We start from the raw sequence: 121,896 nt of genomic DNA, 5'->3' as shown, positions 1-121,896 counted from the left end.
GCGTTAAGCAATGCATTTAAGTGAGAGGTATTATATACATGTATTGAAGCTTCGATATACGTTGAGATAGTTGTAGGACGCTTGGAGAGTGGGAGTTTCTCAGTTGAATAGATGAACCACAACAGATAAGCCACGATACAAGTTACTTTTGCAATTTCATATAACACCTATAATACCTCTTACTTAGATGTGTTACTTAACGCATGTACTATGTCATACTGGTGATATAAAATAAATCTTTGATGATGGAAGCGCACATAACATTCCGTAATATTAAAAATAATAGTTTAGTAGAATGCATCTAACAATAAAAAAAAAAACATTAAATGATAGGAGAATATTACTTTATTGATGTAACTCTGTAGCTAACGAGTTGTTTTTTAATATAAAAAAACCTTACGGGTATTGAAAAAGAGGCAATCAATAGATTTGATTTGTACAAAACTGTATAACATCTCCTCTTCAGTGGAAATGATCTACAATAAAGACCACACAATCGACTATTTCATTCGAAGTAAAAATAAAATCCTTTATCGTCATAAACAAAATTTAAACCTTCAAAAAATACTATTTGCTATCCCTAGGACAACTTTACTCGTCTGATACATACTTGTAACCATCAAAACCAGTTAGTAATTTTTTTCCACTTTTACATATGTACGTATATTAAAATTTTAGCCTTGTGAAAGTAGGTTTGTAAAAATTTTTTTTTGAATTTTCAAAAATTTCAGGGATGATGAATTTTGAAACCATGAAGGTCAATTTCAAGTTAATGAATGCACTTGCGATAATGCTTTGTTTTCTGCAGCTTCTCGAAATTTTATTTATCATCCTATGTAGATAATTTATCAACAATTAAAACGTTTCTTTTTAATCTTTCTCTACGAACTAAATCAATAACATTGCTATCGATTTGGGCATATTTAGCATACATAGATAAGAAGAACTATCTATGGCTACTAAACTATTGAAATCATCTAGAAGTGGCAAATCGATACTTTTTTTTTTTTTTTTGATTATATAGCTAATAAGAATGTAAACAATGAGTTAGTAGATAATATACAAAACAAATTTTCCATGCATTCCACGTGATAGTTTAGCTGTTATAAGGTATAATATCGGTAAAAATTAAATCATCGAGCTCGAAACATATTGAGCTTAAATCTCTATATTCATTCGATAAGGAGTTGCTTGGAAATCTTTAATCTGATCTTGTGTATTCAGTATATTAACCCTTTCGCTAACATCTTGGAAAATTACCTCTTCTGGGCCTTGGTCCAAAGCTTGCGTTCTATTCATTAAAATTTGATAAGTTTTGTGTCGTTGGATTTGCGTTTTATCTTCAAACCCTTTATGCCAAAGTACACGCTACAATTATTGATAGAAAAAAAGTTCAAAATCAAAACTTTTTGTGAGTTTCTTTTTGAAACGAGAAATTTTTATAGCGTGCTTAGGACGTCAAAAGTATGGTCGAGTTCGTAAATGAGTATAACATATGTCAATTGGACACATCTTTTAGAACATTGAAGATAGAACAAAAGTTTAATGTAAAAAATGTTCCTTATAAAAAAATAAACAACTTTGAAACAGTTTGAATTAGTTTTTCGTAAACATCACTATTGCCCTGTGAGGGCGCAAATTAGAAAAATTTTTTTTATCAACCGTAGCGTTTACTTTGATACAAATGGGTTTGAAGATAAAACGTAGACAAGTTCAACGACACCAAAATTATCAAATTTCAATTAATAGAACGCCAGATATAGGCCAAAACGCAATAAAAGTCATTTTCTCTGATGGCGACGAAAGTGTTAATTTTTCGAATACGCCAAATCAGATTTAAGGTATCCAAACAACCGTCTATCGAATGAATGGATAGCAAAATTTAGTCAAACTTTTGGGCCAGTCCCAACTGTACTATAGACTATCTATTTTTTTGTATTATAGGATACGTACCTACCATAAAATTTAATTATTACAAAATTGAATTAATAGTGTTTTTTATTTGTTTCAGATTACATAGAGAAACGAATTAAACTTCTACATTCCCGTCCAACAAATATTTATTCATATACGTATTTGAGTACCTTTAATTGAGATTTTTTCTATATTTACTAAAAACAGACGTGAGTGTATTTTGAACAATAATGTCTATAAAAAACAATAATAGTACATTAATATTTTTCAAATTCAATGAAAAAAATAATTTTACAACATATTCAACAACGTCTGCCAGGAGCAATTTAATTGACAACGTATGGAACATGGATGGTAGTAGTTTACCAACAATTATCACACCCACAATTATTACAGAGATTGAATTGATAACGATGTATGTGAATAATACAGTGACTACCAACCAAAATAATACAAGTAGTAATGTGAATTCAATTGAGATAAAGTTAATTATACCGTTATATGTAATTATATTTGTGTTAGCAATATTAGGTAATATATTAGTGTTAGTAACATTAGCACAAAATAAACGTATGCGTACGGTAACAAATGTGTACCTGTTAAATTTGGTAAGTATTAATTATTATTTATGTTTATCTAATTTTGATTACATTTTATTTTATATTTTATTCCCATTGAAAATAAAAACACACGTGTTATACCGTTTTTATACCCTGCATATATCTGTTGGCTACTGGTTATCGAATGATAGTCAGTGAATGAACAAATGTATCAATTTTTGTCATACCCGTATCTCCCAAATTAGGCCACCGATCCAAATTTGAAAATATTTTTTGTTGCTCTTGATGAGCTTATTTTTGGAAGCTAGGTTTCTGCAGTCAATAACAAATCACGTTTTATATCAAGGTATACTAAGTTTAGATCCAAGTTTGTAGCGCTTAACAACATAGATACTACAAACAAATTTTTAGTATAGGTGTTCATAAAATCAAATAATTAGTCCATTTCCGAATGTTTGTCCGTCTGTCTGTGGACATAATAAGTCAAGAACGAAATGAGATATCAAGCTGAAATTTTTATAGCTTGCTCAAGACGTGAAGATGTTAGGTTCGTAAATGAGCAGCATAGGTGAATTGGGTGTTCGTAAGACCCATCTTGTACATCGTTAGAAATAGAACAAATGCTTTAAATGTTAAAAATGTTTCTTATAAAAAAAAAAAACAACTTTTGTTTCAAACATTTTTTCGTAAACATCACTGTTTACCCGTGAGGGTGCAAATTAGGCGTAAATTGTATAGTATGTATTATATGGGAATATCAGTTATGTATGTGTGACATATATGTATGTGTAATGTGATAGTGTAATCAACAGTGTCTATACATGGTATTTCAACAATTAACTCAGTCAATTGTTTGTTTTCACTTGTTTTTATATTTCAATCCGTTATTAAAAATATTACCAGGTAACTAAAAAATCATCCATGTGAATTGAATATAAATGCCCATATAAATTATAATCTACACTAATATTATAAAGAGAAAACACTTTTTTTTTGTAATGAATATACTCAAAACTTTTCCTGTATCCAATATATATAGATATTTCTACATACAGTCGGAACCATACAACCATAAGGGAGGAAGGATATAGAGTCTGTTATTACAAGCTATGTTACAAAGATATTGAACTGAGATATTTGTAATCAAATATTTGATTTAGTTTTTATTAAGAAACTAGCATGGAAATTAATGGAAGTTCACCAGCTAGTAAATTTTATAAAATTCGATAAAATTCGGCCGAACTGATTTCATTTCAGTTCTTAACTTTTAAATGGCAGACAAACGAACATAACATTCATATATATAGTCAAAGATATTATTATTATACCATGTATGAAATATACCAAGGTATACTAAGTCTAGTCCCAAGTTTGTAACGCTTAAAAATACTGATGCTATGAACAAAATTTTGGTATAGGTGTTCATATTTTTAAGCGTTACAAACTTTTGACTAGACTTAGTATACCTTGGTATATTTCATAGACATTGTATAATAATCTTTGACTGGACAGGTTGGTCAATAGTAAAAATAGTAAAGTGAATTTGACTAACGCTTCTAGTCAAAGTTGGTTTTGATCACTATAGAGGAACAGTCACAAAAACAACCAGGTACCAAAGCAACTCGGGTCAAAACAAATCGGTTCAAAAAAACTGGCACTTTCCCTGCGACTGCGTTCACTCACTGATCAACGGATTGGTCATGCCTTTAATGAGGTCGAGATAGTACGGGCCTGCGGATTTTTTGGGTTTTTGTGTTAACAATGTGATTGCGTCCATTCACTAATGTGCGAGTCGTTTTTGTACCGAGTTGTTTTGACCGGAATTGTTTTTGCATCAAGTTTTTTTTTTATCAGAGTTAAAATGACCCAGTTGTTTTGATATGTATTCTCGCTAGAGAGTCAGCCAATTTTACTTTTAATTGTTTGGGAAACTATTTATTTATTTAATATTGCGAAATGGATTATTACAAAGGTTTGGTTTTATAACTGATACAAAGAAAAGGGAACAAGTTAATAATCAGTTAGTCAAAATCACTTATCACAACCTTGATTGGGCAAAAATACTTTTGACTGTTACTTCAATGTTGCTTCTTAAACGAAAATATTGTTGACATCTTACTAACTTTGTACTACAAAGTGACATGACAAACTAAAAAAACACAAAATTGTAACAATGTTTGTTAGCCCACCCTGCGATTCAAATTTAAAACGATTCATGTAATTTATTCTACTACAAAATATTATTACTTCATACTATAAAATATTATTACTTATCAGAATTACAAAAATCATGTTTTGCTGAAATTCATATTGTTTATCTAAACTAAAAATTATTAATCAATTTTTATCTGAAATACAAGTTACTACTCTGAATAGCAATTCTCATTTTTTAAGGATGTGCGAGCGCCAGCACAATTATGGATAAAAGGCTTGATTTTTAAAAAATATGAAGTTGGGCTAGATCTTAATCAATTCTGAAAATTTTTAGTGAGGGGTTGCCCGATTATTTTAATAACCAAATGACTGCAAAAGTAGGCACATTTAACATTCTTCTAATGGGAAAACGGTAGATAAATTATATGCTTTCATAGATTTCTCCAAAACTAATCGGTGGAATCTTAAAAAACTATTTAAATTAAAGTTTAAGCTTTAATAAATTATTGAAAACAAAAAAAAACCTATTGTGTCTGATTAATTTAGGATGTATGAGCACGATAGTGGGGACACAAATAAAAATATATAGACTGGTGGTGGCAGCATCTTCCCTGGACCATTTGGACACTTAAGGACCCTCAAGCAAGTAGTACCGTAACAATATATACATTTTATCAATTTTGATAGTGAATTATGTTATAACTTGACAATATAAGATGAAAAGTAAGATTAACAATTTTCGATATCTGGAGTAATTTTCAAAATGTCGAAAATTTAAATATTTTGCTTAATTATTTAGCTTTGGATATTTTAAAAGCCAAGGCAGATATCGAAAAATTATTTTCTTATTTTTCGTCTACGTTCATGAAGTTATAACAAAATTCATCATCAAAGTTGAAAATAAGATACAAATAATTTCAACCACAAGTCCAAACTTGCCATAATGCTCGTACTACCTTAAATAAACTCTATAAACTATGTAAAAATAAACAACAAATAAAATTATTGAACGCTCGTTATTTCACATGAACAAAAGCTTACGTTATTCAAATTTTATAAACGTGCTATACTGAAAATAAAGTATTGTAATTTCTGAAAAGCTTCAACCGATAATATTACATTTTATAATCCTCACTTTAATTTTGTGTATGGAATAATATATAGAATATTGTTTAATCAATAAAAGTACTAAACATTATGTACACAAAAAGAATTAATAACGGCTAACAATTATTTTTCCTCTATGTACACTTTTATTATACTAGTGTATATTAGAGGGGTGAAAAAATAATGGTAAGATCGAACTAATTTTCACAAAGTAATAATCGAATTAATTTTGGATCTCGTCAATATACTAACAATCTACAAAAATTGGAGTATGACTAATGTGTTTTTTGGCAGTTATCTTAGAAAAATATGAAACATGTCATCAAAAAAATGTGTTTGAATTAAATTATAAAAAAAGGGCGTCGTGGAACACCCGGTAGGAACTGTGTTCCTATCGTATTTCCGTACATTATAAACGTAGCGCTTACTTTTTTATTTAGAAGATATTTTTTTGAAATTTTAAGGTACTAATTTGAATAGTCAAATACTGGTTTTATTATTTCAAGAATTTAATTTTCGCTACTTTTACTTTTACTGCATCAATTAATTGTAATATAAGTTCAAAAAAGACATACTTCTGATTTAGTAGTCAACCTAATATTCGTACACCTACATTTGTTTTAATCACGATAATTATTATTACTTAACATAAAATTTCTATTACTTTAAATTATCCCTATTAATATTAACTTCTGATAACTAACTTCCACATTTTTTTAAATGAAAAAACATAAAATTTTAACAAACAATACAAATTGACAAATTATCTTACCGCGAAAGAATGTCGATGTTTTCTATTTTGCATATTCTAATTTTGTGAAGTTAAATTTTCTTAACAGTTTTTGCCAAAAAAACAAGTTCTCGACCAAAAGTAAATAATTTATCAGCGACGATGTTAATTGTAATTTGCTTTGCAGAACCAACGCAGAAAATACTTTATAGTACAGTAAAATTAGACGAAGTATGTAGGAAGGCAAGTATTTAATACGAATCATTTAAAAAATATCGTATTGTATTTTATGAATAATTAATAATTTGTTATTTAAATAGAGTTTGTAAACATTTTTTTATTGTTTTTACATATAATTATTATTACTTAGCGAGAAAAAAAATATTTTTATTTAATTAAAATATATAACGAGTTTTTGTACAAAAGTTGTGTATGTAGTTTGTGTAAAGAAAAGTTTTCTGCTTCTAGTACTAGCTTTCTTCTAAAAAAAAAAACGAATAAAGAAAAGTGGCATAAATTTTAAAGTGGCAAAGAAAACCTATCTCCAATCTTTTTGAACTTTCCGGTAGTAGCTAAAATTGCAGGACATATATAAATCAGATGATTAGATAAGATCATCAAACAATAATACAATGATACAGCAAAAATAATTTAAATATAGAGGATATGTTGAAAATATATATTAATTTTATAAACTTTTTTTCGTTCTAAATTAAAATTTTAATAATAAAAAAATACTTTTATTTATATCAAAGTGATACAAGCTTTCATCTAGTCTACCTATATGAGGTGTCATGGATCACCCCTACTACCCATACTAAATGATAATATTTATATTTATATCATCATTTATATGTATAACTAGCAGACCCGGCCACGCATTGATGTGGCTAATCTTGATATTACATTGTAGCAAACTATTCAAGGGGAACAGTATGAGGACATCAGAAAAAGTAAGAACAATTGAATTTCACTGTAATTCGTTTATTACAAAATAAATTTAGGTTATACCTAGCCTCAGCAATACGTGGTGGTTATGCTATTAAATTATAGCTTATATGAATCGTTGGTATTTTTAACATAGCGCCATCTTTTGAATATTTACTCAATCCAGTCAACAGATATCGCCATCTGTTAGAATTGTTTGGAGCTAACAGATAATTGTGACTGTCAAATAATTTGCAAAAAAATAATATTGCGAATATAAATTGAGATATAAACTATCCAACCTTTTAAGTTGGATCAAATTGCACGCGGTGTGCAAATCAAATTTAAAATCGGTTCCACAGTTTAGGAGTCCAAAGCGGACAAACAAAGTGACACGTAATTTTTATATAAAAAATTTTTTATATATAAAGATAATATTGCCCATATGTTGAAATAAATATTTTTTTAAATATAGGTAATATGTATTATTATATAATCATAGATTGAAAACTTAAGTTAATAATATAAGAAAACGATATTTAGAAGTTATAAATTTTTCCGCGTGCGAAGTCAAATTTTGTTCCACCCACTAGTAGTATCTAAATTGTCTGGCCTGATTTTGGAAATATGTAGATATATTTTCAATATATTCTTTTCTGTATATAGTGGTACACATCGCAATTATTTTTATGAGTTTTACACTTGTAATAAACGATCATAAACGATATTTTTATTGCCTAAAATTTACATTATATTTTAATTATTTTTCATGGGATTTGTTTATTGCTGTACAGGGTAGCACAAATTTATTTGAGTTTGTAATAACCTGGTGAATATTATTTCTTTTTTATCTTATGCAAGATCAATGAGATCTATGGTTACCATCTCACATATAAAGTTTGATAACGCTTATAACCAATTACAAATAGAAAGTGAACTTCAAAATATCAAACAAGTTATTTTCATTTTATAACTACGATTCATCATCATATGTAAAAAAAAAGATGCTACAAGTTCTAAGCTTGCTACATTTTCTTTAACATGTCATCACTCGTGCTATTTGCATTTTGCACTTTTAAAACAACTTTTCAATTTTCCAATAGTATATGTGTTTGAAACTTTTCTTCAAATAATTTTATCCATTTTCGAATTATGATCTTTTATAATTTTTTCAACCTATCTACAGCTTTAAAAATATTTTTTTTTCTAGGCCTTCCATTAATTTAATATATTTTTTATTTTACTTTTAACGGAAAATGTGATTAGTACAGACAAATATATAAGCACATGCATCATTTTAAATTAGTTTTAAGGAGATATACACGGATTGAATTATAATAGGGATTTCAATAAAACTTTATAAATACATTTTTTGACCAACAAAGCTTCCAAAAGTCACAAAAAATTCCTAGGTCATCGGGCTTTTTATTATTATCTTATCGTTTAAACTTGACTGAGAAAATGATGAATCATATAGGTTATACTTTTCAATTGGATATATGTATATCAAAAAATCTAGAGAGTGTGATATAAAAACAAAATTTTAATTTAATTATGAGCTCATCGAAGATCCGTCATTTGATGGACAGAGACAACTATAGTTACAGTGTTGATGATTGCAAAGCGATATCTATATTATAAAATTTATAAGCATCACTTGCACACAATATATTATATATTTTTGTAGTGGTACAATAAAGCTAAAAATGCAAAACTGTAGGTTTATAATCACCTTAAATGCATTGCTTTGTTGTTTTTTCATAAATAAATAATAAATTCATAGCAAAAGTAATTATCAAATAAAAAACAGGAACTTTTCTTTCATTCAATGTCCAAACATTTTGGTATTGAAATTTACTGCTTATAATAAAATATTTGAACTATTTTAGCTAATTTTCTTTAATTATATTTCACATGTCATCGAAAACTAAAACCGAACGTAAAATTGTGGTGTATTTGTGTCTAACTGGGACTGCTTTTTTTTAGAAATAGTTGATATAAAATAAATCCTTGAAGACTAATTTTTTTGAAAATGTAGGCTATGATAGGACCCGGGCCATCGTTAGTTCCACTACTTTATTAAAATCGAAACATTTTTATAAATAATAATGCGTTTTTAGACGTGAATGCTATTTTTAGCCAGATAAAGGCTATGTAGCTTTATAGACACCAATATATGTTTGTTTTACATCCCTCATTAAATCTTTTTGATACCGTTGGTTTGAATTTTAAATTTGTTGGAAAATGTGAATAGCACTGTCAAACATATATGCATATGCATATTTTTAAAATTGTTTTATTTGCATTCCTTGGTTGTTTTTTTCAGAAATAAATAATACATTCCTGGTAAAAATCTCTATTATAATGAATTCCTATTAAAAATTAAGTACCTATCACTTTACAACCAACAGATACTTTTTCTTCATTATTTTTATTTTTAGGTTTTCGGAGTGAACCCAAACCTTTTAATTAGAAAGAGAATTGTTAAATTTTGCATTTTGTTTATAGTGTTTTATATTTCTCTAATTTGTAAATCATTTTTTTTGAAATATAATGGAAGCAAATTGAACAAAAAAAATAAAAATAATGTAATCGGAGTAGAACAGGTACGAATGCTATTTGTTTCTACGAGTATGTACATGGACATGGTTTCCTTTTATTCAAATAAAACATTTATCCGTATAGTATAGCAGGCGGTATAAGGTCGACCTTCATCTAACAGATGGACACATATTTTGCTATGAAAATGTTTTGATTGATCAACACGCCTATGATAGTTTTTTTGCCGAAAAGTGTTCATGGCTATTTTTAATTAAATTAATTTTAATCAATTTTTTTCATAACGAGTTTTTAGAAGGCAAGATACCAATATTGATTGGTTCATAGATCGGTGTAAATCTGTGCATACCATATGAAGAGATAATCAATATAATATCCAATTCACCAATCGAACTTGGTATCACAAGAATGAAGAAAAGAAAGATAATTTAACTATGAAAGTAATTGACACTTCCAGTTAATTTTTCGATGTACCAAACACACGTTGGATCAATTGCAGGGACAAAAATCGTGCGCCATGAATCATGACGTCATCTGCTTTTGCAATTCATAAAATACCAAAGAGTTTTTACAACTAGAGAACGCCAGAGCCCAAAACTTGCGAAATGATGAATGAGAGAGAAGGCTGCCAGTGGTTACATGTCATTGGCTACATACTGTTTACATTATTTCTATTAAGTAAATAGTTAAAAACGATTTTTGGAAGATTATTTAATATATTAAAAGTTATTCAAAAAGTAGAAACGTCAAAAGAAACTTTATTTGCATAACAAACACAATATAAACAGTTTAATTTTTAATAAAATTAAACATTAAAAATTTTTAATCCTATAACTGTTTTATTGAGTTTAATTAGTATTTAAATTTAAGTGCACTTTCTTCTACCATTATTTCAATTACAATATTTCTGAAAAAATAAATCGTGTACTTATTGGAGAATATGCAAATCTGCATATTAACAAAACTGTGTATAGCTTCTTTGCACAAACCAAATAAAATAGATTAATAGCAGACACAAAATCTCTATGCGTCATAAGATTATGACATATGACTATGACAGAGACATAGGGGAACTCACTGGCAGTCTTTTCTCTTATTCATCAAATCGCATCTCATTATCTCTATGTATATAAACTCCATGGATTCAAAACCATTTAAAAAAATGTTTATATTACCGTACAAAAGTTTGAACTTTAACATTAAATTTTTAATTACATGAACGATTAAAAAACAGTTTCGATAGCTCAGATAGCATTTTTTGGACTTTTACTAAGTTTTAAGACAAAAAAAAAGGGAAATAAATTTTTTTGGATTTATCTATTGCATAGTCTTGGTTTCAAAAAACCCCTAAGAAAATTAAATATAGCCATGAACTTTTTGTCTATAGAGAAGCTATCATAGACGTTTTTATCAATCAATAAAAATTCATAAAAAGTATGTCTCATCTGGTTATCAGATGGAGGAAGGTCGTCCTTAAACCGTCTCTTTGACTATTACATATAAAACTGTACAAGTGTTATAAATTATCTCTCATAGATGTAGGAGTATCGGTAATACTCATGGGATACATTATTCGACAACAACAAAAAATCATTTAATTTACAATTGAATTGGGTATTTTTTTAAATATATTTTTTTATTGTTCCTGTTTAATGCAGGATATTTTGATAATCTTTAAAAAGATACAAAGGAATAACATATAAAAAAATTCGTAGCGTGGAAGCTGCCTTAGCTAAGCGACTTCAAACTGGGCGATGAGTTTAGATACATTGCCTCACTTCTCTTCAGTAGCAATTCATTAGAAGTCAAAAGATGCATCTTAATATCCAACGGAACATATTTTGGTTCATTTAGCCCCGAGTTGAATACATTTAGAGCTACGGAAATTAAAGTTATAAAATAATGATATTACTCACCTTTGATTCAGATACCTGTACTTTCAGCAAAAAAAAATTAAAGTCAGCAAATTTGAGAGAAAAGTCTTAAGATTCATTTTGTCCATCATAAAAGTTTTATGAAGTTCACACCAGATTTAATTTGGTATAAATCCATTTATAAAGTTGAATTACAACAAATTATATCCACGTTTTTATATTTAATCCTATTAAATGGAATGAATAACTATAGATGGAGTGTACTTTTTACCTTTTTTATTGAGATGATGCTACTCTATTTACACAATGAATGTTAGTAATACATATTATTATCCTTTAAAGCTTTTAAGGTTTTGTTATCACCACACGAATCATTAGGAAAGGATTTTTTTTATAACAAACATGTAGGTAGAAGTAATCAGAGGTGCCTACATTTTTATTTGATGTAGTGATATCTATAAAAAGTGTGATATCTATATAAAAAAATCATAATATGAATGTTTTTATTTCAGTTAAAATCGAATTTTACACAAAAATACACACCAGCACAAACATTCTTGACCTCTTTCTCATCTTCTTATAAAGGCACATAACAACACTCCGCATGCTCCTTCTCTTAATAATATACCATAATGGAACCTTTTAATAATTACCTACCAGTTAACCATTGAAATACATCCCTTCTTAGGAAGTGTTCGACCTACCTTCCCTCACCATACAGGTTAGACCATAGATATTATATAATCCCTCAAAAGAAGAGAGCCCTATCAGAAAAATTGTATCAAAATCAATCCTGTAGGTTTTAACGATGCTTCAACGCACAAACAGACCGACCGACAACCGTTTTATAACAAAACAATTTTTCTAATACCTAGTAGATAGTTAATATATTACTTCATTATCGAAGAACCTTGAATTTGAAAATACAAAAAATTAGTTATTGCGTTTGTAATCCTCGATGATATCTCTATAAGTAGGTACATTACATCAAATTATATACAAATTTTCATTCAAGATGTTCCAGATTTTCAAACTTAATTCTAGAGCTATGAAAGATAGAAGATTGAAAATTCATTGAAATTTCCACCAAAAAAGAGTCTCTAAACATTTTGTTCACATCAACATCAGTACATGCCAGCAGTTCTTAGATTCCTTCTTGGTCAGGAGCACAATATGATTCGATTCCCAGTGTTTGTTTTTTTTTTCGTTTCTCAGGAATCAAAAATCAAAAGTGACGTTCTAAACTATCAAAAACTCAAATGATTATTTTCGAATAATTCTAAAAATATGTATAAATCTATAAGAAAGGCATGCGAATATCACAGCTTTTAAATAAAGCAATCAAAAATAGAGGAACCATCATATTCATTCAATCTCCTTTGATAGTTATACACTTCTTTTCAACTGGTTCAGGAAATAAGTAATTAGACAATATGCTCGAACTTGCCACCCATTAGTATGGCACGCCATTTTACTATTTAATGTCCGAAAAAAAATGATCGTAATAATAATACATTATTATTATGTTATCATCATAATAATAATCATTTTCATTATGTACATAATTTTAATTCAATCATTTTTATTATGTACATAATTTTAATTCAATCATTTTTATTATGTACATAATTTTAATTCCCTACTTCCATTATGTACATAATTTTAATTCAATCAATTTTATTATGTACATAAGTTTAATTCTCTATTTCCATTGTGTACATAATTTTAATTCAATCATTTTTTTTAATCTAATTCAAATAAAATTAACTGATTTATTATTATGTATCATCATAATAATAATACATTTTTATTATGTTATCATCATAATTTTCATTCTCATCTCTCTTTTCTCATCTTATCTTATATCAATCTCTCTTTTACTAAGATTTATTTTACAAAATATAAAATATAAAATATAAAATTTCTGATTGAAAAAAAAAATTAATTAATTTTTTTCTCGATAAAAATTAGCCTATTAAATAGGAAAATGGCGTGCCATACATTAGTCAATTAAATTGAAACATCAATTCCGTCAATGATGTCAAACCCGAACCAGCTGCTCGAGTCAACGTGGAATTAAACTTTTTGCGTAAGAGCTGCCTCTTTCATAACTTGTTATGCCATGTATATGAAATATACCAAGGTATACTAAGTTTTAGTCCCAAGTTTGTAACACTTAAAAATATTGATACTAGGAACAAAATTTTGGTATAGGTGTTCATAAAATCACCTAATTAGTCCATTTCCGGTTGTCTGTCTGTCAATACGATAACTCAAAATCGAAAAGAGATATCAAGTTGAAATTTTTATAGCGTGCTTAGGACATAAAAAGTGAGATCGAATTCGAAAATGAACAACATACGTCAGTTGGGTCTTGAGTCCGTAGGACTCATTTAGTAAACCGTTAGAGATAGAACAAAAGCCTAAGCATAAAAAATGTTCCTTATAAAAAAATAAACAACTTCTGTTCGAAACATTTTTTCGTAAACATCACTGTTTACCCGTAAGAGCGCAAATTATATAGTTTGTATTATATGGGAATATCAGTTAAGTGTGTATGTATGTATGTATGTTTGACTATCTTTCTTTACTGATATGACGTAAAAACACAAACTATTGCGTAATCAACTCTGTCTTGCGTAATCAACATAGTATTTCAACAATTAACTCAGTCAATTGTTTGTTTTCACTTGTTTAATTTAAGTTTAAAGATCGAAAACTTTTAAATATTTGATCAATAAATAATTTGAAACGTAGAAAGATACCATTAACAGAAAATATTCTATAATGAATATAACATTCCCTAAAGGTAACATGAACTAAAAGGATTCTTATATATATGTATGTTTTATTATTTAATCAAGGAAATCATAACTCGTCTCATAAATAATAAATACACATGTGAACTAATTTATAAAAGCTATAAAATAAAATATTAAATTTAAACTCCAACATCAAACTAAATTAAATTAAACCACTTGCAAATTATTAGTACCGTATTTACCATTTAGGCAGCCTAAACGACTCAAAACGAAAATTTTTTAGCTTTTTTTTTGGTATTAAATTTATTATTTTCTTTTTGGTTAAAAGGAGGTTTGCGTGGGCTAACTAAGAATAAAAATGGACAATTAGCAGTAAAGGGGGGCGAAATAGACAACTTTTTGGACAATGGGTTCTCGTTGGTTGATCCAGGAAGATGAAATAAATGGCATTTGATGTTTTTTTTACTTCTTTTGATTTCCTTTAAATCAATATTTCAAAAACTATCCTGTATATCGCAAATTTTATTTCCAATTATCTTATTTTCTCAAGTTCAGAACAGAATCCATTCTCAAAATTAGAAACGCTAGTCTCAAATATTTACTACACTAGAGTGATACCTACCCGCTTCGCTGGGTTTAAAATTAATGATAAGTAAAGATTGTTCTCGCTTATCCCCTTTCTATAACACTCGAAATAATGGTAAGGATTGTTTTATACAGGTAAAATAAATGTATGGTTTTCTATTTTTTTAAATGTATAATAGTCGTAATTATTCATTGAGTATATCAGAAAATATGGCCGTGATATATTTTATATTGACTATCTTTACAAAAAATTGTAATTTATGGCAATGTCAAATTTAATTAATTTTTAATTTTTTTATATTTTTATTAATATATCTTTATAAATTATATCTCATGTGTTATTCTGAAGTATGAGCTATATATGGGTGTACAGTTTCAATAAAAACCATTCGTTAGTTTTAGCGTGAAAGCGTAACAAAGAAACAAACAAACATGCTTACTTTCGCATTTGTAATATATAGAGATAGAGATACACTTATTTTTTGGGATCGTCGATACTGAACTGGCGATGAAAAATTTATCATGTATACGGATGCCAGACTATATTTATTTCTTAATTAGAACATTGTAGGTTGAAAAATGTTTCGTAGTTATTTTCTTTTAATACACTTACGCATTTTTTTCAATTTAATTTCATGAAAATAAATTACTCCAACTACAAAATACATTTTCAACTAAATTAACACCAACTCTTTTTAATAATAAATGAATAGTATATCATAATATATTTTTATATCTATGCCTGTTTTCTTATGACTTTTTCAAACATTTATTTTCGTTTTTGTGGCAAATAATAATATTATCCTTTCCTTAACATTTCTGGTTATTTATTTACTATTTCAATAACTGACTATGGCGTTGAACTTTTAAACTTTGGTGTTATACAAAATAAAAATATATAATGAAATAAGCTAAGTGAATTTTGTTGCTTGATTTATATACATCTACGTATATAACTTATATCATATTTCTTATTCCTGGTCTGAAAGATATAAATTTTTATTCATTTTTATCAATTTTTATTCATTTTATTTTATTCAGATTATTTTACCAACTGAGACCGCACCTTCGCCGTGTCAATTGAAATAATATTAGAAGAAATATTGTTTAATAAATATGAAAGAATTCAAAAACCTTCAAAGAAAATTGACATCACATAAATGGGATCAGTAGCTCTTGTGTACTTAACGATTTTAGTCGTTTGTTGGTTGCTTAGTTGAAAGTTGGTGATAAAATTTGACTCTTGAGCATCTACCGTGACTAGTAACCCAACTTTTTAGATATTGATCACTTCTTGGGCTGCTGGACGGGTTGAAAATATTAAATTATTTCTGAACTGGGTGTTATTGGACACTTAATGGATCTATTAAAAAGAAACAGATAAATATTTAAATTTTAACAACTTTTTGGTTTTAAAATCAACAGTGGAAAGTTTGTCTGGCTGGTCTGGTTACAAACTCCAGTATTCCAAAACAGCCAGTAAGGGTGTTATGTCCCAAATTTCCATTTTACTCAGACAAGTGACCTAAGACCCAATATCATCAAAAACTTCTACCAGCCATGTAACAACGCCTACGACAACATAATATTTTTCAGTACTCCAAAGGCATTATTTCTTTTAGAATTATACTGTTACGAAATATCTGATTTTTGAAATTTTGCTTAGAAACTAAACGAACTTGACACAAATGATGGGTTAAATGACTGCTGTAGCTCTGAATAGAATCGTTTTTTAACTGATATTCATATAATCTTTTTGCAATGATTTGATTTGAATACAGTTAGGGCAAATATTTTTATACACTCTGTATTGTTATTCAGCTGTATATGATATATTTACATCAATGTTTTTTTTTATTTACAGGCGTTTGCAGATTTTTTGTTAGGCGTATTTTGTATGCCGTTCACACTGGTTGGCCAATTATTACGAAATTTTATTTTTGGTGCAACTGTATGCAAACTAATACCATATTTTCAAGGTATGTATAAAACTCATTGTAATATTTCTGAACAACAATATATAATATAACTGAAAAAATATATATATAATTCCTGAGAATGTTTGACTATCCAACTATAATGGAAAATAGTTCTCGGCCACCAATAAATATAATATGAATAACTTTTGAATAAATAATTAAAATATTACAAAATTTTGAATAAATAATTAGAATATTATTTTTAATTAAAAATAGAATACAAACTTTTCATTAACACACGTTCATCTATAGAATATTTTTACACTAAAGTTTTTTCCGCAAATTTCACAAATATCCTTTAATGGATAACACTCTTTATTATTTTTATAATTTTCAATTAGTTTCGTTTTAATGTTTTATACCTCTGATAGCCTAGTGAAAATCAAAAATATATTTTGAAAAATACAAATTTCTATGATTTTATATACACTAAAATTAGTTTATGTCATTGCATTGCCTATATTTTTAATAATAGCGAAAAAATATCTTCTTATTTCAAAAATCCTTAATACGTTATAATTTTATATTAGGTATATACATTAGCATTCGTTTATGTCATTATATTGCCTATATTTTTCAATAATAGGAAATTAATTTATGAAGTGTGCTGTTAGTAAATTTGTTACCTCGGTTGCTATTTCAGTTCTTTTCTCAAAATTTATACTTTTTGGTACAAGAAATATTGATGTACAAGACAGGAATGAAACTTGAAGCCTGTCTAATTCAATGAAATTGAATGAAATCTTCTCAATTTATTCGAAAAATGATTCAAAATAAATTTAATTTTAAACCAACACAAATTAGAAGATTAATGTTGAAACAAAACAATATTTTTAACCACGTAAATGAAGTTGATATCTAATAGTTGGAAACTGATATCTAATAAACTATTTTTTTAAATACCATAAATCAAAAACGCCACTCTCTATAATTTCTACCAATATTTTTTTTGGTATTTTTGGTCTTAGGTTAGGTTAGGTTAGGTTAGTTTAGGTTATATTGGCTGTCCACGAAGGACACACTTAGGCTATGGAGCCCATTGTGATACCATATATGCGTTTTACCACCTTTCCGCTGATAATTTCATTCATCAGCTCCTCAATTTCAGAGGCTGAGTGCATCTCCTTCATGAATCAAACCCTAAGCATACAGCGGACGGAATTGGTTACGCCTTAACCAACTGAGCTAATATAGGGAGCTTATTTTGATCTTAACAAATTATATTTTGGCATTTGCAGAAATCACCATCCGTAATGATTTCACCATGTCTAAACGATGTACGGGATATTACCTGCGAAACAACATAGATTTTATGAGCAGCATTATTGTTAACTTTTCTTTCCTCTATCGTTTTCGATAATTATAAAACTCACAGAAAAAATAATGTGATGTTAAAAAATTTTCAACTTTGCTTATTATAAAAAGTTTCCTTCAACTAATGTTTACCGAAAATTTTCAAATTTTGTACTCCACAAATACATACAAACCCATCATTGAAAATTTTTTTATCAAACAGTTTTTTCATATGTTTGACGCACATACATTCTTTTAAAAGTTATTTGCACATGGATTTCGTTTTTCGAAGAAAAAAGAATTAGAAGGAAAGTATAAATATCATATGAATTCTTATGGCTTGAATAAAATTTACAAAATTATTAAATTATTATTATATATTATTATATTAAAAAAAAAGCAAATGAAAAATATATCATTCTTTCTCAATTAATAGCTGGCCCAAATAAAGTTCATTGAACTTAACATCTTTTTAAAAAATGTGTATTTCGACGAAGATTCTGTATAAAAGTTCAATAAAAGTAATTTTGTAGAAGGCATGCAGTCAAATTATCATAAATTATCTTATTTTCAACATGAATGCCTTCACGTATACATTTTCGTTATACTTATTAGGTATATGAATACAAGTAGTAGAATAAGCATAAAAATGAAATAAAATTAATTTTATTAATTCTCTTTTCATAAAAACATTAAATTTCATATAATTACATTCATTATATTTCATTTAATTTAAATGACCTGATTTCTTTTGAATTATTTTATTGTTACGTTCTAGCCCTGTGAGCCGTAGATTCGATATAATAAAAAACACCATAGGGCGAATTCGTTGAAAACTTAATTTATTTTACCATTTATTGCAAAGGTTCAATAATTCTTTCACAAAATCAATTAACAATATTCATTTTACAAATAACTAATATTTTGAAGAAGGCGCAAGGTAGCAACTTTCAGAAAAAGGCATTCTTTTTTTTAGGAGGGTTATCCGATTATTTAAATAAAAAATTGACTTCAAAAGTAGACATATTTAACATTGGGACATATGATATAACCTGAAAAATTTAAACGAAAAGTTAGAATAAAATTTCCCTCCAAAATATTATGCCGTATAACATAATTGAATGAATAAATGCAAAGAACTGGTTCAGTGGAGGACATTTTTCTTGGGAGAAGTTGTCGTATCAAGTACATATTTTTTGGTCAATAGTGATACCTAAAAAATTTGTTGATTACTCAATTTCAATTATCTGATTACTATCAAGCACTTTATATTCCGTTAACATACCATATTTTCCCACCTACAGAGCTTTTGTTTTATTTAGGTTGAGAACTAAACCATTTGCTGTGTACCATTTTATAGACTCATTTATTGCATTATTGATTTTCGAATTTAAATGTGTATCATTAGGTTCTTGTATGAAGAACCTAATGATACACATTTATAGGGTTATTTTTTGTTCCAACCTTCTCTTACGCTAGGTTACTATCTTACTTTGGTTCACTATCTTAAAAAAAGACCCATCACCCTGTATGACTGTCCAAAATTTCAATTCGATATTCCTATAAATAATGAAAATATGAGGGTGTTTTAAAAGCGACACACTGCAGATAGAAAATAAATAGGTGAAATAACGAATTTATTTTATTTTATATGAAATACCTAATATTATTCCCCAAAACGGAGAGATAACATCTTATTTTTACCTGCGATATCTGGATGTGGCAAAATCCAGCATTCTTTGGTATTAGTAAAAATTTATTATTAAAAAAATAAGGGACAACTCCAAGCCCTAGCTGCTACTTTTAGGCAACCAAGATTAAATTATTAGAATTATATACCAGTAGTCTCAAAAGTATCGTGGTTTTATGAAATATTGCAATTAAAAATCTTAATCTGAATAAACCGAACCTAGCACATTTTTCTTCTTGAAATCGTTCGGAAACATTTAATTCAATAACTAGTTAAAAGTTTTCATTTAACATTATTATTTCAAGTAACTATTTTTTTTTTTAATTTACCAAATACAAACAATAATTAAAATATGTGTTATGGTTTGTTAATTGAAATTTATTTAACTATTTATAAATAATTATTTCATAAGGTTGGTCTATTAAAAATAAAACTATATAATGATCAAATTTATTTTCACTGATTGAAACTATTTATTTTGATTACTAGTATCAAACAATCAATAGATTTTATCAACGTATAAATAATTAATCTAAACCCATTTAAAAAAGTATACAAGATGTCCAGTGAGTCGATGAGCATAGCTTATGAGTGTATTCCTTGTACAATTATAAGTGCCTTATATACTTCTGTCCAAAACCTGGTAATTATTAAAAAAACTTTTTTTCATAAACTATTTTTGGCCATGTTAAGGATAGCATCTTCGAGACGAAAAGTTCTTGCTGTACAAGACGTTCTGCATTAGCTTCAGGGAAATAACGTTTTTCTGCCAAATGACGAATCACGTTTAACACTTGTTTATTGGGAATTCTTCGACCAGGAAATCGCTACTTGTATTCCCGCACTGACGCTCTTGAATTTCCGGTACAATGTCCGTGAATAAATTGAATATGGCCATATTGTTGATTTGTAAACGTAGCCACTAAATTAAAGGCATAAATTTAATTTTATTTTCCACCTAAAATTGACCAAAGATTACGGTCTTTGGGTATGTGTGTCTAGTTACGAGACACTATGTATAAGGTTGTTGTATACTTTTAATTAGAACAGAAAGTATTTTTTATCTCTATATATTATAAATGCGAAAGTAAGCATGTTTGTTTGTTTATTCGTTTGTTACGCTTTCACGCTTAAACTAGCGAATGGCAATATAGCTGATATATCAGAATAACACATGAACTATAATTTATAAAGATATATTTAAAAAAAATTAAATTTAATTTGACATTTGAAATTACCATAAATTACAGATTTCTGTAAAAATAGTCAATATAAAATATTTCAAGGCCATCTTCTCTGATATACTCAATGAACAATTACTATTATATACATTTAAAAAAATTATATATTTTACCTGTGTAAAACAATCCCCACCATTATTTCGAGTGTTATAGAAAAAGGATAAGCGGGAGCAATCTTTATCAATCTTTACTTTTAAACCCACCGAAGCGGGTGGGTATCACTCGAGTACCCTATATTTATGAAATATACAGAATGTTCGATTTACATCTAGGCATATAAATATCACGAGTATGGCAAATTACATGCGTTAAGCAATGCATCTAAATAAGAGGTATAGTTAATACAATTGGGCTTTGGACAAAAGTATATAAAGTACTTTCGATTTTTCGAATTTTCAAAAGAATACACTCTTAAACTATTACATTATGACTTGCGAATGACAGGGCACCCTCAGACTTTTGGGCTATTAGCCCTTCCAATAAAACTTCTACGATTATTACTAAAACAAAACAAGTAATATATATTTTACTGTTTGTTCAATAATAATAATAAACGGTACATACATAATATTTACCAATTTAATATAAACAAAAGTAAATAATCTGCAGATCTAGAGACTATAAACAGACTTCGTACTGACTGCAGACAACTAGACTTCTCAAAAAAATAAAATAAAAATATTTTTATTGGCATATTATACAGTTGAAATATTTTTAACATTTATTTATAGAATCTATTGTTTGGTACATAATATATTACCCTTTATTTACATAGCGTCGCTTTAGGGTCTTACTATTATATAATACATATAAGAAGGTCGTTAAGGATTCAACATGTTTTGGGTTTTGTCCATAGCCTTCATTTAAGAAATTTCCTTTGGGAACTGAAGATATTGGTGTAAAAACCTAGTGAAATTGAAGCCAGTTAATTTAAATTTTTCCAAAAACATAGTTTTGTTTTGAGAATCGAATGTCCTATAGGAATTGTCCCCTAGACCTTTTAAGTACGCTATACAGAAAATGAAATAATCTCCCGTTTCCATATGTTTCGCGAAATATCGGTGTGAAGTAGGTTTTGGGAGATTTTACTACCCTAATGATCCTTTTGGATCCAAATGAAATTTATCAAATTTACAATGTCTAATCGACTAGGTTGCTGTTATATACCCTTTAATACAAATTTCCACGATATCGACTGTTTTTAGGCAAGGCCTTCGCGCTTATATTTAATTTTACCTCAAGTAACATTTGGGAAGAAAACTTATACTACTGCGAATTCTTTTAATAATCTTAGTATAGAGAAAATGCATTTTTTTTAGCTACAAATACAAGTTGCAATAATTTTCATTATTCAATAGCATAGAGAACTCCCATATATATATTTATATATATATATATATATATATATATATATATATATATATATATATATATATATATATATATATATATATATATATATACTATGTAAGAAGAAAAAATGGTAGTGACGTGTTTATACCCGTTGCGGCTGTGAGCCAAGGAATCACGCTAAGTTAACATATTTCAGCTTGTTCCTATGGAAAATTACATTATAATATAGTGAAAGCAAATTTAGAAACAAACTATTTATTAATTGAATTTATATTAGGTTTTTGGTAGTACATACTATATATTACAACAAATAATTAAAATAGTTTATTATTTATTTATGACTACAAGTGTTTTTATTCTATCTCAAAATTTTTCGAACTTTCGTTCATTCTCAAGAGATTAAATTAGAATTAAAAAAAAAATTAAATATAGAATTAAATTAAGACTAAAACTATTTATCATTCTGCATGTTATTTTATCATTTCTCCTTGCGGTGACGATGCTAAATCGATGTGTTGCCGTCACTGGCGTTTGAATTTATAGTTTAGAAACACCATTTTCAATTGTAAAATTACATGAAAAATCAATTAAACAAATTTTTATTTTTTATTTTTAGCAAACTTTCGAAAAAAAAATTAAATACCTGCACATTCTCTATTTATATGATATTTTTAAAATGATATTCCATTGAATGCCGTACCTAAGACCAACACTGCTCGCAAAATTTAAACATTTGCAAAATTTACCACAATTGACTTCCTATTTCATAATACTTGTTGCAGTGCTAAGATTTTCTAAATTGTTAAACGCAGGGAAAACAGTTTAATGCCATCATGAAAGACAAATAAACAATCAAAATTCTTCAAATATAATAGAGATACTACGACATAGCAACAAAACGATCTAAACAGGGGGCATACCTAGACAACTTTACCCTTCACACCTGAACAGACGTGTTCAAATGATTGATTTACTTTCTTAAAATTTGACTATTTGATTTTGAGAATATTTTCTAGTACCATGTGATTTGTTACAATTGATATAAATATGTAGATGGAAAAGGCTTGAGATACTTTAAATGCTACATTCAGGTATCTGTCAAAAACTGTTATTGTTGAATTTATTAAATATTTATTGTCTTTGTTTGTTGATCACTCATCTGGTGTGTTCTTTACGAATAAAACTTATATGCGATCTTTCTATTTTTATCAAAAAAAATTCTGTTCAATATCCCAATTGGAATGAAATAGCATGAATCAGTCTTTTTTTTTTAAAGCCCAAAAATAGTTTATTAGTACAAAATGAATGAAAGCAACCAAGAAAAATGAGAATAAAGCTTTTTACTTTTTTTTACCATTTCCACACATTTCTGATATAAAAATGTGACAAATAAAATAAATCATTCTATAAAATCTAAAAGATGAAGTGTTTTTCTTTCTTATTCCATCGTGTTAAACAATAGCTTAAACAATATATATAAACAATAATTTTCTATACTGTGACATAATAAAAAAACTTATCGAAAACGTGCGCATCACAACAATGTCTACATACTTGTCTATATCAACTTGTGGTGCGATACATTTGTTAATAGCAAAAATATAACAGCAAAACCAAAATGTAATCGAATCTATTTACTTCATGAGTCTCAACTTACTGACATTGATATGTGTTTATGGCATGCTTCGGCTACATACGGGTTGTTCATTATAAGTATATTTATTTTTTAAAGACAGCATATACACAAGTCTAGAATAATATACTCTTACATACTAACACCATTTGTGATATCAGTAGAATTACTGTACTTAATACTGGGACATTGTATGTGTATATATACACACTATTACATGTTAATTATATTATATACACACTATTACATGTTAATTATATTATATACACACTATTACATGTTATGGATGTATGAACATGGCAAAAATGTTTGATTTCAAGGCTCAAAATTTTTTTATCGATTGACTTTTACTCATAGAATATGTGGTTAAAATTTAATCTAAAGTATCTATGCTAATTTTTAAGAAACAAATTAAAGAGAAATCTAAAAAAAACGACATTTTTGAAAGTGTTTTTGAAAAGAAAAAACCAAGTGTCTCCATCCATATAAAGTATGTACGAGCAGGGTAGTATTATGGTTGAAATTATTTTCAACTTTGATGATGAATTTTGTTATAACTTCATGAACATGACGAAAATTAAGAATAAAGTTTTTCGATATCTGTCTTGGTTTTCGATAAATCGAAATATGAATAGTTAAAAACGATATTTTGAAAATTACGGCAGATATAGAAAATTTATTTCTTACTTTTAGTCTTATATCGTCAAGTTAGAGCATAATTCACCATCAAAATTTAAAAAATATATTTTTTAAATATTATATATTTTTATATAATACTAGATTGATACCCGCCCGCTTCACTGGGCTTAAAAGTAAAAAGCACCACTCTCTCTTGATATGCACAGTTTTCAATTTTGTACAATTTAAAATAGTCATAACTAATTGAATAAATCAGAATATTTGGCCATGATTTGTTTGAAATTTACTTTTTTTTACTTTTTTTAAATTTTTACAGAATTCTTTAATTTATTGTTCAAAATAATGATTATAGATGGAACTATGTCTATGATCATCATTTTGAACAATAAATTAAAGAATTCTGTAAAAATATAAAAAAATAAATGTCAAACAAATCATGGTCAAATATTCTGATTTACTCAATTAGTTATGACTATTTTAAATTTAACAAAATTGAAAACTGTGCATATCAAGAGAGGGTGGAGGCTGTAAAGTGGTGGATCTGATTTCTGTAAAAATTAAAAAATGGTAAATGTCAAATTAAATTAAATTTTCTATTTTTTTTAATAAATGTTTATAAATTATAGTTCATGTGTTATTGTGATATATCAGCTATATTGCTGTACAATTTCATTAAAAACCATTCGGAACCGGAAAGCGAAAGAAACCTATGAAAAAATAACCTACTCCCAAAAATTTTCGAATTGATTACCAAAATCCGGTAGATTTACTTAACTAGTATGGAATCACCAATAAATTTTATTAACGGGAATTTTTTTCGTATGAAGAAAAAGTATTGTGATTGTCACAACACAAAAACCATTTATCGTATCTTGGTTGGCATCGGTATATCGGCGATGTGTTTATTTGTTTCGACAAGTCATACAGACTAATAGACATTTGGAAGAACATTATATAAATCTTCATACCTCAAAATACAATTTTCAACCGAGAATGAGTTCTAGAAAGTACACTCAGCTCCCAAAAAATTCGAAAACATGTTTTGTGCAAAACCATATAGTTATGAGTTAAGATCAATAGAATGAAGTAGACGAGTGCTTATCAAGAAATCATTACTCTGAATATAGTGATGTAATAAGTGTTAAATTAATTAGCAGATTTTGCAACGAATTCTTTTTCAATTTTTTTGTCATTACTAGCATTAAATTTATTGAATTCTCTGTTGCATAATTGTACATCTCTGTTGCATAATAATTGAAAACGTATCTCTTGGAAGGTTACTTTTATATTTGGAAAATTCTGTTAATTTTCCCAATTTTCATAGTTCACATCCAGGTATAGTGGAATACAAAAAAGTACCTAAGTGTGAACAATGGAAATTGTGAAAATTGACAAGATAAAAGTAACCAGGGCAGATAGAATATGAGTACCTACAACATATCCAAATTTCGATAGAGTAAAGAGTATAATCGCAGTGCTTGAAATTCAATTGTAACTTTAACCATTCTTATCTGGAAAACCGCTGTTCTCCATAAACTTTCTTCCACCAACGAATGTTGAAGAGGAGTCTTAAAAAAATTAAAAAGTTTCACCCCAATCAAATAATGATTTCACGCCATTGAAAAATGTGTATAGAACCGTCTTAAAGCCTCTCAACTATTTAGTCTTGGAGAAAAACGTAAAAAACAAAATTCAAATAGAAAATTTCAGCAAATCTTTACTTTAAATGCCAGGGCAATATATTAACACCATTTTTAGATTGGTGTTTGTGTGTGGGGATGTGTATTCGAGGACATTTTTTCACTCAAAATTTCTCGTGAATGAATTACAACTGTAATGAATTGTAAATATTTTTGCAATTCTATTATATTTATATTGTTATTAGAACAACGAAACAAAGCACTATGCATCAATGCGATTCTCTCAATTTCTAGCTTGGGATTCCCTCAATGTGGCTCTCTCAATAGCATAATTGCGTAGTATTATTGGATTGTCTAAGGATCATACCTATTTTTCAGTTGATGTACATAAATAGTTCAAAAAAATGTTTGTTAGCTTTTACCCATAAGATCGAAATAAAAAGCTGATTATTGAACTACAGCTTTTTTGTTTTTATATTACATTTCATATACCTCTGATAACACTCTTTCCATACTTAACTTTATATTTAACGAAATTGACATTTCAATTTTCAATAAATCAATACTTACTTATCGGTGTGTATAAAGTACGAGTATGTAGGTTGTTGATACAATTTATAACAAGCATTTATGGAAATTAATAGATACGAAAATACGATAACAAGTGATGATAGCTTTAAAATCATTTTTTAATTAATTTTAAGGGTAGAGGTAATCGACCGCATTTTATACATAATAAACAAAACCAAATATTTAAAGGAACAAAATTTTTACATAAAATTTAACCTAAATTTCAAACAGCTGTAGTTCGGCGAAAAATCATTTAATTTGGAACCCCTTGCCATTTTGCACGGAGGATAGAGAGGTACAAATTTGTTAAAAGTATTTTTCTTGAAAATGAGCTTTACAAAATTTCCGTGCGAGTTCTTTGGACCAAGATATTCGCTTTTCAAACAAAATTTACACTTCTGGATTTAGAATCCTGTATCTTCTATCTCTTTTTTCATATCATTCGTAAATTTAAACTGCCTTCTTTTAAGCCCTTGTATACTGTTTTAAAAAAACTTTTATCATCTTTTCGTTTTTAAAACATGTCAAAAAAGAGAGTTTTTTCATATTCTAGGCGTTTTTTTCACTTTGCTGCTTTCACGCAGGGTTGAATGGGTGATGGGTTCAAAACCTAGAAAATACAAGTTTTCAAATGAGTTATTGTGGTTCCAAATTCGATGATTTTTCGCAGAGATACAGCTGTTTAGATAAAATTTTGTGTAAAAATTTTGTTCCGTTCAATATTTCGTTATGTACCTATATTATTTTATATAATTACTAGCTGCCCTGCCATCCGTTGCTGTATTTCAGTTATAATAGGTTAAATTAATGTTACACTAAATTATTTAACACAGTTCAATTGGTATTAACTTGCAAAATATTATCGTGACACGATTAATTTATGAAATAGCATCGCTATTTTTCGATTGAGATGCTTAAGTGGTACCGTGCCCGGCATTTTTTTAAAAGTGATGTGACAGGTATCTATGAATGAGTTTCTGTTTTATATTGGTTAGTAAACTTGACTATTTTGTTATGTCTTTTGTAATTTGCAGGTTTGGAATTTTTTCTTGGAGAACCGGCATCTGGAAAATCAGTTTGATTGTGAGGGTATTTGTCTCACTATGCAGATTGTTTTTTTCTCTTGGTCTAATTTGGAGATGTAGTTCAGTGTATTTTTTATTTATCCACTGTGCCATCTCGTCTCATCTTATAATGGTTAGATTTGTCTTTTAAAAAAATAATATATTTAAAAATCTTTAAATTCGTAAAAAAAAAATACTGAGGGAAACTTAACTGGATAAAATCTATCACATTACTCAAGTTGTAGGCAAAGCACTATTACCAAAAGTCACAATAGTCGGTTGAGCTGCTTCGGATTATATAGAGGCTCCAGGCTCCAAGAGATTATATAGACTGCTAAATATTTTTTCTTGAACGAAAAAAAAATTATTTTTGTCATGTTTTTTACGAATTACTTTTGATGATCAACTCCGTAATAAAACTTTTTATTTACCTACTTGAAAACACTTTAATTGTTTTATTAAAGTAACATTTAAATTTTATAATAAAATCGATTTAAAAGTATTACTAAATAAAAAAGATAATTGTTTTAAAATGAAGTTGTTCTATAATTTCAGGAATAAGTAATTTTCAATTTATTTTAAATTGATATATCCAATGCATTAGATTGTATAAGCACCCTACATTTATTTACTGAGTTCGATATCAATGTTTGCACCCAGCGAAGAACGTTAAACAATGAACATTTTATAGACAAAACACGTCCCTATTTTTATAGATGTACCAAAAAGTAGAAATTAAAATTTTTTATAAATTCTCCTTTAAAGACTTTGATAGAAAGTAGAGATTTGAAAAAAATATCAAGAATCAAAAAATCTTAAGAATTGTGTGAAATAAAGTCACATAATTTTCACATCAGAACCACAAAATAATCTTTATTTTCCTCAATAACGAATTTTCGGCAAAAATCCACATTATTATTTTTTTTCGATTGCCTTTTTATCTCGAAAATGGTGAGGTTAGGTCAAACATGTATCAGGGATTAAAGAATGCTCAGAAAGTTCCATTGTATAAAATACAATAGTTTTTTAATGTAAAATACTACCGGCGTAAACTGTAAAAGCACAAGTGCGCATAAATATTAAATTGTTAAGTTCACTCAGGTAAACATTTATACCGGTTTCTATAAAAATGTATTAACGAGGAGTCGATTCCTCGGTCAAGTGCTTCATTTCCTACAATACATGTTAAAGAGTACTATAAAATAGCATATTTTGCCTTTATAAATTCAATTCGCATTCAGGCTTCCAACACCAATTCTTAAATTCGTCCTTTTGAGGAGACTTTGTGTGCCTTCATTTCTCCTGTTTAATTAAAATAAAAACAAGGGAAATTAACAAAATTTAAAAGCAGAAGCTCTCTCCAAACAGTACTGACTTTGTTAACATAGCTAAGATCACTCTCCATTCATAGAAAACTTTCATAGAAAACAAAAAAATTAAAACCGGTTCGTCCATTTTGGAGCTACACACCACACACACACACACACACACACGTACACACATTTTCACTCTCACGATAAACAAAAATTGGAGAATGGAAATGTACGAAAAATTTTTTTATAAGAAAGTGTCTAAATAAAAATTTTAATAACGGAAATAAAATGAAATTATTGCTGTTAAAATTTAACGATCGAATTTTATATCTGGTTTCATTATTAAAGAATTTTTCATAATATGGATGAGTAAACCGCCCCAACACATTGAATTGGATAAAATAAAAAATATGCCTACATAACCAAAACATTAGTTATGGGGATGCATATATAAATACAAAACAAAAGGAAACCTTTGTTGTAATTCTCTAATAAATCATGATTTATTACAAATATGTCCATGAAAAATAACGGTTTTCATTTTATATTTATTAAATGGCATGGCACAGAGCATGAAACAAGAATAAAAATGTCTATTAAATATGTTAAATTGTTCTTTAACAGAGTGTTCAAAATAAATACCGCCTACATAATGGGAGGAATCTCTTAGAGATGCATTATTTCATGTAATATTTCACGAGTTTAATATTCTTAAATTTTTTAAATAATAATCTCTACCTAATTTAAATAGCTCATTAAAAATAGTTTGATTACGTGATATTTGAGTGATGTTTCTTCTATCATAGTTCTATCACTTATCTTTTTTTTTTAAATTCCGAATTTAATTTTTTTACTTACACTTTTACTCTCGTGATGAAATAATTTCTCACAATTTTTATTTTGTGTTTACCTACTAGATCTTGTTTACAATTTTAAAACGTCAAAACGTTTCGGTTAAAATTGATGTTTAATTATGATACAAAGGCGTAAACTATAAAGACAGATAACTTGTCGAGTAATCTTAATTAAAGAGAATTGAAAAAAATACACTCGCATCAGAATACACTCTTGAATTCATATTTATACGCTCCGTTTCTATACCATTAACGAACTTAGCCCATTCGAATACCTGAAAAATTCTAGCTATCAAAATTTCATTCGATCAAAATGAATCTCATTCTTACCCGACTGAACAACGCAAAGGAGTGGTAATGTGTTTATTATATTAGTCTATATATGTGTGTTCCTATATGGCACACTAGACACCAAACGCGTGGGCCGATTTTGATGATTCTGACGCCAATCGATTTGTTTTAACCTTGCGAGTGCTACTATAGCAGTAATGAAAATCCAATATTGCGACAACCAGTCGCCATTTTGAATTATGTTAACTACGTAACGTGAAGTATCATTCAAAAGGTATTTCCAAATCCTAAAAATGTAAACTGTTGGACTTTTTTTCTTTTCAGTTTATATATAACTCTTTTAAGTTGGGTTTTTTGATTTTTTAAATAATTTTTTTTAATGATTTTGTATTTCGTTATTTCGAAAAAAATTTTACGTATAATTTGTATAATGTTGCACGTATAATATTGAAAAACCCGATTTGTTGGCGTCATATACTAAGGTTATTTTTTTATCTCTCAATCAATCTCCCGTTCAGTTTTATGTGACTTCTCGTTAATGGGCTGAAAAACCCGAAAAGAGGCTCACTTTTACAAAACGCCCATATTTCGATTCCCAAGGGATTTACAGATTTTTCAAAAAAAAAAGCTTCCCTATCATTATTACGATTAAAGTAAATGTAGTTGTTCTTTAAATACTGCCTCATTGTCTTATCGATTATTGTATTTCCTTGCAGAAACTCGTTTATGGCCATTATTTAAAACTTTTATTAAAGAAATGAAGATGACATGGTATTTTGTCAATTTAAGATTCACAATACCAAAGAATGAATACATGGTACATCTGTATTCTTTGACAATACAAAGAAGAATTTTTAAGCAAAGTATGACATGAAAAAAACAGTGTTTCTTTGCTTCATATTCCTAAAAGCATTCTTGAATATTACTTTTAAAATATTTTCAATTATATACTCGTCAGTCGTCAGTGGTTCCAAATTCAACATTGAAAAGAAATTCGTCTGTTACTCAACGCGCTATTTTATTATTTGAAGCTCACAATCCAATTTTAATTTTAGTTATTATAAAAAAGTGAATGTATAATTATGAAATAATTATAAAAAAATTTTTTTTTCAAAACATTTTTTTATTATGAGAAAGAAGGGACCATACCATCATAATAAGAACAAGCCGTTCGTTTGAATGTGGCCTTTATGGTCCACACCATTAATTTTCCCGAATAGAAAAAAAAATTTAACAGATTTTTAATGTATTTTTTTGCAGAGAATGAAAATGAAAAAAAATGGTTTCAATTTTTAGTTCAGAACTTAAATTTTTTTGAAAATATATTACAGTGCATTTTTTTCTGATAATGTAGCATTCTATAATTAAATAATTTTTTAAGTGGCTAAGCAGTGAACTCAAAAATAACGGTTTAGATATACTTTCATACAAACTTCCATCTCCTATTTTACCTTTGTAGGAGATGAATTTCGAAAATACTTTCTTAAGTGACACAGTATAAAATTAATATCCTCTCGAAATTTCACACTTCTATCATTGGTGATATATCAGTGGGGACATTGCCTTTTCCCCTCTCTGAAAGGTTTGTGATTTTAAATAACATAAAAGAAGAAACATTTTTTATAAATTATCAAAATCGAAGATGTTTTTGAGGGCTTCCTAAGAATGCCTCTTTTATGAATTCATTGATGCGACTATATGTTAAGTAATCAATTTTATTGAATTACTTAAAATAATAATACAGATGAATCTGTTTTTATACCATGTATATATGAAATATATCATAGTATATTAAGTTTAGTCCCAAGTTTGTAACCCTTAAAAATATTGACGTTACGAACAAAATTTTGGTATAGGTGTTCATAAAATCACGTAATTAGTTCATTTTCGGTTGTCTGTTCGTCTGTCCGCCTGCCCATCTGTCCGTCTGTCTGTCAACACGATTGCGCTAAAACGGAAAAAGATATCGTGGGACCCATCTTTTAAACCGTCAGAGATAGAAAAAAGTTTAAATTTAAAAAATTTTCCTTGTAGAAAAATAAGCAACTTTTGTTTATTTTTGCGTAAACATCACTATTTACCCGTGAGAGAGCACAAAATTATATAGTATGTATTATTTGGGAATATCAGTTAAGTGTGTGTGACATGTATGCATATTTTTTTTTTGGCTATCTTTCTTTACTTATATGACGTGAAAAACAAACGATTGCGTAATCAACACTGTCTATACATGGTATTTCAACAATTAACTCAGTCAATTGTTTGTTTTCACTTGTTAGAACTTAATTGTATGCAGATGGTCGTACAGGTCGAAACAATCAAATAAAAAAAAAAAAATCAATATAATTTAATTACCTATTGAATAATTACCTAATAAATATCATAGAAAAATTAAAAATTAAAATTAATTAACATGAACTTAACAGTATAATACACAGTTTTCTGGCGTGATTTTCGTATTGTGTTTCTTGTATAAACATGAAGTAAGTTTGATGTCAAAAATTTTCAATTCTTTAAAAAATTTTTGAATGTGTCTATTATGACGTTTTTTACTCTTCGTCAATACCTATAAATAATTATTTTTTAATTTGTCTCCTTTGGTATGAAATTTAATATTTAATCTGCATGTTTTTGATTAAAAAAATTCGCTGCTCACACTACTTACTTCGTCTTTCTTGTGCGTGAATACGCATGTTGAAGCTAATGTATACATATATTATTTGTCGCAGAAACGAAGCAATGAAGTACGAAAAATTTTAACAGTAAAACAGATTTGAATGCGGTTTTCGACATTGGACTTGTTAGAGCGTCAAAAAAAATTATATGCAGTTTATAATTACATTTTATATTAACCGTAATTATACTAAATTCACAATTCGGTTAATAATGATGAAAATGATTCCAAACTTATTACACGGGGGTTTTCGGAATTGCTGAACACGAATATTGCTTCAGAATTGGTCTCGGAGGTACCTGTTACCCAGAGTAAAGGGTATCCTCCCACCTCCTGGAGTTTTCGGCAAAGTCATTATATAATCGGTTCAAATTCGTTACTCCGATGTTTTTGGGGTTGCTCCAGAACAAAATTGATCTACGAGTTACCTGGTGCCCGATTATATCGCGATATTCGTGTTCAGCGACCCCAAAAACCCCCGAGCAACGAGCTTGGACCGATAATATAACAAATTTCGAGACGACAGGGATACCGTTTACCCTGGGCACCAGGTACCTCGGAGAAAAATTCTGATTCACAATATTAATGTTTGCAAAAATCTCCCCTGTTATAAGTTTGGAATCATTTTCATCACTATTACCCGAATTGTAAATTTAATATATTTACGGTTAATTTAAAATTCAATTATAAAATCCATATTTAGACACTCTAACGAATTGAATTCCGAAAACAGCATTTAAATCAGACTTACTGTTCAAATTTTCGATCTTTGACCGTTTTTATTGTTTTTTTCTGCGACTATATATAAAACGTATTGATACAGACTAACAAAAAAAAGCAACCATAATTTAAGACGAAGTTTCATTTTATCTTAACTTTTTTACATTAATTTATTTGGTTTTGTCCGTCTTTCAATATTTTTTTATAATTACGATATTCATGAATGAACAATTTTCTGTGAGTCGATAAATGTTCTGTAAGTAATATACTAACAGACCATGATGGTTTGAACTCCAATTGATAAAAACAAAATTTATGAACTAAAAATAAACATTCATCACATTAAAAAATATATTAATATATCTTAGGTTTTTATCTTAATGTAATTATGAGAAAGTAATTCAGTTTTATGCAGATAAGCAACGTTTCTTCCCTAATAAGAAATATCCCTAATTTTAATAAATAAATTAAATTAACGCAAACTAAGGAAAACAATTCAATGCGTGAGGTTCTGAATTCCAATGCATGCTAATGTAAGGTTGAGTTAGCCGAGTAGGTACTAATGTGAGTTCTGAAAACCTTAGAAGAAAAGAAATAGTTCTTGATAGTTTTTAAAAAATAGTTCCTGTCAATTCAAAATTGTCTTTGAAATGGGGAATACTAGTCGCTGAAACGATATGTTAGCAACGCTATGTTAGGACAGCAAAGTTCTGATGTTAGTTCTGAATTCTTTAGAAGAAATGAATGCGGTATTGGTATTTTTCAAAGTAATTCATCCCATTAAAGTACTAAAAATCAAATTAAAAAATTGATGATGCCTACTTAACGTTACGTTGCATCGCTATGTTAAGATAGCAGAGTTTGGATAAGAGTTCTGAAATCCTTAGGAAAAAAGATAGCTTTTGAAAGTTTTTAAAAAATGTTCCGGTCTTCAAAACCTCAAAATTCGATTTTGAAAATTTTCGATAGCCTTTCAGGTTTCGCAAAGTTAAGATTATTTGAACTTGAGTGAAATTTTAATGCATTAATTTTACGTCAAGTATATTTTATTTTCAAATCTGATCCTTCATTTTAGTATAATTTAACTATTATTTAGTATATTTTAACAGAATACTTCGCTCATTGTATTTTTAATTTTAATAGATCTAGAGCTTAAAACAGTGTTAACATGGTAAATGATTAAAAATATAGCGGATCGGAATGCTACTTGGATTTGATTTTCTCGGAGTACATGAGAAATTTTTCCGAAATTTGCCCGTAATAGGTGAGAATCTCATTTGTTTTGATATTTTCTCCGTGCGATAAAATGTCCCGAGCGCTATGTTCAGTTGTTTTTTTTTGCAATGAGTCCATCTTTCCATCCTTTCTGGTGACCGTGGAAAGGATAGCACACGATGAATCATTGCATAATATTCAGCCATTTTATGACAAAATGGGTGTAGAGAGTCGATTGGAATGGCCACGTCCGTAGTTAGACGTCCGTTGATAGGCGTCGAATACTAATTTATTTTCTGATCTTGTAATTTTGAGATCTAGGAAATTTATTTCATTGCATTGTTGTTTTTCCAAAGTAAATTGTACTCTTAGTAAATTAGCGGATTTATGGTAAAAATTGTAGAGTAGCATAGTAGCAAGGAGAGTAGTCGAACATAAATAAATAAAAATATAAATCATTGCTTGCTTTAATCTAACTAACTAAAGATGATAAAATTTGCTTAAAATAAATATAAAGAAAATAAAGTTTGTCGGCGTCCATCATTTGTCGATTTGATGAAAGGATATAAGCTCGTATCCTTTAAAGATATAATCAACCATCACAAAAACTTTTAACTAATTTAAGACATATTTTTTTCAACAAAATTAATAATGCTGCGACAGACGAGATGAAAGAAACCTCTTCCCACATTTTGTTTGCTCATCACCATTTATTTATATAAACATTTAAAAAATTGGCTGGTATTATAAAAATAAAATTTCTATGATATGTAAACACATATTTCAAGAAACCAATTTTCTCCTCTTTACGTGACGTAAAAAAACAAACGATTGCGTCATCAACACTGTCTATACATTTAATTCAAATATTGAGTCAAATATTTCAATATTGAACTCAGTCAATTGTTTATTTTCACTTGTTTTTAATTATCTTATTTTTATAAGAAGTTATAACGCTTTCGGTGTTGCTACCACCGGCTGCAAAGTTAATAAAAGCAAGGAACACATTGTATATTGATAAAAATTCAATAAATATATTTAAAAAAATTAACGATAGTGACATAATTTGCAATTAATAATTTGCCTTCGTACCTGCAAAAGCGACTACCGTTTGATTTTTTTTTTTTTTTTTGCGATTAAAAACAAAAATTGGCATAAAAGGCACGAAATTTAATTATTTAAAATAAAGGTTATTAGATACCATTTTTGGCGTAAATAGAGCACGGTTACGGCGGTACTTCCACCATCCAAATTTGTAAGGATTTTGTGCATTTACATTCAGTACGTGATAATAAATCTATTTTTAGAAAAAAAATAGCTCCTGTAATTTAGTGCAAGAAAAATTCTCAAATATCTGTAGTTGTAGTGCAATATTGAACGTATTACTTCAAAAAACTCTGGTGATTTTGTTCTAGACTCTTTGTTTCCGAAATAAAAATTCTATAAAATATTTTTTCAATCTTTTAAGAGGGAATGAGCTTAGCTAACGCAGCTCCTGTGCTACGAATCATTTCAATGTAATTTTAAAGTTAGTTAACTGATTTTAATTTTGAAAATGAGAGGATTTACTTTTAATATCTTTTAAATGTAAATTAACATAATACCTGATTAAAATTTGTTTGTATTAAATTTTCAACATAGGTAAACCAAATAAAATCCATAGACTTGTATTTCCATCCATCAAATTATATTAATGTTTGAGTATGTGTCATTGCCACGAAAATTCCTGCAATAAAACTTATGCACGGTGCGAAAACTTACATCCATCTATGTAAATGTATATAAACCATATCGTTTAATCGTGTCGAGCCATCTGGAGTAAAGCACCATCTTTGAATTAAGAATAGCACAAATTTCTCAGGGAGTTGCAGATCTGTTTTTAATTATAATCTGTGGAATGAGTTCAATTTTGATCAATGATAGATAAATTTCTATCACTGTAAATAAAACCTAAAAATTTTGTTTTCGTAATGTAGTTTTCTCTGGAATAATAAATACTTAGTTCGTTTACAAGCAATCATTCCTTATATCAACATAGAGGAGTATTCTATTGTGCCACAAAAAAAAACTTTTATGCTGAACTATAATTTTTTGGCTTCACTAAAAATAGTGTACCTACATACTTTTATAAAAGTGTTTTATACACGTCTATAAGAAGTAAAGGAATAAATAGTAGAAAAGTTTACTCTTTTCTAACAATACAATAAAAACATTTTCATTCAATAATATATAAGAACACTCAAGGTAGTATTATGTTGTATGTCGTATCTGTAAACGCGGCAATCAGACCATGGTTAATACCTAAATTTTCTTAAGTTTATGAATCCTCCAAAAGACATGAATACGCCCCCGATTATCATATATGTGGAATAAAGTTTAAATATTTAAAAAAAAAGGCATTGTTCGGGTTATATAATTAAAGTTATATATTTAAATTTAAGTTGGAATAATAAATTGATAGTACCTGGATGACCGAGCTTAGCTCGGTATTATTTAGAATGAAAAGACACAAATTTTATCTCAATTTTAATTTCTCGGTAATGTACTTTATTTCGTTAACTACGATAAACACCAATAGATGTCAGGAAGAGTCGTATTTTGTATCAGTTTTTCCTGAAAACACGGATAAAACAAAATTTTCTAAAAATGAAACCTTGCTAGATCGATTTTTCACTCCAAAAAACCCCTGCATGCCAGTTATCATTTAAACGAACAATTCTTGTATTGTTCGTTTAAATATATAAGATAAAAGTTTTAATATAGTATAGGCTAGGCTATGGTATATTAGCTGCCGGCGAAGGACACACTTAGGCTATAGAGCCCATTGTAATACCATATATGGGTTTTACCACCTTTTCCGCTGATAATTTCATTTATCAGTTACTCAATTACTTTGAGAGACTAAGTACACCTACAACTGAGCTACTGGGGTTGACTAATCTAGTATAATAAGAGATGTTTTTATAGATGGGACACTAAAGAGTCCAAAATAAAGTAAATAAATAAATGAATAAATAATCCGACTACTTTAAATAAAATCTGAAAAGAAAGGAACAAGTACAGTATTTGCATAGCGATTACAGTCACCAGGTACTTTCGTTTCAGAGAAATTTGGTGAAAGCTATCCATGCATTTATTTAAATGACAACGACAAAAGATGCTATTGTTGGAAGGAAGGTACTTTATAACGTAACATCCTTAAGATTCGTTGAAAATTTCTAATCAAATATTGAGTTAAACAAATTAGGAACATTTTTTAATCAGCACAGACTAATAAATAGTTTTATGTCAAAATAAATCAGGTCATTAGAAAAAATAGATAGTTTCCAAGAGTATACTACCTTAAGTAACGAATAGATTCAATAATAGATACAATATTTGTGAAAAGATGTATTTTATTATAAACACGTTGGAGGAAAAAACTTTCTTAAACTAAACAAGAGTGTTATTCTATAAAAGAGAACTAGGACAGATTTAGTTTGAAGTAAATTATAAAGTAACCACCTTTCCACAAGCCAAAACCGTTTGGTTTATGTATCGTAGAAATATGTCCAGACCAACTACATATGTAACGGATAATCAAAATCATTCAAAAGTAATATAAAACTCTTTCGATGTATAAAATAAATATACAGTATGACCACACAACAAGTAACTAAGAGTAAGGAAACAAGAGACAATTTTTTTTTTAAATAGTTGTACCGCAAAAATTTATTCTTCACTACAGATTTTTGATCAACAAAGTGGATTAAGAGCCAGGAAAAAAAAATTCTTTGAAGTTACTAAAGCTGAAAATTTGAGGATTGGTTATAGTAGTTGTTAGACACACATACTGCGATCAGTCAACGAACAATAGAACAGGGATCAGATATATGCTATCAAAACGGTGCAGATTTACGTGGTACTAAAATGAATTTTCTAAAGCTAAAAATTTGTCATACAGATTTTATATTGCATATAGATAACAGTTATGACAGTCAGTCCGTTCAACGTTAGAACAGGGCTAGTCAGTCAGCCCTTTTAAGCTCTAGAAAAAAACCTTTACCTCTTCACGATAAATCCACATGTTTATGAGTGACGTTAATTGCCAGAAAATTAATAGCTGTTTCCATGAAATAATCTTTAAATAAAAATATCATAGGTAAAATATTATGTCCTAATTAAAATATGTTATATTGATATCTAAAACCTATTTTGTTTTTATTCCAATTAAAAAAACAAAAAAAAATGTAACTCTTGCGTGAACACTATTTATATCTATTTCCAATTATACATTTATAATTTTAGATCCTGTATATATGAAATGTATATATCAGGGTATACTAAGTTTAATTCCAAGTTTGTCATGCTGAAAAATATTGATGCTACGAACAAACTTTTATATATAGGAGTTCATAAAATGGACTAATTGGTTCATTTACGGTTGCTTTTCTATTTGTCTATCAGTCCATTCGCCAACATGAACTCAAAAACGAAAAGAGATATCATGCTAAAATTTTTTTATTTTTATAGCGTGCTCAGAATGTAAAAAGTAAGGTTGAGTTCATAAATGAGCAACATAGGTCAAGGTTATAGGTTATAAAGCGTTGGAGATAGAACAAAAGTTTTAAAGAAAAAATGTTTTTTTTCGTAAACATCACTATTTAGGTGCAGTTAGGTTCAAGTAGTGATCTTCTGAAATATTTTCGAAAAACAAAAAAAAATGCTAGAAAATACTTTTGAAATATTCTAAAACCAAAAAAATGGTGGGTCAGCAGGCCGCCATAAATATGTTCGTTTTCTAATGAAAGTGTTGCTTTTCTTACTCTTATAATATATTTATTTTTTTAAATAATGGAAGCGCTGACATTCAATTCTTCAATACTTTTTATACAGGGTTTTCAACAATTAACTTAGTCAATTGTTTGTTTTGTTTTCACTTGTTCTACGTACTATTTATTATACGATACGATATTGTTCCAAATTTTGTATTTACAGTGATAACAAAAAATGATGAATAATGAAGCAAATATGAGACCTTATGTAACTGTCTCGTACAAATTTTCTGTTCTCACCCTGAACATCATAATAAAAAAATTAATGACATCACATCAAAAGCAATGTTGCCAACTGTCAATACGGTAGTTGCCTGATGTCAAATTTGCCATATTACGCATGAAAATGTAAAACTAAACTTGTGATACCATGACAAAATTTGAAAGTGAAATTAAAGTTAAAAAAAACGAAGAAGTTATAAGCATTCAAAGATTGTTGCTCACCTCCTTTTATCAAAACAAAATTTTATATGTATTTTATATATCTTTTTGGTGATATCGGGTAATGTCGTCACTAACTTATAGATGTTCCTCTTTCTAATTAGGAATTTTAAACAGTCATATTTTGCGTACCTACTTCTAAAAATTTTCTGAAGTGATAAATAATTTAGTTAACAAACCTATTAGATCAAAAAAACTACTACTAGACAGCAATGTAAACAGATTAGTTTTCGATTTTTATCAGAAAACTTTATAATAATTAGCATAAATGATATTAAAATACTAAATTTTCTGTCCACTAAAAAATTTCTCTGAAGGAAGAGAAAAACTACTAGTTTTAGGGGTAAAATTACTGCTCTGGCAACACTCATCGAAAATAACATCGAAAAAGTCTGAATATATATGCGTTTTCATATGCAATAGGTATCTTTTAAGTATCGGATTATCTTAAAATAGTTACCAAAAAAAAAAAACAAACAAAAAATTACCGAAATTGCAAAAATGCATTGGTTTAAACTTTTTTTATATAGTTTAGAATCTTTATTTATTAGAGCAATTTTCATGTTCTAACATCAAATTTCTCGGTAGGAATATTATAATATTGTAATCTAAATATATACCTACTAAAAATTTAAATTTAAATTTAAAAAACTTTCCTACAAATTTATTATCATGTCACCGTTTTCTGTATATTTTATGTAACAATAAACAATAAGAAAGTTGTGATTTTGACGTACTTTTTGGTGCATATTAATTTGTTTTGGAAAAGTTTTCTTTTGAGGTTTTCTTTTTGTTAAAATTTTTTATTTTTTTTATTTTGTGATTTTTAGTGAATCTGAAGTACACTAACTAATTTGTCACTAAAAAAAACAAGTGAAAACAAACAATTGACTGAGTTAATTGTTGAAATACCATGTATAGACAGTGTTGATGCGCAATCGTTTGTTTTCTTGACGTCACGTAAATAACAAAAGACATTCACTTTTAAATAGACACACACACAACTGATATTCCTATATTAATACATACTATAAAATTGGCACCTAATTAACGCCCTCGTAGGTAAACAGTGATGTTTACAAAAAAATGTTTCAAACATAAGTTTTTATTTTTTTATAAGGAACATTTTTTACATTTAAACTTTTGTTCTATCTCTAACAGTTTACAAGACCCAATTGACCTATGATGCTCATTTACGAACTTGACCTCACTTTTTACGTCAAGAGTACGCTGTAAAAATTTCAGCTCGATATATTTTTTCGTTTTTGAGTTATCCTGTCCACAGACGGACGGACGGACGGACAACCGGAAATAGATTAATTGGGTGATTCTATGAACACCTATACCAAAACTTTTTTCGTAGCATGAATATTTTTAAGCGTTACAAACTTGGGGCGAAACTTACTATACTATGTATATTTCATATATACATGGTATAAAAAGAATGTGCATACTTAATGTAAATTTAAGACTTTTATGGTTTACTCATGGCTGCCGCTGTCAGAACTGGACCAAAATGAAATGGGACCACACGGGAAGCACCAGCTTTCAAATAGAAAAAGAATCATCAAAATCGGTTCACCCAGTCGAAAATTCTGAGGTAACACACAAAAAAAAGTCAAATTAGTTACCTCTTTCTATTTGTTTGAAGTCGGATAAAAAATAAGTTTTACTATGTTACAATAACTTATCTAATTAAAAAAGTTATTGATCTGGCTCCTAGAAGACATATCCACTCTTTATTTTTTCGAGTACCGAATTTAAATTGTAATTTTTAACTATTAAAATAGGTAAACACAAAATTTATAAAAATTTATTTACATAGTACATTATTAATAGATTTTGTGTTTATTGGTATACTGGAAGAATAGGTAAACATAATATGTTTTTGCTTCTCTTAGCACATTTTTTTAATACAAAGTGATTTTTTTAAAGTTTCCACTCTTGTATTTCAGAAACATACATGGACTCGTTCTTAGGGGGGAATGATCAAATAGTAATTTTTTTGTGGGGATGACTTTAAGGTCAAACAGGGGTTGATTTTGTATTTTTAAATAAAATTGCATATTTTCTTTAGCAGATTCTACTTCTTTGCAGCAAAAAAAGAACTTTTCTATATAAACACTTTTGTTCCGCGACTTAAATCTTTGGCACCTGGTTTTAGGTATTTTAATGCCAACAATTTTCCGTCAAGAAAATTTGCAACCAGCCAATTGTCAAAATGATTATTTTTTGACAGGTTCTTATGTTTTTATCAAAAAACCAGTAAAGTCAGGTGCCGAAAACTAAATTAAAATTTATGCAGGGTTATTTTCCACACTCATATTTCGAAAAAGTATTAGAAAGGCAAAAAACGCAATATAATTTAGTTTTCAAAATCGATCAAGAATGACTTTCTGCTGAAATAGCGGATCAAAGTATTAAGGAAAGTTTCATTATAGAGAGCTTAAAACATTTCTTATTTGGGCACTAAACAAATGTTGAGTCATTTAGTTTATACATTTGTAGAGATCAAACTGTAGCATAAGCATCGATGGTCAAGCATCTAGTCATGCTATGGGGATCATTGATTGAACAACAGAAATATTATTGAAATGTGTTTTGGTAACACAGTTTTGTTTCCACCAAGTACACACACAATGAGAGACAAATAAAATAATGTAATAAAAGTGAAGAATTAATAAATATTTTTATACCATGTGTATGAAATATACCAAGATATACTAAATTTAGTCTCAAGTTTGTAACGCTTAAAAATATTGATACTAGGAACAAAATTTTGATATAGGTGTTTATAAAATAACCTAATTAGTCCATTTCCGTTTGTCTTTCTGTCTGTCGTCTGTTTCCTGTCGTCTGTCGTCTGTCTGTCTGTCATCACGATTAGTCCAAAACGAAAAGAGATATCAAGCTGAAATTTTTATAGCGTGCTTAGGACGTATAAAGTGAGGTCGAGTTCGTAAATGAGCAACATAGGTAAATTGTAAAAAATGTAAAAAATGTTCCTTAAAAAAAATAAACAACTTTCGTTCACTATTTACCCGTGAGACCGCAAATTATGCACAAATTTTATAGTATGTATTATATGGGAATATCAATTATATATGTGTGACATGTATGTATGTGTAATGTGATAGAGTAATCAACACTGTCTATACATGGTATTTCAACAATTACCCCATTAAATTGTTTGTTTTCACTTGTTAATATATAGTTTTAAAATTAATTATTTGAATCTGAATAAGCATTTCTTGTTTATTGAAATAAATGAATATGAATAAATTTAATTTTAATTCATTGTGCATTCTTCAGAATCTTAAAATGTAGCATGACCCCCCAAATGGCGTACCTCCAACACAAATTTTTTTTGGTGAGGTGCTGAAGTCTGGTACTGAACTTTAAAAAAAAGCAATTCAATAACAAATGCACAGAAAAATTAAATAAAAATTTATATACAAATATTAAATATAAAATTATTAAACATAACGAAGCGTTAAATCATTTCACTTCATGTATATAAGAACGACTGAAAATTCATAAATTATAAAAAAATATTTTGAATTATAACGATACTAAAATTTTAAATCACCTGAGACGTATAGAAAATTGAAGTGTAAATTTACAAAATGTTTTTTTCTTGTTTCATATTTTTATTTCATTACATTTATATAAAATACTAGCGGTTCCCCGAGACTGTAAACTTGACACTGGTGTCACTCTTTTGCTCTAGGCAGTATACTTTTGCTCTAGTCTCTACTGAAGGACAAAATGAAATCCCAATTGTAAAAAACCCCGAATCAAAACATAAAAATTTAGAAAAACTATCTTTGTTATAAAAAAAATCAACAAAGAGAAAATTCTCCGAGTCTGTTTTTATAATCATGTGTTTTACCAAGTGTATCTGATCAAAGTGCTTTGGTATGAGGAACAAGAGTCCCCAAATTTTCCCTTCAGAGGAACAAGCATCAGAAACTTTATATACTGTTCCATTAGTGCCAAATTCGTGAAATTTTTGAAAAAAAAAGCTGTACTTTCTTACTTAAAGTTTTTCTCTATCCTCAACAGTTTTCGAACAGATTTGAACTGTCCCATCTTTAATTCGACACAAATTGAAAACACAAGTTCAAAAACCGAGGGAACGAATTCTGTATTCCAAACTGCTTATTTTGAAGTATCCTGCAAACCCATGACTCAGTTCAGTTCCGTTTCACTTTACCCCCTCAAAAATGAGAGTTAAATATGATCTCAATGAGCGTAAGAAAATTCTGAATCTTCTGGGGAAAGTCCCCATCTAAATCAGATAAAAAGTTTTCGAGATTAGCAGGCAGACACTTTATCAATATAGATTTGTTTTCGTTCACTGTTCAAAATAACTCGTTCTCTCTTTTCAATATAATATAAATCATAATCTATACAAAGTGTCCACGAATAAATATGCAAACTTTTTTTTTTTACATATTTATAATTCTTTGAGCAATTTGAAATCCAAAACCTCTTATTCACTTTTGAATAAAATCCAATCCAAGTTATCAACTTTTTTAATTTGTATAGGTATTCAAAAAATAAATTTAATTAAAATCACTTTTGTTCATAGTTTTATAAAACTACGAAAACTATCAAGATAGATTGTTTCTTTTCTATGTAATTGAACAGGGAGAAATGAAATTTATATTTAAGAAATGTATTGAACTAGATAGGCATTTTACAATAAGTATAATATACAACGATGTCAAGTTAACAAGTCCCATTTAGTATAAATACCTTCAAGCGAAATAGTACGTTATATAAAGAGAGGTATCAAAAAAGTTAATGTTTTACATTTGGGTGGTAAGATATACTTTTTTTTTTGTTTTGTTATTTTCTTGTACCATAATTACAAATTTACTGTAGTAAAAAAACATATAATATTTCATAGCACTCAAATAGCCTATTGCTGTTTTTTTTTTTTTACAAATAACAGCCATTTGACCTAAATTTTCTTTTAGGTACACTTCAATCACGTAGATTCTTTAATAAACTCGATAAAGATAACTAGAGTAATAGCCCTAAGAAATCTGTTGGATAAAGTGTTATTACATCAAACAAGCAATACTGATATTGTGTGCTTTCAAACATAAATAGTGAATTAAGATTAGGAGGCAAAGTTTGTCCCTCATTGTTTTATTTTGTATAATTACTATTTATTCTTTATCTTTTTTTCAATGATGATTTTAAGATGGTGACAAAATGACCGCATGCCTAAGGTAAAACAATTTTTTAGAAGTAAGAAGGTATGATCAAAAGAAAAATACGTTATGATAAGTGCTGAAAAAACCTGACAATTATGTTACCGTTTTTATAATTTTATTGGGGAGACCGGGTACGAAAGTAACACTTTGTACTTTCACCTTGGTTGCTCGTTAGGTGTTAGTTTTTTAATGAAATTATTATATCCATATATAAATTCTGTGCATGCTCTTTACATTAGTATCATTTTCCTTTCGACCCGCTAACGTGGTCACTTGGAACACTATTAGAAAAAGTTTATATGAACAAGAAAAATAAACATTTGCATTCAAAAATTATATATTTTATGAAAACAAATCAATATTGTTAACTCCTCGAAAGAAATTTTCTTAGTTTAAGTAATGAGATCAATTAATATATGATAATCATATATTCTAATCAGATTATTCAATATCAGTTTAAGTAACATTTTACTTGTGTATTTGTGGTTCCGCTTGTGTAAGTAACATGGTACTTGTGTACCCACAGAGCTATGTTACTTTTTTACTATACTACATTTTTGGTAAAACAATAAAGATAACCTTAAAACACTGTACAATCAATGTAATCAAGAAATAATTTTCAAAAACTCAGAAAACTCTCTAAAGATATCAGGCTATTAATACGACGTAAATATCAAATAAGTAAACTTTAAAAATTCTACTTTTGGCTTGTAAAATCGCGAATTGTCCTCTAACAAAATCTGACACAGCCGGGCGCGCGCGGCGATGGATTTCAAATAAAGAGGACGGCACCGGCTATCATTTGACGGCAGTGAAGCGGTTTTTCGACTGTTAGATAAACCTACAGAGCATCTGTTACTTTCGACCCGCGGTTACTTTTGTACCCGCTCTCCCTAACTAAAATGTAATTTTTCAAAACTTCCAGTAATCCGTATAGGAGCTCATTATATGATTATACCATTATATTTTCCAGGAAATGAATCTGCATGAGTTTATTTAGATTTTAATTTTATTTTGCATTACTACGTTATTTCAACTTTTTTTGAATATTTAATTAAAATTTCGTATAATAACGAAATGTAAACATGTTTAATGCCGTTATTTACATTTTCGTAAGCTTTGATAATAATCTAGAAGCCCGGCGATGTTGCATGTTAGCAATGAAAAATATACAAAAAAATACAAACAAGTTAAAAGCTGTGGAAAAATGGACAATCTTATTTGAGTAGTTAGTTGGGTAGAATTCAATAAAAAAGAGTCACCCATCATAAAATTTAATATATTCGAAATTATATTAAACGCTCCAGTATTTTTTTTTATTTTTCTGATTCTATAAATGTAAAACTTTTATGAAATTTCACGAGAGGTTGAATGTAGATATTGAGGTAAATTATACTATATATCTAAGTGTGATATGTAAGCTATAATAGGTACTGTGAATAACCAAACCCTAACTTAATAAATGATTGGTTCCTCATACAAACTCTCATTCCCTATTTCACTCTCTTTTGAGTTTAATTTGCCCAACTTCTTTTCCAAGATGAGTATCATCTATCTCTATATCAAAATGAACCAATTTTAGCAGTTAAGGCGTGAAAAAGTAACTGGCAAACAGGCCTGCAGAGTTACTTTCGTATTTACAATATTAATTAGTAAGGATAATATGTCTTACTTTGAGTACAGCCACCTTTTATTTTGTAGTAGAAGGAATGATTAAAATAATTACTGTCAAAATATTTACTCCTCGAAAATGTTATCTGATTATAGCTGTAGCTATTATCATTTCATGGCGTCCTTTGACTCAAGACACATCCAATCAAAATAAATCGCATTACGTACCGGGTGTTTCTTAAATTATATATCTTGACCCCGTAATAAGTCAATTTCGGAATTCGGTTTCGGTCAAATTTCTTCAGACTTCGAGTATTCTGATAAAAAGTCTCAATAAGCTCGACAATCCAAATGCAAATATTGTGCTTTTAAAGTATTTTATATTGGAGTTTGGTTTATATTGGAGTGGAACACAAAATTTTTTAAAAACGCATAAATTTAATGTCACTTTGCACGGTGATTATTATTGCCATTCAAACGCCCAAGACAAAAATTTGTCTATGTGAGCAAAATTTAACCGAGAAGCATAAGATTGACATGTCCGGAGTCCTTTGAGCATCAAACGAAGATTAATAATTTATTAGTAATGTTCACAGTATAAAACTAATATAGGTACAACGGTACAACGAATTCAAGAAAAATTCTCGATATTGGCAGTTTTCAATACTTCAGATTTTGAAAAAAAAACACCAAGTAAATAATTTTTATCATGGAACTCCGTATTTGCGGATGATATGCATAAACAAATTGTTTTAATTATCTGTTTTTGAATTAAAACACTGCCTAAGTCTTATCTCTATTCTTTCCTAATTTTTGCAAACTAATTTGTATCAGAGGAGATTATAGAAAAGTAAATCTAGCTAAACTCTCTAAACTCTTAGATTATCTAATACCTCTTCTCGAGAAGTAAGTAAATATTCCGAAAAAAATAATTTAAATCTTTCTCTCTACAAAATACAAGGGTGGTTAAACTGACATATAATTTATATTCATTTCGTTTATTTTCCGTTTCAGCTGTTTCCGTATCTGTCGGAGTATGGACATTAGTTGCTATATCACTAGAACGTTATTGTGCTATTTGCCGTCCATTGAAGTCACGCAGTTGGCAGACACAGTTCCATGCATACAAAATGATAATACTTGTATGGATTTCAAGCTTGGTATGGAATTCACCGATATTATCAGTGACAACATTGAAGCCAATACGAGGACGTGGTAAGTTTATTAAAATAACACATAGTTTTAAAAGTTTTATTTTGATTTGACTTGAAAAAGAAAATTAATACAAAATATATATCGTGTGTCACAAAAATAACGGGAATATCCAAGAACTTTCCAGAAGACAAAAATTGTAAAAATTTTACACTGGTAAATAAAAATTGATTCTTCACTAAAAATTATTTATGAACGAATTCAAAAAAATAGCTTCCATAACTTCCAAAATATGTTTATCATTTTTTATTAGAATTTAAAAACAAGCCGGGGATTCCTTAGGAAATATAGAAATTGGCCTTATTTTATTGAAGAAAAAAAAAACCATGCAATTTTCCATAGTTAGTAATCAAAAACCTTGCAAAATTTTGATAACTAGTAAAGTTTTAAAAAATCAATTATACAATAATTTATTGCATGGCCATTTTTTTCTACAAAACTAATATTTACAGAAATATTCACTAACATTAAATTTTATGAATTAGTATCAATAAAAAAAATATTTTTGATTTTTTGCAAGTATGGGGTGTTTAGCCTCTAAGCTACACATCTCTATTATAAAAAAAATAATCAATATAAATATTTACCACTTAGACCATAATCGACAATCTTTATTAAAAAAAGTTGATTCTAATCGAATACTATAGACATGCAATATTAGCTATCTACCTTAATAATAGATTTTGTTCTTTTTCTGTAGACATAAATAATCAATGGTAATTCAGAGACGATTTAGTAAAAATAACGAGATATGTATTGCCATGGTAGATTGATAATATTGGATATCTGACCGTAGTTTTCAATTAGGATAAACTTTTCTCAGTAAATATTGTGGAAAATGTTAAAACTAAAGGTACTTCACTCTTGTAAAAAATATGCATTTTTCAACAAACGAATATAAAAAAGTGATATCTGATTAGTTCATATTGCGTTCTAGGTCTTGCAGTGTCAAGAATAACTTTTTTTTATAAAACAAATAAAACAAGTAAAAAAAGTTTTCCATATGTTATCGACTTAATTGGACACACTGTATATATAACCCAAAACCCTTAGTAATATACTTATTCTAATGCAGGTGAATCAATTCTATAGCGTCTCTTAAATTGCAATTCAAGCATGCTTAGTAAAAAATAAAACAAGCTGTTAAAAAAATATTACGGTACTCAAAATAAAATTGTATATTAAGAAATTCTATTTAAAAATAGAAATTAAAGAACATACAACAAACATACATTTCGCTAAATATCGATTATTAGAATGCAACCATCAGCAGTAGCTAAATTTATTTATATAATAGATTAACGACAGTCTTTACCAGGTTAAAAATAAATATGAACAAACCTTACCAATAATTACAATAACATTTACAAAATAAAAGCAAAAATACCAAAATTATCACAAAATTGAAAAAATAAATTTTTTTAAAAGACCACTAAACTTTTTGTAAAAGTGCGCAACAAGTTATATGAATAACTTAAGTTACTGACTGTTATAAAAAGTTCGGTGATCTTGAAAAATTTATTATTTCGCGTTTATGATAATTTTTGTATTTTTGTTTTTAATTTGTTACTAAGTGTTGCTGTAATTAATGGTAATTTTTATATATTTATTTTTAACTTTGTAAAGATTGTTTGAAACATATAAGGTTTATATATTGTATACATTATAAGGCTTCAGGTACCTACCCGGAACAGTAATAAACTGTGTTACCTTTTATATCAACGTTAATAGTGTAATATTCTAGGGTATGGTACTTGTGAAATTGTTTTAACATGGAAAAGAACATAATTATAAAATAATTGAAGACATGAGTGGAACAAACTGACTGATTATATGGGATTCACTTATAACAAATCACCTTCTTCCATACTCATGTCTTCAATTGATTATTAAGTAATTAATGAATATTAATAGCAGGAGAGCTATCCTGGCAGAGATTACATTCTTAAATTGTTTATATTGTGATAAACCCATTCAATGCTAATTTCATCAATTAACAGATGAGGGTATATTTTTCTAATGCTGGATCTTAGGACATTTATCAATCATCCTACTCTTTTATAACCAGCTATTTTCAACAAAGGTTATAGTTCATAGTAAAATACTAACGGTCATAATATCGTAATATATAAACATGCTATTTTTGCCTGGATATAATTCACTAATTGTAAGTAGAAAAGGATGGTGCCATGGCTATGTAATCATGATATCCCTGCCTGCTTATACTCTGTATATATGTTATAGGAAAAGTCGATGACTCTTTCTGGGCTGAGTGAACTCTTACTAATAACATCGGTAACAGTTACTCGAAAATGGAAACACACTTTTTCTAGGAAAAGTAAACTATGCCTACTGTGATTAAGTAAAAGGTGATAAGTAAGTAAAATAACTTGGTTTTGTTTAATAGTCATGTCAGACTCCTTGTAGTAACAACAATAGTCTACCTTTCTATTGGTTTTTTTTTCCGGTAAGGATAACGGATACTATAGTGTGTTTAGCGTGAGTCTCACGTTTGGATAATTTGGAATAGATAATTAGCGTGAACAGAATATTATCTAAGTGTTTTAAGAAAAATCAATAGTTTATCTTTATGATTGCTTTCATTAACTGATCCATGGTTTGGCAATGCCTTTAATGGGGTCAAGTAAGCCTGATTCTACTGGTTTTTTTACTTTTAGGTTAACTCTGTGATTTCGTTCATTCAATGATCTTCAGAAAAACTGAGATCTCAGTGTCTGTATAACTTAATTTTTTTTTATAATATAGTAAAATATAAATATATATATAAAATATGTATAAATTTTTATTGGTTTCTTTAAACTTTTCCAATGTAGACTTATTATTAAAGTTTTTGCCTTTCTTATTTGTTTTTTATTGGCTGGTAGACCGCTTCCTTGCAAAAAGTCAACTTTAACAATCTCAAGACAGTATTAGTCGACTTTCTCTAGAACGAGTCAACTCTTAGAGGCTCACCAAGAGTGAGCACACTCACAACTAAGAGGATCAACTTTTCCTGTAACACATAAAATGTATAAGCTAGGTTTTAAGAAGAATATTTCACATAATTTAAGAAGAATATACTGTCAAAGAAAATTATATCTAAGTTATAAAAACATCGCATCTAGTTTGTTAAAGCTTTGACTTTTCTTTGTATTGATTATTATTTCATAAACCCCCGTACTAAAAAAAGGGGTGTCATAAGTTTGACCGCTATGTGTTTGTGTCTGTCTGTGGATGAACCGCTTTTGATTTTTTTTTGTTTTGTTTGAAAGGTTATGTAATGGCAAGTGTTCTTAGATATGTTTGAAATATAAGCTTAGGGCTCCGTACCAGAAAAATTTATCGGGGGTTTTTTAAATTTTGTAAATTTCACTTGTATTAGTTTAGAGGAAGGATAGCCAACTTAGATGGGTTTACTTTTGGGACATTTGTAATGATATGTCTACTAGAAAAAATCTATCATTTCTTATTTTGAAAACTTTGGGAAGTCATTCAAAAGTTTAATATATAGTTAATTATTACCGTTCGGGAGAAATGATAAAGTAAAGAAAAATCTGTGCGAGCTGCTTGCAGCGGCGAGATTTGAAAGCCAGTTAAAGAATCGTCCTATTACAAAGATTCAACAACCAAAGGGAATGATGTCTACCAGGCAGTTTTTGATGGACCCACCTGCAACTTGAAAATAAATTTCATCAACCTGATTTCTTGAAATTTATTATTTTTGGTAAAAATTTTGGTATGTTAGAGATACTCATAGGAATATTGATTAAAAGTCCGTGAACGAAATATCGTGAAGTTTTTGGAATATATTTTTGGAAATATGTTGAGGTTTTTGGAATCAAATCTGCCCTCTCATTGGGGTTATAAAATCGAGTCTTGAGCGGAAGATTATACTTTACCTTTGATTCATATTTAACTATTGACGCAGCCATTTTACGTGAATATGATCGCATTTCATTAAGGCAACTTTCTTAATATTACAAGGAATGTATTCCAACTCTTATCAAAAATTCTCACATAAAAATGTATGGACTATTTCATTTATTTACGGTATCAGATCTCAAAAATATTCAATCGAATTTTCATTCCTGTATCAGAATCTATCCAAATCTTATTTAGTCATCTACATTAAAACTTAAATCTATTTCATTTTATAAAGTCCCAAGTAGAATTAGATTATGCGAAATAAAAACTACTTAGAATAGTAGTGAAAACTAAAGTACTTAATATTTAATGAACAATACAAAGGGGATAAAAACTTGATAATTAGAAACTTTTTTCGAGGATGCTTCAATACAGCCAGTATAGCAGAGAACTAATGTTATCCCTATGAAAACTTTTGTTTTCAAACTATAATTTTTGTTTGTTTTCTCTAATATCATTCATATTAGACTACACTCTCTAGGCGCAATCACATTGAAGTTAATTCTGAGGGAATATTTTTTCAGGTATTAACATTAGAGATAGGCTGTTTATGAAAATTCCAGTTACCAGTCGGTATTTTTTATAATACCTAATTTTATACGAAATTTTAAATCCTGTATATGAACCCCAATTTTCTTACTACAAATTCAAATTCTGTTTAGAAATTTATGTCTATTTTAAGCAAATCCAAACCTTTGTTACCCATTAGAAATATTTGTTTGACAATTTAGAACTCCCTGAAATTTTTCTACCTGTGAAACGCGATTTTGTTTTTTTTATTCTTTCAAATAAATTCTCAAAAAAATCAAACAGTTTTTTGCGCTTATAGGTTTATCTAACGCAAATAGGAAAAAATTAAAAACAGCTTTGTTATTTTTTATTAATCTATAAAATTTGCTCGAAAAATTACATCTATAATAAGAAATTGGAGTTTCCACTCAAAATTTCAAATATAACAGCCAATTCAGCGCACTCGGGTATAAGTTAGGTTAGGTTAGAGTGGCTATACTGAGGTGGGACACAGTTAGACCATAGGGTCCGTTATGATAACGAATAAAGATTTTTTATTAATCTATAAAATTTGCTCGAAAAATTACATCTGTAATAAGAAATTGGAGTTTCCACTCAAAATTTCAAATATAACAGCCAATTCAGCGCACTCGGGTATAGGTTAGGTTAGGTTAAAGTGGCTATACTGAGGTGGGACACAGTTAGACCATAGGGTCCGTTATGATAACGAATAAAGATTTGGCCCATTCTTAGCTCTCCTCCATGAACCATTTATATCTGTTTAAAAACAGCAGGAGTGCTTTGACGTCAGCGGACTTCAGGTCGAAGAGGTCGTCAAAGATAGGCTGGAAAGATGAGACATAGTTTCCGCAACAACTTTGCTAATAAAGGCGCTTAAATGTGATATAAGATCTTTGGAGCCCCTACGATTGTCCTCAAACCATATCTGTCTTGTAGTACCACAAGAACGTTCCTCCCTCCATCTTAGATTGGCCTTTTTAAGACATCCTCTTTAAGGAGCAGCTTGCAGTTCGTAAATGGATCTCCTGAAAGTTTATTGATGCTTATGTCCGGCCAGATTGTATCATTTCTAGCAAGTTCGCCTTCACAATATCTCAGAATGTCTCCGTGCCCAGGTACTTATACCAGGTTTACATTCATTTGTTGTCACTAGGGTATGGCAGGCTCCAATTCTACTTCATTTAAACAGCTATTTAATATTATTGGAAAGGAATTTGTATTACTCAAATTATTTAAGCGCTTCCAAACTTGATGTGTATAGGACAAGGTGTGTATATAAATTTGTTTTCAAGGTGTGTATATAAATATGTGACTCATTAAAATTTTTTTGCTTTTTTGTATTTTAGTTACTAAATTATTATATTTATTATTTTATTCTTTCATAAGAGATCATTAAAAAACCCTTAAAAAAGAAGGTAATATCAACCTCACGAACATGTCTTCTTTAAAACTACAAATATTTTCAAAAAATGAAAAATTCAGTATAAATAAAATATGTGACTCATTAAAATTTTTTTACTTTTTTGTATTTTAGTTACTAAATTATTATATTTATGATTTTATTTTTTCATTAAAAATCATTAAAAAACCCTTAAAAAAAAGAAGGAAATATGAACCTCACAAACATGTCTTGTTTAAAACTAGAAATATTTTCAAAAAATGAAAAATTCAGTTTTCTGTTTCATAAAAACCCTACGCGCCTATATTACCTAGGCTATATTTGAAGTAAATTCAGTGTCTGTTAAACGTGTTTAAAGGTTACCAGACTTATATTTATACAACTGTTGTGAAATGGGCCGTGTACATTAGTAACGTAATCAATATTCCAACATGATCATCGGTCTAAGAAGCTCTTCAGATCACATAAACCGTTTATAAATGTGTCACATATTTCACATTCTCCTAAAAAAAACTAAAGTTTTTATACCATGCATATATGTAATATGCAAGGTATACTAAGTTTAGTTCCAAGTTTGTAACGCTTAAAAATATTAATGCTATGAACAAAATTTTGATATAGGTGTTTAGAAAATCACCTAATTAGTCCATTTTCAGTTGTCTGTCCGTCTGTCTGCCAACACGATAACTCAAAAACGAAAAAAGATATCAAGCTGAAATTTTTACAGCGCACTCAGGACGTAAAAAGTGAAATCAAGTTTGTAAATGAGCAGCATAGGTCAATTGGGTCTTGAGCTATGGGTCCGTAGACCCTATCTTGTAAATCGTTAGAGATAGAACAAAAGTTTAAATTTAAAAAATCTTCCTTATCAAAAAATAAACAACTTTTGTTTGAAACATTTTTTTCGTAAACACCACTGTTTACGCGTGAGGGCGCAAATTAGGCGTAAATTGTATAGTATGTAATAATCAACACTGTCTATGCATGGTATTTCAACAATTAACTCAGTCAATTGTTTGTTTTCACTTGTTCTAAATGGTTTCGTAATAATAAAAAAAAGCGAAAGAAAAGTAACCCCTACGGGCACACGACAGTGATATAATTTGATCTTCACACATATCTATCATAAATTATTATTATGAATAAAATAGATACGTGTTATGAAAATCAGAAAGTAATAATTGATATTTAATGTTTTTTTTCATATTTTCAAGGATGCTGCAGCGAAAATATATATTCCTATACAAACTAATAGGAAGAGTCAGGAAAAAATCCAAGAATTTATAAGCCTAGTAAAAAGGATATTATACTAAACTTTAAAGTTTAAACGAAAAAAAAAAACGAAATAAATTAAAAATTAAACGAAACCCAAGACCCAAAAACATATTTGATCGATTCCATTGTGACATCGTTGCTCCTAAACGGAAGAACCATTTCTTCGGAACCGGAAGAAATTTAGTCAGCTGTTTGAAGTACATAACCTTTTTCTGGCACAGACAGAGACACAGATACATAGACACCTTAAACTCCTCTTTAGCCGGGGGTTAATACAATAAATTTTAATTGTTTCAATAATACAAATGCCGTATTGTTTTAAATTTATTACCAGCTGTGGTTGCGAATTCGCCTTGTTCAATATGTAAGCTATGCGGATGTTGAATACTGCCTTGGCAACAATTTTCAGATAAAACACCATCGCCTTAATCAAACTTGAAGTCGTAAACTAAGCTTAACGATAACTAGAACTATTTTTATCGGTAAGGATTTATAGAACCTGGTGGGTATAATAGTGGTATTATATAATTCTTTAATGACACTTAACACGTTATCATTAAGATTAATAAACGACATCCGGCTTGATTTAAATAATATTTTATATAGCAATAATTGGTGTTCTGGCAGTAACATCCGTCTGTCTATTTCCGTCAAATAGTTCTAATGATAAAGAAAACAAATGTGATTGTTAAATACTCAAGTAGGAAAAACACAAGCATGGATGCTGTTATCTTTACGATTTTGCTTTATTAGCCGACTTTGTAACAGTTTTGACTGTACTTATATGTAAAATTCAATATAACACTGATAAGTAATACTAATTTTTCAAATCGGCGTAAATAAGTGGCTAGAAGTGTTTATTCCGTCGGAAGGATGCCTAAATCCTATCGCCTATTATGAATCACGGAAGAAAAATTATGGACTCGAATTAATGATGGACTCGAAAAAATGAACCTGGAAAAAAATAGACTTGGAAAAAATTAAACGGAAAAAATAGATAGGGAAAGATAGCTCTGAAAAAACTAGTTTACTCTCGAGTATAGGTAAATGAGTATTATTATTATTATTAGTTCTTTTTAATAACTAGTAATAATTATCAAAGTTAAATCTAGAATGTGATTATTTTATAAATTATTAAAAAATCAAAACTCAACAAGCTTCTTCACTCAAAGAAAATATCGAGTGAATATCATTTACTACCGACTTCAAAAAAGAGAATTTTCTCAAGTCGAACTTATTTTTTTAATTTGCGTTTGTTACCTAAGAACTTTCGGCTGATAGAACCGATTTTGATGAGTCTTTTTTATTTAAAACCTGGCACTTCCTGTGTGGCTCCATTTCAATTTGGTCCAGTTCTGATAATGGCATTCATGAGAAAACCATATATAAGTCTTAAATTTGCATTAAATGTGTTCGAACGAATAACTCAACCGATTTCGATGATAATTTTTTTCAAATTCACTAAAAATCACAAAATAAAAAAACTTTTAACAAAAACAAAAACTGACTTCAAAAAAAAACTATTCCAAAACAAATTAATATGCACAAAAAAGTAAAAAAATAACAAAAAATTACGATAATATAATGTATTTACAATTATTGTTATTTTTAGATTCAACTTCAAGGAAACAATAGTTTGCTTCATTATGTCTTGGCATAGTATTGTATTAAAGTTTGCTTGTTTGGTGGCCTAGGTACTAGGTAGGTATATTGTAGTGTTTCCTTAGCTGACACCGAGTTCGAAAATAACTAATAATTGTAACTACATTATATTATCCATTATTTACATTATATTTAAACATTATTTTTAGAGCATATTTATTTGATTGGGAATCGTTTTTTTTTTAAGTTTTTTTATTTTGCTAATGTCATTTGAAAACAAATGAAAACAATCAATTGAGTTAATTGTTGAAATACCATGTTTAGATAGTGTTGATGACGCAATCGTTTGTTTCTTACGTCATGTAAATAAAGATAGATATCCACTCTTGGATAACCACACACATATAACTGATATTCCCATATAATACCTACATACTCAGAAATTTGCACATAATTTGCGACCTCGCGGGTAAACAGTGGTGTTTACGAAAAACTGTTTCAAACAAAAGTTGTTTTATAAGGAACATTTTTAACCAAAACTTTTGTTCTATCTCTAATGGTTTACAAGATGAGTCCTACGGACCCAAAGCCCAATTGACCTATGTTGCTCATTTACGAAATCGACCTTGCTTTTTACGTCCTAAGCATGCTATAAAAATTTCAACTTGATATCTCTTTTCGTTTTTGAGTAATCTTGTTGACAGACAGACGGAAAGACAACCGAAAACGGACTAATTAGGTGATTTTATGAACACCTGTACCAAAATTTTGTTGGTAATATCAATATATTCAAGCGTTACAAACTCTACACTAAACTCAATCTACCTTGGTATATTTCACATATATATGGTATAAAAATTACTTTGGAACTGATTCATCCATTTGAAATGAACCATTTCTGGTTGGAAACAGCAGTTGAAAATACATTCGTTTTTATTTATTTTCTTTGCATTTTTAAATAAACTTTGTTTCAGTTCCAGCTTTAAGTAAATGACATGGATGATGTGCAATGTCTATTATACACATACATAAATGAATTTTATATCTATTTATACAGTTTATTTCATGTATTTTTTTATTTCAGTTGGTTCCTAAAATAATATTTTTTAACCTTTCCTGTCCTGTATAAAAAGGATACACATAAATAAACACCAATAGTATATATTATTTTATACAGTTTCCAATGTCCTCCGACTACCATTCTATATATTATTCAAATATTTCTAAAAAACTAAATTTCTACTGGGAAATGGGAGTATATCAAGTTGAACCTTTTTAGTGTCATAATAACTACTGCATATTTACATCATAATAATATTGTATTAAGTATTAAGCTTAACTCATATGTAAAATATGAATGCCCAAGTTCTTTTCTTTGGAACGAGATAAGAATCGAAGGTCTTAAAATTTCACTTGCAAACATTCAATTTTTTGAGAGCCTCTTTATTACTGCGCTTTGCTTCAGATTCAAAATAAGCTTCGCCAGAAATATTTATGACTTCATACTGTACAAAACGCCAAGTAAAGCTGCTTTTTTGACATGTTATTTGGACCCCTGAGAGGAGTGGTCCAAATAGAAGAAAAACTAGTACAAATGGCGTCCGGAAGACTACGTAAAACTGCTTTCTTGGTACCTTTAGGGCAGTTTGCACAACTTCTTTTTGGTTGCAAAACGTAGTTTCGCACTTCCTTTCCAAGGGGTCCAAATAACACAACAAAAAAGCAGCCTTACACCGCGTTTACGATTTTAGTTATTTTTTTGCAAGATTTTACTGGTGTAGTAGTCAATTACATAAAGTTGGAATAGATAAGAAATTTTTTAATACAACTACATAACGTATTTTTTGTTATTTATTTTCTCCATATAATTTTTTTTTCTTTTTTCTTTACATACATATTTTATTTAAGAAATTTTAATATTTGTTTAAGGTCTCTGCTATTTGTAAAAAGACACTAACCCTGTAATAACTGACCGTTTAAATAAAGAATTATTATTATAAAAAAATTTTTAATGCTCTTCGTTCAAATAATATCCTATCGATTAATTATTATTTTATGATTTAACTAAATGGTTTACAAACCCATTTTTATCTATTCAAATACAGGGCTGTCCAACAAGATGTTAACTACTGTAAATGGGTGACATTTTCTCCAAATGGATGTTAAAATACACGTCTCTTTCATTTAAGTGGCAACATCTTTTTTGGGCATGTTTCTTTCAGTTCTGTAGGAATTGGTACAATTGACGTCTTTTTATAAGCCGCAGAATTGACCCAAAATTCGTCTATTCTTATATATATTCTAGAAAAAATCTATATCTGGACTTAATTCCTGTTTGAATAGCCACGTTATCTTAAAAATTTTAAAAATTCTGAAAACTCACTTTTACCACATGAATAACATTCACTCAATACATTTTTAGTATAAATGACGGTATTTACCATAAAAATCTTAAACTGCCTATTTTTATTACAATTTTTCAATAGGTTTCCACTACTTTGACATTAGGTTTATGTTGATTTTTACAGTTTTTTTTTTATATTTTTTTGATGATAAGACACAAAATAATAGTATACCCGTCATCAACATACCTTAGAGAAAACGAAAACATGTTATTTTTTAGTCACTTGACATTATTCTCAAGTATAACACAAATCGAAATTTATCCATTTTGCATAAATATTTTTGTATTATAAATTATATTTTCTCTACTGTGAAATATTCAAAGAGGTTATATAACATAGAGGCTTAAAAGTATAGGAAACGCCATAAGTGAATTATTAAGAGGTACATGTCTGTGTATTTCATAGGGGTAATGTAAGACAAGTGAAGACAGCTATACGCGTTCTATTTTTAAGTCTCTTTAACGATCAACCGTTTGGATGGCCACATTACGGTTCTATTAATATCAAGCGACTATAACGGATTGGGACACAAAGCAAATACATGAATGCTTCATTTAGCTGATGGCTTTCGTTTTCTCTGAGTAATTTCCAGCCGGATTACTGAAGTAAGAAACAGTTAGATTAATGTATATGGTCGATATTTACAAGATCCACGCTACTCTCCTAAATTACATTCGAGATATATTCAGACATTTTTAAAGCAGTGCTCCATACCAACTCTACATAGTGAACTAACTACGTTTGTATAGCACAAGTATAATACCACTTTTTCGTTTCATGGAAACCATTTTCAATTTTCGTTATCGATATAATCACTGATATATCCTTATAGGCTAAATTTCATTTTTTCAAGTGAAGTTCACAGCTGACAATACATTTCGAATATCAAAATCGCTGCAGGTTGGATCCAAGTTTTTTTTTTCAACAAATTGACCATATGATATGCTGAAGTATTTTTAATAAAGAGAAAATCTTTATTTTTAACCGATTATTATTATTATTTTTAATACTTACCTTAAGCGTAACTTCAAGGGCCATTACCACGCATCACCCTCTAGCATCGGACCCTAATTTCACTTTATAAAAATGCTTTTCTACGAGATTGGAATGGGACCACACTAACGACACCACGGTACGAGCAATCTGGCTGTTACGACCTATACAAAGTCTACTCCTTTGGTATCACGATCTACTACCGTTAAACCGACAGCAAATAGTCACTCTTGGACGCCTCTGATCTACTCATAATAGCCGTCCTACACACCCTCATCATATTAATCAATATTATGATGCATTTTGTGGAAAAACAATTTGTGTCGCTAAACATGTTCTACTAGCCTGTCCAATATATATAATCCACAAATTACATTTTTGATTACTATTAAATCCGAAAAAGTCGCTCATGCTTTAAACGTCACCCATCTACTTTCCCTAAATTACAAATAATTCCTGACCTCCATCACTAATTTTTTTAAATTTCTGCAACATTTCCGTCCAGCCCAACCATCTATAAATCTCGTTCTTTTAACTGTTTATGCCGCCCTACACAACACAATTATCTCTATTATAACTCCATCAAATGCTCCGAACATTCATGTTTTTTATCAATCCTAGCTCTGATGTGCCTCGGCAACAAAAATCTAAGCTCCTTTGACTCCCCATCCTGCGTCTGCCTTTGTATATTTTTATTTTCTTTTTCTTTTTTAAATTCATTAATTTTTATTTCATTTACATAATAAAAAAAAAATTTTCACAGAATACTATATTTATTTTAATTTAAGCTAACAAATTTAATATATGTTTATTTTTATACCATGTACATATGAAATATATCATAGTATTTTAAGTTTAGTCCCAAGTTTTTAACGCTTAAAAATATTGTTGCTATCAACAAAATTTTGGTACAGGTAGGTGTTCATAAAATCACCTAATTAGTCTATTTTCTGTTGTCTGCCCGTCTGTCTATTAACACGATGACTCAAACGCGAAAAAAGATATCAAATTGAAATTTTTAAACCGTGCTAAGGACATAAAAAGTGAAGTTGAGTTAGTAAATGAGCAGCATAGGTCAATTGGGTCTTGTATCCGTTAGAGATAGAACAAAAGTTCAAATGTAAAAAATGTTCCTTATACAAAAATAAATAACTTTTATTTGAAACATTTTTTTGTAAGCATAACTGTTTACCGACGATTGCGCAAATAAGATGCAAATTGTATGGTATGTATTTTATGGGAATTTTAGTTATGAATATGTGGCTGTCTAAGAGTGACACTCTTTCTTTACTTACGTGACGTCAAAAAACAAACGATTGCGTCATCAACACTGTCTATACATGGTATTTCAACAATTAACTCAGTCAACTGTTTGTTTTCACTTAGTTAAAATTTTTTTAATGTTTGAGACTTTGTTATCTATATTTTTGTAATATAATTACTTTAATGGCATATATTATATATTGCCAATTTTTTTTTAAATAAAACAAAAATACTTAATATAAAAAGTTATTTTTTGTAATTCAACTGTATATTTAACTTATAACAAAATATTTTTACATTTTCATCAAACATAGAAGAAAATGAAAAATACATCCAGTTGTGCAAAAAAAAAATCAACTAAATGAAAATTATCACTTGAGGCTTGTAACTTGGTAAAATTATTATAAAACACTAAAGTAAACACACTGCAATTTATTATTATTATATTCATCCGTCTATTACTGCGAATATGACTGTAAATTTTAATTGCTAAAAGTAAAACTTTTACTGTCTTGTAGAAGGTCCGTATAAAAAATGGATCCATGAAAAACAATTTTCCATCTATTTAAAAGTTGGTACATTTCAATGGCGAGGAAAGTGAATGATCCCTCAGATTAAATTCCTCGTTGTTTTAAGTGAACCATTCAAGCCATCTAGTAAATTTACCGATAGCTGGCTTCCACGTGTTCAATGTAAAATTTCTTTTGTTGTGTAAGTTTTCGCCGGGTGGCTGGTTGTTTTACTCTTCTGTTGACTTAAAATTATATTATAACTAGTGTCCGACCGAAGGTCGATTTTTGGCCGAAGCCGATTAATTGGCTATCGCCACAACCTTCGGCCGAAGCCGAAGCCGAGCCGAATCCGAAGGTTTAAAAACATGATTTTAAAACTTTCATATTAAAGTTGATCTCTAGAAGTTGATTTAGAGGTTATGATCTTGAGAAGTTGATCTAGAAGTCAATCTAAAGATGATTAAAAAAATTACCTTGAAATTTATTTCAAAATAATAACATTTAGAACAATTCGTTCAATTCCGACGTTTGCTAAGAACCTTCGGCCAAAGCTGAATTCAGGCCGAAGCCGAATATTTGACCGAAGGTGGTTTTTTTGGCCGAAGGTGGCCGAAGCCGAAGCTTCGGTCGGACACTAATTATAACACACTTTGATAGGTGTATATTAATATTAAGGTCAGTTTTTTGACGATATCCAAATACGCCATTACGAATAAGATAAACTCCTTCAAACGGGGGTCTTGAATGGGGGGTCGATTTAGATGATTTTACCAGTGACTTGTGTCTTCATACTTACCGTTGATGTAATGTAAAAAAATAATTAATATTTTATGTGAACTGTTTGATTAAAAATACAGTGGGATCATTTTCCCATACTTGCAAGGTCAGTAAAACGACCCCTTTTGAAAATATTGATTAATTCTAAAAATTTGAACAAATGAAAAAAACTTGGTATGTTAATAATATTGCAATTCTTGAATAAAGAATACAGAATATATTTGGAATAGTTACATATATTTGGACTATAAATTATATTTTTATTATATATACCCTCTCTAGCGGAAAATTGGGTACCAAGAAGTGTTTTGGTATTTGAAAGATCAAGTTCGTTAATCAGAAAAATCAACAGATAAACAAGGGGTGGAGTGGTTGCGCAAAGTACAAAATTTTGAATTTTGATCAGTTTTAAGCAAAAAAGTAAATTAATGATTTTTCAAGACGCTTAGTTGTCGAAATAAAAATTCTTAGAAAACCAAAAATGTTATATTCGATTTTAAGAAAAATGTATTTTTATCTCTGAGGAAATTCGCTTAGCGCTACTAACTACTAGCGCTCCTGCGCTACTAACTTTTTTTCCAATGTCTTTCCATCAAGATGTTCTAACTTAAGTATGTCCTTTGTGAGAGATTAATTAATGCCTAGTTTAGCATTAATTAGTTTTGTAGGAAAACGAATCACTTATTTTGAAACAAAATAATTTTTATTTCAAAGTAAAAATATCGTATAATTTAAAATTAAAAATAATTTCTTTGTTTCAGTACCCGAACGTTATAAATGTCGAGAAGATTGGACAAATGTCGCACATGAACAAGCATACAATTTATTTTTGGATATAATATTGTTAATTATACCACTGTTAATTATGTCATTGGCATACTTTCTGATCATGCGAAAATTATGGAAAGGACTTAAAGTGGAAATTAAGCATAATAGTAAATATCAACAAGATCGTAAGTTCCTAAATTTATTATAATAAATGTTCCATGTAGTCTGTATGCTGATTTTATCAAAACTATGGGCTTAAAGATCAAAAGAGTGTTATATTACATTTAACGAAAATTCCTATCCAGTTTTTGAATGAGCTGTACCATTAACGAAGGAGGCTTTGTTTATTATCATTTATAACTTTAAGTAGTCAAATTTTTCAGATGAAATTGTGAAGTTGTAAATTTCTGGTAGTCTATCATCGTTTAGTTGTAGTATAAAAAAATTTAACCACAAAATTTGGGGAGGTATTCATTACATGGCACATTATATTTTGTACGTAAATTCATTTGTATACAAAACTCACAAAATTACACTCAAACCAATTGGGATTTAAAAATAGACAGAATATTCAGGTGCCTCAAAAAAGGCTAAAAGCATTTATTAAAGTGTGATTAAAATTAATAAACCTGATCATTTGACAAACCTTACTTCGATATTTTTTAATGGCTTCAGAATAACCATGTCTATATATAACACAGAAAATTGGCATATTTTCTTACAAAAGTATGTCTTTACATCGTTACTTTTTTCCATTGCACCCCTTATGCTAGATCCCATCAAAAAGTTCATTGAGTTACCTCTAGCATGTCAAAGGCATGCAAATTTTAGCTCTTTCGAAAAATGAAAAGCTAAATTTTTGATATGTCAGCCATGTAGAAGAAACTTCAAAAATTTACCTTCGTTTGAGAGAAAGCTGATATGCTACGCAGCCTGTCCGGTCCAGAGAAAACATAATCAACCTCTTACGAGTTAAACTTCTGAAAACACACATTTTGAATATTCATATTTGTGTAATTTAATGGTTTTTTCATTTGAAAGGGAAAGTAATAATATAACAAGTAAAAATAAACAATTGACAGAGTAAATTGTTGAAATACCATGTGTAGATTGTGTTGAATATCAGTGCTTGCATTATTTTTAAAATTAGAAAAGTTTAAAAAACCAACACTAATTTAATAAAATTTCGATAATTTTTTTCGAGTATTCACTAAAAAACCTTCTTATTTCGTTTTTCAAAAATCTTATCACAAAACTTACTAGTTGAAGCTACTTACAAATTTTCAACTCTCAATCTGAGCAAACAAAGACCAAATTTTTTCCCTCTCGGAAAAACATTTATATTTACAAAAAAAAAAAAGTTTATAAATATATATTTATAAAACAGGAACATTTTTTACCTTTAAACTTTTGTGTTCTATTTTTAGGTTTACAAGATATGTCCTATAGACCCAAGACCTAATTGACCTATGTTGTTCATTTACGGATTCAAATTCAATTTTTTCATTCTGAGCACTCTATCAAAGTTCAGCTCGATGTCTCTTTTCGTTTTTGAGTTATCGTGAGACCGAGTGAGACCGAGAGTCGGACGAACGGAAAAACGGAAATAAGCTCATTAGGTGATTTCATGATACCTTTACCAAAGTTTGTTCTCATCATCAATATTTCTTAACGGTACAAGCTCAAATAGAAAAATCATTGTAAATACAATTTAAAAATTTTCCAATTTCTAAAAATAATCAACAACTTTGAAACTTTCCGTACACTCGTATTGTATATAATTAACTTTAGCAAAATGATAGGGATATGAACATTTAAGGTTATATAATCAGGCTTAGTGTGTTTGGGGAATAAATTTAATACGTTTCGTAACATATTTACAGAAGTGTAAATGAGAGATAAAGAAATTGCTTTTTTTTCGATTAGTACAGTTTAAGTATTATGATGTTACCCAACGATTAGAAGAATATGATATGCTATATATTACATTTATTCTAAATGTCTAAAAGTAACGGTGGGTCGAAAGTAACAAATGCTCTGTAGGTTTATCTAACAGTCGAAAAAAAACTTCACTGTCATCAAATGATAGCCGATGCCATCCTCTTGATTTGCAATCCGTCGCCACGCGCGCCCGGGGCTGTCAGGTTTTGTTAGAGGACAACACGTGATTTTACAAGTCAAAAGCAGGATTTTTAAAGTTTACTTTTTCGATATTTACGCCGTATTATTAGCCTGATATTAATCTGAGTGTTTGCATATCATGTCTTGATTACATTGATTGTACACTGTTTTAATTCGATTTTGCCAACCACCATCCGTTTTAAGGTTATATTTATTGTTTTACCAAAAATGTGGTAGGGTACAAAAGTAACATAGCTCTGTGGGTACACAAGTAACATTTTACTTACACAAGTGGGTACACAAATACACAAGTAAAATGTTACTTATAAGACTGATATTGAATAATCTGAGTAGAATATTTGATTATCCTATAATTTTTAAATAAATTATAAAAATTATTATAAAAAAATGTCTTTCGAGGAGTTAACAATATTGATTTGTTTTCATAAAATATATAATTTTTGAATGCAAATGTCTATTTTTCTTGTTCATATAAACTTTTTTAATAAGTCAATTGTGGATTTATTATATCATAGCATATTTATTTCAAAACCCTCTGCCCTGTTACTTTCGACCCGCCAAACTGTTACTTTCGACCCGCTAATGTGGTCGAAAGTAACAACTTACGAATTTTTTTGAAATCTATGTGATTCATACAAAATATACATTTATAAGAAAAATGAAGATACTAATGTAAAGAGCATGCACGGAAGTTATACATGGATATAATAATTTCATAAGAGCCTAAATAGCCGAGCGGTCTAAGGCGTTTGTCTTCAACTGTTCGCCTATTTAGACTTAGATTGCGGGTTCGAATCCAGGCAGCGGCAGTGTGAACAATTATGATTAAAGAGGGCGGTAGAATTGATCACATTGTCGTCGCTTGGATAAGAACGAAGTAACCGACTCCACCTACATCAAAATGTAATTGTAAATATGTTTGTAAATAAATAGAGATTAACAAGTAATAATGTGGGTGACCTCTGTTATAGGCGTATATGTCAGAGAAACGGAGGTTAAACCCCATTATTATTATATAATAATTTCATTAAAATACTAACACCTAAACAGAAAGGTGAAAGTACAAAGTGTTATTTTCGTACCCGGTCTCCCCTATTTTTCAACCATAAATTTCATTTGTGTGAGCAGGCCTTTTCCGATAATTTCATCCTCATTCCATTTTGTAAACCGTTTTGCAATAACTCAATTCATTCGAATGTATATCAAAGATATGTATATCAAATATGCATCGTATAGGTATCAAATATGTGTATACTGTATATATTAATATTTTGAATTTCTAATAATGATGTAAAATGGAGCATTCCATTAGACTCTAAATACAATTCGATCGTACAATAATTATAGTACATTATGTGCAAACTTGCATCTGTTCCCAGCTTTTTTAAGGCTGTTTTATACACATTTTGGATTGGCATGAAATAATTCTTTGATTAGCGTGAAACTTTATAATTTTTTTAAGAATAAAAAAAATAAATACAATTGAATTTCAAGCCCTGCGATTATACACTTTACTCTATCGATTAGGAATTTGAATATGTTATAGATATTCATATTCTACCTGCCTTTGGTCGCCCTATTAGCTCAGTTGGTTAAGGCGTTACCAATTCCGTTCGCGGCATGATTAGGGTAGCGGTGATGGGCTGGTGTAGTGCATGGTATATGCATGAAGGTAGTGATGCACTCAGTCTCTGAAATTGAGGAGCTGATAAATGAAATAATCAGTGGAAAGATGGTAAAACACATACATGGTATCACAATGGGCTCTCAAGCCTATGTGTGTCCTTCATGGACAGCCAATATAACCTAACCTGCCGTTGGTACTTTTATTTTTCGAAAACCCTGTTGATTTTCCCAATTTTTATTGTTCACTTGTTCACATCTAAGTACAGTGAAATAAGAAAAAGTATCTGGGTGTGAACAATATGAATACCTATAACATATCCTAATTTCAAATCGATAGCGTGAAGGGTATCACCGCTGAAATTCAATTGTAACTTAAACCATTCTTATCTCGAAAACCGCTTTTTTACTTTTCGCACCAATGATTGTTTAAGAGGATTCTTAAAATAATTAAGTTTCACGTCAATCAAAAATGTGTATAGAACAGCCCTAACAAAATACAACAAACTCACATAAATATTCCCAATGTGATTTACATTGTTTCATTGAATTCATTTCTTGGTTCAGAGAATGTAACTTATGTACCTACGCACACACCCGAGGATAAAACAATATCGATTACTGGATAGTCACGTGATTAAGGTAACACAGCCTTTCGTATTTCTATATAAATCAATTCTTAACAATAAACTAAAATAAACTCTATCCTTTAGTGACAATGATTTGTTGATTTCATATGTCATAACATATTTCAGGCCTACAGATATGAAACAAATTAAACCCTCAATCAAAAATGATCGTCGTGTAACTTACTAATGGTTCTGTTTCAAACTATTCTGCACCCAAATTCATTGAAATCAAAAAGCTGTCAAGGGAAGCTGGATGCCGGTAAATTTACGAACTTTATACTATAACAAATAATTCCAATTTAATTATAAAAAAAAACCAGGGTTATTTAATTGAAAATTATAGTTACCTACTTCGAAAATATTTTATTATTTTTTTTAAGGTTGGTAATCAGAATTAAAAATCTTATTTAAATAATAAACTAGTACTAAAGACTTAAGGATAACAATATATTTTTCATATTAAATGAAAACGAAATATTTTTTCCAGTTATACATAGACTGGCGTAACATAACGTAGATGAAGAATAAGAATCAAGAATCCGACACAAAAAGCTTCACTAAAGCTAAAATAACCAACGCCCATCATAAAATTCTTGCTCAGAAATGTATTTCATGAGATTAAACTCTCGTAAGAGTTTTACAACTTGAACCTATTAGTTCAGGTAACAACAACTTTTCAAAATAAGTTGAAGTTTCAAAGATAAATGGGTTTCGACAGTATAATCGAAAGCTAGTGAAGTAAGACTTACAGCAGTTGACTGAATTAATTGTTGAAATACCATGCATAAACAGTGTTGATTACTTTATCACATTACACATACACACATAACTGATATTCCCATATAATACATATTATACAATTTACGCACAATTTGCGCCCTCACGAGTATTATAAGGAACATTTTTTATACTTAAACTTTTGTTCTATCCCTAACGGTTTACAACATGGACCAAGACCCAATTAACCTATGTTGCTCATTTACGAAATCGACCTCACTTTTTTTCAGCTTGATATCTATTTTCGTTTTTGAGTTATTGTGTTCACAGGCGGACGGGCGGACGGACAACCGAAAATAAGCTAATTAGATGGTTTTATGAACACCTATACCAAAATTTTGTGCGTAGCATCAATATTTTTAAGCGTTACAAACTTGGGACTAACCTTGGTATACCTTGCATATTACATATATGCATGGTATAAATATCGAATGAGTATGACAGAATTTTCGTAGCAAGTGCCAGGTTGGTTATATTTTTCAAAGTGTCTATTCGTCTGGTTATCGGATGAATACAAATATAATATTTTTCCGGTTTTCGGACGAATAACAATATATTAATCGTCCGTATAAATATATAAATAACCAGGGAAATCATTCTACAATATTTATTTATATTTATAGTAGAGCCTAAGTGGGTGAGCGGTTTAAGGCGCTAGTCTTCCGATCGTTTGTCAACTTAGACTTAGGTTGCGGGTTCGAATCCAGACAGCAGCAGTGTGAACAATGTATAATTAATGGGGGCGGTAGAATTGATCACATTGTCGTCGCTTATTATTATTAATATTTATTTATAATGGTAATTGTTAGGATTTTGTATATCTCAAATAGCTTAGCTAGTAGAAGCGTGGCTATATAATTTTCGACCATTTAATTATCATATAAATCATTAGCGTTGAAAGTTATCTTCAAAAGACATATTCGTTAGAATTGACGAAAAATTGAGGGAAACCCTAAGGGAAGTAATATAGCAAGATTATTTTCAAATAAATTTTTCTAATATACCTACATTATATTATATTGAAGACGATACTGTTTGTAATTGAAATAAGTAATAACAAATTTAACTTACAAAAACTTACTGATTTCTTTCTATAAAAATACTACGAAACATTTGATTCAGTAGTATTGAATATACATCTAACCAATTTTTCTTTAATAATATAGAAAATAGAAGAAAAAAAAATTTTATCGGCAATAAAAAAAAGTTATGTACATTGTTTCTTGATATAAAACAAATATTTTACACGTCTGTTAGTCTATCTACCAATAATATATGTAATTAGTCCAACAAAAAAGTATTTTTAAAAATAAGAAAGCAAGCCCATATAGAATAATATTTGGTCGTTTAAATTAAAAGACAAAAAAATTAATTTTTACCGTATTTCAGGATTCATTTGAACGACAATAATAATCATTTTAGAATTCCAGAAAACTTTCAAATACAATGTTTTGCTAAATTAATCACCTTATTTTGAAGTGGTATTGAACTGAATTGGTTCGACATTTTTGTTTTATAATATGTTGAGCTACTTCAGTTTTCTATTTGTTATTTAATTAAATTCGCATTAAAAAATCAAAAAGACAAAAAACAATTGACTGAGTTAATTGTTGAAATACCATGTATGGACAGTGTTGATTACTCTGTCACATGACACATACATACATGTCACACATATATAACTGATATTCCCATATAATACATACTATACAATATGTACTAATGAACTTAATTAATCCTTATATAATATTTATCCAGCATGTTTTTTTTCTTTCCATACCTTATTTTACTTATTTCATTATCAAATTCCATGATTCACTACTTATTTTCAAGCTTACCATGTTGGCTTACACTCACGGGCTAAAATTGTACCGCTTAAGAACTATCCGAGATCCTGAGAAGTTTGCTGAAACGGCTGAACTGATTGGAATGAAGTTTGGCACAAAACACAGATAGTTTATAATCTGAGTTAACATATATAGAGTGTTTTTTAAACTGTACATATACATGAAACACGAAAAATAATCGAGGAAAATGTTTCAAACAAAAAGTCCTAGTTTTAAAATAACACATATTATACGGGCATTGAAACCGATCTAAGTTTTCAGATTCAATTAAAATCTTACTCTGATTCATAGTTGGCAAACTTTTCTCATGCAAACGCACCATAAATCCCACAAAGAGCACTTAAAAAATACATTACCATACGATTTCAGTTAAAAAAATGACAAAGTCAAAGAAATTATTTCTAAATTAAATATTTGCAGAAAATAATTATTTTTTAATTAACATTTTCATCTAATTTTCTTTTTATACAAATTGAGTAGCAAGTACAGAAAATATACCAGAGAATAGTGACCATACTAGTCTGTGGAAAGTAAAATGTGTGTAAATATTTTATAAGGTACTTGTAAGATACAATAATCTTATATCTAAATTACTAATAATTATTCTTTCATTACTATAGCGTGCCGTCGACAAAAATTAATGCAAAAAATTAACAAGAATTTTAATTAGCAAGTTTATATCCTTTTTTTATATTTTGTAAAGGGAACATAACAATGAGCACATGTCATTTATTTTCATTAAAGAGAAATTTACGATTATAGTACAGCTACTGTTATCGTATCTACAGAATTATTGGTGCAAAATAATACACTAACTAATATCTGCAATAATGCGATTATTTCAATATTTATAAATACCTATTTTAAAATTTATCTTTTATTCGAAAAAAAAAAAGCGTTTAGAAAAAGAATTGCAGGAACACTTTTTTGTTTCAAATTAGTTAAATTAATTTTGGAAAATTCAAAACTTTAAATTTACCGCGACCCAACCCCTTCTGATCTGAAAAGGTCAAGTTCAAGGTCAAATTAAAGTGTTAGATGGCATTCTTCATGCTCAATAATTTTTGTCGAGACTTTTTTTATTGAAAGTTTTCCTGGAGAGATATTCAGATGGTTAGATTAAAATGGCCGTTTATAAAGATGTTACAATTCAGGCAGCATCCACATTTTTCCAATCCATCCAATTCAATGGTAATAGTAAAATTATTATGATTGATTTATTTAAAAAAGTCCCGGCGGTTGTTACGCTATTTATGAAACTCATTTCCACTGACTAATGCCACTGTGAAAGCTGTTTCGATATTTGTTGAAATTTATTCATTTTCTTACTTTGAGTTTGTCTTTGAGTCGAGTACTATCGAACTGAATGATGCAGCGAAATAGCTTTAATTGAACGAAGCGGAAACGTGGGAGAAAACGTTGGAAAAATTTTCAAATCCATGAGGGAAATCTGCGATGAATACGACATGAAATTTCAGACCAAACATCACTCTAACGTGCAGGTGTATCGATTTGTTTTTGGCACATTTGCAAGATCAATTTTTTTAATCATCGCAATATTTTATCTATCATATTTTTCTGGCCTCTTTCTCATTAAAATGAAAAATTGTGATGAAGTCTCTTGCGCTCAACTTTTTGTATGATACTCTTCAATTTTTCACCATGATTTCCGTGACATCTGGATCGACGAAGTTTAACTTTAGCAAAAACGTATTGCAGGGCAAGACGTTAAAAATTCACTCCTAGGACTCAATATTTGCAATAAATATGCATTCTCAAATGCCTACGAAATGAACGCTTCTTTTCAACTTCATTTCAAAAGTACCTTCATACCTTTAAGATTTTTTTCTGTATCAAGCCGAATTAATTTATTGAAAAATAGGGACTGAATTTAGCATAGTAAATGTTCTTTCACTTGAAAAAAGAGTTTCTAGTTTTTATTGACTTTTTGACCCCCTAGATGATTCCTGCTATCATGCTTTGTAAATAACTTTTCCAATTTTCAAAGAAGGTATGCTTGTACTATATGTTATGCTGAAAGAAATAAAAAATTTGTCAGGATTCATTTTGTAACAAAGAGTTCTTCTACTGAATGTAAAATATTTGTAAATTTTTATGTAGATTTTATATAAAAGTTACAAAAGTTTTTTGTATTCGTTTCTTTATGATGAATTAATTTTATTTGTACATAGTATCTATTCATTAAATACTTTTCTATAGGAGAGAAAATGAAACTTTTTTATCAAAAATAGAAACAACTTAAAAAAAATGTACAAAAAAGTAAAAAGGAAGCAAATAAAATAAAATTTTATTTATAAAAGGAAGCATAGCAAAGGAAAATATCGATGGAAGTATTCATTGAAAATTTTTTTATAGTTCTATTTTTTGTAAAAAAAAAAAAAAATCTTTGAATTTTTTAGAGATTTTAGTACGGTGTAATGATGACAGTCAGTTGAAAGTTTTCATCTCTTAATTTTCTTATTCGTCCTATATCCCCCGGTAGATTTCTTAAAATTTAGACGGGACCTCTAGATTTATAAAAATATTTATAATATTATAGTTTTCGATTTTTTCCTCTCCAGTAGAGAAAATTAATATCTCACTTACTCAAAAGTACCATTTTCGGGGGCGTGGGGAGTTCGCAATCATAAAAATAGCGCAATCTGAAAATCATTAAAAACTGTTTTGATTTCTCTGGTCATGAAAAAACAATCCTCATTATATTTTCTTATCGGGAAAATTTTTGCCACTTCTTGAAAAATATAAGAATTTTGTTCATTTTCAGTTTTCCAGAAATACCTCATTTCATAATTAGTCCAAAGTCATGTTTCTAATAATTTCTGTGACATCAAGAAATCTTTTAAAAAATCAAAAATCTCTTGAAAATTTGATTCCTAACTAACAAGTACATAATGCAATGAATCCTACAGAAGTTTTCTTGGAAAAAAATTAAAAAACGATTGGCATGATTGATTTATCAAACAAATATTTCAGCTATCACATTTAATGTATTATTATTAGTTTAGAGACCCGGTTTATTATTAGTTTCTGAAACCAACATAAATAATTCTACAAATACTTCGATATAAACATTATATGATTTATATTAATATTATATCGGAAAATATCCAACTACAGTTGCACCAAAATTGTTCATTAGAAAAATTTAAATTTACTACAGTTTTTTAATTAGTTTGTAAATATTTAAACTTTACGATAATTTAAAAATTAAATCTGAACTAAAACATATGTAGTTTGCATTAGCAATACCTGCATAGTTAATGAGATTTTACAAACGTCAAAAACTTTTCACTCAAGAGTACTTTACCCAATTTTAAATATTAACAATCCTTATACAAAGTAACTCAAAGCAGCTCACAACACATATTTAAGGATAAACGATCACTAAGGTTTCAAAAAGATTTTGGTATGGTTTTTTATTTTATAAATAGCCCGGAACCCACCGTCCAGTAACACTTAATGTCGCTAACTGATGAAAAGCTATTTGACATATTTTTTTGGCGAAAAAGCCCTTTGATATTTTAAAATTAACATTTCGGAAGCTTAACTTTTTTTCCTCAAATCCTCCTAATTTGCAGAGCTGTAACCAAAACTTTAAGATGAAAATTTTGAAACTAGTTGGCTATGAAGATTTATATGGTACTTGTCTATTTAACAGTTAAACTATTTTAAAGTTTAGCAAAGCGAATATGATTACATAAAATTAAACTTAAACTTTCGGTTTCGCAAGGTCTTGAGCACTTAGTTAATTAAACTCTTGCATATTAATTATGTATACTTACGTGTATTTGAAAGAATTAATCAATTTTTCTGATTTTTATTATTTTTTAGTATACCTTACCTTTTCGAAACTGTAAAAAGCCTTAGTAAAGATTTTATTCAAGCTTTTCAATTAATTTTTGAGTTAATTGACTTCATAACGTCTAAAAGCTCTACCGTTACAAATAGCTGGTTTTTTAATTGAATTTTCAGGACCGAAAATCCATGAAAATAGTATTAATATTCATTATAGAGGGTTGCTTGGTAAGATATTACTACTTATATGTATTTGCCTCAATTTATTTAGCACACTGATTTCAGTATACATTTATTAGGTGCCTATTTATTACATTTTATTGTTTCTCTACAACCTCATTTATTAAAAAAAGTCCATTGCCCCACGATTTGAAACGTGGGGCTGCATCTGTAACCGCGTTTTGTCGACCGCGAAGACATACACAGTGAGCTTGTATTCCAGAATTCAATTTCAGCTGATAGTTTATTTTTTTGTTCTCTTAAAAGTAGTACTGATGCTGCTAAAACTGTAAACGTGGTACGGCTTTTTTAGACACTTTGTACTTAATATATAAGTATACGATGAAATTATACTTCTATGCCACAAACATCACCAAACTATTAATAGTGGAGATCATACGGGCACATTCGGTTGGGTACAATTTCCGATTCAATTCTTTGTACATTCCCGTTCGGCAGACGACACCCTTTGTAAAAATCTAGGGTTTTCTAGGCGAAGCAGGATCTAATTTTTTAATCAATTTTCTCTCAGCTGCCTAATGTCCATTTTCGAAGTAGGTAATTTTTGAGAAAAAATCATTTTTATTATTTTCCATTATAATAACATTATTTTTTGTCTAATACACTATTACGAAGAAAAATCTTTACTGAAATTTAAAGCTGAAATTACTCTTCAAGATTTTGTTAAGAAGAATGATCAAAGATTATTTCAGGATTTTGGTAAGCTAACAATTTAATTTTTAGCATTGCTTTTCAGCTTTGAAAATAACTATTTTGGAATGTTTCCCAACGTTAAATTTCTAATATCTTGGGATCAGAGACGTGGGACCTTGGGTCCTTGGACCTTGGAACCTTTAACGTTAAATGACCCAAAAATTTAGAATAGCTTTAATTGATGACAAAAAATTAACATTTGACAGTTGTCAGAAAGAAAATTAATTGCAAAAAAAATTGATTATGTTTTTTGATTGACAAACTTTTAAGCTAAAAACCGCCTTTCAAAAGATATTATACCAATAAAACGAAATTTTTTCCGAATGTATGTGCACCACTATTATTTTTGTGGATGTAAAGGTAATTCACAAGCATGCGAGTGTACCGTAGCATGCAGGTCTTTTTGAACGCTTTTAAATTATAGTCTGTGTTCAAGCAAATTCATTGATACATAAAAAAGAAAAAAAAACAATTTTCGCTTTGGAATTAAGAATGCTGATACAAAAATTATCATGAAAGCATGAAATCATTTTTATTAAAAAAAATAAAAGTCATAAATTTAAAAAAATCATATTGATATCTCGTACCGTTTTGTTTTTCAAAAGAAAAATGTATTAATCCAATTTGACCTCTCTCTTTATAATATTGTAAGTATTATGGCATAATAATAAATAATAGTAAAAAACCTCATTTAAATAATAGTAAGTACTATTCCCAGTTTAAATTAAATAATAATTATAATGATGCTATGTACAAAACTATTCAATAAATAAACTCCCTTACCTGCTTGCTACTTCTATTTACAGAATAATCTCTAAAAGGATTCGTTACAATGCTGTACTACGTAAACACCTCAAAATAATAATATATTCTATTTCACACCACTCTTAAAATATGAGTACTAGAGCACAAAATAAACAAAAAACTTCATATACAGGGTGTTTGGTTATTCGATAGCCACCTAGTTTGTAGGGGCACACACTAGAGCTCATTTGCAACAAATTTCACCAATAAACAAATCATAGGCCGAAAATGCACTGCCCTCGAATTAAAGCAACTTTTGTGTTTCTTCATATGTTTCACAATTTTATGGCAAAAAACAACTGGTAGTACAAAAACTATTGCACTTGTGCAAGTGAGTTATTGAATCTTTTTAAATACAATAAACGCCTCAAATCATTACATGGTGGGAAACGTATGGCAACAAATCACATAGGCCAGAGAAATTTTGTTACATGTTGAATTTTTCGAAGAAAAATTATTAGAAACTTGATAGGCGCATTTTCCTTATTCTTGGATGGCAAAAAAAAATCGAAATTGACCGGATAGCTACGAAAATTTATAAAAATTGGTACTTGTTGCTAATTAGATTAAAATAAAGTATTAATTTCTTAAGTATAAATAATTTGAAGGGGGCGTTAATTCATCGAGCTTCAGAAGATGTCGTGGAAGTATTGACAATATTTTTGTATTAAGACGTGTTTATGCTCTTTCGACGACTTTAACAGAAATATGTAAACTAGGGTGTCCCTTATATGACATATTTTTTTATTTTTTCAAAATTTGAAATGCATACCCTCTATATTTTTTATAAATGCTAAAACATACTCAAATATGAAATTTCATCTTTCTAGCATGATCGCAACCCGTGCCGACCGAGCTACAAAGTTTATTAAAAATTATGTTCTGTCCGGATATTTCGGTCTGCTGTAAAACTAATATAAATGTAACAAATTGAGTGAATAAAAGTTAAAATATAATAAGATAAACATTAATCTTTATTTAAAAACATAAAATAATAAAAATTAGCTAGGGTAACTTCTCTTTAGTGTAGATTTTTTACAGTCCGGATACAAATTTCTATGTTCCTGGACACAGCGCAACAAGAATTGTTTTTGCTCTTCTTCAGCCGTGATAAGTCCGTTAAAATCTTGCATTAATTTGACAGCCCTTTCGGCAGTGTCATTTACAACCTTCAAAGGACTTATTCTTTTTTTTGCTTCCAGAAAAGCAGCATTATCATCCCAGGAAGATACATCTTCCTGAAGAAAACTGTCGTCGATCTGCAGTCAGGATAGTAATTGTTTGCTCTTTTCTGATACAAAATCATCCAGCGCTTTATCTGAAAGAATAAAAAACAAGTTAAATAACAAAAAACTCTTCTCTTTCTAAAGTCTGCTCCAAAACAGCACAAGCTCCATTGAAACGGCCAGTATTCGAAGCTGTTGTGTCGCAGCACATTATTTGTACTTTATTATGAAGGTTCCAGTCAAAAAGAGCAGTTGATACAGCTTTAGCTTGATGTTTTCCAGAAGAACTCTCTAGTTTTGGCACTGCAAGAAGCTGTTCTCTATCGTCAAATGAAGCAATAATTGGCAAACGTTCTTTTTTTGAACTTCATACATCCATTCCGGGTAATAGTTTTCCATCCCAATGGACAGTGACTACGTCAGGTATATTGTTTTGAAAGTCAGTTTTTATTGCTTCTGCCCTGGATTTTCTCGTCTGAGTACGAATTCGCTGAATCGAAGATTTGTTAATAGGGAAATCATCGCTGCTCAGACCAAGCGCTTCTACGACCGCATGAAGAATGTAAACGGAATCTCTTATGCTTAACTGGCATCGATCTAAAGCTGCGACAAGTTTAGGTGTTATGAGATTCTTTCTACCTCTTTTTGAACTTTTTTCAGGGCAGGGAACGTCTGGCAAGTTGAGTTCAGAAATCGAAATCTGTTCTTCGTCCGAATCTTCTAGACATTCCAAGTTATTGGTAGCGGAAGTAGATGCCACATCTAATAACTCTCTTTGTCTTTCACTCCTTTCCTCTTTATCTAATTGTCTTTGCCTAGCTCTTTCTTCTTTATCCGCCAATTTTTTGTCTATACCACCTAAACATCCCGGTCGACCTGGCTCTCTTTGTTTCTTTAAAAATACTTTGTCTTCCTCTATTTTCATTCTCTCAAATGCATCAGCATGTGCAAAATCAAATAAGTTATCGAGGTCAATTTTAAAATTATTTTCACGGCTTTTGAACGTAATTTGAGTTTTCTTACAATTTTTTTGCAGTTCTCTCGAAACATGATATAAATCAACAAGTTTCTTCACACAGTTTGGAAAAGCCTTTGTAGGAATTCTTGCTTTTTCCCAAAATATAATACACTCCCTAATCACAAGATTTGCACTTTCACTGACAGTTAGTTTGACTTCGAGAATATTGTAAAATAAGGCAGCGAGAACTTGTCGATTAGATGGTAATTTTGCACCATTTATTTGATGGCAAGGCAGTCCGATAAGGAAAATATTTTGTTTATCACTCCGTAATTCAACCGACATCTTTATGCAATAAACAATAGCGCTCTACTAATCTTAAAAATCACTGATGAAATGGCAAAATAAACACGTATTTACAGGTCACATCGCATTACCAGTGTAACATGTATGGACAAGTTTCAATCGCAAGTCGGCACGGGTTACCGTTTATAAAACTGACTAACATTTTTTTCTAGGCAATAATGGGTCATTTCTAAAGTTTTAAGAGGGTATGCGTAAAAATATTTCGAACTTGAAATTTAAGGGACACCCTAATGTAAACCAATCAAAGCTTCGGTTTACGTTAATCAATCTGGGGGATAGTTTAAAACTAACCCCTATTATAAATTATCTTAATGACGTTGCTACGACTCTAACAAAAAACAACTTTACCATAGGCAAAGTTTTTAGTGTGGATGAGGGCTCTTCAAGCTAAATCCTTCAGCCCATGGTTATTTTCCAGCTTCGTTAATAACATGGAATTTCTCTTTTTAAATAGTGGATTATCGGTGGTTAATATTGATGGATAGGTAAGTCGGTGTATTAACAATGGTTTGCTTATTTTGAGGAATAGCTGTGAAGACATAAAAATAAGAAATTAAATTTTAATATTCAAGGTGATTTTTCCATCCTTATATTAAGAAAATGAATGAACAATCAAAAAAACCAAAAAATGGCAGACACGTGGCTCAATTTTAAAGGGGTGTAATTATAGTGAACAGTTTTTTATGCAGGGCCGCCATCATGATCAAACAATAGTCAACTTTGTTTTTGGTTTTTTTAATTGGAACTACACATATTTTTTGTAATAGATACTTATTCTTCGCAGCAAAGACCAACTTTTGTGTGAAAATTTTTTTCCCTTCACCTTGGCACTTGATTTCAGGTTTAAAAGTTTCCATCAAGAAAAATTTTAATTACAAACATAATTTTTTCGCTTAATTTTATCCAAAAATTTATTTATATATGTTTAAAAAAATCGAAAATGAGCCACCGAAATGGTCGCTAAAAAAACAAAATTCGGCTTAAAAAAATGAAATTCCATTAAAAAAATCCACCTGTATATGTTACCAACTTTTACATACAGTTCTCTAAAATAAACGAAGTTTGTATGTTTTCTATTGCATAGATTTTATCATTAAATTTCATGTATTTACTCAACCACATAATAAGTAAGTTAAATAAACATAAATCTGACTGAAAATTTTCTGCTTTGTAAAAGATAAAATAGATTTAAAGCATCCCATTGTTAGTTAACATGAAGGAAAGTCAGTGAAGAAAGGTATTTCATTTTAATTATTTCTTAATATCATATTGACTGATTTGTTATATAAACTAAACAATTCTATGATATTTTATATTTATTTTTGTTGAGGTCTCAAGTAAATTTTATCTATATTTTCATGAATAAATTTATAAAGCTACGTACACACGAGCATAAAAAACTAGCTTATATGTTATTAATATATGATAGTAAACTAGCATATGTTCTAGTCATATATATTGGCAAAAATAGGATGTCTTCATATTTAAACAAACAATTTAATAAAGATATTGACTTTTATTAAAATATACATCTGATTATGTTATTACATGATTGCATAAAATTGAATTAATTGACAGATTTTATTTTCTAATAAAATAACCTAGGTTTTGTTTAAATATATTTATTATGTAGATGCCTAGATTCCAATAAATACCATTAAATTACTCCCCCCTTGGGAAGTAACGAAAATATGTAAGTGAGCCAGCTCACAAAATCTTGATAGTGCTTTATAAACCACTGGAATATCGATTAATGACATTTGCGATTCGAGTAAATTGTTTGATGGATGTTGAAAGTTTTGGTGCAACATAAATCACTGGAACATCGATCAATGGTATATATTACCGAAGTAGAGTGAATGATGTGTCCATAAGTTTTTTGGTAATTCAATTACGGGCATCCATACAACAAAACACATGCAAACAACAAAAAACGTAGGCAATAGATTCTCTAGTTTTGGAACCAAAAATGTATTCGACGCGAAACTCCTACGTCAAGGTCGGCTCATATCTGGGGGGGGGGGGGTCGTTGCGTACTATGTACTGTGCATCAAGCTCTCTTTCGTGTGATGCTGTATGTGTGGTTGTTACAATTAAAGTATCAACATGGTCAATGTACACCCACTAGCTAATGAATACATTAACTAAAAGACTCAGAAAGAGAAAATATACACAAATAAGCTAATGAATACTTCCACTAGTTAGTGTATACACCTTCTTAAGTAGTTTAGTTAAAGCATTTTGTTAATTGTTTAATAGTATTATGCCTTTGATTCTACTGTCACGGCATTTCCTTACATTCTGTATTAAATAATACTTCTTTAAAACATATATCAATATATGAATAAATTTTGGTGGAATCATTTGCTTTGCATAAAATATTTTAAATCAAAGCCTAGTTTTAATATAAACGTAATGAACCGGAAAATGAAGAAAATGTTGGATAAAAATTCAATAAGAAGTATACACAAGTATAAAGGTGGTACCAATGTGAGAAATATGACACAAACAACATAATTTGAATATTTGAGACCTTCATAATTTCAATTCAATTTGAGAAAAAAATGTCATTGCTATACTTCCTTCCGACGACCGCACTCCACCGAGTTCACCACCGAGTCACTCTTCTTTCTGTTGTCCCGCTGTTTTACATCGTGTGTAAAATAACTACATTGAAAAGTGTAAATTAATATGTCCTTATATCCACACAACGTAGTAATCCTTGCAAAACTCATATCTTTTATATATATTTCTTGTGTGTAAAAATGTTGGTTACTGAACTCTTCTTGAACAGATGGACCGATTTTGATGAAATTTTTGTGTGTGTTCAAGTGGATCCGATGTCGGTTTAGATTCCCATTCGGTTCACTAAAACTGTTTTTGAGGTTTCCGCACCAAAAAAAATTATATATCATTGAATGGTGGGAGCGCTTATAAATCATATATTACATTATATTACAACGGCCAAATGCTGAATGTCAGTCCGTGGCCTGTCCAATGAGTAAAGTTTGGGTTTAGCGAGCAGGCTAATCATAGAAGACACCGCATGTAAAGAGATGTTTCTTTAAGGGTAGCAAATTACTGGGGTGATCCCCCTTATTTTTGTTTTGGATGAATGATCCTGAGGGTATAACAAATACGTAACAAATAAAATTTGACCCATTTTGTTTCTCCCCTTCGTTTATTGAATATTATTAATTTGGTTATTTATTACATTTTTCTTTGAATGTATGTTTTTTGGCGCATTTTAATCTTTGCTATCAGCATGGCAAATTTTTGAGTATGTTGTGCAATGTACTCTTTTGTTTTTAAATTGAAAAAAAAAGCATTTTTTAGGAGAAATTAAAAAATTCTGACAATCAAATGTAGATCTGTGAAAGTGGCTGACATTCAAACGATATTATTTTTGTTAATTTGCATATTAAATGGCTGTTATGGCATAAAACCTTGTCATTTTCAATAAATATTTTTTTTCATATAATTTTCTTTCATAGCAATAGTATGATTACAATTGAAAAAGTTCTAAAATTTATAACAGGTTTGGCAGAGAAATTTCTGCTAAGCATTCCATCTGTGATTATAAAAAGCCTAATGTAGTACTCAATATTTTGAAAACTTATATTTTGACCATATAAAGCGAAAAATAACGAAATAAATATAACGAAAATTCATCGGACTGCAAAACTTGGCAAAAACGATTTATCAATTGACATTTTTAACGAATATTAGGTAGGATCGAAGGATATTGGAAGAAAGTTTTGGAAAATTTTCAGTACAAAACCAATAGCTCCATTTCGTTATGAAAAAATTCTCTGAAAAGCAATACATGACGTTTCCAATTTATTTTCTCTTATTTGAGTAAAATTTCACGATAATTTCGTTTTGTAGAACCTATAAGAATTAGACTAACCTTGATCATAAAAATCGTTCAATCTTGTCGAAAATTGGCATTTACAAGTTATCAACGGATTGAAAAACGCTTGGTATACGAACCTTTATATTCCCAACACTTACCATAATGATTTCATGTGACTTTTTCCTCTTCCAAACTCGAAATAAAAAAAAAAAATTTTTATTTGTTTCTTAAAGTTTGCTTTAAGAACTTTTTTCTTAAAGTTTGATTACGAGTATTTTTCAAATTTATATTCGCATGAGTTTTATTGACTACGTTACTATAAGGCGTTTTCATAGTAACGATGCACTACTTTATTAATCTAATTGGATGGACATATAATTATATGGTTTGTATATATGGTTTACATTAAATATTTAATAATCTTTTCTAACATTTTCATCTCTTATTTCCATAATTTCCAATGCAACAAGTTTAATAATTTGTAATTTTTCAATAATTTTCATTTGACATTTATTATATCATTTACATGTAAACAATTGAAAATAAGTCGTAACAACCTCCTTTACTACACTGGGAGCGCTGGCTTTAAACTTTATTTTATCATCTAGGTAATACACAGATGATAATTTTGTAATACTGAGAAGTTATTCATTTGACTCCGCAGAAAAGAAGTGAATCCGATATTTTGTATCTAGTTTGTACTTAAAGACACATACATTATGATGATAGTAATTGAATGTTTTCTATTATCAGGGTGTTATTTATGACGGGTGGTTGAAAACGGTGGCTTATATTTAAGGAGAAAGGTAAAAGTAATGTTTCTATACCCTTATAAACATACATAAACGCATGTATATTACATTTTATTACGCACATAAAGGAAATTAGGGAGAATTTTCATTTTAATATATATGTAAATATTAATGATAATGACTGGTAAATTGAACAATTCTTGTAAGTCTAGTTTCCATTACAATTCGAATACTCGGAATTTTTAAATCCATATATTGATTTAACATGGATATTTCTAATATTAGCAAATTGCCGAAGGAAATGGAGCTATTGATATATATAGATTAAAAATTTTTTATTAAAATCGAATATTCACTCTTAATTTTTCAAGAATTTTTATTTCGTTAACTAAACATCTAAAGAAAAAATCACAAGAGTGCTTTTTTGCTTAAAACTGATAAAAAATACAAAAATATTTTTATATTCAAAATTTTGTTAAGAAGATTGATCTTTCAAATACCAAAACCCTTCTTGATACCACATTTTATTCAAGTTTTATTCAACTAAGTTGATGTATAACGGTCGTTTTCTCAATTTTTACATAAATCAAGAAAACAGTTTACCCAGAAACAAAATTAGAATAATATATAAAATATCTAGATAGGCACAATGGTCTTGTTCCAAATAACAATGCGCGTTGAATTTTATACGGGCTCATACGTTATCTATATTATACTAGCTACAACAAAATATACGATTTCTTTTTTGGGTGCCCGCACTAAAGTTATTATTTTGAACAAGCCAATAACAGAGTTTCTAATTTCGTTCCTTTAAGTTGTATAAGTCTAAAATATTTTACAAAAACGATAATATTTTGGATCAAAATGTACGGTTATGAAGATATAGCCCAAAAAGGGTTTCCTTAAAATGAGGTCATTTCCTGCCTCTTTTTTTGTAAGGATTTTGTGCATTTACATTCAGTACGTACTGATCCTATTTAAATAAAAAAATAACTTCTGTAATTTAGTGCATTATGGACAAGAGTAACAGCTCATATAACCTGTATTATATACAAAATCAACCTAATCTAATACAATTTGACAGAATTTCAGAAAACAATGTATTTTGTACGTGTAATTTAATGAAAACAATATCTGCCAATAATTAAATAATTTAGTTACGTACGTAAATATTGAAGTCTGAGCACTTTATAAAATTTGAACTACATTGCAAATAATCATATAAACTTTATACAAAACTACCATGCCATCATAAAGATGATAATTTAATTTGAGCCTTTGAAGAAATATAAATTTAAAAATTTTGATAATTTAACAATAATTACTGGAACCTTTTTTAAATATGCACTAAAGGAAACATTGATAATTTTGTACAAAAAATATAGTTTGAAAATTTTAAATTATAAACTTTTATTTTCAAATTGAGTTATGGGGTGCTTTAGTTGTTAAGCTTTGTCTAAAAATCTTAAAAGTCAAATCCGAAAAATCTGTTCTAAAGTACAATTAAATCCTTGTTAAGAATATCACAAAGAAGTCCAACAGAAACATATGTCCAATTTCTTTTCCCACAATGTAACTATAAATTGTTCCGTCAATTGATTCCAATCAAAATTTTGCGTTTAGCTGAGGTGAGCATTCAACTCCCCATGTATGACAATTTTTTCTATAGGTTACTTGAGGTGTAGACTCATTATGAATCATTTAGACTGGACGCAGCCAATACTATTCCTTGCGCGTAGATCCGAATTTAGTATAATCAATATTTGAATCATTAAGAGAATGATATTGAGTAATAAAACGGTATAGAACTTGCAAGTTTTTCCGGGAGCCGCGAAAAAAACGGTTCTGCGCGCAACGAATAAAAATATAGTCTAATAATTTTACTGTTAAGGATAGGGATACCACATCATTGAACAAACATAAAATAAAACCTAAATTTTATCAATTTATTTTTAATTTTTAATTTTTTATTATTTACGTATGTTCACCGATTTAATTACCAATTATTTTTTTCCAATTACCAATTATTTTTTTTAATATAATCGGCAAAACATGTAGAAGGTACCTACCATTTGAGAATTAGAAAGATTTTTTATTATTTAAAGTTCTGTTTTGGGTGGTTCGAAGAGTCTATGACTAATCATCGAAGGTTCAATTCAATGGCTCGAATCGAAGTTTTACCAAGAAAAATGTTTCAAACAGAATAGGAGTCATAGGCGTAACTGATCTTAACTTTTATTTTTTATACATGTAGACCATTTTTATACCATGTATATGAAATATACTAAGGTATACTAAGTTTAGTCCCAAGTTTGTAACGCTTAACAATACTGATGCTATGAACAAAATTTTGGTAGAGGTGTTCATAAAATCACTTAATTAGTCCATTTCCGGTTGTCTATCTGTCTGTCTGCCTGACTGTCTGCCTGTCTGTTTGTCGTCTGTTTGTTCGTCTGTAATCACGATTACTCAAAAACGAAAAAATATATCAAGCTGAAATTTTTAGAGCGTGCTTAGGATGTAAAAAATGTTCCATATAAAAAAATAAACAACTTTCGTTTGAAACATTTTTTCGTAAACATCACTATTTACCCGTGAGTCCGCAAATTATGCACAAATTGTATAGTATGTATTATATGGGAATATCAATTATATATGTATGTGGCATGTATGTATGTGTAATGTGATAGAGTAATCAACACTGTCTATACATAGTATTTCAACAATTTACTCAGTCAATTGTTTGTTTTCACTTGTTTTCTTTAAAGGTTTTGTCTATCGATTATTTTCCCTTAACTTTAATGATCGGGACAGTGATGATAAGATGTAGATAACCTGTGCAAAAGGTTATATTATAATCGTATCGCAAACTAAATATTTAAATAAACCTAACGAATACCCTTATGCATCGTTACTGCCCCAAGTATTGAAGATTTTAACAAAATGGAATTTAATTTAATAATTATTTCGAAAAACGTTAACAAAAGAGAAAAGGTTTATAATAATATATCTATTTATAAGCATTTAAGTATTTACATGAATTACGGAATAGAGATCAAGTTTAAGTGAAAGATCATAAGTACTTCTTGAAATCTACATAACAAGCTTCATCGTAATAGTTTATTCATATTAATAAAGCTTTTGTTGGCTTGACCTTAACTTGATATGGCAGAAAAAAAAATCTTGCTTTTTTTGTTGATAAAGACTTAAACACTTTTCATTTTTCGTATCGAGTATCAACGCAATCCCTTTACTCTATTCTAAGCATCTACGTTGTCGATATATTTTTATACCATGTATATATGAAATAGACATAGTATATTAAGTTTAGTCCCAAGTTTGTAACGTAAATATTGATGTTACGATAAAAAATTTGGTATAGTTGTTCTTAAAATCACCTAATTAGTCGATTTTCCGTAAAAAGATATCAGATGCAATTTTTATAGCGTACTCAGGACGTAAAAAGTGAGGTCGAGTTCGTAAATCAGCAATATAGATCAATTGGGTCTTAGGCCCGTAGGACCCAACTTGTAAACTGTTAGAGATAGAACAAAAGATTAAATGTAATAATGTTCATTGTGAAAAAATAAACAACTTTTATTTAAAAAATTTGTTTGTAAACATCACTGTTTACCAACGAGGACGTTCATTAGGTACAAATTTTATAGTATGTATTATATGGGAATATCAGTTATGTGGATGTGGCTATTTAGAAGTGGATATCTTTTTTTATTTACGTGACGTCAAAAAACAAACGATTGCGTCATCAACACTATCTATACATGGTATTTCAATAATAAATTCAATCAATTGTTTGTTTTTTTACTTGTTAATATATGATTTTAGTGCTTTGTGGTTCTGACGCAGTGTTAGCAACCATACGTATTATACTATACCTACAGTAAACATGCTATAATTATAGTAGGCATACTATACTTATAATAGACATACTATAATTATAGTAGACATACTTTAATCACACTCACTTATACATACATATACTCTATATAAACTATAAATATACTAAATTGGGTTTACTATAATCGTTAAATATAATACCTTATATATATGTAATATATATCAAGGTATACTAAGTTTAGTCCGAAGTTTGTAACGCTTAAAAATATTGATGCTACGAACAAAATTTTGGTATAGGTGTTCATAAAATCACTTTATTAGTCCATTCCCGGTTGCCCGTCTGTCCGTCTGTATGACAACACGATAATTTAAAAACGAAAAATATCAAGCCGAAATTTTTACAGCCTGCTCAGGGCGAAAAAGTGAGTTCGTAAATGAGCAACAAAGGTCAATTGGGTTTTTCAAACTGTTAGATATGGAACAAAAGTTTGAATGTAAAAAATGTTCCTTATAAAAAAGTTAAAAAACTTTTATTTAAAGCACTGATTTTCAGCACTTTCTATCCAAGGTATTTCAACAATTAACTCAGTCCATTGTTTGTTTTCACTTGTTTTATCATATTTTTAGTTTTTAACAGTACCTAAAGAAATTTTTTCAAAAGAATTAAAAAACTTTATTTTTATTTTGGTTTTTTATTTGAAACAGTTACTTAAATTTTGATTTAGCGCCCCCTAGCGTTTGCTTTATCAATTACTTAAAACTTCACTTCTATGGAGAAAGGTCAACGTCAAATATGTATATTATGTAAGCACATAAGTACCTAAGTTGTTACCCATATAAAGGCTATAAGTAAAGTTTGTTAAATAAATATTTATAAAATAACATAGCCTCGATTGTTTACCATATTCTTAGTCGAAAGGAGATTTATTTTTGTTAAACATAAAATTTAATTTATTTTCTGAAAAAATATGTTGTAACTTTTTTAAGAATATAATAAAGATATTTTCGATCCCCGGTTCTATCATAAATCTCTGTTTATACCAATACTCATGAAATTTCTAGCAAAGAAAACTATTTACGTAGCTAGGAGGAAGTAAAAGTGAGCTGTGTCCATCCTAAAAATTTATTATTAGTTATTGGAAATATATGTAGTTATCTTCTTGTTCGACAGAAGTGAAATGTCTTACGCATTAAAAAAATATAATTTATCAAAGTAAAAATACAAGGGAAAAGTAAATACTGAAAAGGAGATGTTATTTTATTTAATGAATATATATATAGTTTAAAATATTTTTTAAGTAATCAATAATTATCTGAAATATCGATAACCAACCGCCTACACGGTATAAAATGTATGGTGTTAACTACAATGCTGATATGATATAGAGACAGATACTGTAGTATCTATGTTAGCATAAGTAATATAACAGTATGGAAGTTTAGTAGTTTACATAGCGACTTCAACACTTGAGGCCCATTATTGGAAACATTTGAGCCGGTCTAGATTTTAATGAGCTCCGACTGTTAAAGTGGCTATGTAGACTACTGGACTTGTTTCTTTCTAAGATTTTATTTAACGCAGTGGGATTTTTATTTTTGATACACTACTCGATTGGTTTGGTTAATTTTTTTTTATTAACATTTACTATTTCGCGCCAAAAATCTGCCATTTTGTCTTCCTTTTCAAACGCCTATCTAAGGACATCCAGAATTCATAGACGAACATAACGATACCTTAACTGTCGAAATCTATTGAGCCGTTTTGTAGATACCAGGTAATTTACAAGCAAATATACATACATATATACATACATACAAGGACGCGCGAAAAACATTACCACTCCTCGACAGTCGGGTACTATAAATATATAACAAACTAGTACCTACTCATCATCGTATTTTCAATAAACAGGCGGATAACGGCCAGTTGTGCTATAAAACCGAAAATTCTTCACAATCTCGAACAATAAAAACAAAAAATTCAAACTTGAAATATTAATTATCCTTAGAATACACTCAGAAAAATTGGTCCTAAATGTATTTTTTTTTTAATTTCTTACAAAATGTTTTAGTAATTTTATAAGAAACAACTTCCTTATTGACTGTCTCCATCTATCTCTTACCAATTACGAAATCAAGTTTTCATAATCCACTTCTGGTTGGAAACGGATTAACTCATAAGATATTTCCAGTTCCAAACTAAACGACATATTTTGAATTATAAAAGGAGTGAGTAGATGGTCCAAGACACCCAGTCTAAGAAAAATACTTGTCTTGATTTGTAATATAATATTGAATCTCTATATATTATAAATGTGAAAGTAAGCATGTTTGTTTGTTTGTTTGTTTATTACACTTTCAAGCTAAAACTAGAGAATGGTTTATAATGAAACTGTACAGCAATTTATATCATACTTTAGAATAACACATGAGATATAATTTATAAATATATATTATTAAAAAATTAAAAAATAAAAATTATTTTAATTTGACATTACCATAAATTACAGATTTCCGTAAAAATGGTCAATATAAAATTTTTCACGGCCATCTTTTCTGATAAACTCAATGAATAATTACTACTATTATACATTTAAAAAAATAAAAAACCATACAAATACATATATTTTACCTGTGTAAAACAATCCTTACCATTATTTCGAGTGTTATAGAAAGGAGATAAGCGAGAGCAATCTTTAACTTTAAGCCCAGCGAAGCGGGTGAGTATCACTCTAGTAAATTTATAAATTATATTATGTAAAATTGAAAAGTTCCATTAACAAACGGTTGAGTACAAGGACAACAATATATTATACAATTTTCATGTAAAGTATACTTTATAACATATAAATTGTCTTTTATATCATATTATCTGTTTTTTATTAGTATGATGAAGATTTATGAACTTGTGCAGAAAAATAGAAAATAGTCGATGTCTAGTTTATAGAGAGCAAAATTTGTCATTCGTAGATAATGTGATTAGGTTTGTGAGAATGATCCTTAAACTTTAAACTCTAAATACACAAACCCGTGTGTTCTATATTAAGATATGAAATAGTAGTTTTTTGATATGCAATAAAAATTGAAAAACGTTCTTATTTTATTTCTGATACAAACTACACAACTTTAATGGAAAAACTTTCGGTAGTATTTTCCAGTTTAACCATTTCTATGAATAACATTAAAGTAGGGTTGGAATTTTTTTCGTTTTTCTATCTTGACGTCACACTAATTTACTTTTGTAGATACTCACAATACATACAAAAATAATTGCTTATAAGAAGTATAAGTGATAGATTTAAAAAAATTTCATTATATATATGAAATATATTTCAAGTTAAAATAATTTTTAAGCGTCACACAAGTTAGTAAAGCTAAACAAAATTTTGGTATAGGTTATCATAAAATTAATCACTTAAATAGTTCGTTTCTGTTTATCCGTCTGTCTGTCCGTCCTTCAACACGATAACTTAAAAACGAAAGCAGATTTCAAGCTCAAATTTTTATAGCAAGTTCAGGAGGTAAAAAATGAGTTTGAGTTCGTAAATGAGCAGCATAGGTAAATGGGTTCTAGCGTCCATAGAACCAATCTCTAACGGTTTAACGTAAGTCAAACTCTAAAAAAATGGTAAATCGTAACTAAAAACTTTTTCAAAAATCTACTCTACTAAATCTACGCGATCTAAATCTACAGCTTTACATCGCGTTTTGCAATTTTAGTTTTTTTTGTTTTTTTTTTTGTAAGATTTGATTGGTGTATTATATTCCCTTTTGAGCTCGGAAACTGCAAGTATTTTATTTCAATTTAATTTAAATAATTTTCTTTTAGATTGGATTTTCACTTTTAATTTTTATGTAGGAATATATATTTAATAGTTTTTAAAAACTTTTTCATCTTATTTCGTCTTATTCAAGGCCAACATTTCAAAATACAAAGTACCTACATTTTGAAAGCACACAGTTTAATTTAAATAGTTCAATCTTTTAATTCTAATTTAAAATAACTTATATTTAGCAAAAATTTAAATTCGAATCAATTAAATTGTACTATTAGGCTCGAAAACACACTTTAAATTTCAAAAAGTTGGCCTCGATAAAACGCATCAAGTATAGTTAATTTACGAGACAAAAAGTTTTTAAATGCTTTAAACGGTCCTTTACAATTGGCTATTTTTGGGCTACTTGAGCCCCACTTATAGGTGCTTTTTGAAGAAACTTTTTTGCCAACACTGGTTTTCAATGTTTCAATCTTACACATTCTATAAAGTTTTTCCCTGGTGTGTAACATGTAACGATTACATGTTGAAAAAAGTATTTTCAGGTAAAATCGGTGGGTGAGATTTTAAGTACATCAGGGTGTAAAAAAGGTAAATTATGATGTTGTACCATGGTCATCCATCATGTATCATTTTTCACATTGTTTTTATCGATAAGTAAATACTTAAAGTCTCGGAAAAAAACCTAGTGTTGAAGAATAATAATGCTATAAAGACCATTTTAATTGTGATATTTTAATGTATGGATTAAAAAAAAAACAATTAATGTAAATTTTGGTTCTAATTATCACTACCTCCCCTAGACACAGTGCTTTGTTCTGTGTACTTTGTCTACAATTTTACTACGAATTAAGGCAGTAGTCTAACACACCAATTTTATTATATTTTTTACATCGTGCCATTTATTTTCGATCCAACTAATGATGATCTCTAGAAGATAGTAAAATTATAACAAATTATATTCATTATTGTTACTCTTGTTATTTGGATAATAATTTCTAGCAAGTAATCGTAATAAAATTGAATTTATTTAATAATTTAGAATGTAAAAAACCTATATAAACATAGTGGGTATAATTCAAGCATACAAATAGGTAGAGAATAATGCCATCTCTCTAGAAAATTTACAAATTTATGGGATATTTTCCATATCAAAAGAAAAATTACAATGTTATAATTCAATTTATATTTTTCAACAATTTATACAATCAAAAGCTTATTAAATATAATTATTTGAATACATGCTTTCATCCTTTCGAACAAGAAAACAAGTAAATAATTAAGTCACAATAATACTTTTACATCTAATGAAGAAGTCGCACATGTCATATTGTACCCGATACGTCATAAAACACCTAAATAGTTGAAAAATATGAAAGGTATGAAAATCATACGAAGGAAATATACTTCAAGCAAATTTAATCCTTCGCACAACGTTAATTTTTTTACACCGTAAAAAATTCAGTAAATAAATGTAAGTACAATTGAATGAATTTTATCATTCATTTATTTCTTTAACACATCAATATTGTTTTTTTGATTCTTTAAAGAATTATTTTTTTCTTTTTCTTAACAATTGTCGTTGAACGTGATTAGTACCAATTATTAAATAAAAATCACAAAAAATTCCTAGGTCATCGGGATTTTTATTATTATTTTATCGTTCAAAGTTGGCTGGAAAACACATGAATCATATAGGTTATCCTTTTCAATTGGATATTTCTATATAAAAAATCTAGAGAGTGTGATAAAAAACTATTTCTATCTAAAATATTTGTATAATAATACCATAAAAATATAAGGTTGCAGATAATATAAAAACAAAATTTTAATTTAACTATGAGTTCATCGAAGATCCATCATTTGAGGAACAGAGACGACTACAATTAGAGTATTGATGATTGAAGAGCGATATCTATATTATCAAATTTATAGCAGCACTTGCACACAGTATATTATATATTTTTGTAGTTGCGTGGTATTGTAAAGCCGAAAATAATTCATAACTAGACTACAAAGCATGTATTTGTTTGGTTTATATGTATGTACCGGGAAATAAACCAAAACTTTTTTTTTTTTACAATCACCTTAATTGTTTTATTTGTCAATTATTAATAAAATAATAAGACATAATTATTTTATCTTTATTGATTTAATAATTTGTTAATTCTTTAAAATACCAAAAATTTGTTAACTCTTTCCTTTCACAATTGTCGTTGAATATGATTAGTACAGTACCAATTATTAAATAATTTATTCATAACTTTTATTGTTTGATTTATCAATTATTAATAAATTAATGAAACATAATTATTTTATCTTTATTGATTAACTAATTTTTAAAACTGCCTACGGGCGCAGAATTTCTTGACCTCCTTACCTTTACGTTCGCCTTCAAAGCCGACCGCAGAGTTTTAGTGGAATTTTCAATGAATATAATAATATTATTATAAATAATATTATGTAGAAAAACACTTGAACAATATTTATAGTTTATGTAACTCTTTAATGGTTATGTAATCTTTCCGTTTCATTTATATTACAACTGCTATGATAAGAAGCTTATGCAACAATAAAAAAAAGGATTACATTAAAACAAACTAAACGAGAAAACATTTAATATAAATTTGAAAATAAATGTGCAACCGGTAGCTTAGACTCTAGGTACGACACATGCTTAAACTTTGTTTCAGCAGGAGTTAAATAAATGAAATAATATCAAGAAACCATAGTAATTAGCGAATTACTGATTAAATATTTTAACGAACTGTCCACTAATATAGTACAATAAAAAACAGCGTACTCTTTTATAGTAAAGTCATTTTATAGGCCACTGCTGTACTTTTTAACTTCCCACTATAGAAAGTTATTATAATGGGTCCGATTTTGGAAAATTTCAACATATCTTTACGTTTCATTGGGACAAGGCATTAACCCTAATTTGGAGAAGAAGTATGCATATGTGTATGTACGTGCAAAATTTGGTGGGTACGACCGAGATATTTTTGTAGATATAATGCTTAACTTATGTAAACATCACAATTTGTCCATTAAATTTTTTTTATTTGAGCATACTATGCCAACTAAGTCAGTAACCCTCAAAATAATCAGAAATACAAAACCATTAACAACCTTGCCTGAAAGTTGGATTCTTATTTTATTGACAAAGTTTCCCGATAACGAGGAAACATGCCCATTTTCCCTCGATATTGACTTAATAGTTATTACAGCTTTGCGCATTTTTTCGAGAGTAAGCGTTCGTTGCCCAGTAGTCCAATTAAGTGAAGTTTTATTACATTTCTAGTAATGTCAGTTTGGCTGGTTATGTGGTGATATTGATGCGGTAGGTACTCTAAACTCTTCACGTGATCTATGCGTGTTTATTTTAGTTACCTAGCTCGCGAAATTCATTTTTCGAATAGTTAAACTTTTTTCTTTTTTTCCCGTTTCTCGGCTAAAGACAAATTTCTCGAGACGAAACCCTTATTTTAATACAAAAGTTGCATAATACAAATTATATGATTTTCCCATCGCTTCCACCATATTTGATATATATTCATTTTTTTTAGTCTTCAATTAAAAATTTTAATAAAAAATATTTTTTAAAGGACAAGCTTTTATTGTACTAAAAAGTAAAAAGTCATAATCATACCCGACTATTTGTAAAAGGTTGGAATGAATCGAAAAATAATAAGGCATGTGGTTTAGATGAGGCGTCCCGAATCATTTTTGATATTTAAAATTGAGCGCCTCAAGCTTTTACAAATAGTGACTCATAGCTAAAATTATTTTCTACTTCTACTTTTTAGTACAATAAAAGATTTAGTACAATTTTTTTAAAGTAAACTATTAGAACAATTATATTTTCGAAATAAAGATTTTTCTAGTCTTCAGTCCAACCATGTATACCTAGATAAACGCGTTTATTCAATCGAATAAATATTAGAGAATTAGTTGTGAATTGCTCAAATTCTTATCGATTGAAATATTTTAAATTACATTTTTAACTTATTACAAACGCAGACAAAATTTTCATTGTATTTTATTCGAAGATCACATTGTAATGGTAAATACAGTGAAAAGACGTAAGGAATAATTTATGTGACAACAGATCAGACAACACAGACATTATTTACTACCCTGAACTACATAAATTTTGTATACTGTTTTTATCCTTTTTAACATATTATCATTACAAAATAATATACGGAACGTATATACTGTATATAGTATAAGGGAGGGTGTAGTATCTATAATCAAAACACGAACACCACATTTAGTATAGTAATCAGACAGTTTAGTATAGTAATCACCACAGTTTTCCGGGAGTTTTGAAAATGGGTGGATTTTATAAATTGTGAGGTGCTCTTTTCGAATTTCCACTTTGCTACCTCGTATCTGTGGCGCTATCGCTGCCATATTGTAAAATCTCGTAAAATGACCTTTCCGGGTCATTTAGAAAAAAATTTCTATAATTTATGTCTTCAAAGGTTTTTTCGTAAAATCAATAGTTTAAGCGTACGAGCGCCGCGAAGTGTTACATAATACGCGTTTTCGCGGAATAATTCGTTTCCATTCCAGCTTGAGATAGAGTAAGCGGCACATTTTTCTAAATGTGGCTTTTATCCTTTTTCCTTAACTTCAACTACTTCACCATCAGTTAGTAGATTTTCGCAAATAAAACAGTTTCCTTTATTAGAAGCCATGGCTCAATGAACGCAAACTAATTATTCTATTGAGTTCAGGCGATATTCTCATGAACCTAATGAGCAGGTATTCAATAAAAACTTGAATGAAAAATTGACTTTTATTATAATAAAGGAAACATAGCACTTTCGAGAGGTATGTTTGAGAGATATTAGCTTGTTTAAACAAGTTATTCAGTATAACCACGAGTTATTCACAATACCCAGCATAACCACAGCATCATACTTTGCGGCGATAAAATTTTTCTAAAATATCACAATGAAAATCTTTTTATAACACTGTTATTCCTCAACACTATGTATTTGTTCGAAAGTTTATATATAAAACGCCTATCGATAAAATCAATCAAAATTTACCATATATCACAATCGAATGTACCTCGAATTCGACTTAAAATGCCAACCGATTGTATCTATAATACTAACAAATTGTGTTCTTACAATTGAAATTGTTTTCAACAACTTTAATTGAAATTTTTATTGATCCGGATTAAATGAGGTCTATTTTTTTCCCAATTTTACTACTCCAATGTATTAATATAATGTATTCAGAAAGGGAAGAGGTCTGCAGTCAATTATAGAACATCCTGTATAATAAATCTACAACAAAGGAGATAATTATTGTAAACTTTACTATAATTAGATATTATATTAGAAATTATAATTAGATAATTAGAGTACACCGATTATCATGTACCTGTGGCACAACACGTTGCTTAACCCCAAGTACATCACGATACACTTTTCTTTACCTTCTCAACATTTAATATTATGTTTAAAACTGAAATATGGCAAAACAAAATACCCAGCAAGCAGTAACGATATTAAGGTAGAATATGATTCAAACCACAAAACTCAAAAAGTAACTTACAACTTGTAAATAAACAAATAAAACAGACTAAAAAATGTTATTTCTACTTTTTTTGAATACAAATACACATGGATAATCATTCTCTACGTTTCTTGTCTTCTAATAACTAAGTGGACTGCGATACCTGTCGAAAAGTTACAGAATGAATCAAGGTAGGTACATTGTGTTCTTGATACAACATTTTACCCTATGTTCCATCCTATTATACAAATTTATTTTATGTATAAAAGGATTACATATTTAATGAAAACTTAAAAAGCATAAATATGAATGAAAAATTATGACATATTTTTGTTTGAAATTAATTTGAAATATACAGTAAAGCGTAAACTGTTGTACCTTGGTGACAATGTATCTGATATTACCCTTCATTTTCGAATTTCGTTTCGTCCACATCGGAAAGGGACTAGTTTGGTCATCCAAATCCAAATCAGTAAGCTAGATTGATCTTTCAGTTTTATGAAATGACACGTGTAATTAAAGAATTTTCATAATAATTTTAAGACTGCAAAATTTGTAATTATCAGTAACAAATGATTTTCTGAGATATAGCCAGCCATACATACATGACTAAATTTCAATATAATACATACTATACAATGTTTGATTATAATTTGCGCCCTCACGGGTAAACAGTGATGTTTTCAAAAAAATGTTTCAAACAAAAGTTGTTTATTTTTTTATAAGAACATTTCATACATTTAAACTTTTGTTCTATTTCTATCGGTTTACAAGACCCAATTGACGTATGTTGCTCATTTACGAACTCGACTTCACTTTTTACTTTCTGAGCACGCTGTAAAAATTTCAACTTGATATTTTCTATCGTTTTTGAGTTATCGTAATCACAGGCGGACAGCCAGAAATGGACTAATTAGATGATTTTATGAGCACCTATACCAAAATTTTGAACATAGCATCAATATTTTTAAGCGTTACAAACTTGGGACTAAACTTAGTACCTACCTTAATATATTTCATATACATGGTGTAATAACTATTTCATGTTTTTTATTATTAATTAAAATATAAAATAATTTTAAATAAAACATTAATTTTTTAACATTTGAACACTAATGAATTTTCCACGAATCAAAAATTTTTAAATACATTTTTGGGCTATGTTATCATGAACTGAATGATAAAATGCACTAAAATATCAGCAAAAACATTTTTGGTGGGCTTTTACACATCATATAATATATTTTAAATTATACATTGTTATTTATATACATTATTTTTTATTTATTATTACACCAATGTATTATTCTGAATCGTGAAATACATTCAATAATACATATATTGATACATATATTAATAATACATAATACATAATACAAATCATTAGCAATTGTAAACAAGTGAAAACAAACAATTGATTGAGTTAATTGTTAAAATTCCATGTATAGACAGTGTTGATTACTCTGTCGCATTACACATACATACATGTCACACATATATAACTAATATTACCATGTAATACGTACTATACAATTTGCGCATAATTTGCGCTCTTACGAGAAAACAGTGACTTTTACGAAAAAATGTTTCAAACAAAAGTTGTTTATTTTTTTATAAGGAACATTTATTATTACATTTAAACATTTGTTGTATCTTTAACGGTTTACAAGATGGATCCTACGGACCCAAGACCCAATTGACCTATGTTGCACATTACCAACTCGACCTCACTTTTTACGTCCTAAGCACGTTATAAAAGTTTAAGCTTGATATACTTTTCGTTTTTGAGCTATCGTGATGACAGACGAACAGACGACAGACGACAGACGACCGGAAATGGACTAATTAGGTAATTTTATGAACACCTATACCAAAATTTTGTTTATAGCATCAATATTTTTTAAGCGTTACAAACTTGGGACTAAACTTAGTATACCTTTATTTCATATACATGGTATAAAAATTGTATGAAATTTTTTCTAATCAATAAATTTACTAACTACTTACTACTACATTTTGAAAATGTATTAAAACATATTTTAATGAACCAAAATTATTTATACAGATGAAATTTAAGATAATACCAATAAAAAATATAGTTATAACACGTATTTCCGAAACGAAAACACAACTGGTACCATACATTAACCTTTTTATCATGTGTGTTTGAAATTCCGTCTTTTTTTAAATTTTATTTATCTTATTTAAGGTCACTTTTTAACATCTAGAAAGTCCGTCTTTGTTGGTTTCGAAATAACCTTAAAGTAGTTCGGCCGTCACGTGACTAGTCAAGTTGCCAACTAATTTATATTCATTGAATTTAAATCTTGGTTATGAATAAAATTAATGAACATTGGCAATGAAAATATTCGTATCACGGAAATGTAATAAAATGCTTTAAACATATCGTAAAAGATGAGATTTATACGTCAATTTGTCTAGTTAAGTGATTGAGCGCACCATGATTATAATAATCTTCGGATAAAGTCGGATCGCTGCCCCTCTCAACCCTGCCATCACACTACCGGTCATACTGGTGACAGCATAACCAACCTATTATGAATTTACTTTTTATTGATAAGAAAGTTATATTTCAAAATATTATCCATGACAATTTCTTTAAAAAACTTACGAGTTCTTCCATAAGGTACTGTGTTAAAAATAACAATTTTAAAATAATTCACAATTTTGTCCCGTAACAGGCCCGACAACTGTGTTTATTGTGATCAAAGGATTTTGAACTAACATTTACTTAGTCTTTGATGAGATATCATGGAGCACTTTATCAGGCTTAGTAGCGGAGAACTGCCTGATAGTTGCGAACGAGATATCCCAGAAGATAATGCACTTCTGCTTCATAACAAAAGACTCGCCTGGAACAAATGACAGGACTTGTGTGGGGTCCACTGCATATGTGTGTCTCAGGAAGTAGTACAGCACACTAAGGATGTATGTAGGTAGTCGAGGCATAAGAAAGACATGCCGAGATGAGGTCCATCAGCGTATCCGGCTGAGATTTGCACAGTCTACACATAGTGGTGGAGATTGTTTCCTAAAATATATACTTTTGTTGTGTTAACGTAGCTATCATACCATCAGGGGCAACGATGATAAAAGTGATTTGAGGGAAAAGACTCAATAAATAATTTTTATTAAAATTATTCGCGTATTTAAAAAATGAATGCATCATTAGATTTCTACATGGCTATCATTTAAAGTATTGCCACCTAATTCATATTAATGATATTTAAAACAGAATTAATTTAATATTAACTATTTTATTTCAGTAAAAAAGTCACGGATATCATCAGTAAAAGACTTAACAGCTACAAGTTCAGAAGTGGAAAGTCAAAATCATATAATTGATAAATATACAAAATCGACTTGTTCTACATGTTCTAAAAAATCATTACCATCACTTGACAAGGTAAATATATACATATATTTTTTTTTGTACCAATCTTTCAAAAACTCTTAGCTACTTACTATTTAAACGTTATTTAGTAATTTTTATGAATTATTATTCTAGAATTCTAAGATATTAAAATCTAGACTTTTAGACACCTTGAATTTGACACCGTCTAAGGGCTTTCCGGCTCGGCGGTTCAAATGAATATATTTTCCTGTTAGAATATTTTTCGGTGTATTAATAACAAAAAATTGCTAATAAAAAACATTTTTGGTCGTAAATATTTTTCTTGTATTAAAAAAATATTCATAAAAATAGAAATTGTAGTCAAAATTTAAAGTTTGTAGCAATATTCAACTTTTACATTTAATATTTAATATCATATTTCGAAAAAATGTTGCAAATAGAAAATATTCATGTTTTGAAAAAAAAAAGTTTCTAATTCAAAGTTTTCTTCTATCTCTTACCTGTAACGAAATCTACTATACTTTCAACTGACCTTCAAGGGCCAGGGTCTGTTTAATCCAAGTATTTTATAGAATACTCACCTTGGATATTAACAAGTTTTCCTTGAAACATTTTTCTATATTTGATTTAACATAATTTTAGCAGAAAGTCCTTTATTAAAGGGTGATTAGGGTAATGGGGGACATACTGTATAGACAGAATAATGAAAGACTATAAACAAATACAAATTTATTCCTGTATATCATAAATATGTAAGGATGTTTGTTTCTTTATTGTTTGGTTTTTTGTTTATTTGTAATGCTTTCACGCAAAAACTACCGAATGGATTTGAATGAAACTGTACAACAATATAGCTTCTACAACAGAATAACACATGAGCTACAATTTACAAAGATATATTTATTAAAAAAAAATCATTTTGAACCATAAATTAAAGACTTCTGTAAAAAATTAAAATATAAAATGTAAAACAATTCAAAAAAAATTGAAAACTAAACTTTGCATATATTTCAGCTGTGTAAAACAATTCCTTCGAGTTTTATAGAAGGGGGATAAGTGAGATCAAGAAAGGCAGAGGCTATAAAGCGGTGGTTTTTACTTTAAAGCCCAGTGAAGCGGGCGGGTACCAAGCTAGTACTATTATATAAATATATATTATTATATAGTATATATTATAAACAAAAATATATTTATATTATTATATAAATATATATTTGTATTATTATTTTATTAAATATATATTTATATAATTATATATTTATATTGTAAAATAAATATTACAGGATGTAAGTTGGCTTGAAGCTCGGTAAATAAATTTAATCGAGGAAAAAGCACACATCCATCGATCTAAGTTTTTATAGATTCAATTAAAATCTCACTCCTTTCTGATTGATAATTGACAAACTTTTGATGTACGCTTAAAATTAGAAAGTTGTTCTTTATAAATATGCAAACATTTTTTTGTTAACCGAATAGTTTAAACAGTATTTGATTGCAAAAATTTAATTTCTTGTGCGTTTGTTCATTCAATTTGAACAAAAATTGTCTTTATAGAAAAACAAACCATTTTTATTGAATTTATTGGTAAGTTTTCTTCAAAGAGTGCCTAGATTTCACAGAAGCAATTATACGAAATAATAATTTTGATACGAAAAAACAATTTTGGGTAAATCTTTTCAGTTCGTTTTTGCTTAAACTGTACGGTTTGCGGAAAAATGTTTCGAACAAAAAATTTACCTTTTTAATCAATAACAACTTCCTAATTTAAGCTTGTGTCCATCTATCGATAACCAGTTATAGAGTAGAGTGAGCTTTTTATTGAGTTTGAAAATCTACATCATTAAATCTTGTAACTATAGTTAAGCTTAAATCTGGTAACTATAGTTAATGCAGGCGCTAGAAGCTGTTTTCAAGACACTGAATGGGTTTGGTCGAAATATCTTTCTAGTTTTTTGAACCGTAGCAATTTCTGATGGATTCAGACCCGTCTGCTTGATCTGTATGCTATTAGCCGCACTGAATGCTTGATTAATTTACAGAGCTGTAAAATGTACAAGTGTCTGAAAAAAAAATAGCCAAGCGCTTAGTAAACAAACCAAGCGCTTAGTTCAAGCAAAGTCAATTTTAGTAAAAAAATTGTATTCCATTAAAGTATCCTGTTTTTTTCCACAGCCACGCTTACGTTATGAACCATCACTACATAACAATTCTTCACAGTATAATAGTAATAAATTATTTGATCACACAACAAGTTTCATCTTAAAATCAAAATCAAATACAGCATTAACAACAAAAGGATCAACAAGGATACAACAGAAGCCCTTTTTATTAATACAACAATCAACGGATGGTAGCTGTGATAAATGTTTTAAATCATTAACGTCAACGTCCACAAATATTGCAACATCGATCACAGATGATTGTACTACAGACACAACATACACATTTAATAGGCATGCAATAAGATCCAATTACATGGATCGAAGTATTGATGCCAAAAAAAAAGTAAGTAACTGTTACTTACTGACACTAGTGTGGTCTCAGTTCCCAAAATTATTTAGATGAATATATCTAAGGGTTTTTTGTAGTCAAAACCAGTTATAACGATATCGATTTTAACAACGAACCGATTATAATGACGAAATGGATGGATCCTACCCTAATACTATTTTTAACCTTATAAACTTATACCTTAAAGAACATGAATGATATACAGAATGTTCGATTTACATCTAGGCATATAAATATCACGAGTATGACAGAATACATGCGTTAAGCAAGTGAGGGGTATTGTATACATGTGTTGAAGTTTCGATATGCTTTGAGATAGTTGAAAGACACTTGGAGAGTGGAAGGTCTATAGGTGTTATATGAACTTTTGCAACTTCATATAACACCTCTTACTTAGATGCATTGCTTAACGGATGTACTCTGTCAAACTCGTGATATTTAAATGCCTAGATGTAAATCGATCATTCTGTATGTGTTATTCTGAACAAATATTTAACAGGAGGCAACCTTGAGTAAAATATATGTGAGAATGGTGAGAAAAAAATTTTAGATATCAAATTTATTTATTCTACTTTAAAGCTTAAAACTGTCTACCGAATGCAATGCTTACATAAAAAAAAAAATTGTTTAACAGAAAAAATCAAGAAAAACTAGAAGAAAAAAATTGAGTTTAAGTTTTAAACTAGCAGAAGAAGCATTAATTTACTACCCAGGATGCAAGGTCGAAATTATCTTGTTTAAAATACTTTTAATGAACATTATAAATAATCTAGATAATCTAGGTAAGTACTAGGTGTTATTCGATGGAGGAATTGAAGTGTGGGTATTTGTTTAATGCTATAACAAGTTGTTTATTTTTTCAAGTGCTGTAAGCCGAATCAATTTATATTGATCTAAAGACTATTATTATGCGTATCATCACGTGGCTTGTGGTGATACGCATAAAAATTCATTCGATTTTACATAAAAAATATCTAACCTTTTCGAAATTAACAAAATTCGAAAATTAACAAAATTAAATAAACCCCTGACAAATTTTTCGAGTACAGAACGCTAAGCTTGCACTTGAAACATATCTAAGAATACTCTCCATTAAATTTACTTTTTCCTTAGAGCCTTCTACAAACTGAACCGATTTTGAGGATCATGCCAATTTATTTTGTCCTGGGTACGGAACCCTAAACTCGCACTTTAAACATAGCGTAGAACACTTTCAATTAAATTACCTTTCAAACGAAACCAAAAAAATCAAAATCGGTTCATTCTTTTGGGCGCTACGATGCCACAGAAAGACAGACACACACACACACACACACACATACTCACATAGATGTCAAGCTTATATCATCTTTTTTTTTGGTTCGTGGATTAAAAATAGGGCATTTAAAGCCGCATACTATCTAATATAATATTCTCCTGACAACATAGGTAAGTAGTGTACTCTCCATAATCCATATTTACAGATATACTTATGTCTTCTTGTACATAATTTAGATTTAAAACATTTATAATTGTTTCTCTTTTCTCAGAAATCATAGAATAAAAATAAATAATTCATCTTAAATTTAATATTATTTTTAATTAAGAAGATTTTTTTTTCATGAATATTATGAGCATTAAACAGTTTTTTAATGATTTGAACAATAGTATAGTAATTTGGTAGTTTTATCCCGCAAGTTTTCCAGGAGTTTTGTAAATGGGTGATTTTATAGATTTTGAGGTGCTCTTTTCGAGTTTCCACTTTGCTAACTCGTATCTTTGTCGAAAAGCAGTTTTTGGACAAAATCTCCTTACCGATTCATTTTACGAGGAAAATATCCATAAACAAAATTAAAGTAGAAAAAATTTCCTACAATTTATGTCTTCACAATAGTTTCAACGTACGAGCACCACAAAGATTTACTTATTACGCTTTTTCGCAGAATAATTCGTTACCACAGCAACTTGAGGTAGAGTAAACATTTTTTTCCAATAATTACTATATCGCTTTGAAAAAACCATTCGGTAGATAATTTTAAGCTCTAAAACTTTTCTACTAACAATTTTTATGCAGGGTATCAAGTTCTTGGTTGGAATCGAAAAACTAAAAGTACTTTTTTACGTTTTTTTGTTAGTTAAAGATTGAAAAATAAATCAAATTCGTTCACTTCAATTTTTTTTTCATTGTAATCATCGAAATACAAATTTTACTTATGAAAACGCAGCTGCCAGCTGCTAGGCATCGAAAAATTATTTCAATCATATTATTTTCAAACTTTTTTTATATTCTATATCTTTCATCTATACAAATTTTATTTTTCCACTATCTGGCGATTTCCTTAATATGTTATAATTATTTCTGGTCTAAATACTTGGTTATTATTGACATTAAAATTCTTTGTAGCCACTTAAGTATCAATTTGTAACTACCCAAATAAAAATCTAATAACAATCAAATAATAATAAATTTTAAATTTTTTTAATTACACTTTTTTTTATCAAAATGAATTTTCTTTGTCCTGTAGGTAATCCGAATGTTATTTGTAATTGTTGCGGAATTTTTCATCTGCTGGACACCAATACATGTATTAAATACTTGGTACTTATTTGATCCAGTATTTATTTATAAAAATGTCGGTCCTACTGGAATATCCTTAGTACATTTACTGTCATATATCAGCAGTTGTTGTAATCCAATCACATATTGTTTCATGAATCGTCGGTTTCGTCAAGCATTTCTCAATGTATTCTATTATAACAGCATAAGGTGAGTAAATAATTTTATATTTGATTTACCTTTACAGCTAACTGCATATCAATTAATTACAAAAATAATATCAACAAACAAATTACTTAAATTCCAAAAAATAAAACAGTAATATAAAAATATGCATAACAGTGACAATATTTAACATAGATAAAATAATAGTAATTAAATATGGAGACAAAAATAATCAATCCCTATATATTATAAATGTGAAAGTAAGTAATTTAAAACTTTGTTGATTTTCTCAAGGATGTCGTGGTCAAAGCTAGACCAAAATGAAATGAGACCACACGGGAAGCACCAGCTTTCAAACAGATAATCATCAGAATCGGTTCACTCAGTCAAAAGTTCTGAGGTAACAAACATAAAAAAAAAATACAGTGGAATTGATTACCTCCTCCGTTTTTGTTTGGAGTCGGTTAAAAAATAAACAACTTTTTTTGAAACATTTTTTTGTAAATCATCCAAATTCAATTTCGGAATGAAAACCTTAACTCCCAAATAAAATGTTGATAAATATAATAGTCATGTTTTAAACTCAAAACTAACAAAAATTTCAAAACACGACGTTCATTTTGCAACACCGTATAATAAGTATTTATATAAAAATTTAAAACAGTATTTTGGTACAGTTTTCGACGCCATCAAACTTTACATATTTTTTGATAATTATTATATTCACAAAATGTGAATACTCTAGAATTTAATGTACATATTGGAAAAGTTTTTATCGACAATATGGAAATGAGAAAATGATATTTTTTATATCTTTCGATACGTAATATAATAATAAAGTTATAATTGATAAACATTAACTATACGTTTGATTTATGCCATATAATTGGGTTTTGATATTGCTATTTTATTTCAATTATTTATTATAAATACAGTCAAACCTGGGTAAGTGAGAACTGGATAAGTGAGAAAACTCTATAAGTGAGAGTAATAGTCAGGACCCGTCATTTTAAGCTCCCAAAACCTCTATTAGGGAGAAACAGAAACCTCTATAAGAGAGAGTCGTTTTTCCCTCATGGACCTCCGTAAGTGAGACTGCTACTTATTTATACTTCTATAAGCGACAGACATATGTACATAATGTTGTGCATATTTTGCACATAATTTTATCATATTACATATTTACTACATTCGTAATTGCTGCGTATCTCTATAAGAGAGAAACGATACCCATGTACCTGCATTAGCGAGAAACTCGGGTTAGTGAGAAACCTCTATAAGCGAGAATGAGATTGCACTCCCTTGAACTCTCGCTTATCCACGTTTGACTATATTATTAAAAATTCTCCAAGAAAACTTTTTTAAAAGCTGCGTATAATTATTTATAAGTTAATTAAAATGAATAAAATTTAAATAAATACTTAAAATTTAAAAAAAAAATACGTTTTTGAAAATAGCTTAACTAAAAGGTAGAAAATAATTTCTATAAGTTCAAAAAAAAAATAGAGTGATTAAGAAAAAAAATATTTTATCGTAAAAAATCGTGGAGTACTAGATTTCAATTAAATTGAAAATATTCTATTGACAAATTGATTGATTTTTTACCAATTTGGTAAAAGTTCAATCAACAAAATAAAAAAATTCAATCAAAAGTTCTACTCTTTATTTTTGCTAATAGTATTTTTCAGTTTTTTAAACTATTAATATTATGGACTGTTATCTGCGCTTCCACCAGAATTATATGAATTATTTATATTACAAACTTATTAATGTTTGTCGAATATGCACTGTTCGAGAAGTAATAAACTTTAATACGGCAATAACTAATTCCATTTTTTTTAAATATATCTTTATAAATTATAGCTCATGTGTTTTTCTGATGTATGAGCTATATTGTTGTACAATTTTATTCAAATCCATTCGCTTCGTTTTTGCGTGAAAGCGTAACAAACAAACAAATACAAGTTTTGAGCACATTTTCTTAAAACTATTGCCGTATTTGCCGGCGCAAGTAAAAACAAGATTGATCCTACAGACCCAAGACTCAATTGACATATGCTGCATATGCATTTACGAACTCGACCTCACTTTTTACGTCCTGAGTACGCTATAAAAAGCTGTGTTTCAACTTGATATCTTTTTTCGTTTTTGAGTTATCTTATTGACAGACAGACGGACAGACGGGCAGACAACCGAAAATGGACTAATTAGGTGATTTTATAAACACCTATACCAAAATTTTGTTCATAGCATCAATATTTTTAAGCGTTACAAACTTGGGACTAAACTTAGTATACCTTGCGTATTGCATATACGCATGGTAAAAAAATTTGAACACTTTTGGTTATTAATAATATAAAATAAATTTTGTACATATTCATTATATAAGGCAAAATTATACCGAAATTGAATAATCGAGAAACAAACAAAAATTATCCTACTTTTATGTTTCCGACCCTCATAGCTCGAGTCTGCCATTAATTTTGTCTCTCATCTCAGTATAGTATCGAAAAATGTGAAAAAAATATTTTTTTCAATTTTCTCGAAAATAACGATAAATACAAAAAAAGTTTTATACTAAATATTTGTGAAAAATATTTATATTCATTGTACAAATTAAAAAAGTTTTAAGCACCGTCGGATTGATTATTTATAGGTTGTTTAAATGTATCAATTTTTTTTTCAAAATTTTAATTCGCAATTAAAATCCAGTTCAATTAAAATAAAAATTTCTTTATAACGCATTTGTGATATTATGTTCTATTATTTAGCCCTCGGTTAAAAAGAGGGTGTAATGTGTCTGTGTATCTATGCATCTGTGTATCTGTGTGCCTGTCTGTGGCATCGTATATCGTAAACGGGCGAACCGACTTTGATCTTGAGTGTTCTAAGCTATGTTCTTAGCTGTATATATAAACCTTTAAAAAGATCTATATCTTGAAATAAGCAAACATGTAGACCAGAAACTCCGTTAAAAATTTACCGTTTTCCAAACCTCTGGCGTTTGCGAACAAGAAAATTTTGATAGATACTCAAAAATAGATATTCAAAAAGGAGAATAATCGTTCTTAGAATAAATTTTTTACAAAATGAAACCATGCGAAGATCATTTTTTAACAAAAACATGTTTTTATTAACTCGCCTTGGTATGTCCGGGTGGAATTATGTAATTGATTTTAAACTTCCCCATGAGCTGGAAACTTGAAATTTGGGCCATAGCTCAGAAGTGGATGACAATACATTCACATAACCCTAAAAAGCAGAAAAAATATTTTAAAATATTTTTAATGTATCATGTTTTTTTTAGAACGGACTAAAAAGCAAATGCGATCCCCATTCTATATGATGCACCTATTACATCGGTAAAATCATCGAGACTACTTTTAGTTGAATTCCCCTTGGAACAGTCTCTCATTAGTAATTTTCTATGTGAATATTTACGAAATGTAGACTAAGTAATCAAAATTATTAGTTATTTTATAACATACATATTATACAGAATGTTCGATTTACATATAAGCATATAAATATCACGAGTAAGGCAAAGTACACGCGTTAAGCAATGCATCCAAGTAAGAGGTATTATATGAAATTGCAAAAGTGACTTGTAGTTATATCGTGGCTTATCTGTTGTAGTTCATCTATTCAACCAAGAGACTCCCACTCTCCAAGCGCCTTACAACTATCTCAACGCATATCGAAGCTTCAACACATGTATATAATACCTCTCACTTAGATGCATTGCTTATTGCATGTATTCTGTCATACTCGTAATATTTATATGCCTAGATGTAAATCAAACATTCTGTATACCAATACCATATAATATAGTGATCAAGTGATTTGTATTCATGTCATTTCTCCCTTGGTAGAACTAGACAATTTCTCCAATCACCCACAAGATATCGATTGATATAATAATTTTTGAATATAATATGCATAATAAAAATTTATGCATATTTTACTACTTTTTTTTTAAATATATAGGTATTGGTTCCAATCATATAATTTGATCATTATGATTATTGGTTGTCGTTAACTTTAACTTGACTGTAACCAACAAATGGCTTTCAATTTTTTATAGACTGTTTCAAAGATAAATGGGTGAGGAGTAGCGTTGAGTTTTAAATCCGTTTTATAACTCCTATAAAATGTGTTGAAATTTGCTATGTTCGGTTGTATACTAGGCGGATCGATGTTATAAAAACGGCGGTGGATTTCGCAAATTTGTAAGGAACTTTATCGACGTTTGTAAGGCATTCCGAAAATGCGCATTTCTTTAACAGACCCACAATATCAATGTTCTATCCAACTAAAAAATGTTTTATTTGAAAATTTTTTCTTTATCTGACTAGCCTTGGAAGACAGATTTCATTAAAAAGTTAAGTAGTCCCGGGTTATACTGTTTACAGTATGTTTTCTAAAACATTTCTAGCGGAGAATCAATGTTTAATAAATTAATAAAATATTTACTAAAACAAGTGAAAACAAAAAATTGACTGAGTTAATTATTGAAATACCATGTACAGACAGTGTTGATGACGAAATTGTTTGTTTTTTGACGACTCGTAAGTAAAGAAAGATATCCAATTTTAGATAGCCATATATTTATTCATAAATGATTTTCCCATATAAAACATACTATAAAATTTTCATCTAATTTGCGCTCTCGTGGGTAAACAGTGATGTTAACAAAAAAATATTTCAAACAAAAGTTTTTATATTTGAACATTTGTTCTATCTCTAATGGTTTGCAAGATGGGCCCTTCGGACCCAAGACCCAATTAACCTATATTACTCATTTTCGAACTTGAATACGTCCTGAGTACGCTGTAAAAATTTCAGCTTGATATATTTTTTCGTTTTTAAGTTATCGTGATGACAGACGACAGACAGACAGACAACCATAAATGGATTAATTAGGCGATTTTATGAACACCTATACCAAAATTTTGTTGGTAGGATCAACATTTTTAAGCGTTACAAACTTGGGACTAAACTTAGTATACCTTGGTGTGCTTCATATACATGGTATAAAAATATACACATACAAATGCTATAGGTTATGTATGGTATTTGTTTGATGTCATTCAACAGTGGAGATATTGTGATGAATACAACATGATAACATTTATTAATTGATAATGTTCTGTGAATCTCTTGGAAATGTTTAGTTGTGTCAAACAAGCCGATGATCTAACAGGTAAACACATTATAACAAGCAGACATTTAATAGTTGCTTGTAATAAATAGTTTGTATGCATACCTACACGTACATTACAAGTACTCCACTATTTATTTTTATTTCTTTAGCAATGTGTATAGTTAATAATATAGTAATTTGTATTCGCTCCGTGCGTGAGTTTCGTTTCCATGGTAACGATACACTACTTTAATTATAGAATTGTATGGATGCATATATAATTGTATGGATTGCATTTAAGACTTACATTTAAAATTTAATATTATTGTCTCACAAATTTAAATAAATAATTATGATAATTTACATTTGAAAAATAATATTTGTTCAATTTGATTTCTTATTTTCACAATTTTTAATGCATTAAGTTTAATTAATTCGTGTTTTTCAATAATTTTAATTTGACATTTCTATAACATTAACATGTAAAGAATTGCAAATTAGTCATAACAGCCCCCTTTAACTCCAAAATTTTTCACTGGAAGCGCTGGCATCGATTTTATTGTACCTACCATGACTACGCACACAACGAATACCTTAATAACACTATTTGTACAGTTAAAGATGTTACAAATAAAGGAAAATGAAAGAAACCGCTCGCATTTTTCTAAAATCTCATGGAATATGTTTCTTAGGTGTTCAATATCATTAGTAATGCATGAGTCAGTAGCGCAAATGTTATTTGTTAATAAACAATAAATTGTTAATTCGATGGAACGCCGAACGGTTAATGCTATAGTTGGCTTACAGATTTAATAAATATTCAACTTGAATTACGTATACATTATTCATGTATAATAGCTTTCGATTATTTGACAAACACTTAACATTTACGTCATACAAGTTGCCTAATTACTAATTTTTAAGTGATATTTAACAATGATCGTTCCATTTAATTAAAAATTTATTATTTGTTAACAAATAGAAACATTTGCCCCACTAACTCAACTCTGGATGACCAAATGGAAAACAGAATGTGAAAATAATTCTGCCATACCAGAGTCGATAGCTCCTCTCATTGAAGCATGCGACTAAGATTTGTGGCGTAACTCTTCCGGCCAGCGTAGCTACCGCAGGGAGATCGTTTTCTACAATTCATGGGGTAAAATCTTGATTGCGTGCCCCAATGGGACAGGAAAGATTACTTTTCTAAATATCTGGAAATCGATGATATTATCAACGCTAACGCGAAAAAAACCGAAAGCCTGAATTTGTTATTTTAGTAAAGAACCGAATTAAAATTATTTAATGTAAAATGTATATTGGCGTTTAATTTAATTTGGGATTGTAAAAATTTCATCAAAATTGGTTAAGTAATTTAGAGTATAAATGTGACACTGTGATGTGTAAACAAACAGACACATTTACTTTTGTAATTTTTGTGATTCAATAAACTAATATTTACAGGTTTATTAAATTACAAATAAATACAAAATCTTGGCCAGGGCGTCATATATTTTGTAAACATCTCCTTTGTAGGAATGCATTATATCCATCATAAGCGAGTTTATCGTCCGATTCGCATTTGTCCAATTTTGGATCAGCGCTTGCCATTCAGTAGTTTTCGAAATAGTCTAGTGGAGCGAGTAAGCAACTGCTAGCGCGTGATGTTAAGCCTATAACATTCTCTGGGCTATCCAACACTAAAAGAATTTTTCAATTCGAACTAGTAGTTCCTGAGATTACAACAAAACAAACACTCTCTTCAACTTTATAATATTAATTAAGAGTTAGTTCATTCAATATATTTACAGTTTCTATAATATATTTACAAAGTTCATACAATATTATTTACATATTATTCTTTACATTGGAATTTTTATTAAATTTTTATGTACAAATTATTTTATTGGAATTTTTATTAAAAATGAGAGCTTTAGAATGAAATAATCTGTAGTTGACCAAATCGACAAATAATTAATAATGTGCAAATGTCTTCAGAATTTGGCTTTACTATCTTTAAAGTTTATTTGGTGAACACAAAAATTGCGTTCGCTTAAGTGATTTCTAGGTTAGAAAATGGTCCTTGTTTAAAATGACTAATGGGCCATAAAATCTAAAATATTCAAAACAGGTAACTTTTCTTATTTGTAGGCAACTGCTTGTAGTAATTTAAATAAAAACTAAAAAAATTCTTAAAATGATTGAGTGAGCTACTCATCCTAGAAAACTGACTGTCTAGCCCAAAACAATTTCCCAGCTACACCAATGCAAATAATTGTTTCCAATTTTAGCTTAAAAGATATGTTTATGCTAAAGTTAAAGAAAGAAGTGAAAATTATGTACTGTAAGTTGTACCGATATATTATTTGAACTAGTTAAAACAAATTTTAATTCTATCGGACCTTTTTCGGTATTTTAATAAATTTTTTAGAAAACACACAAAACTCCATCATTCAAAGTAGTAAGCTCAAAAACGCCATGCACTGTACAAAAAAAGTTCGAAATTCTGAGCTAGGCCCTCTCAACACGATTTAAATTTAGATTTCAAAATAGTTTCCAAACTAGAAACAGTCGGTTTTCGGAGATGATTATTTAAAAATGGAAAACTATAGTCACAACTAAAATAATTTAGCATCTGACAGACCACTAATACTTATCAGTACTAATAAGCAGTGGTGGATATAAGGAAAAAGTCTACGTTAATCACCTTGGTGCCCCTCTTGTGACGTCCTTTCCTACAAATTTGTCTACTTCCCTTTTTTTTAACCTTAATAAACTTCGTGTCCCCTTGTCGTGCCTCTCATACAAATTTTACATTCCCCCCTTTTTTTTAAATGCATTTTGAACCCTCTTGAGGTGCCCTACTTCGGGGCCCAGTGGACAACTGCTACTTTGTCAACCCGTAAATTTGCCACTGCTAATAAATATGCTCTTAGTCAGAGAGCCCAACCTGATTTTCTTAGGTGTCATGAAGACTTTATGAAGGATCTGATATATCATAGTTTGTGTTCCCCTCTCAGTAACGTAGTGAATATCGTGAGTTCAGCTTGCGTCAAGGTCTCCGAATATCGACCTCAGTAGAATGCCTACTTTATTTTCCAATATTCTGAAAACTATTAGATAGATTTAATCATTTAGCCTTCTTAAATTTTATAACAATTATTTAACAAATTTGAAAGTTAATGCCCATAAATTGACAATTTTCAACAATCCTTCATGGTGATTACAATTATTTTAATTTCATAATTTCGATTTAAAGTTACCACCCGTTGTTCATTTATCTTTCAAGGATGTATAAGTACATTAATTTATAAGCTTTCAATTTAACGAACATTTTAGTCAAAATTGTATAATGATGTAAATATTATTAATAAATTCCAAAATGACAAAATTACATTTTTAATGTATGATTTTTTTAATCAAAATATTAATAATTTGACTGCCTATATCCTTAAATGCTTTATTAAAAATTCTTTAAAATAATAAAAGTTCGATGAAGAATTTATATATAATTTTCATATGTGATTCTTTTTAAAAACTATATCTATAGAGTAGATGAGAAGAATGTCATTAAAATTGCATATATTAAAGTATATATCTGTTATATGTTTCCGAGAGTTCAATCTATTCAAATAAAAAAGTAAGTTACGAGTAACCAAACACAATGATTTTTCAAATTTCGTTATTAAATCATTATCTCTATATCACAATAATAGAGGTATGCTATGAAAATTGTTGTTTGTGGAAGCAAATTTGGCTTTTTGGGTATAAGGGTATAAAACTTAAAAATAGTTAGTTTTAATTAATTATTAGAGATATTCCAAAGGAAATGGAGCTTGCAAATGCTTTAGTACTAATGATGAAATTTCGAAAAAATTTCTTCAATGTTCATCGATCCTACCTAATAGATGGCAAGAATGACCATATATGTATGTATGACCATATATGTATGCATGTATGCATATACATACACATATGTGTCTAGCCCTCTCTAGTGGTCTCAATTTAAATCCGATTTGAATAAAATTTGGTAGTGAAATAAAAAGTACTCTTCTTTTCAGAAAACTATGTTTATCAAACAAGGAGAAAAAACATCCAGCATGCCATCTAAATGATGAAATACGGAATTCAGATGTCTCCAGAAATTCAACAATGTTCATCGATCCAACGAGCAACATTGGTCGATCGGGTAAAAACGTGTTATAGCATTATCATACTGGTACTTACTACTTACACATATAAATCAATAGCAATAATATTTAGACAGCAAAGTTTAATTTGTAGATATTTATTTTATTCTATTTGCATGTTTACTTGTTTTTTAATCTTTAAACTTATACGTCTATCTATACAGTGAAATAAGTATTTTGCTTTATTTCGGAATATTGAGGGAAGCATCACTTTTTCTAAAACCTTTTGATACCACTCATTCATAGCTTCAAATAAAAAGTGATGTACATAAGAAAGTGATGTACACATTATTGTATGAAAAGCTCTTGAGAAGTGGGTATCAACCCTTTAACCCTTAGGGTGAATATCAAAAAAAAAAAGATAATATTTGAAATCGATAGCGAACTCATTTTAAGCAAAAAGTGTCCTTTTTCTAAAAATACCTATTTTTGGAGATATAAGCAAATGAAATTAATTTTCGATAAACATTTCATCCAAAAAAAAGATACGATTCGTCAAATTTTAAAGAAAATGTCGTCTTATTAATGGTTAGCATGTAAAATATTTTTTTAACCAATAGAAATTGTGGAATGAAAAACAAATTGTTGGTGATTCTCGCTTTTTTTTTATCGTTTACTTTCTCGACAAGCAAGGATTTTAATTTAGAATGTGCTTTCGGCCGAAAAAAAAGAAAAATAGTATACATCACACTGCGCGATATAATGCCCGAGGCGAATCTCAAACTTTCTGCCCTTGTAGTGTAATATACTATTTTATCCTCATATTTTTCTTAGTTTGAGAAATTGTCAAAATAAACCTTATAATATTTCTTACTAAAACTACTATTTGTATTTGAAAGGAGGGAGATAAAATTTCTCTTTGCAAAAAATTGCAGAAAGTTTTTCACATGTGTCGAATAAAACGAGGTCTTTATTGATACTGTTTAATATTTCGTTATAATTTTGATCGGAGGTTTTATTTGGTTTTTTGGTAAAAAAAAAAGATTTATTTGGTCAAATTTTCAACTAAGAAATTATTTTAGATTTTAGGACTAACAGACAACGTTAAATGGGTAAATATTTAGTTTTAGTTTACTTAAAGACGTTGCAAAAATATCAATAAAGTTAATCCCGTTTAAAAGGTATGATGTACGATTATTTTTTCCTAATAAGCATGCATGGTGGCAAGTGTAACACACAGAGGGAACACACACATAGTTTCCATCAAATAGTTTCTTTTTCAAACAATTTTCTGCTCTTAATCTATCCAAAAGAATTAATCAAGATAACACTAATAGTAATTTATTTTTATTTTTTAGAAATTATCACCTTAGAAAATGAAGACTTTGTTTAAGACATACCTATGAATCCAGGGAAGCAAGTTCGATATTCTCTGTAATTGAAACTGGTAAAATTATATTATCTATAATTAAAATTATAGTAAAATCCGTTTAAGGGAAATATCCATGTCCTAAACGTTTCTCTGTTCTTATATTGAAAAATAATAAAAGTACAATTTCTCAGCATATTCAAATATTTTATATCCTTCTCAGATCATTTTCTTAACTAATCAGAGAAGCAAGTTACTGAAGAGATTTCACTTGACCAAAATAAGTTCAATTTTTACACAAAAATTTGTGTACTGAAGCTACGTCAAAAATCCACAAAATTTCTATGTCTATAAATGGTATAATAAATTAGAAGAATATACAAGTTTTTCATTTTGTTCTAATACGATACACGTTTATTTCCACGAGTACTTGTAGTTTCTTGATAGTTTTGAATTAAATTGTCTATAAAAATGTTTCGATGTATTTGTAAAAATAATATTATTATAATACTCCAATAAGCTCCAATAAGCGAGGAGAAAAAGGATGAAATGTCTAAATTTTGACCTATAGCACCGATTTTGATGAAAATTTGGGATTAAGTTTTGTTTATCTGCTAGTTATAAAGTTATATGGTACCTTGTGGTGCTTTTGTCCAGAAGGAGGTAACCACCCCTTCTAAGGAATGGAAAAATATAAGTCTAAAATGACAAAGAAAATGCATAGAACAATAAAATCTAAGCAAAAACTGTCATTCAAGCATACTTCGAAAAGTAAATACTTTCCGAGTGGTTGGCGATTGAAATTCGGACTATTTAAGTGAAAAATTGAACGTTTTTTGAAAAAAGTATGTTGTACACTTTTTAAAGTACTATAAAAACCCTTGAAAATGAAAAAAGTTTCAAATCATTTGCACGAAAATTAACGGAATTATAATGAATAGAAAGTTTCTCGTACTTTTTTTAATGTTTTATTCAGCACAAAAACTGATGAATTTACCACGGGCACTAAAACTAACGCTTGTCAATTTCCAATTTACTTTATTAAGGGACTGAAAACATGCTCAAAAAGCTATTTTCAGCATATATTTATCCACCACTTAGAACGAGTGGTTACCACCGCTTGGGCAAAAGCATCACTAGGCACCATATCTTTGATCAAGAGGGTGAACAAAATTTAATCCCAAATTTTCAGGTCAATTGGAGGAATTTTCTCTGTTTATAACAAAAATGTGAGATATGTTATTTTTAAAACTATTTTTTTAACAAAAACAAATATATCTTTACTGGTTTATTTATAGTAATAACATTTATTAAAAGTTATCATAGACCTTCACATAATAACAATTATTTTTTTACAGATTTAATTGGAGTTTTTATCAACAAGATTATGCATGCATGGAAATTAACGTAATAACATCGAAATCTTAACTGCATTTTAGGCTGGTTTCTCATTTTCAGACATTTGTATAATGTAGTCTTATAAAAAATATACAAACTTATATTTGCCTGATGTTCTAATGGAATTTCTGATGTCTAACAGGTGTATGTAAAATATTTTCACTATCAGTTTTCATTAATGTGATTATTTTCTCCATTAGTGACGAAAAGTAATAAGAACATTGTTAAAAAGTAATAAGAACAAGAAAAATTGTTGTTTTCAATAAAAAACAAAAATTAAAATTTTTTTTTGTTAACTTAAGTTTTTCCTGATAACATATTCGTGTAAAATATTTGCTGTATTTTAAAAAATTTTTAAATGTAAAAAACTAAATACAAAATTCTTATTATCCCTACTTGGGGATAAACCGCATGCATAGTTGGTGGTGTCTCTACTTGAGGGTGAGAAAAGTCGAACGGTTCATCTGGTATTGTATATTTCTTATCACAATTTTTTACAAGATTTTCTTATACGAATGTCTGATCATAATTTACGATCAGCCTTATACAATTTTAATGTAGAATAAATAATAAAATGTTAATGTTCTTAAAATACCCTACAAGTCCAGTAATACGTAATAATGATGGTTTTTATTGATTTATGAATGGAATTAATTGTGGCTGACTGCATTAATACATATTTTCTTCCTCGAGGTCCGGAAAATTAAAATTTCACACAAGCTTGAAATTTTAAATATTCTTTTTCTTGTTATTCTAATAAGAAGTTAACTGAAGAAAGTATTTTGTCGTAATTTTAAAAATGCGACACCCTGAAAAAGCAATTGTCGAAGTATTAGACCACGAAGACCTAGCTATTTTCAGTATTCAGTAAATAAAATTCTTATCTGAGCATCATGAAAGAAAACACAGCATTTTCGACATTTATTCCAAGTAAGAAATCTTTCAAACTCAGCATGATGAAGCCACATACAAAGTTTTAACTGTATAGTAATCAATGAAAAGTGTCACTTATACATACTGTGGACTATAAATTCTGATTGTTCTTAAAATATTCTTAAAAAAATGATAATTGTACCTGTAAAATAAAATTAAAAGTATTTTTATTAAATGTTTAATTAAAATTATTTATTTTGTGTCTGGTTTATTGTGTTTCTTTTCCAAATGTTATTTTATCCAAAAGCCCAGGATTCCATTTCATATACAATAAATATTATTACAGTAAAAAATGTTACAAACATCGGCTAATAAAGGAAAATTAAGGAAACCGCTCGCATTTTGCTAAAATTTCATGGAATAAGTTTCTTATGTGTTAAGTATCATTAGTAAGGCATGAGTTCAACTTAAGTCAATGTTAAAGTTCACTTAAAAAATTGGTAAATAGGCAACTTGTATGACGTAAGTATTAAGTATTTATCAAAAAATCGAAAACTATTACACAAGTATTACGCATACGCAATTCAAGTTGCCTATTTATTAACTTTGTAAGTCAACTTTAACATTAACCGTTTCATTGAATTAACAATTTAATGAGAATAGAAACATTTGCACCACCAACTCATGCCTTATTAATGATATTGGACACCTAAGAAACACATGAGGTTTTAGCAAAATGAGAGCGGCTTCTTTCATTTTCCTTTATTTGTATCATCATTAATTGTACTAATAATCAAAAATCAATACTATTACTCCTATTTTGTTTACGAAAATTCTTGTAAGCGGGGCATTCTCTTTCACGTGGATTGGAAAGTTTTTGGTCGTTCCCGCTTCCCGCAAGATCCAATTTGATAGATACTCATTTTTTTTATTAGTCCGACAACTTGAAAATTACTATATTCTGCAATTCTCAAGCTGTCGAGCATCGAATTCCTAATTTAGTTAGAGTCGGTCAAACGATTTTGGCCTTTTATTTTCAATTAACTTCCTAATATGATAGAAAATTCGTTCAACTGACGAGTCCCTTTTGAAAGATCATTCTGATACCAACCCGACATCAGAGACTTTATTCGCTTGCTTTTATTCGCCCAAATTCCGAGACTCGACTGGTAAATCATTTTAAAATTAACTTGATACTAGTACTAGCCAACGTTTGATTGAAATTTCATTTGGCAATACTGGGTTTCTGCTAGCAGGCCATTCTGTTACCAACCCGATACTCATACCTACCTCTGTTTGATTGAAAATCCGTTCAAATACCAAGACTCAAGATACTTTTTTGAATATTGTCAAAACACTTGCTTAGAAAAATTGGAAATTTTTACAGTATGAGGTCAGTATTTTTCATACTTTAAGGTTTGGCGTGATAAAATACGAAAACCAGCGGTATCGTGCAATACCCTATACAAAAGACATTGCGAATGATAAATTTTAATCTATTTTCTATTCAAACTTCTATGTATCACCGTCTATTACATGGTAAAGATTCTCATCATTTGCTTCATCGGTTTCTGTAAAGTGAAATTAAAATTAGCAAATCAAGTCAATTATTCAAAGTCTATTCTATAACTACTTAATTACCTGGAGATTTCTCAATCAAATTCAGTTTGGAAAAAAATAGTGTATTGAATTCTACGAAAAATTTTCGATTTTTTACATGTATTGGTTTGCTGCATCTTGGCTTTGGTCCGAAAAATATAGACAGACTAGACTATCACCGAAAGATAATTTTTTTTTTAAATGAGCCCTACCCTCCAAGGGCTTTTCGGACAAAATTTGTTTATAACTTTTTATTTCGGAATAAAAAAAGGGAAAAAGCTTAGATTTTTCTCAAATATTTTGATATTACCTTTACACTGAAAATTTCGGGTGGAAGAGGACTCCCCAACTCTCTCCCTTACTACACAACTGCCTCTATATCGCTCTGTTCTTGTAATATTGGACATTTTGTATTGGCACTTAACCTTTACGGAAATGTAATAATAATAATAGTAGAGTATCAGTAATTGCCTGATTAGATAATCCTTTAAAACCCATTTGCATACCTTATGGTAAATTTGATAAATGAAATAATTTGTGTAATACAGGATGTTATGTACAACATTATGTAAAGTCGATGGCGTAGCCAAAACGCCTGCTATTTATTTTATAAACAAATCGAGTCTTTTTAAAAGTTGGTTTGCATTTGCATTCTTTAAATTTATATTTTCCTTCAAGAATCAAAAAATAAAAATAATAATTTAAAAAAACCATAGAAAAAAGGGTTCTCTATATTTGTATTCTCAATCGGGAGAAAATATTTTACATTCTGCCTGGTCAAAGCAACCGTCAAACCCTCCTGCCTGCAGAAACATAATTTTCTAATATTATCAAGAATAACATATATAAATTTCAAATTTCATCAAATACGGTTACCATCGTGGTAGCCGTCTGCCATTTCATTTTTAAGTATCAATAATAGTATATTTTGACACACCAAAACGGCAGCTTTCTTCAAATACATTTTTAGTGCGTCAAATTATCATACCATTCGCACCTGAGCTCCCACTATATTATCGGCAGGTACAACAGACTAAGGTAATTTTAGACTTTCATCAAATATGTGTCATCTGCGGTCTACTGGCTCTCTAGCTAATAGAACTAATCGGAAATTTTCATTTGGTTCCAATTCATGAATGGGATTGAATTGGAAATTTCATATTGGGTTCTATTGGATTGAATCGAATGATGCTATATTAGATTTTTTAACATAAAATTATTTTAATATTTCATGAAAACATCAAATAAAAATATTTAGAAAAACTACTCATGTGTCTTGAATGTTTTGATGTTGTTGTAAACAACAGGTTGTTTACCGATAATATGGTTTCTTATTAAAAAAGCTAGATAGAGTATTTTTAGCTGGAAGACCCAATATAGTATTCGTGATATTCAATATTTTAGTATAAGTAATGTCATCTCTAAGCACATTTTCACATTAACGGGAATTTGACAATCCAGCTAAGAAACACTCTATTTACCGATTTAAATTGGAACCTTTTTACAGCTCACTTTATAGACATAAAATGTTATATGGATGCATGCGATTATATAGGCTATAATAATATAGCGAGTATTAATGAACACAAGTTATAGCTAAATAACAACACTCCAATCCTCTGGCACAGACATAGACGTATATACCACTAGTTCGATTTACATCTAGGCATATAAATATTACGAGTATGACAGAATACATACGTTAAGCAATGCATCTAAGTGAGAGGTTTTATATACATGTGTTGGCCCCCACTCTCTGTAGGCACACAACAGAAGAACTGTTGTGTAGCTTAAACGAC

General features: G+C 28.9%; 1 protein-coding gene and 1 long non-coding RNA gene across 2 annotated transcripts; both read left to right on the top strand.

Moving 5' to 3' along the window:
• Nucleotides 1-2,261: 2,261 nt before the first annotated feature.
• Nucleotides 2,262-64,145, top strand: LOC123292721 (cholecystokinin receptor-like; the record flags this gene model as incomplete). The annotated part of the gene is made up of 4 exons (XM_044873435.1): nucleotides 2,262-2,522; nucleotides 17,037-17,151; nucleotides 48,450-48,650; nucleotides 64,090-64,145. Coding segments are annotated over exons 1-4 (633 nt in total), but the record flags the coding sequence as incomplete, so codon positions are not given.
• Nucleotides 64,146-114,796: 50,651 nt separating this feature from the next.
• Nucleotides 114,797-117,665, top strand: LOC123293397. The gene is made up of 3 exons (XR_006535012.1): nucleotides 114,797-114,947; nucleotides 116,217-116,305; nucleotides 117,586-117,665. It is a non-coding gene; the product is annotated as an uncharacterized LOC123293397 (long non-coding RNA).
• Nucleotides 117,666-121,896: the final 4,231 nt, after the last annotated feature.

This window comes from Chrysoperla carnea, chromosome 2 (assembly GCF_905475395.1).
Source record: "Chrysoperla carnea chromosome 2, inChrCarn1.1, whole genome shotgun sequence".
Taxonomy (NCBI): Eukaryota; Metazoa; Arthropoda; class Insecta; order Neuroptera; family Chrysopidae; genus Chrysoperla; species Chrysoperla carnea.
Note: the sequence above shows the minus strand (reverse complement) of the source record. Positions and strands in the feature narration are given on the sequence as shown.